We start from the raw sequence: 102,345 nt of genomic DNA, 5'->3' as shown, positions 1-102,345 counted from the left end.
GACCCAAGGGCACATACCTCGGTTGGGGTTCAGTCCCCAGCCCTGGTCGGGTTGTGCAGGAGGCAACAGGGCAATCATTGTGTCTCTCTCGCATCGATGTTTCTCTCTCTCTCTCTCCCTCCTTCCCTCCCTCACACTCCATCTGAAGATAAATGGAAAAATATCCTTAGGTGAGGATTAAAAAAAAAAAAAAAATCCCAGCTCTCCAGCATACGGTCAGCCCCCCAGTGCCTGCCTTACCTTGCAGCCCCTCCGTTCCTGAAGGTGCCGCCCTCCCCATGATTCCCTGCCTTGTTCTTTTGCCCTTTGCTTATAATGCCCTACTTGCCCATTTCACTCAGTCAAAATCATACTCATGTGTCTGTCAAGGCCTCACTCAATGTCACCTCTATCAGGAAGCCTTCCAGACCCCCACAGTCATTCAGCACACGTATAAGGAGCATCCGCCATACGCCAGGCACGATGCTGATGTTGTAAATAAAGACGCACAGGACACAGTCCCTTCAGGGGACCACATGTGTGCTTCTGTAGCCCACACAGTAGGTGTGCCCGCTAGTATTCTGGCAGAATTAAAGCAAAACACAGCTCTCTCCTTCCTAAAAGTCCCCAATTTCCTGTTGCCACACACTGAATCAGTGGCTCAAGGGAGGGTGGAGAAGTGGGTGGTGTGATATTGTGATTTATAATAAGAAATATACATTTGGTCCTCGTCCATGGTTTCTGGCTCACAGCCCCCGCAAACCCTTGGTGTTTCCTGAGCAATAAGAGCAATGGGAGCATCTTTTATTATACGTTTCTTCACCCTTACATCCTGAAATAGCTTCTACGCCGTAAAGGTGAACTGGATGTCTTGTTGTCCCTAACAAGCCCCTTTCAACCACACCAGTTAATGTTGATGTGGTGACGTTTGGAAAGCCCCTAAATCCTTAGGAAGAGGGCAGGTTGCCAGGGGAGCCAATCACAATCAGTGGGTGGGAATTTTCAGTGCCCCCTCCCTACCTCTGGTGATGGGGGAGGGGCTGGAGATTGAGCTCAGCCATCATTGGCCAATGATGTAATGTAATCAATCATGCCTCTGTAATGAAGCCTCCAGAAAACTCCAAAAGGAGGAGGTTCAGAGATCTTCCAGGTTGATGAGCCAGAACCCATCTATGTTCCAGGAGAGTGTGCACCCCAAACTCCCTGGAGACAGAAGCTCCTGTGTTCTGGACCCTTCTGGACCTCACCCTGTGTACCTCTTCATCTGGCTGTTCATTTGTTTCTTTTCTTATTCTTTGTAACAAACCAGTAATCTAGTGTGTTCTATGAGCTACTCTAGCAAATGTATCAAACCCACGGAGGGGTGTTGGGAACCTCTGGTTTCCATACAGTCATTTGGTCAGAAGCCCAGGTAACACCTGGACTTATGATTGGCACCTGAAGTGGGGGGATAGAGTTAAATTTAGGATACCCGAGCCTGTGTCACAGAATTGCTTAATGTGTGGAAATCCCCACTCTTCCCCTTATCTCTCTTTCCCCCAAGCATTTGGTGATCAAAGGTGCCAACAGTATTTAGAGAGTACGGTGTGTACTGTAAATGAAAAAGGGAGAATTTTCTTTTTCAGGTGGGAGGGAAGTGTACATGGGAATGAGCTGGTTCTTCTTTGTAGGATCTGAACCCAGAAACGCTAAAGGGGATCTAGTAACACTCGGATGACCGGGGACTCCGGAAACTTTAGGGCAAATACTCTGCTTCCCTGGGAGGCTGTGAAGCTCACAGAGAAGTCTGAATTTGGCATGACCAATTTGAGAGCGTCTTGAGTAGCGTTCCTCCCAAATTCATGTGCACCTGGAACCTCAGAGTGTAACCTTATTTGGAAGCAGGGACTTTGCAGATGTCGTTAGTTAAGGTCGTTAGTTAAGGATCTCAAGCTGAAATCATCCTGGATTTAGGGTGTGCCCTATACCCAGTGACGGGTGTGCTTATGAAAAGAGGGGAGGACACAGAGCAGCCCCGGGAAGAAGGCCGCGTGAAGTGGAGGTGGAGCCTCGGTTTATGCTTCCACAGCCAAGGAACCAACGACTAGAAACGAGGAGGCAGGAAGGATTCTGCAGCAGAGACCTGGAGGGGAAATGACCCTAGTGACAGCTTGATTTTAGACTTCAAGCTCCCAGAACTGGGAGGGGACACATTTTTGCTGCTTTGAGCCCCAGTCTGAGGTCTGGATTACAGCAGGCCTAGGAATGAATGCGCGGGGAGCAGACGGTGGTGCTGCAGCTGTGGGCCATCTCCTGCTTGCCCCCCCCACCTGCCGATGGGTGGGCCATCTCCTGCTTGCCCCCCCACCCCGCCCCCGCACCTGCCGATGGGTGGGCCATCTCCTGCTTGCCCCACCCCCGCACCTACCGATGGGTGGGCCATCTCCTGCTTGCCCCGCCCCCGCACCTGCCGATGGGTGGGCCATCTCCTGCTTGCCCCACCCCCACACCTGCCGATGGGTGGGCCATCTCCTGCTTGCCCCCCGCCCCCCGCCGATGGGATTCGGGACCTTCACAGGCCGCACGGGAAGCCGACATGCTGCAGGAGCCTCTGACAGGGAGGATTCAGGCATCAGGACAGGAAGGTCATGGGGAAGGCGCGCGACCCAGGGCTTCAGCGCTAGGGGCAAGCACAGCACATAGAACGCTGAGGGGGATCAGCCACAGCGTGGGCGCTGAGGGAGGCCATTAGCATCCAGACGAGACCAGGACACCTCAGTGGAAGCCAGAGGACCGTATGCGGACCACAGGTCCATGCCGGCTGCCACCAGGATACCGGTGTGCCCTGTACTCCACGGCATCTTGAGAAGGCATAGGTGCGGGGCCCAGGCCCCTTCGGAAAGGGGAAGCAGGCCTGATAGGGGGTTTGAACTTGGCAAGTGAGTGAATATTTACCTGAAAGAAATGTTTCTGATTTAGAAGAGCCCCAGTTGTTTTTTATTGGAAAATTGAAGATTTGTGTATGTGTGTTGTCATTGGGGCTTGAGCACAAGATAGGAATAGTTCTAGAAGATATTTTTTATAATGTTTGTATATTTGAGTTTTGGTATAGAAATGTCAACCTCAATTCCACGTCACCCCTAAATAGTTACCATTTCCTGTGTGTGTTTCCTCCACCTAAGGGCAGAGATGGTATCATACATCTTCAAATGTCTGTGTCCCCAAGACCTAACGGGGCAATCATGACACATCGTATGTTCTCGTTAAAGATTTGTTGAGTGAATGAGAAATCCAAATTGTGTAAAAAAAATTTCCTTTAATTTTTCCTCAGTATGTTTCATGTTATTTTCCAGTTTTATTAAGATATAGTTACCTAAACCATTGTATTTGTAGCCCAAGGTGTCCAACAAAATGATTCGATGTATGCATGTTTTGCAGAATGGTTACCGCAATAACATCAGCTACCTCACCTAGTTACAGATGCCTTTTCTTGTGGTGAGAACTGTAGATTTCCTCTCCTAGCAACTTGACGCACTCAGTACAGTGTTGTTGACTCCAGTCACCATGCTGCATGCGGCATCTCCAGAACTTACTTGTCTTCTAACTGGAACTTGTACACCTCCACGCGTTTTTTCTTCTTTCAAGTTTTAAAGACTTCAGACTTGCTTAGGGCCTTTGCCTGGGACCTGCACATCACAGGAGTGTGAGGTCGGGGAGCAGGCACAGGGTCCAGGGGCAGCCAGGACGGTGGCGGCGGCGCTAGTTATGACATCCGAGTGAGAATCCCACTCAGGGCCCCTCCACGCACAGGAATCATGGCTGTGTCAGTGAATAAATCAGAGATGAAGGAGAGGAATTTTCAGGAACAGCATAGTTTCTGGTAGGGTCTTTGCTGCTACTTTAAAAAAAAAAAAAGTGTTTTTTCCCACCGTGTCAATTAATTCCGATGTAAATAACCATTCGGACAGCCAGGAATCTGAGAGCAGAGGTGTCAGCAACCTGTCCCGAGTAGTTAGCTGGATGTTTGCTCCTGCTGCATTTTGCTCAGCACCAGGCAACACGACTTATTTCTCAGCTCGGACTTGATGGTGCTGATTCTAGGAGTTAAAAAAAGATTTCGGATTTTGGTGGCAGGCCTCTCGGGCTATGGAACCTATTGCGAGAGTAACGGCCGGCCCTAGAAACTTCTGTTCTCAATTCTTAGGCTGATTTAGCATTAAGCCTTGGGCCAAGCCACTAGCTTCTCCCTGACCCACTTTTTTGGGAGCCATTAACAGGGGATCAACATTCCAGATCTCTGTGAGAATTGATTCGAAGCCTGAGCTCTGGGGATGAAAGTGGCTAAGTGAGCACAATTATTGCTGCTCAGAGAACCCCAAAATGCACCTGTCGAAACTTCCTTTTCTAAGTTGGACTCTGTTATCGCCTCCTCTTTGCCTGGACGTCAGAGCAAATGCCTGATTCCACGGGGCAGAAGCTCAGTCCTCTCCACAGCCTCTGCCCCAGAAGGCCCTGAATTCCCAGCATCTCTGTGCTCATGTCCCGTTCAAGGGCACCGAGAGGTGTAACATCTTTATTATCATGCTTCTACATTCTGAATCAAGATAATGCTTTAATCTCCTCACATGAGATGGAATATGTGGGGTTCGATGAGATATGAGTTACATGCTTTCCACATGCAGGCAAAAGTGAGTTTGTCCTGGGTGAGCTGCAGGCTGCAGCCTCTTTTTGAAGCTGACTCTTGGAGGGTTTGCTCGGGCTGATTTTGCATGGATTATTTGTTGACATTTGGGCACTTTTATCTCTGATGGATGATCTTCAGGCTAGAGCAATATCTCTGCCCCAGAACTCAAGTTTTGGGGAAGAGTAACGATTTTAAACCCGGAACACACACACAGCTGCCCAGACCCCAGGGAGGGCTGCCTGGAGGCAAGGGCTCTCCCGCTCCTCCCTGTGGGGCTCGCCAGTGAGACCTCACTATTTGCCTAGAGGTTTGAGAATTACCAGTATATCAGAACATTGGCCTTTAAATCCTAATACAATACTTGGCATATGGTAGATCATGAATAAGTGTTTGCTGAATAAATGGATAAACAATTGAAATCCAAATTCCACGATCTGACCTTATAAGAGATTTTTGGATTAGTGGTTCCCTTGGGTTGTTTCCACGTACAACATCCTACCCTCTCGCTGTGACGGCCCGTGTCTTATCCACGAGCAGGGGTGTGCGTGTGCTCCAGAGGCTCCCGTCCGTGCCCTGGGCCCTGGCGGAGCCTGTGACCGCTGGGGCGGGAGCCTGGCAGCGCTGCTGGGCTTGCTCTGTGCAGCTCCTCCCCTAAAGTTCCATGCACAGAATCATGGTGTGGGAGGCAAACTGGAAAAGGTAGACCCTGACTTCTCTTGAACTTCTCTTCAATTTGATCCAGGTTGGCATGCAAAGCTGCAACCTACCTTTTACTGTCATCTCATTCCCGTGTTAACTCATAGCCAAACAGATTTGCCTGGTGATCAATGAAATCACATGCACGTTGGCACGCTGCACCCCTTCACTTCCCTAAATCCTGCCTGCTCTTCCAGGTGTGGGTGGAGGGTCATCTCCTCGGTCAGCTTTCCCCTCCCTCCCGGCCACTGTTCTCTCTGAACTGTGAAGTCCTTTATGACATTAGTCCAAGCCCTTTGTGAAGTGTGGGGGTTGGGAGCCAGTTCTGTGGTGAGATTGTCTGGGCTTGAATCCTGACACTTCCATTTACGAGCTGTGTGTCCTTGGCAAAGTTACCTAACTTCTCTGTACCTCTGGGCCTTACCAATGGTTCATGTGAGGAGCTTAGACTCACTGGGGAGATGGGTTTCTTGGAGGCCCATTTCAAAGGATCAAGAAAGACCACAGACTAACCAGGTTCAACTCTGTTGGCATCCACTCCTTTGCATGCCAGGACATAAAGGTTGGCGTGGTCCCAACTGGAGAGTTTATGTTTTATAGATCCCAGGCACCAGCCTGTAAAACAACCCGCTTTTACTCTCAGAGGCTTAGCCGCCAGGTTTCTTCAGTGTCTGTGCAGGAAGCCAGCATCCCTAGGCCTTCCCCTCTGGGCGTTTAGAGCTCAGACATTAAAGTCAGATAGATCTGGACATGAACCCTGCTATTGACTGTGTGAGCTCAGGGAAATGCGTGACCTCTTTGAGTCTGTTCTCTCAATGATACATGGAAATGATAACACCCACCTCGTGGTGTGAGAATTAAAGGGGTTAGTGCCCAGCAAGTGCTTGCCTGGGATCTGGCACCCAGGAGGCAATCAGCATTGGTTATTCATACCCACTATTTGTAAACTGCTTTCACAGAGCACATGGACATTTGCCGCTGTTGTCTGGTGGGTTTATCTGACATCTGGTGCTCGCTCAGATGAAGCTTCGAGAACTTCTTTTTGTTCAAATGTGAAAGAGCTTCTTTCATTCCAGTGTGTGCGTGCGTACCTGTGTACAGACACTGTGTATATGTGCATGTATGTGTACAGACACTATATGTGTTCATGTGTGTGTACGCTCTGTGCATGTGTACAGACACTGTGCACGTACGTGTACAGACACTGTGTGAGTGTATGTGTATAGACACTGTATGTGTGAGTGTATGTGTACAGACACTCTGTGCACATGTACACATATATGCATACTATGTGTGCATGTATGTGTACAGACTCTGCATGTGTGTGTGTATGTATACAGACACTATGTGCATGTGTGCATGTGTGTGTACAGACACTGTATGTGTGTGTACAGATATTCTGTGTATGTGTGCATGTATGTGTACAGACACTCTGATCTTTATAATGGTTTCAGACATCCTTTAAATGAACTGAGGAAAATGGAATAATTAAGCGATACTGCTTTTAAAAACCAAAATTCTGGTAGGGCACAGAGGGGTAGAAGACAAGGAGAGCAGAACTCAATGAGCAGAGAAGGGACTCTCGGGGCACAGTGGAGTCAGGACCTCGGAGGAAGGGAAATCATGGCAGTAATATTCAGACTCCGTAAAATTAGATCCAACATTAATCTTGTGAGTTACAGACTCATTAGCTGTGGGGCTGAACGTAATAGCCTCAGCTTCCCCCCAGGACACCTAACATTGTTAAGGACGGCACACCCGCTCCGCTCGCGGAAGCCTGGGAAGGTATCTCACCTCTGATGGAGAAGCTCAGGCTCGCAAGCGTCCGTCTGCATTAGCAGGTAGGAAACATCAAGGCATCGCACTTGTCATGTTCACATGCCAGTGCTGTCTGCGGAAGCATCCACTGCCAGACTGAGGAGCTGGGGTGGAGACGGCAGCTGGAAGGCAGTGGGCATGTCAAACCTCCAGCATGTACCACTAAGCACCCCCGTCCCCCGAAAGCTCAGCGTTCCTGAGGAGGACAGTTCCCCCGACAGGACAGCTGCCTCTTAAGCAGTATTGTTAAAGTAGAGGCTCCATCTCTGGGCGGGAAGGAGCCAGGGCTCAGAACTAAACGGGGCGTTTCTAACAAAGGATCCTTGTTTGCAGTCTGTTTACAGTGCCTGCTAACAGTGCTAATAATAGGAAAATCACTTCATTTCCGCAGAAGGCAGCGTTCGTGGGAAGATGACATTAAGACGAGTCAGAACACAAGCAGGAAGCTGCGTCCCATTACTCTGCCTCCCTGACCCAAGGACTCTGAAATGGTTACTTCTGTGGCTAGAGACCCTCCCCTGTGCCCCAGCCGCTCTCCCACTACTTCTTTGATGAGACCCTGGCCCCTGAATTTGCCTCGTCCTGCCTGCACAGGCCAGGTTGGCTTATACCCGGTTTTCATGTCAGAACTGATACACATCTGCAGGAACGGGAGCGATGAAGCTACTTATGTAAAGCCAGCACAGCTTGAAGTGGGAATTTAAGCCCAAAGCTTCCGACTAGCTTGTCATCTGATTCAACTTAGTGAAAAATATGTCTATTGAATATACATGATATCAGGAGCCGTGAGCGCGATGCCTCCACATTTGCACTCCTCTGTTGTTCTTATCATAGCTGGCTCTGTGCAACTCTTACATTTTGAGTTTCTTCCAGGTTGGGCTGTGCCATGCTTATTGTGCCTACAGAGTAGTAAGTGCTTTGGGGTAAATCAGTGAAAGGTAGACATGGTCTTTATCTACACTTGCTTATCACTGGTGGGGCTGACTTGTTTAAGTCAACTGCAGTACCAGTCAGACTGTGACAACTGCATCCATCCATCCATCTGTCCATCCATCCATCCATCTATCCATCTGTCCATCCATCATTTGTCCATCCGTCCATCCATCCGTCCATCCATCCGTCCATCCATCCATCCATCCATCCATCCATCCATCCACTCATCTGTCCATTCGTCCATCTGTCCATTCATCCATCTATTCATTTGTCCGTCCATCCATCCGTCTGTCCATCCATCCATCCATCCATCCATCCATCCATCCATCCATCCATTGAACACTTATTGGGCACCTATTATATGCCAGGCACAGTGAGGAGTAGCTATGATTCAAAGACAAATAAGAATGAGTCTCTAATGTCAAGGACTTCTCAGTTTGTAGAGAGAGAGAGACATGTAAAGAGTTGAGTTATAAGACAGGGTGGTATTCCACTTACGTAAGATATCTTGAGTAGTCACAGTCATAGACAAAGAAAACAGAATGGTGGTTGTTAGGGGCTGGGGAAGGGAGAATGTGGATTTATTGTTCAATAGGTACAGAGTTTCAGTTTAGGAAGATGAAAATTTCTGGAGATAGATAGTGGTGATGGTTGCACAACAATGTGAATGTACTTAATGCCACAGAAATGCCCACTTAAAAATGGTTAAAATGCTAAATTTCATGTCATGTATATTTTACCATAAAAAGAACCCCCAAACAAATAGGGCAGTAAGTACTCTACAGCCCCAGGGCAAGCGGCCCTGGAGCCCAAGCCTGGCCCGGTGGCCTGGATACTGCCACCTGCCCCAAACCCCAGACCTTTGTGCCCCTGCTTGTCTGGAAGAAGTGTTGGGAGGCTGTAGGAATTGGAGCAAATGGAAGTACAGGATCTGGAGGCATATTTAATCTAAGCTATGGGACAGTTTGCTTCATTATACACATCCCCTTTCCGGAAGCCATGAGTCCTGTCCACAGTGGGGACCAAATTAAAAAGGTCACTTGGCGAATAAAACAGTCACAGTTGTCTCTCACTGCATAAGAACCACAAATTCAGTTGCTTAAAACAACCACCACCCTTTATTTGCTCACGACTCAGCTCTGGGCTGGGCTAGCTGGGTGCTGTCTCAGCTCCGCGTGGTGTTGGCTGGACTCCCTATGGGTTTGGGGCTGGAAGAGTCAAGATGGCCTTAATGCATGGCGCCTCAGCCGCTTGATGGGGAGAGCGGGGGCTGGCTGTGCCTCCTTGTCCTCCCGGAACATCATATTTAATGAGTCGGATTGATTTTTATTAAATTTTAATCACCTTCAACCCATGGAGATTTGCAAACATCATTTGGCAAAGTTGCAGCAATTAATAAATAGAAACCACTTAAAAATTCATTATGCTTTTAATTTTCGCCATCAGTCATTTTACATAATTTGCTAGACACTGTAGTAGCTTTCTTAGGATTTATAATTTGTTTTGTTTCAAGTGGCACATCATATGCATTCGCTACTATATCGTTTCTTGTGTTCATCTTTATATGCTTTTTTTTAATCCTCACCTGAAGACATTTTTGCATTTATCTTCAGATATAGCAGGAGGGAGAGAGGGACGAAGAGAGAGAGAGAAACATCGATGTGAGAAAGACACACCGAGTGGTTGCCACCCACACGACCCCACCAGGGCTGGGGACAAACTACAACCGAGGTTCGTGCCCCTAGTGGGAACAGAACCTGGGACTCTTCTGTCCACGGGCCGACGCTTTAACTGCTGAGCCAAACCGGCCAGGGTGATATGCTTAATAACTTTTATTGATTCTTGAATTAAATTGATTTAACAGAAACACTTATTTCTTATAAAGCTATAGAAAGTATAGATATCACTATTAGAATATTGTTTATTAAGGCTAATTTTCTAAATTTTAAAAAATTTATTTTTCTTTATTGATGAGAGAGAGAGAGAGAGAGAGAGAGAGAGAGAGAGAAACATCCATGAGAGAGAACATCGACTGGCCACCTCCTGCATGCCCCCCACTGGGGACCAGGCCCACAACCTGGCATGTGCCCTGACATGGAATCCAGCCGGCAACCTCTTGGTGCAGGGTCGATGCTCAACCACTGAGCCACACCGGCCGGGCTCTAAATTCCTTTTTTTTTATCCTCACCTGAGGACATTTTTCCATTTTTTGTTCAGGTAGAGTGGGAGGGAGGGAGAAGAACAGAGAGAGAGAGAAACATCGATGTGAAAGGGACACATCGAGTGGCTGCCACCTGCACGACCGACCAGGGCCAGGGACAGACTGCAACCGAGGTACGTGCCCTTAGCGGGAACCGAACCCGGGTCTCTCTGGACCGCAGGCCGACACTCTAACCGCTGAGCCAAACCGGCCAGGGCTAAATTCCTTTTTTATTTTCAAATGTTGACTCCTATTTTATACGTTATGTTGAAGTACAAACATCTCTACATTTAAAAGATTTTGTTCTTTCAAATGCATTATTGTGTGAAACTGATGTTTGAATTGTTTTTCTCATTGATAAATACAATTTTTTTATGAAACCATGCACTTTGGCAGAATATGATTGCCATGATGATGGGTATCTGTCTCTGAACAGCGAACTCAGAGCATTGTTTGCACCCCACACGGACATCCTAGCACCACTCATATGTTTTTGTAAATGTAATCAAATTATTTTGTATTGGAGAAATAAAAAGCGTTGTGTGATTTTGTAAGATTTGCACAGTGCAAAAGATGTTCAGGTTATCTGGACTTCACACAGTAACAGAAAGTACTCTAGGTTTCTTTTCATTATTAATATCATTGCTTATTCTCTGCAGACAGAATATTAGGGGTTAGGATATTTACATGGAACATTAATAAGCGTATCCATACTTGGTTACCTCTTTGTTCTGCGAATTTGTTTTTAATATTTTATTTATAAATTCTTCAGTTCATAAATATTGAAACACTACACTTACTACATAAACAAGAATTTCAGAGCACAAATACAATAAAAGTAACAACTATTTAGAATAAGTGGCACCCACATGATTTTAGTATACTGATAAACCAGGATGTCAATGGCATGGCGTGCTTTGTGATAAACGAGCATACGAGGGGCCCATTTATCAATGGTTCTTGTGACAGCCTATGACAGTTAGCCTGAATGAATGAGCTTAATTTAGAGTTTTAATTATTTATTACTTTTATTGTTTGCTACAATAATCATTATACTATTTACCAATCTAAACAAAAATCTTTCAGTGTTATCACAGTCACTGTGCTATACTAGCGAACATTGACTGAAGACATTTCGAGGCGGAGAGTAGATCTGTGAAATCCAAGGTTCTTTCTGGTTTGGGGAGATTCTGGGAGGACAGTGGCTTTGCCAACAGCAAGAGGAAAGCAGGAAGCAATTTCCTGCAGACTGGAAAGAGGCTGAGGTCGGGGCTCTGGGGGGGAGGTGACCAATCACTGCTTGGTGTCAATGACTCGGAGGGGAGGCCAGACCTCAGAGACATGGCTGTGTGGCGCCCAGGGAGGCTGGAACTGGCACTGGGCTCCCGTGCTTCCAGCTAGGAGTGAGCAGGAGGTTGCGGTGAAAGACTAGGACCAGCTGAGACTTCTCAGCAGAAACAAGTGAGACAATGACCAACAGCTGCGGGAGGAGCTGCCCAGTGCTTGGTGCTATGTAAGCCCCCAGAAGCTTTGCCCAACCTCCTGGGGAGCCCCAGTGAAAGCTGATATTGAATTTCCTGCTACCCAAGCAAGAAGCAGGGCAAAGTTCGATTTAATTTATTTATTTTTTAAATGAAGAGTTGGGCCCTGGCCAGTTTTGCTTAGCGGTAGAGTGTCAGCCCGTGGACCAGAGAGTCCCGTGTTTGGTTCCCAATAAGGGCACGTACCTTGGTTTCAGTTTGTCCTTGGCCCTGGTTGGGATCAGGTGGGTGGCAGCCAGTTGATGTGTCTCTCTCACATTGATGTTTTTCTCTCTCTCTTCCTCCCTCTCTCCCTCCCGCTCTATCTGAAGATAAATGCAAAAATAAAAATTGAAGAGGTGGTTTAACCAGTACTCAGGAGTCTGCAATTCATATCTAGTTTCTCCCTCGTGTGAATGTGTGTCAAACAAGTTAAGTAAGCATAGTCCTAACCTAGGCAATGCCAACTTAGATATATAAGGTCAGGCAGAGCAACAAACATTGACTACAATGAATGAAGTCGTTGTGCTCAGTATAGAGTGTCAATGGCACACATCCAACATATATATATATATATATATATATATATATATATATATATATCCTTGAATAAATTATATGCAAGAAAAAGGTTAAAATGTCTTGGGTTGGGGGTGGGGGATGAAGGGAACATCTTTAGATCCTGGTTTGAACAAACCATCGGTAAAAAGCAATTTTGGATACCAGGAAGCATTTATGGCAAAACATTAACAGCTGTTGAATCGGGTGATACATAGATGAATGCTCACTGTGCTCTCTTTTCTACTTCTCTATACCTTAAAAAAACCCTTGCAACTAGGTAGAGGTAGCCCAGTATCAGAATTCTGGCCAATGAGATGTAGGAGATCCCTGGGGAAGTCTTCCTTTTCTCTCCCCAAAAGACATGCCTTCATGAGCTGAAACCTTTGGGCTCTTGTTTTTTTTTTCTTTCTTTCTGCCTGCAACATGGATATGATGCCTGGAGGTGCAGCAACCTTCTTGTGACCAAGGCAACCAAATTCACAAGCTCAGGATAGGACGTCAGGAAGGTAAAAGGAGCTGGGGACAGTAATAGTGTCATGGAGCTGCTGTAACAGCCCTGAACGGATTGTCCTGATTTCCTGTCATATAAGGAAAAGAACCACTCTATCAAACCATGGTGTAGGTTAAGAAATGTGCTCACCTCTAAATAATGGAATTCCTGACTTCTGTGGCTTTAAAAAGTGAGAAGTTTTATTGGCTCTTTCAACAAGTCTGGGAATCAAAATTTCCGGCTGGTAGGGTAGCACTGTTATGTTAAGCACTGCCTTGTGGAGGAGTTATTTATACCTCACCAATGAGATTGGGAACCTTGTGGATCTCTGACAGTTCCCACCACTTATGGTACTAAGTAACATTTGTTGAATTAATACACTGTAACTACCTGGGGTTTTGATTTTCTGAAATTCTACCACTGCAGTGCAAGAGGCAAGGCGTTCTGAGATTCACTCCAAACCATAAGTGGTTGTAGCCTTCCACTCGGATCTGCCAGGCATTTTTCAGGACGTTTCTCCTTGCTTTCTGGATTTGTGACACCTGAAACCCAGTTCTGTCTGGAACGACAGCAACCTGGTTCACTGCCGTATACGAAATCCCTTATCAAGGGAGCACGGTGCATTTCCAAGACGCAGGGCCACTGGGGCAAAGTGTGCCGATAATAATGCCAACTACCATTTATTGAATGTGTACCAAGTACCAGGCTCTGTGCTAGGCCCTTTATGTTCTCATTTAATCCCTTCAAGTGGACTGGTAGTACTCTATCCCCATTTTTTGGATAAAGAAACCAAGGTTGAAAGAAGTTAAGAAACTTGTAGCTACCAAGGGGTCTGCATATTCTTGACAGGTCCGCTGCACCAGCGCAGTGACACAGCCACTGTCGCAGCCTCTGCGGCCTAGAATGGTGCACAGACTCCAGTTTCCCGAGTCCCAAGGTCAGATGGCGGGGAACAGTGGAGGATGCAAGGGAACGACGCTAATGGAGAATTTTGTAGGGGCCGGGAGCTGCACTGCAAAAGAATTCTGGACCACTAATAGCATGCCAGTTTGAGAGAACCCGAGCAATTCTGGGGTCCCAGAGCTTGTCCCTTAGTCCCAAGCAACGCAAGACCAGCACCCTCCGCCTCCACATTCCCCCACTCAGGCGAAACTGCTGGAACGGTGAAGGGCGGTACACACCGTACCCTTCCGCAACCTCCCACCTCCTCCAGACGCACGTGTTTAAAACGTCCCCGAGCCTCCCCACACCACCTCCCCAAAGCGAGGCCTCGCTGCAAGGTTGGCCTCGAGTTTCCTCCGAGAGGCGGGCGCGCACAGCCGCAGCGACGGCGCCCCGGCGCCCAGCGCCGCCGCCGCCCCGCCACCCACCGTCCCCAGCCCCCGCCGCCGCAGTCTCCGCCCGCCGGGGCCGAGGGTGGGGCGCCGAGAGGGGCGGGGGACCCCGGCGAGCAGCCTGTGTGCTGGCAGCGGCAGAGGCGGCGGTAGCAGCAGGTGGAACGAGCCCGCGGCGAGCAGCTCTTGGCCTGAAAAGCCGCCAGGGTAGCCGCTGGGGCGGGAGGAGGCCCGCTGGGCTGGAGCCCGTGCCTCCGGAGTGCCAGCCTAGTTTCGGGGAACTTGGGTGACCGAGGCCGGCGGGCCAGGGCCGCAGCGGAGGTGGGGTGCGCGTAAGGGCGCACAGCAGCCCTGGAAGCCGCGTTAGGAGCTCGGGTCCAGGGGGACTGGGCTCTTCGGATACCTGACGAGCCGCTCTGTCGGGATAGAGCCGCCGCCGGCTCTGGGATTCGGGAGGAGCGCGGAGCGCGCCCGGCATCTCGCTGGACACTGTCCGATTGCGCCTCGGTGGCGCGGGAGGGTCCGGTGCGGCGCGCTGCCTCCCCTCTTCGGCGTGGGAGCGGAAAGCACTGGGCTCTTCTGGGAGTCCGGGGACTGGAGCCCCCGCACCGTCCTCAGCGGGGTCCTCGCACCCCTTGCCGTGCCTGTCCAGGGGGTTCGCTGGTTGGCAGCAATCTGCAGGAGTTCTCGACCGATCTGATTTCTTCAGTTCGGAGACGGTTCCCGCCAACGACGCTCCACGCACCTTTCCGGTCTGTGCGGGCGGGCTGACCCCCCGAGTCGCCGGAGCCCGTGGAATCCTGTTCCTCTTCACTGACCCTTGAGTCTCTCTCCGCGTGGTGTGCCGCCTCCCAGCCACTGGCCTCGAGGGGAGGGTGCCGGCGTGGCTTCTTTCTGTCCCCCTCTGGAGGGAGCGCAGCCCTTGAGGCGGACACTGGCCTTCTCGGGCATCACTGCGTGGCGGGACTGGGGTGCAGGCGGCCCGGCCGCCGGCCATGGCCTTCACTTTCGCCGCTTTCTGCTACATGCTGTCCCTGGTGCTGTGCGCTGCGCTCATCTTCTTCGCCATCTGGCACGTGAGTAACCGGCAGCGGCTTCTAACTATTTCCTTTCGCCTCAAACGCACTCCTGGCCACTTTCTTCCCTAGTTTCTCTAAAATGCCATCTCACTGTCTCTACGTGGCGAGTGTGGGCGGACTGGGAGGCCAGCCATGGCGCATCTGCAGATTAGACCCTCTGTCACGCCCTGTCCCGGGGCGCGAACTGTTCGGGCATCCCGAGCCCAGGGGCGCGGGGCGCGGGGCGCGAGCAGAGATCCGGCCACTGGTGGAGGCCGAGGGACCGCTGGTTCCCGAGCAGGGCACCCTGGAGTGGTGTTGACAACCCTCTTACCCCTCTACATCCCGGGCCCCCTCCTCTCAATCCCCCCGCAATTAGTCAAGTAACTATAACAACTAAACATTTAAAATGTCAGCATCTGTGGTGGGCTGCGTTTAGACATAATTGGAGACAAAGTGGAAAGACGACGGGAGTGCCTTGTAAGAGAAAGTAGAGAGAGGCTGGGCCAGGGAGGGGAGGGACGACCAGGTCGTGGCGTGGCGTTTGACATAGAAGAGTGAGGAGGCGAGGGAGACGGGGGCAGGACAGGGATGAGCGAGGCTTTGGAGGAGAGTCACGCAGACAGAGGCTCAGAAGAGCAGGTGACCTCCTTTGTTCTCCTGAGGCCCGAGACATCCAGCTCCTCGAGACCCCCTGCAGGTGACAGACCATGTGGGCCACCAGCATCTCTAGTGGGCACCAGCTTTCCTACCATCCTTTCAGGGGGCTCCCCCAGGCGAGGGCACTCTAGTGTGTTCCAACCATGAAGGTGCGCTCTGGGAGTGGGAGCCGCCGGCTCTGGAAAGAAGTAGGAAGAGGCAGCGAGCAGCTGGAAGGAGCTCTAGTCCTCTTACCGAGCATTGGGCAAGTCCGCCAGACTCGGGCCTGCCTTCCCCCAGGTGAAGCTCTCTACCCTCGCCCCCAGAGAGTTGGTGGCCGGAATGGCTAAGGTCAAGGGATTTAGAAGGGACACCCACAGTGTATCATCTCCCACCAGTAACAGTCTTGCCCTGCCCAGCAATTCAGGGCACAGGGGAGCTCCTGAGATGAATTCCTTGAGGCACGGTTCTGGGGAGCCTTGGAGAACAGCGTGCTCTCTAAGTGGAGGTTGACGAGGAATGAAGACCAGAAGAAAATTGCAGGCTGGTTGAGATTTGGTGTTTAGTACAAGTGGTTTCTAGAGTGAGTGTTTATCTGAAAATAGAACTAAGCAGCTAGAGCATTTCCTGTTCAAGGAGAAGAGGGAACCCTGGGGAGGAGGAAGGCTTCTGACCATGTCACCTTAGGAAAGAGACTTTCTGGTCACCTTCCACATCTCAAAGGTGAGAAAGTGGACCTGGGCGATCTCCACGCCTCCCCTTATGTCTAAGGTGAAGTTCATGAGCCAGTTGATTTAGGAATCAGGGTGAGAGAGAAGGAGTTCAGACCCGGGAATTCCCGGCGGATCAAAAATCCTTCGAGTGAGAAATAGTGGGATTTTGCACCCTCTCTTCCTCTGCCCTGGAATTCTAGGTCTAATCTACAGTAGAGAATTGAGCCTTGCAGTTGTTGACAGTTGTTAAGGAAAGACAGAACTTCGCCTAATTTAGAATAAAAAGGGGAGCAGAACAGATCACGCCCCAGCAATGCAGCAGAACTTGCTCACCGGTTTTAAAGGAGCCTCTTCAGCTTCTTTGGATTTGGCAAGTTATCTGCATTCTGGGGGGCTAACTACAGTACTCCCCTTTCTCAGAGTAACTTCATTTGCTATTTCTTTATGTGTTTGCCTTGGCCAGAGGGCGGCAGGTAGCGGAGAGCTCCATCAAGCTGTCGGGCACGGAGTTCTCTGAACTAGCCCCTGAAGCAGAGCTGGTAACCAGAAAGAATAATTTCCTCTCCCTCGGGAAGATTATAAATAATTCAAGGGCAGATTGATTAAATGGATGCTGGTGCTACTGGTTGACTAATAGACATTTGAATCAAAACCAGGCATCGTCCCATATTGGCCCCTGTTTTCCGGGTCTCCAACGTTCACCCTTCTGTCCAGGGGTCACTGCATGGTCGGAATCTAAGTCTGGGTCAGGTCCTGATACCCAGTGGAAGTAGCGAGATTCCAGTTTCTAAGAATAAAAATAACTTGTGCTCTTTGAATTCAAATGACAATAACTTCCCAAGTCTCAGCCCCTCTTCCGTTCCGAGTCTTTTCCTTCTCTGTCTCCATATCAAACAGCCTGAAGCCCCACCACATTGATTTGGTTCCTGACTATTGAAAGGGAAAATCTGAGACATTGATTTCAGTGCACAGTGTATGTGTGGGTGTTGATTACATGGTGGAAATTATTTCCATCAAAATTTAGAAGAGTGAGTGCTATATAGACTCAGTGTTTGCATTTTTTCCAGCTTCCTATATTCCGTATATATTTCTTGATCTGATGAGCCATACTGATTGCTTAGCATATATTGATATCCCAAATAAAGAACTGGGCACTTACTATACAGCAATTAAAAGGCCATGTCTAGGCCATGTTGTGTACGATGAAGATGGCGCGTTTTTCTAACTGAACCGCATATTCCTACTTAGAGGTAATAATAGCAGCTACTTTATCGAGTGCCTGCAGTAGCCCAGTTCTAGGTGCTCTAAGAACCTCTCAAATGGACCTCCAGCTATTTACCTTCGCCTTCTCCCCCCTGGGGCTCTGGGAGCAAAGATGGATGTCGCCAGCCACACACACGATGTGTTTTTCAAGTCTTGGTGTTTACTTTGAAAATTTATCTTCATTTGTTTTCGAATGAAAATATTTCAAATTATCAATTAATTTATTTTATATCAGCCACTGTCTTTGAGTACATTTGTCACATTTGGAAGATGTGCACAAAAATGAGTTGTTTGGGTGTGTGTGTGTGTGTGTGTGTGTGGCTTTGCATTCCTTCAGGCACATGGCCTCTGACTGTCCAGACAGCCCTTTAGTCCTTACAGTTGACCTTTTACAAATGAGGAAACCGTGGATCAGAGAGGCTGTGAAATTTGCCCAAGGCTGCACAGCTGGTATGTGTTGGAGCTGGGATTTAAGCTGAGTTTGAGACTCTTATGCTCATGTCCTGTTTCTAACTCTTGTGACTGTCATTGATGGTTTAACTTTGATAACAGTGGGTAATATTTTTACTCAAAGAATACAATCTTTTCTCTGTATAAACAAAATATTTGGAGTTGGAATTTCTGGTTGGAGTTATAACAAGAAGAAGATACTAAAACACACTATATATTCTTTTTTTTTTTAAATATGTTTTTATTGAATTTTTTTTTTTTAGAGAGAGAGGAAGGGAGAGGTAGAAACATTGATGTGAGAAAGAAATATCGATCAGCTGCCTCCTGCACGCCCCCTACTGGGGATTGAACTCACAACCCGGGCATGTGCCCTGACTGGGAATTGAACCAGGATCTCTCAGTCCATGGGACGACACTCAATCCACTGAGCAACACCGGCTGGGCTATATATCCTTTTTAAAAAGAGGAAATTCTATTTCATTTGTTCATAATTACCTTTTCTGCTTATAAAATGATACAGGTTCACTGCTGAAAAATTTAGAAAATACAGGAACATATGATGGAACAAAATCACCACTCACCTTGTCATCCAGAAAAGACTTAGGTGTCTTCGCTTCCAATCATTGTATATGTGTATATTTCTAAAAGTTGCACGTGGATGTTTAGAAAGAGAAAAAAGTGTTGTAACGGGTTTCAGATGTGAAGTGATGTCTATTTCCAGCCAATATAAAATGAACAGTGTTTATCCGAAAGAGCCCTCTCAGCTCCCCCGTGGTGGAGCCTGTTTGCTGATTATTTGTATAAACACAGATGAAACCATCCTTTGAAAAGATCAACGATTCATTACCAGTTGTTTCAGGTTTTTAAGATTTTAAAACTCCCGAGTTATGACAACATACAAATAAAAGAAATTCCCAACAATATCCCTTTGGATTCACAGCAGCCTTTGTTACCAGAGAGTGTTAATGGGTTCCGACTGACGCCAAGAAAAGAAGTACACGTGTACTGAGAGGCAGTTTTGCTGGGCCAGAGGTCTTTGTAGCTGAGCCTTCCAGCCAGTTCCACTGCCACAGATTCAGCCTCTGGAAACCGAGTAAATTGCTCAGTCTCTCAAATTATTCCTCTGGAAACCAAAAATGGGTTTATGTGAAGGTAGAATACCCAGGGGCGACAGTGGCCTTTCTTCCCAAGACCCTCCTTTGGCCATGCCTCACCTCATCTCCCCTTTTTGTCCAGGTCACTTATCCCCTTCCATCCTCCCTTATCCTCTGTCACCCTCCTGCCTTGTTCCCATTGCCTCACAGCTATGGTCCAAGGAAGCTCCATGACACCAGTGACCCTTCCTGATTCACCATCGCTTCTCCGGAGCCCGGGACAGTGCCTGGCACGTAGAAGGGGCTTGGTCAATCCTTGTAGAATCATTTCTGGTTCCCTTCTGGCTTGGCACACTTCTGGGTGGCGTGGTAACTCATTTCTGATTGGTTTCTGCCTACTGCTCAGGGGCGCTCCCTCGGCGGTTTGGGTACATGCCTTTTCTGCTGTACCCTGGCACTCCGGAACGTTGGACACTTCAGCTGTTGTAGAAGCATCTGGCCATTACATGGCAGGGGAGCTGGTCTGCTGCAGAGGCACAGCCCAGGAGCAGTACTGGCTGCATCTGGGGAAAATACCTTCGTCAAGGTGTGACGTTTGTGCCGTCTGGGCCACCGCACCCTGGCTGGTGTTGAGGTGCTGGCTGGTGATTTTCCATAAACTCCCCCTGAAAGAGAAGGCTTACGTCATCATTGTATCCCCCCCCGTCAGGATAAGGGAGAGGTGGGAAGGATGCGGAATTCAGAGATGACCTAAAACAGCCCGGCACCGGCCCCCACGCCAGCTGCTCGGTGAGGTTTCAAGGCCTCGCTGGGGTGGGATGCTGTCGGGGTGCGCTAACACTGGACTTCCACGTTAGGGGTGCCGAACAAACCCTGAGGGCAGTGGAGGCCTGTGCCAGGTCCTTGGAGCGCCCACCTCTACAGCCCTGAAGCCAGGCCCGGGCAGAGTTCCCCGGGATTTCGAGGCCGGATGGCCTCACCTGTGCTGTTTGCAGCCCCTCTGGCTGCTGGCCCGTGGTCTCCTCGCATCCGCAGGGCCGTGCGCTGTGGTCTCTGGACCTGTGTTCTGTGCTCCCCTCCCTCCCAGGAAGCTTCCTCGGACCCCTCCCCCCTTGGAGATGTGCTGCCTGGACAGAGACTCGCCAGCCTGCTTGTCACATCACCTGGCTCCACCGAGGACTTGGCCTCTGGTCATAGTCCCCCCATCGTGCACCACACCTGGGCCCGCCCTTCAGGGGCGAGCCCCGGGCTTTCTCACTCCCACACTCTGCTGCCAGCTCCTGGCCATCATCATACCTGGGACCATGTCCTCTCGACATCTCGTCCTTCGAAGAGCCGATTCCGTGCCTGCCCCGGGTCATCAGACTTCGGCCTCCTCCACCCGCTCTTACCACCCAGCTGCTGTCCCTGTGTCTCCCCGGAATCCACCCATTTCCCATCTGCTTTCCCCCAGTGCCTGAGGGCTGCTGGGCTGACAGGTGGGCCTGGTCTGACCTCAGTGGGCCTCAGCATCGCCTACTGCTCATCAGTGTGAGCCTGCTCAGTGCTGGCAGCTTCTGCATACTGTCCTAGGTCCTTGTCATTTCTCAGAGTCCCCGGAAGTTCCCCAAGACCGGACCATTTCCTCCCAGCAGGTGACTTCCCTCCAGCTCCATGTTCTGCCCCTCCCCAAACTCCTCTGACTTTGTCCCCACGATTTCTCTTCCTTCCCTGAGTCCAAAGGAGCAGAGTCTCTCCTGTTGGGGTCTGCTCCCTCCTTCTGGCAGACGCATGGCTGCCATGGCTCTGAGCGGACAAGCAAGCCCCTCGGCCCCTGGCCTTCCTGATGCCACCCCGCCTCTTCCCCTGCAGCCAGGTTTTGCCTCGCCTCATCCTGCCTCCCATTTCCTCTTAAAAATTTTTTTTTTTCTTTATTGATTTTTAGAGAGAGGAAGGAAGAGGGAGAGAGAGATAGAAACATCGATGAGCGAGAACATGGATTGGCCGCCTCCTGCACGCCCCCCCACTGGGGATCGGGCCCACAACCTGGGCGTGTGCTCTGACCGGGAATCGAACTGGCGACCTCTTGGTGCGTGGGTTGACGCTCAACCACTGAGCTACAACGGCCGGGCCTGTTTTTTTATTTTCATTCGTACATCAAACATCCATAAAAGTACAGAGACCAATAAAGCCTTCTGCAGCCACTACCCAGAATTAGCAAGGTTAGCATTTTGCCACTTCGGCTTTTATCTATTTTTTAAGGCATTCCTTTCCTTGTTGGCCCCTGCCGAGTGCCCCCACCTCTTCTTGGCCCTGCTCTGGCATGGGCACCGGTGAGCTCCCACCGGCCAGTCCGAGTGCCGTTTAGTGCTCACCGTGACCTTGTGGTGCCCTTGGCATGGCTATCCATGTGCCGCCCTCCTGTGGCTCTCTCTGCACGTTGCTTCTGTGTTCCTCGCCCCCCACCTGTGCCCCCTTCACCCGCCCCTCCGTGGGCTCTTCTTCCTCTCCTTTCATTTTCTAAAAAAATTTACCTTTATTGTTGAAAGTGTTACAGATTTCCTCTCCTTTCACTTACCTGCAGGTGGTCTCCCTGCCTCCCACACCTGTTCCCTGACATAGATTGTGTGGGCTGCCCACCCCCCACCCCACAGTCGGTCCCAGGCTGTCGCCACGCCCTCCTTACTCCACTGCTCCAGTGGGTCCAGCACCACCGGCGCCTCCCCACTCCCGCCTGCCCTTGCTCCGACCCTCTCCATGCCCCGTGGCCCGGCCTCGGCTCAGCTCTCAGCTGCCCTCCCTCAGGGCACCCGGCCCTTCCCAACTGGTCTCCGTGGTTACCCCACGGCCCTTCCTCACACCGGGAGGCTTGCTCGTGTTATTCCCACGCTCAGTGCTTTTCCGGCGTCTCTCACCCGCCAAGTTCAGGGCCCGCAGGCCCGGGGCCCAGCTCGCTGTCCAGCCTCCTGTCTGCATTCTGGGTTCCACACGTTCTCGACCCCGTGCAGTCACCGGAACAGGCTGTTCCATCCCCTTGGAATGTCCTTCACCCACCCTGACCAGCTTTTGTCCTCAGCAAAGTCCCACTCTCTGTTGTATCTGAGCCCCGACCCCCATCCCTGGTCTGAGCCCCACTTTGCACTGGTCACATGGCATTGTGTTTGCCCCTCTGCACCGTATGCACCTCGGGGACAGGAGCGCCACCCTCATCGGTAGCCTCTGCCCAGCACAGGGGTGGCACCGTGGTCAGAGCCCAGTGAGTGAAGAACACATCCATTCAGGATCTGGGTAATTCTCTGTAACCAACCCAACCACTCTTGCTTACTGAGTGGTTTCCCAGACTTACCTGGGTACCTCAGGTCACGTGCACATTCCCGGGCTCCACCAGAGGCCCCCGGAGGCCCAGGCACGGTGGAAGGATGAGCTCAGGCCAGAATCACCTGGTCGAGGGGGCCCAGGAGGGCAGAGCAGTCTGGTTGAAGGAGGAGGCCCCACGGGGCTGAGGCTCAGAGAGGAGCTGCCGTCATTGGCATGGCTGCCAGACAGGGGCTTCAGCCCGTGTGTGCCCCAGGGCCGAGGACGACGGCAGGGCTGGCATAGGCTGTGCTGATTTTATGCTTCAAGATAGGGGTCCCATGGTATTATGTGGAACCCATTTTTGATCAGAGGTGACAGTGAAACACACCCGTCTCCCATCTCTCGATGACCAGGTACGGATGGTCCCTGGTGGCTTCAGTATGTCTGATATTCAATTCCAGGCGGTGTGTTTGCCAGTCAGGTGGCTTCTGGGTTGCTTCCTCTTCTAGTCAGTGGGGGGTCCTTAGGAGAAGAGAATGAGCTGTGTCAGGGCAGAGGGTGAAGTCTGTCCTGGTTCAAACACTGAGGTCGTGCACATGAGTCACAAACTCAGCCCTTTGGGGTTGACAGTGGCTGCTTGGGAGCTTCCAGAGTCAGGGCGTCTGCACCTTGACACGGGTGACTCAGACTCTTGTCTTTTTCCCTTTTTCTTCAAAAATCTTTATTATTTTCATTGGGTCCAATGCGTGGGACAGGGATCCAGGGTGGTTAAAGGCTGCCTTGTGGTTTCAGGGAGAGGCTCGGGCGAAAGCCAGACCCCAGGGGAATGCAGAGGGGCCCCTCGAAGGCCTCTGGACGCCGCAGGCTCCTAGGCACCCATTCCAAAGGATGACGAGCCTGTGGAAGAGACACTCCCCCAGCCCAGCCCGGGCGCCGGCAGCCGCGGAGGTGAGTCAGGTGTCGCCCATCATCTTGATGAGTTTCACCTCCTCCTCCAGGAAGTGGTTCTGTAGGAAGCCACAGAGGGAGGGTCTGTGTGGGCAGAACCCAGGGTGTGCAGATCCAAAAGGGCCTGGTTCAGGTTCTTCTCCAAGGCCATGGCGGCTTCCATGGCGTCCTGAGTTTCACCCCACTCATCGTGGGAAGGCTTCAGCACGTCCTGGAAGAGACTTTGGCCACAGCGCTGGTTCTGCATCTTTAAGAGACACTGGGCGCCCTCCAGCTTCTCCTCTTCCAACTCCCAGAAGAAGTGGCCCACGGCCTCCAGGGCCACATCCTCGGGGTGGAAATAGAAGCCCAGGGAGAGGTGGGTGCAGGGGGCCCGCAGATGCAGGGTGACCAGGTGGTTGACGGGGCCTCTACCAGGGTGGAATAATTCTGATGAATTTGGGAGCTCGTGGTTGCTTGGCTGTGAGGAGTTAAGGTCAAAAACCGGTGTTGGCCGGTCTTGAAGGCTGAGGATGGCTGAGGTGGTTCTGAAGGTGGTGACTGAAAAGGAGTCGGAGGGTCCCTGGGTCGTTCCGTCCAGACATGGTGGAAGCCAGAGACAGATCCAGGGACCACCGAGGGCACTGCCGCCTGCATTTCTTTTCATGACACTTGGAATCTAATTAATCCCCATAAAGGTCACTGCAGACTTCAAGTGCACAATTAAATCCTAAAGTCTCTGAACACCAACCCAGAACGCTTGAGGAGGCTGGCAGGTATTTTTAATTTGGCATAGAAAGAGAGGCAAACAAGAGACATCCTTACATATGCTGCAATGAAGCCAAAATATGAAACACCAAAAAAGATATCTAAATCAAGATTAAGCTGATAAGCTGATAAGCTGATAGACTGTAACAGAGCCGCCAACATCTCTGCACAGCATTACAGGCTCGAAAGACTTCAGTGTCTTGCTTGGGACAATCCCTGCTACAGGACGTGGAGATTGAAGACTGAGGGTGGGACCTGCCGCATCTCCCAGGACAGCGATTTTCAACCTTTTTCATTTCATGGCACACATAAACTGTAGACTAAAATTCTGCGGCGCACGAAAAATATGCTTTTTGCTGATCTGATCAAAAAAAGGTATAATTTTGAGTCATTCATACCGGATGGCTATTGTAGTATTGGCTGTTGTCATTTTTGTTTGTTTGTTTTTTTACTTGACTATCTAAGGGACGAGAGATCAGGGCCCCCAACTAAATAGTCAGGTGTTGAACGTTTTAAAGATTCTTGCGGCTCACTGTGGCACACCGGCTGGAAGTCGCTGTCCTAGGATGGTGGCCACATCAGTTTGGCGTTAGGGTAAGGCATGACTGTGTGATATCTACCTGCCTTTGCAGTCAGCCGCTCCCTGTCCCCCATCTCATTGCCCCGCTCCACAGGGAGACAGGTGTATTTATTCTCTTTGCACAGGGAAAGACTTCTACCCTCTTGGATGGAGATTCTCCACATCCTTTCACTGTCTGGCTCAGGTCTCACATCTGCTCCCTCCAGCCCACGACAAACCCCTAACGAAGCCTGTGTGTGTCCTTGCTCCTGTGCACAGGCGACCCTTCCGTGTGTGCACACTGGGCTCTCTGAGGGAGGCAGAAGTGACGGAAGGCAGGGCCCTTACTGTCAGGGTCATGCACCCGCAGAACTTAGGAGGACGCATGAACACGTGTGGAGCACGCGGCCGGTGGCTGTGGCTCTCAGACCGCGGTGACAGGAATGAATGTCACCTTTGCGGCAGTCTCCTTTGGCTCGTGAACCCAGAGCTTTGCAGGTCTCATCCCTTGGAAGCAAAGGGAGCCTGTGGCTTTGGGGACAGTGGTGGCCTGGCGGGGTGGGCCGTATGCTGTGGGTGCTGTGTTTGCCGGGAGACCTCTCGGGCTGAGCCCTGCTCCTCCATCAGCTCAGACGCGACGTGATAGAGGCAACAACAGACAGTGTCTTGGCCCCACGGGTCGGTCTGAGGGTCGGGCACCGTTGTCAGCGGGAATGGCCTCACCCTCCAGGCGCCCCCCACCGCCTCGGGCCTTGGTGCTCCTGTCTGTGACGGGCTCTGAGAACAGCACCTTCCACCACCGCTTCTCTGAGGCCATCGTCCTAAACGGGCCACCCTCTGGCCGCAGGGTTCACGGGGCCCCAGCCACACAGGCCCAGGTGGGCAGTCTGTCGGCCACAGCTTGCTGAGACACGACTTGAGCATACTGAATTGGACCGGGTGTTTCTGTCCAGTCGCCGTCGGTTCATCCCGCTGGGCCGGGGCGAGGCTCAGGCTGCCTGGTCAGCACGCGTCTTCTCCAGCTCTAGCCCGTTGCTGCCTTTACTCACCTGCCCCTGTTTCCCGGCTACCTGAGAGAAAGGGGACCTCCGGGCCCTGCAGCTTCCGCTCGGGGCTGCGTCTGGCTCCTCTCATTTCAATTTTTTTTTTTTTATCCTCACCCGAGGACACTTTTCCATTTTTTGTACAGATAGAGTGGGAAGGAGAGGAAGAGAGAGAGAGAGAGAGAAACATCGATGTGAAAGGAACACATCGAGCGGCTGCCACCCGCACGACCAACCAGGGCCGGGGACAAACTGCAACCGAGGTACGTGCCCTTAGCGGGAACTGAACCCGGGTCTCTCCGGACCGCAGGCCGATGCTCTAACCGCTGAGCCAAACCGGCCAGGGCTCATTTTAATTTTTTTATTTGGTAAAACAGACATCACATAAAATTGACCAAGCTAACCATTTTTAAGTGTACAGTTCAGTGGCTTTAAGTACATTCACATTGTACAACCATCACCACCATCCTCTCCAGAGCCTTCTCCTTATTTCACAGACTTTACATCCATTCGACACTCGCTCCCCATTATCCCCTCCCCCAGCCCCTGGCAACCACAGCTCTACTTTCTGTCTGTGAATGTGACCAGTCCAGACACTTTACGTACATGGAGTCATGCGACATTTGTCCCTTTGGGACTGGCGTATTTACTCAGAATAATATCCTTATATGTCAGAATTTTGTTCCTTTTTCAGATGGAAAAGTATTCCCCTGTATGGACAGAGTGTGGCAAAAGTAGGCTTACAGTGTGAGGACATGAAACAGTGTATTCTTGTGTTGTTATTTATGAACTGCTGTATCACTTTCTATATGAACAACTGCACACCTACTTTTGCCCCTCCCTGCATATTCTACCTTTTGTTTATCCGTTCAGCTGTTCGTCCCACCTTTTTTTTAAATCCTCACCCGAGGACGTTTTTTCTGTTTCTCTTCAGATAGAGTGGGAGAGAGGGAGAGAGAGGGAAAGAGAGGCAAACATCAGCGTGAGAGGAACACATCGACTGGCTGTCTCCTGCACCACCCGACCAGGGTTGGGGTCGAACTGCAACGAGGTACGTGCCCTTGGCTGGAATCGAACCTGAGACTCATTGGTCCGTGGGCCGATGCTCTAACCACTGAGCAAAGCTGGCCAGGGCAGTTGTTCACACCTTTTGAGTGTTACTGTGAATAGTGCTGCTGTGAACACGGGTGTGCAAATATCCCTGATACCCTGTTCTTCGTTCTTTTGTGTGTGTATACCCCAAAGTGGAAATGCGGTTTTAATACGAATATAATTGTGTCTGATTTTTGTGGCTCCTCTGGTTTCACAAGCGTGAACTCGTGGTCCTCAGTCTTCCTGCAGGGGCTTCCTGCCCCTTCTCGGCCCTCTGGGCCCCTGTCGGTTCCTCTCTGCCCTCCTGTAGGGTGGACCCACAGCCCCATCCTGGGTTTACTCGTTTGCTTAAATATCTGATCTGTTCGGCTCCATTTCTCTGGAATCTTCAAGTGCTTTAGGTGAATAAAATAGTGATATGATCTTTCTTCAAGTCTCAGCTTTGGGTCTTAGTTGTCAGAAGTTATAAATGCTCCTGAAACAGATTTTACCCGAAATAACTCTTGGGCTTTTCCAGGGAGACTATCCTATGACCAGACTCATTTCTTCCAAGTGATTGCATCAGGATGAGACAGAGTGTCCGAGATTTTAGGCCTGAGAATGTTCTGGGAGTGTGAGAACAGAGAAAGGCATCTGACATTCGGAACAAAAGAGCCATGCAAAAATAATTTTATTTTTTGTTCATTAAAACCTTATTTGTATTTCTGCTCTCAAATCAAGGGGAGGTCAAATCCCAGCACCTCCTTTGGTGGCGGCCAGGGAGAGGGACCAGGCAGCTTTACCTGGGCCACAGAGGAGCTGTAGCCTCTCAATTTAATTTAAAAAAAAATCCTCACTTGAGGATATATTTTTATTGATTTTAGAGAGAGAGGAAAGGGGAGAGAAAGAGAGAAACATTGATGTGAGAGAGAAACATCTATCGTTGCCTCCCATACATGCCCCAACAGGGGATCCAACTCGTAGCCTGGGTGTGTGCCCCCCGATCGGGAATCCACGAAGCTCCAACTAGCTGAGCCACCTGACCAGGACTCTGGGGTTCGTTTTTGCCCCTAGGCTGTGGACTGCTGGGGTGTGGGAAGGAAGCAGGCTGCCAGCTAGCTGGGGCACAGTTTGGAGAATGACTTTATCTTCTAGTTTCTTTAAGCTGCCTTGAGTCACAAAAATGGTGGAAAAATCAAACCATCTTTGTAAAAATTGTAATCTCGCATACACACACCCAATTACCACCACAACAAAAAAATATTGCATAGCAATGAAAATTTTACACTTTCCCGGCCAGAATTTTGGGATGATGAAATTTGCTTTTATCTGTCCTCCTGGGTTAGGTTGGGAGGTGGGTGGGTGTGGGAGGCAGGGAATGCCTGCATGTCCCTTTGCAGTCAACACGGTTTGGGCTGAAGGCCTTAGAGGGAGCAGTTAGCTACATGCGTTTACCCAACCATTGTTTCTGACCACCCGGAGGCTCGGGGCCGAGCCCCAACCCTGTTTGCACGTTCTGCCCTTGGTCTGCCCTTGAGAGTCACGGATACTGGAAGCTGCCCCTGGTTGGGTCAGTTCCTGCAGCGTGGTGTGCCAGGATGGAGCTCTTTCTTCTGGTCCTTTGCACAAAGCGCAATGCGTGCTCCAGGCACGTTCCAGGGACGACATGCTGACTTCCTTTCTCTGCACCCCTTCCCTCCTAGGGGGAGGAATAACTGGAGGCCAGGCCATTGTGAATTCACACTGTGTCCCCCTCTCTCCACTTCTCAGCTTTTCCATTTAAATTCTTTGAAAGTTTGGGCCGCCCGCTGCACAGAGCTCAGCTCCCCACCCCTGCCCAGCAGGTGCTCTTGCTGGCTGGCTGGTTCAGGAATCTGTGGTTGTTGGGGAGTCCCTGGCCCGAGAAAATCCCAGGCCTTGAGGGGCTTTCTCATTCTCCTGTCTTCTTCCCTTCTTTCTCTCTTGCTTTTGACCTCCTTTTATTCCTCTCCTTCGCATGTACCCTAGCTCTGCCAGGAGGCTGTGCCGTTACCTAGTTGAAGGGCCAAGGGCTGGGGAGTTAGCTGACACCACCTCCCTCCCCCAAGGCCTCGAACGTGGGCTGCGTTTCCAGAGCATCGGTCTTAAGTGTCTCTTCTGCGTCTGTGTTCACATGGTCCATTTCTGCGTGGAATACAGCTCTCCTGTGGGGAGGAATGCAGGGGAGGCCAGCAGAATCTTGGAGATGACTTCCTTTTTTTTTGTCCCTCTCCTTATTGGCAACTGATTCACAAACCCTAAAAAAAGGAGTTGATAACAACATAGCCAGCTAGCTATAGCAGCCCAGATGGTCTTCTATATAATAGAGACATTTGTATCTGAGATAAAAAAAATATTTAAATGTGTTCTATGAACCTTATTGAGAAAAGGAATTAGCAAGTGCTTTCAAGGGGTGTGGGTTTGGAAATGGCCTAATGATTCTAGTTCCCCCGGAGTTCAAAGGAAGAGGGATTGGGCGGTGGAAGGCCCCAAATCAGGGGAATTCGGTGAGGGCAGTGGACTCCGAGGGCACCACACTGCACTGCCCGGAGGCCTGAAATAACCCGCCCTCAGGTGTGTCCCGGGCAGAGGGTCCAGTGTGGATGTGTGTGTGTAGATGGTGCTACCTGTCCATCCAGATGTACTGCCAGCTGGGGGGAGGGGCGGGGGCTGCCTAGCAGCTGGAGGCGGACCGGGGCCAAGGAGAACAAATGCCAACCATTTCTAAATTCTCCACGGAACAGATATACAGATGATCTGGCTTCCCTTCCCCTTCCTTTCTCTGTGTTTATCTGGAATGGTTCAGGCTCAGTGAATCTCACAGGCGTGCCTGAACCCCGTATAGGACTCGCTGTTCCCTTTGACCTCCGTCCTGGGAGGGCCCCTGGGCGGGGCTTGGAACGCCTTATCCAACAGGGGTTGGACTGTGGTGGCAGCAAGCTGACGCTTCCGAGCACGGAGGGGAGGTGACATTAGGAAGGGTCACAGCCACTGAGCTGGAAGCGGGTGGGGAGAGACAGTCTCCCCGAGTGTGTGGGCTCATTATCCGGGGCTGAGAATCGGAACCAGATGCCGCGGGACTACAGCCACTCCATCATTGCTGGACCGTGACTTATCCCGGGGTCATTTTTCTTGGAGGTTCTGAAGAGCGACGAGGGAATTGAGTGGAGGCCAACAAAGCAACAAGAAACAATATGTGCTGACTGGAGAAAACCGACCCGAGGAAAACATGTTCAGTCTTGACATCCTTTGCTCCCATTGGCTGACAGTTTTAGAACCAGCATCATGCCCTAGAAAGGGGCTGGCAGCTAACGGGGCTGCTGCTGAGCGGCGCGGGCCGGCAGGCTGCTCCCTGGACTCAGACAGCCCTGCGGCTCTCCCCAGGCCTTCACTGTGCGCACAACACGGGGGAGCCAAGCAAGTGGGCTGTCAGCTGCTCTCCAGCCCGGATTCTGTGGTTTCGCCTCGGCTTACCACGCCCACTGGTCCTGTCCCCGTTCTTCTGTCGGGGCCTCTCCTTTCCCATGGCCTTCCTGGGCGTTCGCTGCCAGGTGGCAGTGTGAGAGCATACAAGTTAGGGTTCTTGGAAATCAGTTCTGGCCCCCTTAAGAAAGGAGCTTTGGAGAGGGGACAGGTGTGCCCACAGAATAGGACTTGGCGCTACAGAATGCCTGGCATTAGATCACTGCCCCTCTTTCTCTAGTCCCTGAATCACTCCTGAGGATGGAGAGAGTCCTGCAGCTGAGCTTGGGCGGCTGCCCTGCTGGTGGCACCAGGTGGCGAGTCTGCCGGGGATCACCAGGCATCCGTGTGGCCTGCCCAGTGGGAGGACAGGCACCTGGAGTTAGCCTCCCACCTGGACTGCGCTAGAGGGAGAGGCGATTCCGCAGAGGACGCCGCACCAGTGTAGGAAGGTGATGTAGCTGTTGGGCGGCCATAAAAACGACAGATGTTCACTGCCTGGGCTCTTCGGTCTAACCGATACCTCACCTGTGTTCAGGTTCGCTCTGGCCACCACACAGCCTGCGCTGTGTTATCCCGGGTGAGCTGCAGAAAGAGGTCTTATTCATCTTCTTTCTCGGCCTGCCAGGAGCCGCTGTGCCCTGAGCAGGAGGCTGGGCTCACTGGTCTTGTGGCCCACGGCCCCTTGGCCAGGTCTCCATTCCGCCCTCATTAAAACAAGGGGATGTGCTTCCGCGGCACAGGACTTGCCCTCTGAGCCTACAGCTTGGGCAGAGATCACTGGGATGTGGGCTTGGCATGAATTTAGCAAAGCACATGGAGGGAACAGCAGCTGTGTGACTCAAGCGTAAGAAAAATGGTGTCTTGCCAGTATGGTGTCTCCCAGCCTGTTTTGCCCTAAATTCTAGGAGGCATGAATGGTACAGTGAGACCCAGCTCTTCCTTTTTCCTCTATCCCCCAATTGCCTCCTCTTCCTGAGAAATCCCCCCATCGCCCCACATCCAGACTGTGCTGAGCAGATGTGCTGGGTTTCGATCTCCAGATGGGCTCGCTGCACCACGCAGGGGCTCCCTCCCAGGCCCTCTGTATGTACCACGCAGGGGGCTCCCTCCCAGGCTCCCTGTATGTACCACGCAGGGGGCTCCCTCCCAGGCTCCCTGCACCATGCAGGGGGCTCCCTCCCAGGCTCGCTGTATGTACCACGCAGGGGGCTCCCTCCCAGGCTCCCTGCACCACGCAGGGGGCTCCCTCCCAGGCTCGCTGTATGTACCACGCAGGGGGCTCCCTCCCAGGCCCTCTGTATGTACCACGCAGGGGGCTCCCTCCCAGGCTCCCTGCACCACGCAGGGGGCTCCCTCCCAGGCCCTCTGTATGTACCACGCAGGGGGCTCCCTCCCAGGCCCTCTGTATGTACCACGCAGGGGGCTCCCTCCCAGGCTCGCTGTATGTACCACGCAGGAGGCTCCCTCCCAGGCTCCCTGAACCACGCAGGGGGCTCCCTCCCAGGCCCTCTGTATGTACCATGCAGTACGTGCTTCTCCATCCCCACCAGGAGCCTGTCTTAGGATCGGTAGCCGGCAACTTCCGCACTGTACGTAGTAGTTACTGTGCTCCGCACATGGGAGGCCGCCTCAGTGGTCTCCCCGGGGAGGTGATATTATGGCTCAGAGCTACACTGTGTGCTGACACCTCTGTTAAAGTGAGCTCCTCCGCCACTCCAGGGTTGTCACAACAGGGCAAAATAAAGTTTGATGTGGCAGCAGCATCAAAGCCCAGGAGAGAGGACCCCAGGAGCAGCACAGTGTCTTCAGGAAGGCAGTTCCCTCTGAGCCTCGGAAAGCGAGGCAGGTGCTGGGCCTGGGACAGGGACAGGGACAGGGGCAGGGACAGGGACAGGCCCCGACCGTGGAGACAGCGGCACCCAGCAGTGCCACACAAAGAATCCGGCAGCTGGGAGCCACTTCTTAATTTGCCCGCCCTCAGGTTTTCAGACTTTCCTTTCTTAGCTTAAAACACCAAGGGACATTTTTTTTTTTTTTTTTTTTTTATCCTCACCCGAGGACATTTTTCCATTTTTTGTTCAGGTAGAGTGGGAGGGAGAGAGAGGAACAGAGAGAGAGAGAAACATCGATGTGAAAGGAACACATCGAGTGGCTGCCACCCGCACAACCGACCAGGGCCGGGGACAAACTGCAGCCGAGGTACGCGCCCTTAGCGGGAACCGAACCCGGGTCTCTCAGGACCGCAGGCCGACGCTCTAACCGCTGAGCCAAACCGGCCAGGGCCAAGGGACATTTTATTCAAGGGAAAAAAATTGGTGAAACACACCAAAACCCAGTCCAGGAAGGGGTCTGGGGTCCCTCGGCCAGCGTTGTTGGGGAGCGTGGTGTTGCTCTGTACTGGCACCTGGTGCCCTGCGGGCGGCCGACGGTGGGCTGCTCTGGGAAGTGGGCAGAGCGGCCGAGTGGCTGGCGGTTTGCCCATCTGTGCTCTTTGGGTTTGTCTTACATCCACGGAAGGGGAGAGTCATGTGATCACGCAGCCCTAGAATCGGACATCACACCTGGAAATGAGGGTGCTTGAACCTGGAGGCCGAGGCCACAGGGCGTATTTGGGCAGAACCTGGAGCAGATCTTTAGGTTGTGGGTTCTGAAACCAGTGCTCTTCCTCCATCCCGGGGTTTTCCAGTGACCGAGACGAAGAAGAAGAGTGTGGCTGCTTGATCTTTACAGCTGTGCCGGCCAAGGACTCAGGTAGTAAGTCCTCGCCTAGGTCGTCCGCAGGTCCTGTGACTTTAAGGGACCCGATGTGCCAGGAAATCAATTTTCCCACAGGTTCATTGATACAAACGAGAGTGAAGTCCCAGTGGTGTGTCATCAACACTGTAATGAAACCATGTCTTTCGAGGACCCGCTGTGCTTCCTCCACAACTCATAAGTGCCTCGTGTGACGTTTGATTGTTTTCTAGATGGGGCCAAAGAAAACAGAGCTGATTGAACTCAGACAAGAGAGACACACTTCCCCTTCTGCCAGTCCCCACATCCAAGACATGGCATAGTCCTGAGGAAGGTGAGAGTTAGAGGGTTGTTCAACATTTTTCATTTATTTAATTTCTCTCTCTCTGCACGGTGCATCTTCTGCTGGTGAACAAAGGTTTGCATCTGAGCAGCTGGCATGCGTGCACACACACACACACACACACACACACACACACAGTCCCAATTCAGAGCAGAGAGCCAGAATATGTGCTGTTCCTGGGTGCCATCCCCAAACACCCCTGACAAATCAGTCCACCTGTCTATGAGCTGCAGTCCCTTAATCGTCAGACGGGAGGGTCTGTTGTTTCTCCTGCGGTTCTGAATTGGGGGACACCCTGTCTCCTGCGTCAACACAGCTGTCCTGCAGGATGTCCTGGTCGAGCATTTTCGGAGAGATCCTGCTTCGCAACAGCCCTCCCTTGTCTGCAGAAGGTCTTCGCAAACCATCAGGGATGCGCGCCCTTTCTCCTTTGTCTTGGTGTCTATCCTCCGATTCAGTCGAGTCTTTTTCTTTTTTTAATATGTTTTTATTGATTTTTTAGAGAGAGAGGAAGGGAGAAAGAGAGAGAAACATCAATTGGCTGCCTCCTGCACACTCCCTAATGGGGATCCAGCCCGCAACCTGGGCATGTGCCCTGACCGGGAATCTAACTGAGACCTCTTAGTCCGTGGGACGACACTCAGTCCCCTGAACCACACCAGCCGTGCAGACTTAGTACAGTCTTAAAGGATGCAAGGTTATGAGTTGGGTAAAGGCAGGCTTGCCAGCGCATGGCCAGTTGAGGTCTCGTTGCTCACGGAGTGACCTTGTTAATCACCGTCACCCTCTCTGCTGGGCAGAGACAGAGCAGTGAGGTGACCTGCTCTGGGTGGCCCCCTCGGAGGCCCTGCACGCTCCTAGCCTGTAGTGCATCCCTTTGGCCAGCTGGCCCTCCATCTGCACCCCCTCTAGCGCCTCCCCTGGCGCTCCTCGCCAGTGGCACGTGCGACCCTGCTTCGCGGTCAGATTGGCTGGTGGCTTCTATGCTTTTCAACTGGATGCATAAGAAAGAAAAAATATGAAGCAAGTGGCAGTTCTGATTTTCAATGTTTCCAAGATACGAACCCCGCTTTTGTGTGTAACTCAAGTAGTTCCCGCCGGAGCCATAAAGGAAAGAACACGCTCCCGCGGAGAGATGGGAAGAACACTGTGCCGCCGGGTCTGCAGCTCTCCTGGGCTTCAACTCTGCACCCCTGGGCTCCGCCGGGCTGGCATCTGTCCGGTGACGCAGGGACAGGACAGGCCGTGTCTGCAGAGGATGCAGGCCAGGAGTTGAAAGCCAGAGGGAGATTCTCGGGGGGCTCTGGCCCAGCCCCTACCTTCAGGCTGAGTGGGGTCAGGAGGCTCTGCAACCCCGCTCTGGACCCTGCCCACTGGGATGCCGGTCCCGACACTCAGTGGATTCTCTTCTGCCTGTTGTGGACCAGCCTTCCCGCATCACGCCGGGCCTGGCTTTCCGAATCGGGCTCTAGAACGTTCCTCCCGTTTGCCTTTCCTGCTTTACCAGCCTTATTCCTCTGCCTCAGTTTCCTGCTTTGTAACGGGAGGCGAGGCGAGGTCGGGGTTCCCATAGCTGCCTGACCCCTACACGTATTTCTCTGCAGGCGAGGGTGGGGTCCAGGGCCCGAGTGTTCGGAAAGCTCTCGGTGATCGCACATGCGGGCGGCTCCAGGAGAGCCCTTTGGAATTCTGTGCCCTCACGATTCCTTCCAGGGCCCCTCATTGAATAGTTAATCACCGTATCATTCTTTACACCCACTCCGGTCCCCCCGGGGCCCCTCTCGCATGCCATCCTGTCCTTTATCTGCAGTTCTGTTTTCTACCAACGCACATTTCCAGTCTCTTTCCTTCTCCAGGAAGCTCCCCAGGATTTGCTTCTGACTCGCTCAGTTCCCCTTTTTGTTTTTTTTTTGTTCAGATAGAGTGGGAGGGAGAGAGAGGAAGAGAGAGAGAGAGAAACATCGACGTGAAAGGGACACACCGAGTGGCTGCCACCCGCACGACCAACCAGGGCCGGGGACAAACCGCAACCGAGGTACGTGCCCTTAGTGGGAACCGAACCCGGGTCTCTCTGTACCACAGGCCGACGCTCCAACCACTGAGCCAAACCAGCCAGGGCTCGCTCAGTTCCCTTGGACGCAGGGCTTTCCCGGGCTCCGGCGCACATTGTCTCACTGCTTGCCTCAGGAAACATCCTCCTGGTTGTTTGGTCGGTGGATTTTCTTCCCCCGTCCTCCAGCCAGGAGCTCCAGCCCAGCGGACACGCGATCTTTGACCTCGGTCTTCAAGGCGACGTTGGCTGTCCCTGCCTAGCACTCTCCTCGAAGCGGACTTTCAAGTACAAGAGCCCCATTATCGGATGATTCTGTGATTCAGACCGTGACAGGGTCCCCTGGCTTGAGTCGGATCGGGACGGGGCTGAACAGGACCCTTCGTGTCCCTGCGCTCTGTTGTGTGGGAGCACGCTGGACCCCCCCGTGCTGTGACACGGTGTGTGCCTCGCCCGTCACCGGCCCCAGCCCCGCTTGGCCATCGTGTCCCAGCTGCAAGGCCCGGAGATGGGCATGGCGAGGCCGTTCGGCAGGACCCCAAGTCCTGGAGCAGCAGGTGCCCAGAGGCGGTGTGCTGGGTGCTACTTCGAAAAGCCCTTTCTTTGCAAAGGGTGTTGGTGTCCAGTTTGCCAGGGGAAGCCAACGTGACTCAGACTCTCGGAGCATTTTGTTCCTGTGATCGTCTGAATAATTTATTTTCCCTCAGCATCCCCACTGCCTTTCCCATCCATCCTCCGCTCATTAGTGTCTGTGCCCAGAGTGGGAAGAGGCTGGAGCAAGGGACAGGGCCCCACCCCCGGTGCTGTGAGTTAGGGCAGTGGGGGCGGCCCCGAGCCCAGGGACAAGAGGTTTGGGTGACGATGAGGGACCTTGGCCACCATCTGTCAAGATGCCCTCTGTGTGTGTTGTCACCTGGCTGAGCTGTTGTTAAGAGGCAGGGCTGTTGGGGCAGCAGAAAGCCACCGTTGGCTGTTTCCTAAGCAGCGGACCCCGAGGTGAAGGAAGGAGGAGCCCTCGGCTGTGACAGTGTGGAGGTGACTCGCTCCCCGTGAGACAGCTGCCATCGGCAGATCTCCCTGAGTTCCTTCACTCTGCCTGTGTCCTACTTGCCTCCTTGATCAGGCAAGTGCGACCCCCAGGGCCTCTGAGGCTCCTTTGCAGAGTAACTGGGACCCGGAGAGGCTGTGATTAGTCTTCAGGGCATCGCGTAGGGGCAGAGCGGCCGAGGGGAGCAGCAGACGCTGGCGCCACCCACTGCTGCCCTGCACCGGAGCACCTGCTGCGTCACAGGTGGCGTAGGTCCTCCCGTAGGAGGAAGGAGAGAGGGGACCGGAGGGCCCCCCTGAGGGCATGCACCTCCTTGTCCACATGTCCGACTTAGCTGGGAGCCCTCCCCTCCATCCTCGCCCAGCTGGCCTGTCTGGAGTCCCCGCCTTCACCCAGCACCCAGACACGGAGCCCTGGGCGCCCCCAGAGGACTCCCTTGCCCCTCCATCCCCGGTCCCATCAGCAGAGAAGCAGGGCCTGGTCGGTTCCTTCCGGCCTTTGCTTCCCCTTCAGGCACCAGCCTAGGACCCCAATCCCTCAGGCCCCGAAGGAAGCCGGGCTCCCCCAGCCCTGGACTAATCAGTATGGGGGTCTGCGTGGAACCTGAGGCCAAGGGCAGTGCCCACAGGCCCGGCCTCTGCTCAGCGGCTGTAGCTGAGCCCGGGAGTCTCTCCTCGTGACAGCCCACTTGCAGAGACCGGGCCTCTGCCCACACTCGCTTCCTTTTTCCTCTGTCCTGTTCTCTTGGGCATGTTCTAGCATCTCCCCAACAACATGGGGGTATTGGCCTGTCCCCATTTCAGGGCCCCCACACTCCTGTCCCATCTGTAGTCAATGGAGTGTCAATGGGTTGTTAGTGGTGAGACTCATGGTCACACCAAAAGCACCTGAACCTCACCTGGGGTGAAGGACCGTGAGCCGTGCGTCCTGTCTGCTGCCTTCTCCCTCCTCTCTCTCTCCGCTCTGGTGATGGAGACTGATGAGAGGTGGAAAGTTGGGGTGTCTCTGTGAAAGCAGGGAAAGGTTCTGCTCGTCCTGCCTCTGCCGTGGAGGGTCTTCCTTACAGGTGTTTTGTTGGGCCGACAGTTCTCCAACCTCATTGGGCACAGGAATCAACAGGAGATTATCACAACATTCAGATTAATTTCTGCCCCTTATTGCAATTCTGATTTGGGTGGGAGGGCTGGCTGGGCTCAGCGTGGACACAGAGAGCTGTGAAATCTTGACCCTTTGCCTGCATGGCATTGTGTGCCAGGCTGCACCTGGGCAGCACTGCCATGACCGCACCGTTCCCAGGCCCGACTCACGGAGGCCCCAGGGCACCATGATGCAGGCTGTGGTGTGATCTCAACTTCCAGCGAGGCAGTGGAGGCACAGAACAGTTGCCCATGACACGGACAGGAAGTGTGACCTCCGAGCACACCGCTCGCCCCTGAGCCCCCCACTCCCTTGCTGTACCCACTGTCCTGTGCTCTGTAGGCAGATTGGTTTTTAAGAGAATGATTGGCATTTCAGATTTCTTACGGCCCTAGAACTACGCATATATCAGAGTATCTCTGCGGAAAGAAAGTGCAAATGTGGTTAGATCTCCCACCCCGGGATAGAAGGCCTGACCCTGTGATGTGAGCGGCTGGCATTCATTAGGCAGAGCTCTGAGGGATGCTCGGCAATGCAGCTGAACATGAAAGTCAAGGTAGGGGCCTCCTCTGAGGCTCCTGAAGGCCCCCGAGCTCTGCTGTTCCTCCCCCCCGCCCCCACTGTGCTCTGTCGCTCACACATCTGAGGGCCTCTGTCATCTTGGTGGTGACTGTAGGCGTGCGTTCGGAGAGTACGCGCTTTGGTTTTAGCTCTTATATTCCTGTCCTCAGGTGTGTTGACTCATTCCACAATATCCGTGCCTAACAAGGACCCTGGGCCTTGGGGATGGAGGAGGAGACAGCAGTCTGCTAAGGAACACATGTGACACGAGCAATTCCACCCCGGTGTGTGGTTGCTGTGTCCCCAGAGCATGTCATGTGGGCATTGGACATTGTATGTTTTGCACACTGGTTCCAGCCACATCTACGTAGAGGCTCAACTACACGTAAAGAAACTGGAGGACATGCAGCCACACGGGTCCTGCTGTGGCCAATCTGCTTGACCGGAGTGGCCCAGGCAGGACTGTGGAATAAAACCAGGTGAGGCAGGTTTGGGGAGTGAAGGGCAGGCCTGTCTTAATGAGGGCCAGGCAGACACTGGCCTGCGGCCCAGAGGCTCGGGGCACCTAGGGAGAGAGCCAAGACCAGGCAAATGTGGTTAGATCTCCCACCCCGAGTGTCTCCAAGGCTGGGAGGGGCTGTGGTGCAACCCTAGTAAATCTTGGGGGGGTTGTTCGAATTGCAGTAGAGGCTGGGGGACCTTGGGGACCTCTAGACTGACGGCTCCTGAAGGCAGGGCCTGGCTGGTCCTTGTGTTCAGCTACTGCCCCAGCACCTACTGGCTCACGACAGGCACTGAACACGTGCGTGGCGACTGAATGCGTGGAAGAGACTGTAAATGTCCCTATCAGATCTTTTCACGTCCACAGCGGTAGCTATGGAGATGGACGACAGAACAGCAGAGAGAGTGGGGTTGCACTGGGTGACGTCTGACGGACCTCTCAGCCCTAACGTTCTCCGGCATGCGGCATGGCATATTTGTTGAATTGAAGCAAACTCTACAGTTCTAGGGAGGACAAAAAGCACTTTGACTCTTATCCATGTACCTTCGTTATGATCCATCCTTGGTTAAGTTTCTCCTGGCTGCTTGAAGCGATGGCTGACTGTTACTCCCCAGACACCTGCCTGTTCTAAACAGCCTCGCCTTTCACTGGAGACCCAGTGCTCCCTTGCAGGCTGTAATGCTCCCCCACTGCCACTAGAGGGCTAAGGGTTTGCACAACCACCAGGACGCCTCCAGTTCAGAGGTCTGGGAGAGCCGGAGAGGCAAGTCCTGCAAACTTGCCTAAGCAACAGATGCTTCAGCACCTGCACGTCGGAGCTGGGGCACAGGAGAAACGAGACTACTCCTGTCCAATTTGTGCAGGCAGTAGCTGAGGTCTGTGTGGCTAAGGGAGATGGGACCGTGGTAGGGGCTGCCTCACAACCTTGAGCAGTCAGCAGGAGCAACCGTTCTCTTTCCTGCTGGGCTTCTTTTATTTAAAGGAGCAGAAACACGCAGAAGGGCGTGGGGTCTTTACCAAGAAAAAGACCCTTGGGGTTTACTTTCTACATCTCCTCTCCATCCTTTTCCCGGCTCACATCTCTCCCTCTGCCCTGCCTCTCCCTGGCTTCTTTTCTTCCTCCCTCTCCTCCTCTCTGCCGTGTAACTTTCTTGGGTTTTGCCTTGTTTGGTGCATGGTCATTGCTGGGTGCTGCTGTGGGTACTCAGGGCCCCAAAGGCGGCTGACCCAGCTCTAGAAGGGAAGTCCAAAAAGAAGTGGCAAAGAGATGACGAGATTGGTGCGGCCTCACCGCCCTGCCCCTCCGCTCAGCCCTGTGCCGGACTGCGCACCCACAGGGAGTCGCCACGGTGGGTGCAGAGCCGCGGTGTCGCCATGGCCACCTGCCCTGAAGTCAGTGTGTGCAGCTCAGCGTAAGTCGGCGCGTGGCCGGGCCTCTGTCTCCACGGTGTGCGTTCCCGGAGTCTGGAGGGCAGTGAGGGTTAGGCCCTGGTCCAGTCTGCACTGTGGTGCATGGAACAGGCCCAGTCTGGAAGGCTCTGCGGTGGCAGCACGTGGCCTCGTGGCCATGGCGGCCGGTGGATGTTTACATCTGTCGTACCTTAAAAATGTAAAGAAAAGCACATCCAAAATCCAGTGCATTTCTACCATTCCCCACCCCACCCCCAACGGGGAATTTGTAGTGTAGAGTATCCTCTTTTCCTGACCACCTTCCCCTGAGAACTAACGACTGAGCAGGCCACTGGGCAGGAAGCAATGGGGAGATGCAGAAGACAAGCAGGGACCATGTATAAGTCATAAATCAGGTAATATCTTGCCCTTGGCAATGTAAAGGATATTTTTGGCTCTATGTGGGGTAGCCCTTCAGGGAAACCAGTTGTATTTAATTCTGCTCATATTTATTGAGCACCCATTTGTCACTGTGTTTGGACTTATAGGAAACACAAAGAGTAAGGTAAAGGCCCAGTCCTCAAGGATCTTACAAGTCTAAGATAATAGCTCTAATGTAAGACAGCAGAAGTCTAGGATGCAGGTTCAAATCAAGGTCACATCTGACAAGGGCATCACGGAGAGGTGATGTTTTTCTGGGTCTGAGCATTTGACAGATGGAGAGGAGGAGAAAGATGGGAGGATTAGTTCACATGGTCAGGATACATTTGGGAGAACTTTAGATGTCTGGTGTGGCTTGTCCATAGAGTATGATCTTTGATTAGGGAATGAATGACCATCCCCTTGCCTGGGCCTGGGCACCAGTGGTTGGCAGAATTTGGCTAAGTAGTTACTGGCAGCTGCCATCTCTCAGCCTGCCGGGATCGGTGCAACGCAATGAAACTACAAGCACACGCTGCTTGGAGTGAGGGGGAGCTTTGCAAGGGAGCAAATGCTCCAGTTCTCTGGACGCAGTCCCATTGATTTGCAGATTGGTACCCCCAGGTCACAAGTGGATTTAAGTAAATCATTTCTTTGAGATGGCATTACTGCAAACACCCTAGCTTTGTCTCTTGCTTTTTACAGGAAGAGACCTTGAAGCCAAAAGATAACAAACCCTTATTCACATGCAAATGAAGTGCCTAACACACCTGGTCAGGCCAGACTCCCCTCCCTCCCCTGAGGATTCAGAGAATACATTAACACAAGGCTGAAAGTGCGTAACACAAGGTTAAAAAACGTCCATCTTCCAACCCCCAACCCCACAGGCGGGACTTGGTTCTGTGGGGCCAAAGCTACTGCAGGAAGTTCTCGCTCAAAACTGAAAGTTAGGACAAGAACCAAAGCAGTGAGAACCCCTAGGAGAAGGTAAAGTTCAAAAACCTGGCAGAACATCAAAGAAATGAGCCATCGAGCCATGAAAAGACGTGAAGGAACCCTAAATGCACGTTGCTAAGTGGAGGGAGCCAATGGGAAAAGTCTACGTACTGTATGGTTCCAACTGTATGACATCCTGGCAAAGGCAAAACGATGGAGACATAGAAAGGTCCGTGGTTGCCAGGGTTTGGGGGAAGGAGAGATGAGTAGGGAGAACACAGGGTTTTCAGGCAGAGAACTATCCCTGGGACCTGGGACTATGTCCTTACGTAGGAAGAGGGACTTGCAGATGTGATTAAATTAAGGCTATTGGGATGGGGAATTATCTGGGTGGGCCCTTTGGAGAGGAGGCAGGAGGGTCAGAGTCAGAGAAAGAACTGATGTAGAGCAGAGGTCAGCTTGACACACTTTTTATTAGGACTGAAGTGTCCCTGGGCTCAGACCAGCAGGGAGGCTAATTAGATACAAACTTCCAAGAAGTTGCACAAACAAACCAATTTGATTTTAAATAGTCGGAATTAGGCCTCTTTGAGACCAACATGTAAATTTATGTAAAATCATATGCAAATAAGCACCAGAGCCAAGTGGCCTGGCCCTGCTCCCTTACACAAGACAATGAGTGGCCCCTGACCCCACTGCCCTTGTGTTCAGTTCTGTCTTGGCCTCTGGGGCTCTTGTGTTGGCAAAATATGGTCGGGGTGGGCAGCAGAAGGAAGACTGTTCCGGTTTAAACAGCCACGACAACCAGAATTCTTTCAGCAAATCGGCAGGCTGCTCACAGACGTCTTGCTGTTCACATGAGGTTGTAGAGGCTTCATAAAGCCTCTTCTTGGAAAGGACTTCTCAGGACCCAGCTCCTGAGATGATTGAGGAGATGGCACCTTGGCTGTCTGGTGGAGCCCTGCGGATGCTGCCTGAACTCAGGCCAGCTGCCCACCGAGGGTCCTCGGATTCCCACGTGCTTGTTCAGATGGCGCTGGGCTGGAGTGAAAGGGAGGAGCGGGGAGGAGCGGAACACAAAGGCAGAGAGATGGAGACACACGCACACGCACGCACGCACGAAAACGTATAAACGTGAGGCCAGGGCTGTGGGCAGCTGCCTCCATGCTGTGGTTTATTTGGTTGGAAGTAGTGCGTTTGGAGTGACATGCCTCCTTGCTATAGGTTTTTATTTTTGTTTGATAAAGAGGATCGTCTATATGCCGACGATAGAGTTTTTTCTCTTTTCATTTGGTCATGAATGAGGAGTGGCTTCCATAGACACTTATTTTAGCCGTTGTCTGAAACCGAGTTCTGAAGCCAGAATCAACCTATGCCTTGCCAACTTCAATTGGTTGTATTCCAATAACTGTGTACAGCGGGACACTTCCTCTTGTTTCTCAGGGACGTGCTCTGCCAACAGTGCATCCTGGAGGTTTCATTAGAAGCCATACTGTTCACGGCCAGATACTGCACAGCGGCATTCTGAGAGTAAAAAACCAACCAACCAACCAACAAAAAGACCCTTTGCTGAGCAGCTAGAGCAACGACCAACTAGTAGCACCTGCTTCGAAAAATTTCCAGGCCAAAACAATTTCCTTCTCTCCAGTATAGAAAGTTGAGGACTCAATCCACCACCTATTCACATGCCGGGATGTTTCCAGGGTATTTCTTTCTTTAATTTTTCGGGTCGGCAATGTGGCCTAACCTTCAGGTCTCTTTGTGGGCTCCTGTGTCAGTTAGGGCCCCGGTAGAAGACAGATGCACATTCAAAGGGGTGGCTGAGGAGAGCTTCATGAACGGACTACTTACAGAGGAGAGGCAGGAGCGAAAGGGAGGAGCGGAACACAAAGGCAGCGAGACGGAGACACAGCAGGGTACGAGACAGCACAGGGAGCAACAGGGAGACACAGCAGATGAAGAAATCAGCAGGGATGCTGAAGCACCAGGCTCTAGCAGGAGGGGATGCTGTTACCAGCCTAGGTCTGGAGGGAAAAGGGAGGGAGCAGCTCTCAGAGTTTCAGGGGAGCTATAGGTGTGGGGTGTCCCCTGGTGGGAGCTGTAGCCTCCATGGAGGAGCAAAGACACTGATAAGCCACAGTCCAGCAGCAAGGGAATAAGGAACCTACTAGGACCCTGCGGTCTTCTGCTGGTGCCTCCTGTTGGCCTAACAACAGGGGAAGCCAGAGGACAAGGCGACAGTAGGGTGGAGAAGGGTGGAGAGGGATCTGGAGGGGTCGATGGAGACTTTGCAGCACAGCTCACCTGTGGGCAGAAGGAGAGTGGACATCTAGGCACGAGGAGAAGCTTGGTTAGATTCCTCCATTTCCACAAACCATTTTCCATAGCACTGTTGGCACATTGGACCTCCAAGCTGTAGGGAGCCGTTGCTAATGAGCATCGCAGACACCGGCAGTCTAGGTCTTTGCTGAAGAAACTACCTCCACGTTCTTGTTCTCAGTTGTCAGATGCTGCTTGGGAGATGTATGAGCGGAAGATTATTTGAAGCACATTTAAAATCAGAACCATACTGTCTTGTCTCGCCTCCCCCATAAAATGTTTCTACTGGGTCACACTTGTGTGTTGAGTTCTCAGCAATTACTGAGGCCGCTGCCCGACACGGCAGCAGGTGGCTGTCTGCTGGGTTGTTTGTGTTGCTCTCCCGGAGCCAAAGCATGTGCAGTGAGTGCTTTTCAGATGTGCGCCTGGGGGACAGTTTGTATCCCCCGAGGAACCACTATGCTTCTTCTGTACGAACATTCAGAGCTCGCAACTGATTTTTCTTTCCTTTAGCTTCTGGGCACCTTAGAGCCAAAATTTCAAGCCAACTAATTTGGCTCTTTGGGGTTTTCGTGTGTGTGTGTGTGTGTTTTTCCTTTTAATTTTATACATTTTATTTAGGTTTGAATTTTTTCCCCTGAATCTAATTTTTATTCTTAAATATTTTACACTGTTTTATATATTTCTGGTATACCATCTGAAATGTGACAAAAATTTTTTAATTAATTGATTTTTGTTACAGATGTTTCTCCTTTCCTCCCCCCTCCACTGATTCCCCCCTCCCCCTCCCTTCCTCCCTGTCCCCAGCTTTGTTGTCCATGTCCATTGTTCATACATACATGCATATAAGTTCTGTGGTTTATCTCTCCCCCCACTCCCTTTTCAGGGGATTGTCAGTCTGTACCCCACTTCCACATCTCTGGGACTACCCCATTCCTCAGACTGTTATGTTCATTATATTCCACAAATAAGTGAGATCATATGATACTTGTCTTTCTCTGCTTGGCTTGTTTCACTTAGGATAATACTTTCCAGGTCCCTCCATGTTGTCTCAAAGGATAAGAGATCTTTCTTTCTTACAGCTGCATAGTACTCCATTGTGTACATGTACCACAGCTTTTTTATCTACTTGTCTATTGATGGACATTTGGGCTGTTTCCAGATCTTAGCTATTGTAAATAGTGCTGCTATGAACATGGGGGTACATATATTCTTTCTGATTGGTGTTTCAGGCTTTTTAGGGTATATTTCTAGAAGTGGGATCACTGGATCAAATGGAAGTTCAATTTTTAATTTTTTGAGGTAACACCATATTGTTTTCCATAGTGGCTGCACCAGTCTACATTCCCACCAGCAGTGTACTAGAGTCCCCTTTTCTCCACACCCTCGCCAGCACTTGTTGCTTAATGATTTGTTGATGGCAGCCATTCTGACAGGTGTGAGGTGATACCTCATTGTTGTTTTAATTTGCATCTCTCTGATGATTAGTGATGTTGAGCATTTCTTCATATGTCTCTTGGCCATTTGTATGTCCTGTTTGGAGAGGTGTCTATTTAGTTCCTCTGCCCATTTTTTAATTGGGTTCTTTGTCTTCCTTTTGTTGAGTTGTATGAGCACTCTATATATATTGGAAATTAACCCTTTATCTGATATATCATTGACAATTATGCTCTCCCATACAGTGGGTAGCCTTTCCATTTTGATGATTGTATCTTTTTCTATGCAGAAGCTTTTGAGTTTGATGTAGTCCCATGTGTTCATTTTCTCCTTTGTTTCTGTTGCCTTAGGTGATGTTTCTGTTGCCTCAGTGAAAATTCTGCTGCGTATGATGTCTGAAATGAAATGTGACAAATTATATGCACACAAACATACATACATACTTTGTAAAAATACAGCAAAGGAAGATACACATTAAACATATACCAATAATCATTTAGGATGGAGGGAAAGGGCTAATGGGATACAGGGAAATGGATGAAAGAATAAATAAAACAAGAGAGGGCCTTGCTCAGATCGGTGATGTTGTGAACCAAGGAGGAGGGTCAATCCATCCTCTGCCCCTGAGGATCTCCAAACAAACAAAAAGCAACTCACCACCACTAACTTTTAAAATGTAAGTTCTGGCCCAGAGCTGGGGGCCCTGCCTCCCTTTTTACACACCCCGCCTTCGGTGGGACGGAAGAATTCCTGTGCACGTTCAGAACAGTCCATGCCTTGCTTAATAACTCCCAGAGGCTGTTGCCTTTTCAGAGTCAACACGAAAGAGTGATGTCAAAGAAAAAATTATTCCGACACTTGCTAAAGAGATAAGGAAGACTTCGCTCAAGACTTACAGGAGGGGAGGGAGATGGGGCTCCAGTCCGAATACAACAAGACAAATGGGGCTTTATGGCCAAGGAGCAGGGTGAAGGAGTCAGTGGATGGAAAGTTAAGAGGCGCCATTAAGGGCAGGGGGATTCTCCCTAACGTGGCTTGATAGGATTCATGCTGGAGGCGGGCCAGGGTGATCAGGTATCAAGGGTGGGGTTCTCTCTACGCCAGGATTCCTGCTGGAACCCGACTCTGCGAGGGTGGGCAGGAAGCCAAGGCTGAAGCCTGGTTGAGAAGAGGGCTCAGAAGAGCCCCAGTAAAGTTTGGTCAAGGAGAGAGTCTTTGTCATTGGTAAAGGCCGGGGTTGACTGCCAGCTCCCACCACAGGGCCTGGAAAATGAGATGCCCAGTATTTTCAAGAATGAATAATGATGGTTTTTCCTGGAAGATACACAGGGGCGTGGGAGCCTCCCTAATGCACGTCCACACTCTTTCTGGGTGTGGACTCCCCCCAAGTTTGGGCCAGGCTGGCTGAGGAGTGTTGCAGGCCTGGGAGTTGGAGGAGGCACTGACTTATCCAAGGGGACAGAGGATATTGGGACCGGAAGGAGGAGTAATTCCAGGAGTCGGGGAGGCTGAAGGCCAAGACCCCAGAGGATGTCCGGAGGGTTACCAAACCCTGAGCCAGAAATGGCTCCTGAAAGCTCATGTTTGAGAACCCAGGATGCCAGAGCAAACACACGCTTGGCGGAGGAAGGTGGAGTCTAGGGCCGGGAGCAGTTCTGGGAACCGCAGGCCCTGAGCTTCCTGACTTGTCGGCGTGGCAGGCCGTGGTGCTGGGTGGGCTGGCTGAGTTGGGGCTGGTGGAACAGGGGGCTGTGGCCTGCTGGAGTGGGACCAGGAGGCCCCAGAACGCTGCAGGCTGCTGCCTCCCCCTCCCCCTCCCTCACTGCTTGTAGTCCTCAGAGTGGCTGCCCCCTTTCTCCCCTACCCAAGTCAGCAGAGTGAGCTTCTCCTGTCCCCTCCTCTTGGGTTTATCCTGACCAGGATGGCTGCAGTCTGGGATGCTCTCCTGAGTGTCAGCAGGGGCCCGTTGGCTGGGCCTGCTCCGTCTCCTGCTGTCCTGGCTTCTGTCCCAGGAGTGCATGGCTCTGGGGCGTCGTCGTTTTCTGTTAACTAGACGGGGAGCAGGGAAGCGATGTCAGAGCCAGCTGGGTCTGCAGATTCTGGCAGAGACAATGGTACATGAGCCGTGCCCTGTGTCCCCCAATTCATCCTCATCATTCAGGTCTCGGGACTGGTCCAGGGGCCGCTGAGGCCTCCCTCCGCAGCCCACCTGCTGATCGCAGCCTCTTTCCCAGCATCTGTGGCTCCATCTCCCACCTGTGAGAGGGCAGTCGGCTGCTTTCGCAGGGCAGTGCTGTCCTTGGCTCCTCCCTGCATCCTCTCGCCCCGCTCTCCCCCTAAAGTGCCGGGGTGTTCCTGGATTGCGTGCTGCTACGGCTGTGCTGAAGGCCAGGGAGGGAGGAGAGTCGTGAGGCCAGAGCCATGCACTCCTGGGACAGGTGAGGCCCAAACACCTGTGCGGTGCCAATAACTGCAGTAATGACAGTAATAATATTTATTGTGACTTCCATTGCACCCAATGCTTTATTAACATTATCTCATTTAGTCCTCATCGCAAGGATGTGAGAAGCCTTGGTTTAGCTCCTGAAACCAAAGCAATGATCTTGGGCAAGTCATTTAACCACATTGGGCCTCAGTTTCTTCATCTCTAAAGTGGAAGCAGTAGTAGTACCTGCCCCTCGGGGCAGCTGAAGGATTAAACAATAAAAAACATGTGCAGCCTGAAACCCAGTGTCTGACACAGTGAGCATGTGATACATAGTGGCTGTTGTTGCAATCATCTTGACAGTAGCGCTTGTCACATTGTCTCCCCCTGGACCAGGAAGTTGACGAGGGCAGGAGCTATATGTGGTTGATTTGGGTCTGTGCAGGGCCTGGCCCAGAGCCTGTGTGCAAAAGATGCTCATTGAATGGCTGTCGAGTGGTGAGTGGTTGCTGGGGGGGGGGGGGGGATGCCGAAAGCCTGTATCCTCGCTGTACACTTTCCCATCTCCATCATCAGGAAGCACCGTGAAGGGCCTGTGTTCTCATGGACGCCAAGGCATAAGTGACACTGTGGGCCATTCCTTCTTCACCGCTTCCTCCCGGGCAGGACCGAGGGGGCAGTGGTGGCCCGCTCTCCTGTTAGCTCGGTGACTCAGATCCCTGCTTCGGTCCAGACCCACCTCCTAGCACTTACACAGGGACACGGGCACAGGTCAGGACTGGACCTGGGAACTCTACAGCTATGTCTGCTTGACTTTCCTCCATGGGCTCCCATCCTCTTCGTGGAGCTCATCTGCGGCGCGCCCACAGGAAGGGTTCACAGCCCCCCAGAGACTTGCTTCAGTGACTGGATAGAAATAGTGATGTGTCTCTGTAGTCGGATAAATAACAGGCCAAAGGGGTGCAGATGCCAGCCACATGGGAGCTCTGCCCATGGTCCTGCTCACTTGGCATTTATTTTTATTTCTATTAAATTTTTTTTCTTTATTGATTTTAGAGATAGAGGAAGGGAAAGGGAGAGCAAGAAACATCAATGAGAGAGAACATCAATTGGCCACCTCTTGCATGCCCCCCACTGGGGATTGGGCCCACAACCTGGGCATGTGCCCTGACCGGGGATTGAACTGGCGACCTTTAAGTGCATGAATTGATGCTCAACCACTGAGCCACACTGGCCGGCCCTCACTTGGCATTTATATCAGGAGGAATGTGGATAAGGATACTGAGGACGTTATGCTCCTTAGGATTTATGGTTGGGAGATAGATCATATCTCAACAGATTGGACCAGTGGGCCAAACTGAATAGGGAAGAATGAAAGGAATAAAGGTCAGTTTCTGCTCTTAGGCCCCCAAATCTAACATTGCGCATGCAGAATGAGGTGGATTGAGTTTAACTCAAGCACATTAAAAAAGACCTAGGGCTTTTAGGCAATGCAAAGCCAGTACGAAGCCAGGAATGTGATGTGGTCCCAAAAAAGCTAATGCTATCAGGTTGCATTAACAGAGGCATAGGTTACAGAACAGAGGAGGTGACTGGTCCTTTTACTCTGTGTGCCAGCTGACCTCACTTTGAATATGGTGCTTAGTTCTGACAGTTACATTTTGATACAGACATGAACCTGTAATGTCAAAGGGCAGTTAGGATGATGAAGCAAATTAGTGCCAGTTTATATAAATAAAGGTTGGAGAGATTCAGCTTGGAGGAGAAGGATTTGTCGGGATCGTGATGGCTGACGGTCTGTAGAGGGCTTCCGTCTGGAAGAGTGGTTTGACCCACCCTGTGGCCCCTCCAAAGCAGTGCAGTGTGCTAGAGCCCTCCGGGATGATGGATGTTTCATGTCTGTGCCTTTTTTTTTGTTTAATTCTCACCCAAGGACATTTTTTTTTGCATTTATCTTCAGATAGAGCAGGAGGGAAAAAGGGAGGAAGAGAGAGAGAGAAACATGGATGTGAGAGAGACACATCAAGTGTCTGCCACCCACAGGACCCCAGTCGGGGCCGGGGGCAAACTGCAACCGAAGTACGTGCCCTTAGCGGGAACCAAACCCGGGTCTCTCTGGTCCGCGGGCTGATGCTCCAACTGCTGAGCCAGACTGGCCAGGGTGTTTGTGCCGTTTAATAGCTACCAGACGGATGTGGTTTTTGAGCAATTAAAATGTGGGAACCAAATTTTAAATTTAATTTTAACCAATTAAAATTTAAATGTGCGTAGCCAAATGTGACTAACTTATTGGGCAGTGCAGCTCTGGAGGGCAAAAGAATAGACCAGGACTGGCAACTTTTTTTCTATAAAAGGCGGGATAGTAACTGTTTTGGGCTTTGCAAGCTGCGTGATGTCTGTTGCAGCTGCTCACCTGTCCTTTGTCGTGGGCAAGTGTCCAGGAACGGCACAGAAAAGAATGAATGGGTCTGTGTTCCAATAAAGTGTTACGGAAGCAGAAACTTGAATATGATATACTTTTTACGTGTCACAAAATCTTCTTCTTCTTTTGATATTTTTCAATGATTTAAAAAGTGTATGAAAACCATTTTTTAGCTCACAGGTTGTACAAAAATGGGTGGCAGGTTAGGGTTGGCCTGCAGGCTGTGGTTTGCTGCCCCTGGCTTAGACTGTGGGTGGAACCTCGGGGAGTCATGTGTAAATTCAATACAGGAAGACAATGATTAATTAGAGGTAGCCAAGAATGGAACGAGCGTCCGCAGTGAGTGATGAGTTTTCCTGTTACTAAAGGGCTCAGTACAGGCTGGATAATTAACTACCTGGCAAGGGATGATATAGAAATGTGTCTATTGAATACAAGCGATCCTAGAATTTTCTCCTAATTCTGCAGGAGTATTGAAATCAGGATGACATGTGACTGCTTTAAAATTATACCTGCTTTGTAGAGGGAAATAAGTTGTTTTCGCTCGCGTGGTACTTACTCTCAGCCTATGTTTCGGGAACAAGGACACTCAGGGGTGGTGTACTGGCTGCATTGCTTGAGCAATTCTGCCAAAGTGTTCGGGGCCCCCGGGATGTGCAGTCATGGGGGGAGTGTGTGTGCAGTCCACTGGCCAGATACCACCTTGTTCTGTCATTGAGTCACCCTCCCGGGGACAAGGTAGCCAGGGCTGGGGAGTTTCACCTGTAGTTAGTTCTTCCTGTGGGTATGCCACGCCTCATTCTGTAACTGGAAAAGGTCACCTTCACCGTTCTCCCCTCCGGACTAAGGGAAACCACTGCTGTCCGGGGGAAGTCTGAGCCTCTGTCCCGAATGAACTTGACCTAACGGACTGTGTGAATCCGTGACTGTCCAGAGCTGGTGATCCAGCCTGCGGACAGCTGGAGAGGGGGTTATTTCTGTCACTGTTATCTCTGCTTTTCTTGTTTCCTCCTTCCCTTTTTCCTGACTTCTGTCCATTTTACCTCTAATCATCATCTCTGCCAAAATAAACAAAAGGAAGAAATCAACTGCTTCTTCCTAGAACGACAGCAGCTGAAAGTGCATTTTTTTGGTGCCTTTATCCAGTCCCCAACCTGCTCTCACCATCGTCTTTGTAAAACACAGAAAATTTAAACAACTCTATTTGGGGGGTTTAAAAAAGAAATATCTGACATACAATATTGTGTAAGTTTAAGGTGATACATTTTTATTGCAATATGGTTGCCACTGTAGCTTTAGCTAACACCTCCATGCGGTCCCCTAATGATCATTTCTTCTAGCATTGGGAACAATTAAGATCTACTCTCTTAATTGTTATTGTAATATTTTTGTTGTCTAGAATCACTGTTCTGTGATTTGGATTTCCGGGACTTATTTATCTACTAGTTACAAGTATGTACCCTTAAGATCTCTCCCATTTCCTATTTTGGGGATTTTTAAAGTAACACAGAGTGGAAAAGTGCAGTCAACCCAAGCGCCCATCGCCAGCTTCGACAGCGACCAACTTCTGACGGGTCGGCGTCATTGACACCCTCCTCCTGCTTCCTGTGTGACTTTGAAGCAAGTCCCCAGGAAGCTTTTGACATGTTGTATTGACTCACCTTTGCACTAACGTCTCAATTCTGTGTATTTTGTTTCAGATAATTGCCTTTGATGAGTTAAGAACCGATTTTAAGAGCCCCATAGACCAGTGCAACCCTGTTCATGCGGTAAGTAGAGAGTGCTGGTGGCCGGACGGGTGGTGTCACCACGGGCCACCCAGGGCCTGGGAAGGAGGGCGAGGTTTCAATGAGTGGGATGAGTAAAGAACATTCTGGGCCCTGCTTGTGCCTCTGAGTCTGGCTCGAGGCTGCATAGGAGACTTCCTGTTCTCAAGGCCAGCTGAGGTCTTGATTTATCTTGCGAGTCAAGTATGGCAGCCCAGGGCCCAGGTGGGGAAGGGCTGCGATGCTGTGGTGTGGAGCCTCAAGGCCTCCCGTTCGTGTGTTTGGTTACTCACCCCTGAACAAGGAGAGCTCCGGGTTGTCCCATGCTGGGCAGGATGGAGGAGCATCATTAGTGGTCATCCCCATTGTTGTAGGTGGGTTGATGTATGAAAGTCCCCATATCATCGGCCCGGAAGCAGTCATCTGGAGGAGCTCTGTGGGCCTGCGGTTGCCTCCCACTGGGAGGTCTCATGCAGTCTGGCTGTCTGGTCCAGGTTTAGCACGTGAGAGGCTCCTTGCTCCAGCGCGTGCGTCCCCAGGGCCTTACTGCTGCGTCTTGCTCATCGGGCTGTGCGTGCCGCCCCCGCCCTGCAGCAGGTGTAGAAAGACGCGTGAATGCAGGGGAAGTAGGAGGGCGGCACTTGTGTTGAGCGCATGGGTGTTGGCTGTCTGCTCCTCTGGTCACGCCAGCTCATGTCCCAGAGCCAGGGACCGACCATGCGTGTGGACAGAGCCTCTTCCACACCTTCTCTAGACCAGCCCTGCTAGGCTCAAAGGACGCGGCCTGTGTTTAGTTGAAGTTCCTTCCAGGCCCTGGTTTCCTGTGCTAAGGCAAGCTTTTGTTTGAATAGCTCTGTTGATCTTTTCAGTTGGAAGTTGTAGCAAGAACACCAGGAGTTACTAGTGTGATGCCACCTAAACCTGGAAGGCTTATGGCAACATTCTTTAGTGACAGGGACAAAGAGTCTGTTCTTTTTTTTTTTTAATCCTCACCCGAGGATATTTTTCCATTTTTTGTACAGATAGAGTGGGAGGGAGAGAGAGGAAGAGAGAGAGAGTGAGAAACATCGACATGAAGGGACACATCGAGTGGCTGCCACCCGCACGACCAACCAGGGCCGGGGACAAACTGCAACCGAAGTATGTGCCCTTAGCGGGAACCGAACCCGGGTCTCTCCAGACCGCAGGCCGACACTCTAACCGCTGAGCCAAACTGGCCAGGGCCAAAGAGTCTGTTCTTAGCTACAGGCCCCCCTGAAGAAGGACAATGCTCTTAGGTCAAGATTGGAACCCAGCTCTGCCTGTCCCCAGAGCCTGTGTTCTTTTTTTTTTTTTCTTTCGATATTTTGTTCAGATAGAGTGAGTGGGAGAGAGAGAGAGAGAAACATCGACGTGAAAGTGACACATCGAGTGGTTGCCACCCACACGACCCAACCAGGGCTGGGGACAAACTGCAACCAAGGTACGTGCCCTTAGCGGGAACCGAACCCGGGTCTCTCCGGACCGCAGGCCGACGCTCTAATCGCTGAGCCAAACAGGCCAGGGCAGAGCCTGTGTTCTTATCATCTACTCGATGCCGTCTCTTTAAGAGACTTGATTTTATAATACCTGAGGCTTCCTCGCATCATATCTGTTGATTCTCCGAAATAGAGACAAACATTTTCTTCTTCTTTTTTTTAATTCCTCACCTGAGGATATTTTTCTACTTATTTTCAGATAGAGTGGGAGGGAGAGGGAGGGAGGGAGAGAGACAGAGAGAAACATCGATGTGATAGAGCCACACCAACTGGTTGCCTCCCGCACAACGCGACCAGGGCCAGGGACACTGCAACCGAGGTACCTGCCCTTGACCGAATCGAACCCGCGACTCCTTGGTCCGCGGGCCGACACTGCAACCACTGAGCAAACCTGCCAGGTGAGACAAACCTTTTCAAAGTCAAATGTGCAAAGCAGAATTTTGCTGCTTGAATGAATCCCCAAGTTCCACTAAACTCACTATATTTTGCGAAACGTATCATTAAAACCCATTTTGTTTTCATTACCCACCTGTGCTCACTTGGCTCCTCCAGACCCGAAGGGCAGCCCAGGCCTCATTCCTTCCTGGATGTTTCTGTGTCTGGCGCCAGCATTCCGCGTCCGGCTTGTCGGTACCTGGCAGGTGCACGGAGCGGCTCTGGTCTGGGAGGGCGCGTCCACCCTGGATCCCAGGGAAGCCCAGAGCCGCTTCCCTTCCCCGAGCTGTGGGCGGAGACTAGAAACAGCTCGCTGAGGACACCCAGAGCCTTCTCGAATGATCCCAGGGTAACTGCTGGTGAAGAACTCTGTGCGCCGCTCGATTCTGTCTGCACGCCGGGCTGCAGGTGGGGGGTGACACCGCAAGGCACTGTCGTGGCCTGTCTTCCTCTCGCCGTGGCGTTTCTTAGCTCACACAGATCAAAGGGTTGAGGACGAGCCCAAGTCCCACGGAGCTTCGCTGAAAGGTCAGGGCCAGAGCAGAACCTGCACACAGGAGGCACTCAGTCACTGTTGATGAAAGAATGAATGAGTTCTGGCCATTCAGCAAAAGGGTTCGATTCCCGGTCAGGGCGTGTACCTAGGTTTCAAGTTCCATCCCCTGTCGGGGTCATATGGGAGGCAACCAATCAATATTTCTCTCTCCCACTGATGTTCCTCTCTCTCTCTTCCCCCCCTGCCTCCCTCCCCGCCTATCTCTCTCTCTAAAATCAATTAAAAAAAACATATTCTCCAGTGAGTAATAAAAGAAAAATAATGAAGGAATGTTGGAAGGTGAAGCTCTGTAGCATTGAAGCTGGAACTCAATTCCTTACGCCTGTGATTAAAGCTACACTACACTTCTAATTAGTTAATGAACTAATTAAGTAGCCTGGGCTCTGAAGGCCGGACATCTCATGGACAGATTGAAGCCACGGGGGCAAGACTCTTGTCTGAGATTTTAAAACAATCCCTAAATGGAAGGATATTTGATACACTTTCCCAGTTCTTATGATGTGACTCCCTAGCAGGTAGTTAAATGCGCTGGATGCCTTGTTCAACTTGACTTCAAGCCCCTTTGAGCCCCTGCGGTGGCATTTCAGGACCCGTTGGCTTGAAACCTCACTGGCTGGTAACAGCCACAGGAGAACCTGCGTTACAAGCAATTGCCGAACGGAGGGTGTGTTTCTAAATGAACGTGCATGAGGCCCGCTGGGTCTTTGAGCTTAGACCCCCTAAAACTGCAGATGTCATTGACCCTCTGGGTGGGCCCCTCCCGGGAGGTGGGAAGGAGGAGGAATGCTGTTTGACTCCTGGTTTCTCATTTGCCCTTCCCCTTCCTTGTACCCACTGGACATCTGGTGTCACTGGGAAGCGATGAGAGACGTCCTTCAGGGCACCTGGCTTGCTGGAGAAGGAGATGGTGTGTGTCCCGTACCAGCCTGGTTTGCGCCTGGCGTCCCACACCTTTGCCCATTAGCCTCCATTTAGGCAGCCTTGATGCTCGGTTCTGTGTGTATGTTTGCGTGTACACATTGCGTGCACGTGTATGCACATGCATTGAGGACGTGAGCTCTCTTCCTAGCCATGTGGACACTCATCTGTCTTGAGGTGGGCTCTTTCCTCTGGGCCTAAAGGGTGCACAGGAATCACTGCATTCGTGACGCAGCTCGGGAAATAGAAGTGCCCTGGCCACCTGTGCTCTCGAGACCCCGAGGAGTCTCACCGCGTCACAGCTGTGGGCTTGGTAATGAATGAACATGGGAGATGCCACAGCCGTGCTCACAGTGGCTCCAGAAACCAAGTCACTGCCGGACAGGGGAGGCCGCCACCAGCCCGGCACCTGCCCTCGGCCGTGAGCCAGGCCCCGGAGATGAACTGGACATCTTGAAAAGTCTTAGCCCAGGGGCGCTGCTGGTGTCTGATTTAGTGGGGAGAATACTTCCTTTAAATAACTCACTTTAGCCCTGGCCGGTTTGGCTCAGCAGTTGGAGCGTCGGCCTGCGGTCCAGAGAGACCCAGGTTCGGTTCCTGCTAAGGGCACATACCTCGGTTGTGGTTTGTCCCAGGCCCTGGTTGGGTCATGCGGGTGGTGGCCACTCGATGTGTCCCTTTCATGTTGATGTTTCTCTCTCTCTCCCTCCCACTCTATCTGAACAAAAAGTGGAAAAATGTCCTTGGGTGAGGATAAAGAAAAAAAATAACTCACTTTAGAAAAAGAAAGCCAATGTGAAGAGAACTTCCCTTCCTTAGACAGCAGCTGGGGCACGTGTGCTCTTTGATCCCCTCGTGGGAAGTCCTCCTGGGAGGGCGCCCGCAGGCTGCAGGGGTCAGTGACCACGTGGCCCCTGGTCAGCGGTGTGGCCATCTTACAGGTTCGTGGAAGTTGAAGAGACTTTGCCTGTAGAAAAAGTACAGGCACCTCTGCTGGGCCGCGAGGGAAGCTGAGCCACACTGTTTGCTGGTGGAGTTCTGTCGAGAGCAAATGGCTGTAACAGGGGAGACAGAGCAGCCACCGGTGGGGGCGTGCAAGCCATCTGGGGGGGGGCTCGGGGGGCTCTGCCTCCTCTTCGGAGGCTGAACGTGGGGGCTTCTTTCGCTCTAACCTCCCTCTCCTTTCTTTCTTGTGCATCCTGATAGAGGGAGCGGCTGAGGAACATTGAGCGCATCTGTTTCCTCCTGCGAAAGGTCAGTGCGAGAGCCGCGGTCACGCGAGGTCCCACAGTGACGGGCGAGGCTCCGTGCCTGCTCCCGTCCTCCCTCCCAGGCGGCCAGTGACGCGGGGCACGGGGCGGTGGACGCCAGCGATGGGCTCTTCGGAAGCTGCGAGAGACAAGAGGAACTAATTAGAAGGGGTGGCCATCAATCAAAGTGGCAGGATGGCACTGGGTATTTGAAGTGCCCTTTGGCTGGATTCAGCTGCTCTTTATCTTTGCGCAACGGTGGCTGGCACTCAGCTGACGTTGCCTCTCAGCCTTTGTTCCCGCCAGTGCTGGGCGCAGAAACGCCCCCCCCCCCACCCCGACTTAGGGAAGTTTTTTAACTGGATGATGGGTTTCCTTTGAGGTTCCAGCCTGCCACTCCGCTTTGCAGTTTGATTGGCAGCCTCGTTGGGAGTGTCGGAGGGTGGGGTAGGAAGTGTTATTAAAGGGGGAGCCAAGCATTCAGAGAGTTGTTCTGAATGGATGGGCAGAGGGTCACAGCTGCCCTAAACATACCCAGGAAGCACACATGTGCACGCATATTCATGTATGTGGGTGCAGCTCAAGCCTGGTATGTAGCACAACTCTGTGACATGGCTTGGGGACCAGAGAGACCAGTCTGTCACTCTCCGGTCAGGAAAGTGTATGTGTGTGTGTGTGTGTGTGTGTGTGTGTTTGCAGCAAAGTATAGAGAACAGCAACGCCCAGGTAAAGTAAGCAGTGTCTCTAGCCTCGAGCCAAAGGACATCCTTGGCCTCTGACCAGAGCAGGTGGGCCATAGGCCACAGGCCACAGGCCACAGGAACGCTGCCTGTCAACTCACGAGAGGTTTGTGAGCCTTATAGGAGAAAATAGGAGAGAAACCAAATGCCGGGCCAGCACCGATAGAAGGGAAAGAATTTTGCAAGCTTTTGACGTGTTTTCAATATTTCAGTAGTGATATCTTTCACTGGGAGAGAGAACTTCACCAAGAAGTTCATCATTTTTCCAGCGGTTACTTGTCCTTTCATGTTTTCCAGGAAGCTCAGTGTGTTAGAGGGTCACGTCTGTGTATCACAGCGGGTGTGTGTGTGTGTGTGCACGCGCGTGCTCAGGAATGAAAGCACACGGGAATATCCTAGTGATCCGAGGGATAAAGAATGATTAAGAAATCAGATACAGTTGGTATTAGGGTAAGGCACGGATTTGTAAGTCACTTTCTCAGATGATGTCTTGGGCACCAGTAACTCACTCCAGCTGTCACTACATACTCTCCAGTTTGTTCTTTAAGACTCCAAGTGCCTTTCACACTCCAGGTCGCTCTTTTTGCCCCGTGCAGAGTGGACCCTCCCGAATTCTCCGGCAGAGTGTTAATCCGCATCCACCACGTTTGCCTTGCTCATCCTTCTATATGCTTGGCCATCGACTGGCCAGACAGCAGGCAATGGCCTGTGGCTACCTCTGCCAAGGTCTTGCTGTGCACACCCTTGGACCTTTCAAAGTCAAAGCCAAGGGTTTGGAAGTATGCAGGCTGGGCGAGGATTAGCATCATCACGTGCACGTTCCCATGTGGTTTGCGTACGTTTTTATAAACCGGAGACGGAGACACGTTACTGCAGGAAACGATGCTGCGAGCTCCTTGTTGTGTTGTTTGCCTGTTCCTTTCTCCCAGGCTGCTCCTTCCCAGGCTGTGCCTCTGCCGCGTCCGTGCCGTCAAAGCCATGGCTGTCATTATAGTGGGGAATGCTGGGGAGGAAAGTTCAAGGTGGATGAAACGCGAACTTCAAGACTTTGGGTCTTATAACTGTGCCTCCTCACATGTGCTGCAGCCCAAGGGTGTTCTGGCTCCCACGGGGAGCTGCACTGGGGGGTGAGCACCCCTCGGCTATCTTACATCATTTCCTGTGGCGTCTTCACCCTGCCCAGTCCTCCTAGTGGGAGCACATCCATCCGCCCCTTGGCTCTGTTAGTTCGTCACCTGTCTGTTTCTGGGCCCTGGATCCCCCAGGCCGTTTTCACTGATGCGAGCATGGTTTCTCTCTGAATGCAATTTCAAATGGTTGGTGTTTCGGGAGGCCTGGCCACTGAGGTCTTGTTTCTTGGCTTAATTTGGTAGCTCACAGACACATTGGGGGCATGAGGGCCTGTCTCCCGCACGACAGTGGGAGTTCTGGAACGATGACTTTGCTCCGCTCACTGTCACATCTGTGACGCAGGAAGAGCAGTGGTAGCCAATGGTGCTCAAGAGACATTTCCTCAGTACGGGGACCCCCGAAGCTAGCTTCCTGGCCTGTCGACAGTCTGCATCCTCGCTGGGAACACTGGGATAATCCATGACTTCTGCATTTCGTCATTTCAGTCGTGTCCATGACATCGCACGCAACTTGTATATTTTAGCACACTTCCCGCTCACGTGTGGGTGTTTGACAGTCACGCTGAACTGTGTGGTACCCGCTGTGGCCACAGAAGGTCTGTAAGCTCCACTTTCCCTCCCACTCCTTCCCCTGTCTGGCCTCCTCCCCTCTTTGTCGTTGGCATTTTAACCCCGTCAACGTCTTCTCTCTGCCAGTCTGGTTCCTTCCATCCGAAAGGTGGTGCAGGGGGGTGGTGGGTACTAAGGCTTCTGCAGCCGCTGCCCTGATGAGCTGTGCAACCCTCAGTGCGACTCTAAGGGGGGGGGGGCAGTAAGAACAGCCCTGCCCTCAGCGAGTTGGGAGAATTGAATGAGCGAATACATGTGTATCTAGCTCAGAAACACTCAGCATGTATTAGACGTTATTTTTATCATCATCCTGACCCTTATCTGCTGCCTAAAACTCCTTACAACATCCCTGAGCACACACTTGGCGCTGACGCCGGCTGGGGTCACCCTTGGCTGGTGGCTTTCCCCTTAGCAGCCCCTTCCAGTCTCTCAGTAAGTGTCATTTGATGAGCGGAGTCACAAGGCAGGATGGTCCGAGCTTCCCCTCCCTGGCTGTTTCATTCTGCAGGGGCTGCTGAGTTCATAGTCCCAGCTGGAGTGCATGTTGGGGGCGGCGGGAAGGGTTAGCGGGTCTGGTTCGCATCACCACCTTCTGGGACGCGTACCTTGCAGGACGCACTGGAACGCGTCTCCTCAACACCCCTCAACGCGGTGCGTTTCAGCAGCTGGCTGTTGTTAAACCACCTCCTCAGCTTTCTCCGGAGAAAGGAAGGGGTTTGCACAGTGGATCCATTTCCAGCTCTGTAATTACCAGAAAACGTGTTCTGGGGGTAATTGTCTGAACTGCAGGATTCTCGTGTTGACTTGTGCTTATGATTCATTTCTTCACGGCAAAAGCCAGGCTGCTCACGCTGCTGTTCCGGCGAGGAGCGTGTCGTGGGCTCTGTGGGTCTCGGGGAGGGACAGGACCGAGGGCAGGAAGGCATGAAAGCAGAGGCGTCTTGACAGCGGCTTCCGGGCACGGAGAGTGGCCTCGTGGGGGGGAGGCTGTTGCGTCTCCAAGTTCAGGGAGCAGTTAGAGGAGGAACTGAAATGAGCATCGGATTGGAATGAGAATAGATCTAAGAGGCCGTCATCAAATCCTGGGGCTGGTTGTTCTGGGGGCCATGAAATGTTCGCCTCCCTTAGGTCAAGGGAGACACGCTCATGTCCAAGACGGTGTGGAGTTAGACTGAGCCTACCTGGAAAGGGTACCTGGTTGCATGGTTTGGGATGTCCCTGCTGGCGTGACATTTCTGTGATTGTCCGGTTCACCCCAGTTTCCCTAAGACTGTGTCCTGTCTTACAGCAGGTGTGACATTCGTGGGAGTCAGGGGCTCTAGTGGGTGGACCCCTTCCACTCCACGAGGGGAAGGGGGTGAGTGGGTGGGGATTGAGTTCACGGGGGAGATGTGACCCGGCAGGTGGGAGAGGGCAGGTGCTCCAGGTTTAATTAGGGAGAGAACGTGGTGGTGATCAGACCACACGTGTCGTCCTCATGGCCCCCGTGCCCCTTCGCCTCCCGCGCTTATCAGAGCCCCTCCCTGTCTGAGGCAGGGGTCGAGGTCTGAAGTGACACTCAGTGGTGGGAACCCTGAATCCAACACAGAAATTCCATGTCCTGGTTCTGAAAGCAGAGGCTAGAGGAGGTGGGGATGGCCCTTGAGCAATGCACGGATTAGGGGCACTGGCCCTCCACACAGCTGAACATCTGCATATAATTTTGACCCCCCCCAAACTTAAGTTGTTTCTTGGTATCTCAGGGGGATGGGTCCTCTTATAGATACCAAAATCCGCATATGTTTAAGTTCCCTCTATAAAACGGTGTAGGTCGATGCATACCAGTCGGCTCTGTATCCGCAGGCTCCCAACCTCAGATCAAAATACTATAGGTATTTATTGAAAAAAAAACCCCATTTGACCCAGCGATCCGACTTCTAGGAATATATCCTAAGAATCCCCAAACACCAATCTGAAAGAATATACGCACCCCTATGTGCATAGCAGTGTTATTTATAATAGTTAAGATTTGGAAACAGCCCAAGTGCCCATCCGTAGGTGAGTGGATAGAAGAAGCTGTGGAACATTCACACAATGGAATACGATGCAGCTAAAAAATGAAGGCACTCTGACCCTTTGCAATGCATGGAGGGACCTGGAGAGTACTGCGCTAAGCGAAATAAGCCAGTCAGAGAAAGACAAGTACCACATGATCTCACTTATATGTGGGATCTAATGAACAAAATAGGTCCATGGAAGCCAGGAACAGACTGACAGATCTCAGAGGGGAGAGGGGTGGGGGGTGGGGGGAAGGAAGACAGTAACCAAAGAACATATATGCATATATGCATAGCCTATGGTGAAGGTCTGGGTTGAGGGGGACAATGAGGGGAATGGAAGACATCTGTAATACTGTCAATAATTTAAAAAATCTGTGTGTAAGTGGACTTGCACGGGTCAAACCGTGTTGTTCAAGGGACAGCTTGTATTGTTCCCAATTCTTCACCCTCCCCTGTATCCAGGACTGGCCAGAAAATTTGCAAAGCTCAATAAAAAAAGGAAGATTTGAGGCTCCACGTTAAAAAGTTACTAAGAATTTTACGGAGCTGATGGCAGAACATTCATGAAAGGTGGGGTCCTTCTGAGTGTGGTCTGTGTGCAAAGGCACAGGTCACAGGCCCCTGCAGCAGCCCTGCCTGTGTCCGTGCCCTTTGCGTGTGACTGTGCAGTTCCTCTTGCCGGAAGCGGTGTGCATTTGCCTCCCCCTGGTGCTGGCCTCTGCCGCGTGATGGGGCTTGTCTGCTGGAACCCGAGCAGGCTCACGAGTGTGCACGGGGAATTTAGGAGTCGCCGGGTGTTTCTGCACGTCCTCTTGACTGCTGGCATCGTCAAGGCCAACCCACCGGTGCGAGGGCCACGAGAGGCATGGAGTGGAGACCTGAGCCCACCTGTAGCTCAGAGCCAGGCTCCCTAGATCACGTGATCCCCGTCAGCCTTTAGATGCATGAGCGCATCTAAATGATTATTGCTTTAGGGCACTGGATTTTGGAGTGAGTTGTTCTGCAGCATTATCACGGCTAAAGCTAACTGATGCCGTGAACATGTGCCACTTCTATAAAGGGGAAATCTTTTGTAAAAAAGTGATTTTATTCTGGGCCAGAGATTAGCCCTTGGCGGACTCTACAAATTTACAAGTAGACAGTTTCAAACTCTTTCCCAATTTCTTTGACCTAAGAGTAGGCTACTAAACGCATTTATCTACCAGGACCCGGAGAAAGACCCCTGTCTCTTTGGAGCACGATGTTTGTCATGCGAATATTACGACAGTTGGCAGATGGTGAAGATGGTGCCTCGTCTCTAGTTGCTGGAGCTTCTCTGCCACAGGCACGGCCTCGATTTCAGGGTTTGTATCTGCTGATGCAGTTCCTCCTGCCGGGCTCTGGAGGGGCTGGTGTGTTTTAATGGAGAAACCTCATACAGTGGAAAGAGACGCAAACACTCAGAGGGCGCTGTTCGGAATGCCTTAGGGACCAGCCTGGACTCAGAAGTCTTCCAGGTCAGAATCCTGTGTTTCTTGGGGGGTTTCTAAAGCTTTGACAGTGGTCACAGCTGCTTGCATGTCTTGAGTGACTGCCATACACCTTTACAACGATGACCTCTTTCAATCCGCACAACCCCAGGAAGTAGCTCCACTTAGCGGATGAGGAAGTCGAGGCCGAGAGAGGTTAAGCACATGGCTCTGAGTCTGGTATTTCGTCAGTTAATAGAGCTGAGATTTGCAGGCAGGTCTGTCTAACCGGAGTCCAGGTTTTTAATCAACCACGTGCTAGGGGAAATTGTCAGTTCTCTCTGAAACCTGCTCCTTCAGGACCATCGCTGCAGTAATCCTGCTCAGCTGTTTTGAAGGGAAGATCCAAACACCCAGAGCCGCATCAGGCCGCAGGGACCCTATAGTATGCTTGGCCAGTCGTGGTGGGGCCAAATGGATTCCTTTATGGCTCTTTTCGAATTCCATTTAACTTCCTGGTAGGATAGCACACCCCTAGAGGGAACGTTGGAAGAAAAGTAAAAATATCCTGGAACAAAACTTGCAACTAGTTCAGAAACCATGTCTCATGGATAATTTATGTTCAGACACTTTCTTTTTTCTTTTTATTCTTACCCGAGGACATTTTTGCATTTATCTTCAGATAGAGCAGGAAGGAGAGGGGGAGGAAGGGAGAGAGAGAAACATCGGTGTGAGAGAGACACATCGAGTGGTTGCCACCCACACGACCCCAACCAGGGCTGGGGACAAACTGCAACCGAGGTACGTGCCGTTAGCGGGAACCGAACCCGGGACTCTCCGGTCTGCAGGCTGACGCTCTAACCGCTGAGCGAAACCGGCAAGGGCTATGTTCAGACACTTTCTGTGGCAAAGTCCTTGGGAGTCAGAGTGAAGGATGGAGCATTTCAGTCGCTGTTTGGACAGTGGTGCTGTCCTGGGGTTGCCGAACCAGGGGCTGGAGGGGCTGGAACAGGAGGAGCAGAGGCCTTCCCACGGCGCCCTAACACGTGGGGTCTGGGTCGCTGGTGGGCCTCATCCCTGTTAGTTCCCCACTGCCGTGATGACGGAGTATTAAACCAGTCTACAGCAGCCAAGGTTTCTATTTCTCACCAGTCCGTGGGGCATCTGGTTGGTCCCACAGATCTTGGCTGGGCTTGTGGGCCAAGGGGGTGTTCTTCTGGTCATGGCTGGGGCTCATTCATATGTCTGGCTGTCAACAGACCATTAGCTAATCTCTGATGGCTCAGCGGGGAGGGCGGCTCTGTTCCAGCTCGTCCTCCGGGGCTAGCCCAGGCTTGATCTCATGGTGTCACAGAGAAGGAGGAGAAGACGTGGATGTACACAAGCGCGTTCCCAAGCTTTAGTTCCAGCAAATCTACCAGTGACCGAGTCGCAGAAGTGAGGCACGTGGCCAAGCCCAGGGTGGCAGCGGGAGGGACTCCAGGGCTGCAGGGCAAAGGGCGTGGGTACCGGGGGGTCCAGTTGTCTGCATTTTGATGGTGCTGCGTATGTGCTTCTCACGGGTGGCCAGGGGGAGAAACACTCGGGGAAATAGTAGTGACTCGGTGGCTGGTGGGTGTGCTGCTGGCTCCTGAGAGGCTCCCGAAACGGCAGAATTGGCTCCGCTGAGGGAGAGAGGGATCGGACCGCAGAGGCCGGCGGTCAGCAGACGGGTGCAGACAGCTGCCGCCTCCGCTGCAGACCGCCCGGGATGCCCGGGCTCGGAGCCTGCTGGGTCCTGGCTGTGTGCGGAAGGAGCATCTTACCGACCCAAAACAGGACAGAAAACTGGTTCTGGGTTTAAAGTGGGCTGGTACAACCAGCTTCACACATGGAAGAAGTCCAGTAGTCCTCGTGGCAGTGGGGAGGGACCCGGAAACAGTCCTTAGTGACCTTAGGGTGCATCACCGAGAGTGGTCCCCACACTTGGCGGTGCCTCATATTATATCTGGAGACATCATTAAAAACAGATTCCCGAATGCCCGTCCCCTGTAGTGGTTACTTTTTTTTTTTATCCTCCCTCGAGGACATTTTTGCATTTATTATCAGATAGATCAGAAGGGAGAGAGGGAGGAAGAAAGAGAGAGAGAGAGACATCAACATGAGAGAGACACATCGACTGGTTGCCACCTGCACGACTCCAGCTGGGGCTGGGGACAAACTACAGTTCCCTTAGCGGGAACTGAACCAAAGACTCTCTGGTCCGCAGGCCGACGCTCTAACTGCTGAGCCAAACTGGCCAGGGCTGTAGTGTTTACTTTTATGTGTCAACTTGGTTGGGCCATGATGGCTCGGATATGTGGTCAGACATTATTCTAGATGTTGCTGTGAGGGTGTAATTGGTGGACTTTGAATAAAGCAGATTGCCCTCTAGAATGTGGGCGGGCCTCATCTAAACAGTTGAAGGTCCCAATAGAACAAAGACTGATTCCCCACCCCCAACTCCCAAGCAAGAAGGAATTCTGCAGCAGACAGCCTTTGGACTTCAACGACAACACTGGCTCTTCTTGGGTCTCCAGCTTGTTGGCCACTCTGCAGAATGGGACTTACCAAACCACTAACATAGCATGAGTCCATTTCTCAAAATCAATCTCTCTCTCTCCCTATAGATATAGAGAGATAGACATAGGTAGATACAGCTATATCTATATACACACACATCCTGTTGGTTCTTTTCCTCTGGAGAACGCTGACTAACACTCCCCGGCACCCCAGTCCTGGGAAGCTCAGATTTAGTGGGTTTTTGGAGGGGCCCCAGGATGGCTGCGTAACTAAATCTTCACAGCAACCCTGAGAGTTGGGTGAAATGACCCGCCTTCACCTTGCTCAAGGCCACCCCAGCTCATGGGTCTGGTTCCAGAGCCCGACCGTCCCTCTTTGTCCCTTGGTGCTTCCGTAGGAGCCAGCGACTTTCCGTACCTTCCGCGGGGCAAGTCTCTGCAGCCCAGTGACCACGGATGACGATCACTCAGTTCCCCCTGTGGTCTCCGCAGACTGCGGACCGGAGGAATGAGGCCCGTCACCTTCCTGTGCTCGTCAGCCAAGCAGAGTCTCCCAGGCTGACCTGGAAGCAAAAGGGGTTATGGTCTCTAGCGGTTTTGCTGAGAGGTCACCAGATCATTGGTCCTCTGATAGGAGTAATTTGGTTTTCCAAAGTAACTGTCTCTTCTCATTAGTATGGAAGGAAACTCCAGGTGTTGTAGGATGTGTGGGCAGCGGGAGAGTGTATTAGATATGGGTTCTACTGTGAGTAAAAGACATGAGGGAGCCCTGGCTGGGGGGTTCAGTGGTTAGAGCATCAGCCCGTGCACCCAAGGGTTGAGGGTTCAATTCCTGGGCAAGGGAATGTACCTGGGTTGCAGGTTCCATCCCTGACCCAGGTTGGGGTGCATGCGGGAGGCAACCAATCGCTGTGTCTCTCTCACATCAATTTCTCTCCTTCCCTTCTTCCCTCCCTCCCTCTCTCTCTAAAAATCAATGGAAAAAATATCCTCAGGTGAGAATTTACAAAAAATTCTAAAAAATGTAAAAAGACACGAGGGAGCTCATTCTGCTGGGGAGCCTGCCCAGGCCGGGGTGTCGCAGGACTGCCTCCCAGGGTGACTGGGACCCAGGCTCCTCTTGCCTTTGAACCATGACACCCTTCCCAGCAGCCAGGTGGAGGGGGGAGAGGCAGAGGGCTGTTTCCATGAAGGACACGACTTAGGATTTGCACACACCACTTCCACCCATGCATTGGCTGGATCTTAGGCAAATGGCCACTCCTGGTCCTATTTTGGGGGGCTGTATGCTCAGCCAAAAATCAGGGATTTCATTCCGGAGAGCAGGGAGAGTGGACACTGGAAGACAAGCACAGTGCTCAGTCTCAGGGGAGTCAGGCTGCAGGGCAGCCACTGCTGTGCCCCCGAGACTCAGGGCAGTGGGAGCCGGGCGTGGGGTGAGGGAGGAGAGAGGTTCGGCAGCAGAGGTCCAGGTGATGTCTCATGGAACTTGGAGGAGGCTGTGCCACATGGGGGTTGCAGAAGGGCACTAAGGAGTCCTCGGTGTTGGCCTTGGTGGGTTCCAATGAGAACCAGTCTGAATTTATTCATTTATTCTGCTGGAATTCATTCATTTAGCACCTGCTATGTACTTAGTCTTGTATCATGTGCGGAGGAGGAGAAGTGCGTGTGTGTGTGTGTGTGTGTGTGTGTGGTGTGGTATCAGCTGTGAAGATATGCTCAGTCCAGCTAGAAGCAATCTTGTTTTTTTCTCTGAATTCCTGTTCAAGAGTCTCTCAAAGCCCTGATCACATAATCCCCTGTATTATAGTTGCTTGTACACGTATCGTACACATTTGTATTCCCGAAGGCAGGGATCGTATCTGCCTAATTTTGTGTCTGTTGCATTGCCTAGCGTGGTGTCCGATTCATGTTAATTAGCGAAATGGATTAGTGAACATGAGCCCAGCAGCCATATAATGGCTTGGACTATTATTTCCACAACGCGTGAGGCAGAATTCTCAATGCTGAGCCTGGGATTAAGGCAAGTGGAGGAGACCAAAGAAGGGCCAGCAGGAGGCGTGACGTGCTTTGTTTCATCAGCCCCTCCCTCACTGCCCAGTGTGTGAGCTTGGTTGTCGATGTAGTTGGAGCCCCGGTTCTTAACCTTGGCTGCATATAGGAATCACCTGGGAAGCTAAAAACAACAGCAACGAAAGACTGTTCCTGGGTGTCACCCCCAGAGTTTCTGTCTCATTGGTCTGCTTTGCAGCCTGAGCACCCAGGTTTGCAAAGCACCCCCCGGAGAGTCTAGTGTGCAGTGAGGCTGCAAATCACTGAGTGGAGGGTGACTCAGGCTTCAGCAATGCAGGTGGGGAGCCTTCTCCCTTTCTCAGGCCTCCAGGGTATGATTTAGAGAGCCGTGATTTCCTAAATGGTACCAGAGTAAACGCAATAATTTGCTAACGGGTGCCTAAGTGGATCGGAGGGGCGAGTCCCTAACTTCCTACTTCCTCGAGATGGTCAGCCCCGCAGGGTAACTCATTGCTCGGGCTCTGCGGACCATCTGTGTGTTTTCCTTGGCGGGAGCTTTGCTTCCAGAGGCTCCCCTTTCCAAAATGTTAACAAGAAGTAAAAATCCTGTTTTTCAGCCCTTCACGTGCTCACCATTCTTACCCTTTTCCAGCTTGCTGAAGGAGCATGAGACATTTCTGGGTTATGTTTCTAGGCCACAAACCATGTCAATACTACCAAAGCCTAATAGCCTCCTGTTCCCTGGAGCGTGACCCAGTCTGCCCCTCCCTAAAGTTGAAACGGGCACCAGCCCGCAGCAGGCCGACGGGGCTGAGTCTGATGAGCACTGCCCTGGACTCCAGCCTGGTGCTGAATCGACTCTGAGGCTCCAGATGTATCTTCTCCCCAGGGAGCGGCCGTGTTGCTGCGTGATCATGCCGGCTCCATTTGCCACTTCCAGGGGATCTGTTGTTCTTGAAGCCATTTGGGCACGGGGCGTCCTCCAGCAGTGTCTGCACTGGCTCTGTCTCCTCAGCCATCTCCACGGCACAGACAATGACACGACACGGGCGGTTTTGTTTCACTGGGATCAGACCAGGCAGGAGACAAGAAGCACTGAATGCGTTAAATTTGCCATACAAATGCAAAGTGCCGTTCTTACAAAGGGACAGCGAAAGCATATTGTTCCCTTTCTGTGCCTGCCAACCGGGCACAGCCGTGATGCAATTCTGGAGGACAATGATCCCTGATTATAGCACAGGGAGGTGGGTGGCAGACACACAGCAACGGCAGCTCGCTATTGTGGCCTTTTAGTGGTGACATCACCGCTGTTACCACTCAACACATCAGCATGAGGTGGTGCCTGTGCCACTGGTGTCCTGGGGGCAACCAAATAAAGCAGCCACGTACGCAAGCTCCCCTCCTCGGGGATCTAGGTGGTGTCGAGAGGCCATCAGCATGATGTGCTGTTGGAGTGACAGCGTGTCTTCCTCGAGGTTCTGTGTGGTGCTGTCTGCATGAGTGAGATTTCGGTTCCCGCCTCTGGGGTGCTTTAGGTGTTCTCTGATTGTGGCGATGCTGCTGCTACTGGGGACCAAGAGTGGTGGGTATTGGGTTGCTTCAAGTTATCGATCAAGTATTTCAAGCACAACTATTGTGGACTTAATTTTTTATTTTTTTATCCTCATCCGAGGGCATTTTTTGTTCAGACAAAGTGGGAGGGAGAGAGAGAGAGAGAGAGAGAGAGAGAGAGAGACATCAACGTGAAAGGGACACATCGAGTGGCTGCCACCCGCACGACCAACCAAGGCCGGGGACAAACTGCAACCGAGGTACGTGCCCTTAACGGGAACCGAACCCGGGTCTCTCTGGACCACAGGCTGACGCTCTAACCGCTGAGCCAAACCGGCCAGGGCACTACGGTGGACTTTAAAAGGAAGGCAGTGTGGGAGGGGAAAGTCAAGGGTGCTCATTTGTAACATGTTTGTTTTGCTCAGTAGGCTGTAAAGTTGGTGGGGGCAGGGTCTGTGTAAGCCGCTCCCTGCTCAGCACCTTCCCTGGAACTGGGCAGTGTGCCACCTGTTCGTGCAACAGCCCTGTGCAGTGGCGATGGGGAGCTGAGACTCAAGGGCGTGCATCACGTGCCCTGGTCACTCAGGTGCTACGTGCTGGGTCTGGATTCAAATCCACTCTGATTCCCCACCCGCTGCCCTTCCTGGTGGTCCTCACGTTCTCATGCACCAGGAATTAAACACGTGCTTCCCTACATTTCCTGGGACGGCTCCTCACCTCTGGGTCTTTCAGAGTAACTTGGACTCCACCCTCTGACGTCCCCGTGTGTATCCATTCAGTGACCCACTGTCGCCTCCTGCACGCGTGAGCCATGCTGGCCTCTGGTCCCCCCGTATCAGCTGATTCTCATCCTCCCAGTCAAGAACAGGCTAAGAGGTTTTGATCAAAGGCATTTCCTCGGCTTTAAGGGACTGGGGGAGAATGGATGGTTCGGGAGGAAAAGCCTTCAGAAGACGCTGCCCCTCTCATGCAGGTCCGTGTGGGATCAGTCTTCTCGGGCCTCCGTTCTAGACTGGGTGGCTTAGACAGGGACATGTATTCCTTCACACTCCAGTGGCTACAAGACCCACACACAGGTGTCACCAGAGTTGGTCTCTCCTGAGGCCTCTGTCCTTGGCTCGAAGACGGACACCTGCTCGCTGTGTCCTCACGTGGTCATCCCTCTGTGTGTGTCTGTGTCCTGATCTCCTTTTCTTATAAGGACATCAGTGATATTGGGTCAAGGCCCATCCTAATGACCTCGTTTAACCTTAATTACTGCTTTCAAGACCCTGTCTCCAAATACAGTCACATTCTGGGGCCCTGGGTTAGGCCTTCATTATATGAAAAACGGCAGAGGGGACATCTTACCCCCAATGGGATCTGCGCACCAGACGGATTTGTATGGAAGCAGCATCCCCTTGGTCAGGAGAAGTGATTGGCCTTCTCTTGAATTCCACCCCTTGGCAAAGAGCAAAAAGAGGGAATAGTGAGCCCCCGGGTTTAGATTTTACTAGGAGTTTCCCATCATCCACAGGTGTGATCCAGTGAAAGAGAAGGCAAGACTGCACCTCCGTTGGATTTTATTGCATGTTTATCAAATAAAAAGCAAACTTATTCTGGGCAAAGCCCATGGAGAATCACTTATTTACAATAGCCAACATATGGAAACAACCGTAATGTCTATGCAAGGATGAATGGACAAAGAAAATGTGGCGTATATACGCAGTGGAGCATTATTCAGCCATGAAAAGGAACAAGCCCTGGCTGGTTTAACTCAGCAGTTAGAACGTCGGCCCACGGACCCAAGAGTCCCAGGTTTGATTCCAGCCAAGGGCACATGCCTTGGTTTCGGTTCGTCCCTGGCCCCGGTTGGGGTTATGTGGGTGGCAACCAGTCGATGTGTCTCTCTCACACTGATGTTTCTCCCCCAACCCCACTCTGTCTGAAGATAAATGTAAAAATATCCTCGAGTGAGGATTAAAAAAAAAGAAGAAAATCTTACTACAACATAACTGGAACTTGATGGCATTCTGTTAAGTCAGACAAGTCAGACAGAGAAAGACAAATACAATATGCTCTCACTTATGTGTGGAATCTAGAAACAAAACTAAACACCAAGCTTCTAGATACAGAGAACAGAGGCAGGGGACTGGGGGCAAAATGGATGAATGTGGTCAAAAGGTACAAACTCCCAGTTATAAAATAAATAGTCCTGGGAGCACAGCATGTGACTATAGTTAGTAACACTGTAGCGCATATTTGAAAGTTGCTAAGAGAGTAGATCTTAAAAGTTCTCATTACTAGAAAAAAATTTTGTAACTATGTAGGGTGACGAATGTTCACTAGACTTGTGATCATTTTGCAGTATATATAAATATTGAATCATTGTGCTGTATAAGCAAAACCAATGTAATATTGTAGCTCAGTTGTATCTCAAATGAAGAAGAATCAGCCCCATCATTTCCAGGGGAGATGGACCACACGCGGGGAGTCACCCTGCCTCTTTGAACTGCCATGTGGCTGGCCAGGAGCAGTGAACAAAGCCAGTCCGCAAGCTCAGACAGTTAACTCGGCACACGTGGGACAAGGCACGGGCCACTTATCATCCCAATTAGCTGTGGTTCCTGTCTCCCAGCCGACCCAGGGTCAGGACCAGATCCACGGATGCGATGTGAGCTTTTGCAGAAGTGCCCATTGCTGAGATGGGCTGAAGTTATGTCATCGTAACTGTCATTGCTTATAGGATGTCCCTGCCCAGGAGTTGTCACTGGGCAGCAGGACAGCATGAGCCATTCTGGGGCTGGAGGGAGAAGCAGTGGCCACTGCCCATTCGTGGTGTCACGTAGACTGCACACAAAAGGTCCTTGCGCCACAGCTCCGGGAAGGCCAGGCGTCTGTCCCCCTGCAGTGCAGAGAAAAGAGGGACCTGGAGTGCTCTTTCTTCGCTGGAGGAGGGGAGCTCACTGGACTTGGAATATTGGTCCTTAGTGGCTCAGGAAAAGGCTTTTCCTCCCGACAATGTTGAAGTTACCCTGTGCAGCTTGGAATGAGCCCGACGTGGTGCAAAGGGCTTGATGTGATGTGGGCGCCACCGCGGTCCCCTTGCACGGGTGAGGTAACGAGAGCAGAGGGGTTCAGGCGCTGAAGTAGTACGTGCCAAGCCAGGACTTGAACCCAGGCGGTCTTATCCCAGAGCGCGCTTTGGTTTTTCTTGATCGTTTTAATTATGAAGGTAGCATGTCCCCATTTTGACTAGAAAATGATGCTAAGCTGATATAAAGAAAATAGTAACCAGCTCCTCACTCCTCTCTGTTCCTGTCTGACATAACTAATGTTAAAAGCTTGGGTCTAGCCCTGGGTGGTTTGGCTCAGCGGTTAGAGCATTGGCCCGCGGACCAATGAGTCGTGGGTTCGATTCCAGTCAAGGGCATGTACCTCCATTGCGGTTCATTCTCGGCCCTGGTCAGGGCCGTGCAGGAGGCAACCAGTTAATGTGTCTCTTTCACATCAGTGCCCCCCCGCCCACACACACACTCTATCCGAAGATAAATAGAAAAATATCCTCGGGTGAGGATTAAAAAACAAAGCTTGGGTCTGTGTCCTGCTGATATCTCCACGCACATTCAGACAAACACAGGCCCACACTTGTCTCCACACACACTCAGGGGTGGCTTTTTTTTAGTTTGTTTCTTCTTCCCAATGAAACCATTGTTTTCCTATAACTTGATTCTCCCCACATATCATTACATGGACAGCTGCAGCGAACTCTCAAAAATAATTGCACAGCCCTGGCCGGTTTGGCTCAGCAGTTAGAGCATCGGCCTGCGGTCCGGAGAGACCCGGGTTCGGTTCCCGCTAAGGGCATGTACCTCGGTTGCAGTTTGTCCCCGGCCCTGGTTGGTCATGCGGGTGGCAGCCACTCGATGTGTCTCTTTCATGTCGATGTTTCTCTCTCTCTCTCTCTTCCTCTCCCTCCCACTCTATCTGTGCAAAAAATGGAAAAATGTCCTCAGGTGAGGATAAAAAATAATAATAATAATAATTGCACAAACGTTCCTAGTAATCCGTAGCGCACATGATTTATTGGGTCATTTCCATGCTGATGGACGTTTGGCTGTTCTCAGTTTTATTAGGCTCCCACCAGTGACCCTGCAATGAACACCTTTGCGTGTTTGCGTCCCAGGAGTGAGACTGTTGGGTTAAAGAGTATATGAATTTGTACTTTTCTAAAAATTGCTAGATTGCTTTCCCGGAGGGGTTGAAGCAATGTTTATTCCCTAGTGGAGTGAGAGGTGTCTGTGTCCCCACGTGGCTGTCCCCATGGCTGGATGTTGGGGGCCCTGAGGCTGGCCTGCTGGCCTCAGCTCCATCCAGGTGCAGCCCCGGGCGGGGTGGGGTTGAGTGCCCAGGACGTCCGTCTCCTAGACCAGAGTTCCTGGGTCTTGGCAGCACAGCCAGATCTCCTAGGGAGCTTTTGAAACCCAGGTGTGGGGTCCCACCCAGAGTCTCAGTGCATCAAGGGGGCAAGGGCAGAGGCGTTTTCAGAAGCTCCTCAGAGGACTCTAATTGTCTGCCAAGGTGGCGAGTCTCTGAGGGACCCCGCAGACACCAGGGTCCTTGCCTGTCTCTCACCCCCCCTCCCCCCGTCCCTCCTGGGGTCCTCTCCTTGCAGGTCAGTGGAGACTACTGGAGACGGAAGGTTTTTCCTTCAGCCAGCAGCCCCCCACTCACTGTCGTGGTCCTGCAAGAACACACTGGCTGTCAGGGCTGACTTGATGGGATGTCCTAACCTACCTTAACTTTACTGAAATCTACTTCCTTTCAAACACTCATCTCACCAAATATTGAAGCGTGCCTACTGTGTGCCAGGGATGGTGCAAGTCCTGTGCACCAAGAGACAGAAAGCTCTGCTCTGGTATTTCCTTTCTTACAGGTTTTATCACTTGGAACGTTCTTCTCTGTCGGCTGAACTATTATCTCTCAGTTTCAACTCAAATGTTGCCTCTTCCCTGGGCCTTCTCAAACCCACCAAACAAGAATCATCTGTCTTCTGTTTCACTGGATTTTTTTTTTTAATGCTCACTTGATATTTTTCCATTGATTTTTCAGATAGAGTGGGAAGGAGAGGGAGAGAGAGAGAAACATTTATGTAAAAGAGACACATGAATTGGTTGCCTCCTGCATGACCCTGACCAGGGCTGGGGACCAAACCGAGGTACGTGCCTTTGACTGGACTCGAACCTGCGACTCTTTGGTCCTCGGGCCGATGCTCTAACCGCTGAGCCAAACCGGCCAGGGCTTTACTGGATTTTTGTATGATTTTCCTGCATAGTGATGTCTTGTCTGCACGACTGATCCCTCGACCTGGCTGCAGGCTACCCGAAGGCCAAAGCCACATCTTCAGCCTCGCGTTCTCTGTGGCACCTCTGCCATCCTCGCACGCAGGAGGCACTCCGTCGATGACTGTTTCCAAATCACATTTTCGCCAAAGTAGGAAATGGAACAGTCCCAGGGAAAAGTGTTCTAAAACACAAATAAATCAAGCAGGGTCCCAGGTATTACTAAATACAGCTGTCCAGAGACAAACACCTCACGATTAATGAACGACACAGTTGTGAACCACCTACGATCCATGTTTGAATGAAGCAGTATATAAAAGAGTGAAATGATGCTTCATCTCTTCCCTGTCATCCCTCCTGCAGCCAACGTAGGTTTTTATCTGTTCACTCTTAAGAACAGAGGTTTCCGTGTTGGCTTCTCTAAAATCAGATGCCAACTTTGGCCAGTCCATCCGTCACAATTCCGCTCTGCCCACTTATTTTTGCTGACACTGCTGAGCACCTGCTCAGAGGCTTTGATGGCTCTTCACTGCCTGTTGTATCAAGTCTCAACTCCTCTGACCTTCATGACCTTTCCCAGGGCCATTCCTAGGCTGTGGTCCTGCTTGTCTCCCTCTTGAACCCAGGCCAGCCAGGTAACACCCCCTCGGTTCGGGTGCCGTATCTTCCCTGGACTCTAAAGACTTGCCTGAAGCCCACCCATTTCCATGAAATCACTGTCATTTCTTCCTCCGGCCTTTAGCAGCTGTTTCCAAACCTGGCAGCTCGCCAGAGTCAGATGCCCAGCATTTTATTTTATTTTATTTTTTTATCCTCATCCGAGAACACTTTTCCATTTTTTTGTTCAGATAGAGTGGGGGAGGGGGGGAGAGATCAACATGAAAGGGACACATCGAGTGTCTGCCACCCGCACGACCAACCAGGGCCGAGGACAAACTGCAACCAAGGTACATGCCCTTAGCAGGAACCGAACCTGGGTCTCTTTGGACCGCAGGCTGATGCTTTAACTGCTGAGTGAAACCGGTCAGGGCAGACGCCCAGCATTTTAAATGCAGATCCCTGCACCCTACCCTCTGGAGATTCTGAAGTGGAGCTTGGAAATCTGCATCTTTATAGAGCTCTACCAAAGCATTTAGGTGTCCAGCAGTTTGTGACTACACCATCACATGATAGGGTCTCATACTGCCTTGTGTACCCATAATCTCTCCTGGACTCTTCCTGGGGACAAGGCTGTGTTATTAAGTCATCTCGTCTTTGGTCACCTGGCAGGCCGTCTCTCACGGTAACATTTATGACGCTCAACGCGTGTTTGTTGAATGAATGAATGATTGAATGCACGCATGCATGAGGGTCTTCTTCAAAGAGGGAAGACTCGGATGGTAGAAGGAACTTGTAGCCAGGAATTGAGAGCAAATTCAAGTGGTGAAAGCAGAGCTTTTTAAATTTCAATATTTTGTGCAAAAGGCAGGTGATAATCAGAACTCTGGGGAGTCACTTTGAAATCTGTTTTCTTCTAGGGTCAAACTATTTCTCAGAGGTTGAATTATTTCCGGCTTAGAGAACATGCTCATCTTTATAAAAATTTCCAGTGTGTACCTTATTATTTGGTTGTTTCATTTCTGTCTTTCTGATGATCAACTGGGTGGTGTTTTGAAAATAGAACGTTCAGCTCTTCCAGGATCTGGTCCCTGAGGTTGCTCTGGCAACCACCTTGAAAATTCCGAAAGCTTCCTCCTGAGTTTCCAAACTTCTCACATTTCCAGCTGCCACACCGTTTTGTAGCAATGTCCCGACTGAGCCTCTAACATTAAATAATCTTAATTAATTAACGAAATCCCCTACAGTATTTTCAAAGGCCTCCAGCATTCTTAGCGTTACTGCTGTCGCACACGGCTTTCATGACGGTGCTGACACTGAACCCCGGATCTTCAGGGAAATGTTACCCAGGCGTCAAGCACACTGCCCGGGAGCCCACCCTCTGCCGTCCAGCCGTTTGTTTCACAATCGCTGCCCCTGTGACTTTCAGAACGTGTCTCTGTTTTTTTAAAAAAAAATTTCCCCCCAATTACCATTGATGTGTCTCGATTGAAAAGTCAAAAGAAGAAAAAAAACCATATAACTTCTGAGAAATCGGTGTTGATGGTCGTGGCTAAGTCTCTGCACAGCTCCGAGCGGTCTGTGGGCGTCACAGCTCTTGTCTGGCTTTGTCCGTGTGCCTCGCCCACGCGTGCGCGACTTGTGAATGGCCAGGGGTTGCTTCTTGAGCACGCAGGAGTCCTGGCTGAGGCCCTACAGGGCTATATGGCCTCGGGGAGGTTTTTTTGACTTCTCTGAGCTCCACTTTCCTACTCTGTACGGTGATCAGAAAAGCCCTGACTTCAGAGGTTGTTTTAAGGAATAAACGAGACAAGGCAGTAAAGCACTTGACGTAGTGCTTGGGGCTGATAAACATTAGCCATTATTATTATCATCAACCAACACATATGCACACAGCCCTGCTTTATTGGAAGCGAGGAGAAAAGCATGCACTGTTTTCTACCTAGTATGCAATCTGCCTGTTTTAGGACTTTGGCCTGACTGGGTTTTGCTCCTGTTGCGGGGGATTTTTAATTGGTCTGCAACACAGAGCATTACTGCTATGTGTCTTCTCAGCAGCCTCTGCAAGGCCTGGTCTCCCCGAAATTAAAACGGCCTTCGGGAAGCAGGGTGGGAGTCCCAGCCAGCATGGCACCTGTAGCCCCCAGCGTTCCCTGAGCCCTCTGATGATAAGTCTGGCCTGCTTCCTTTGCTCCTGCGAGGGGGTGAACACACACGGTGGGACCTCACTTCGCAAGGAGTGTGGAGAGCTGCTTCGTGCTGCTCCGGGGAGGAGGCCATGTGCTGAGGCCGTGCTTGGGCCTCCCACACCCTCACTGTGCCCGGTGGGGTCGCATAAGTTCTGGCTGGCCCAGCGCTCTGGTCCGAGCGAGGCCGGTGAAGAATGTCTGTGGACTGAGCGGGTGCAGACAACGAGCTGGCCACCAACCGTTCCCGGCCCAGTGATCAGCTGGACTATTTGAGCTGAATGGAGTGGTCGGGATGCTAGTCAAATCCTCTTCTTAGGGATCATAGTTATTTATTGAGTGTTACTATGTGCCAGATGCTACATTAAGCGCTTCACACATACTAACTTGTGTACTACTCATAAAAGTGCTAGAAGTGGATACTGTTATTCTCCCCATCTCACAGCTGAAGAAACAGCCCACTGCAATGAAACAGCTTCCCCACGGGCCTGTAGCTTAATAGGTCTAGAGCCCACATCTCTTCTTCCTTAATCTAATGGTCTTTTCACTAATACTCTTCCCACTCGAGCCCTTACTGGAAGCAAAAGTTACAATATTATCACGACTTTTCTCCCCAGTGTTAATTTGCTAAATCAAACCCTTGGGAAGGCTTGGCACCTTCCCGCCGACTTTGGAGAAATGCCTGCGGATGCTGGTGTGCCCACCGCTGCCTGCGCAGTCCGGGGGCTCTGTTCCTGGGCCTCACCCTGGCACCCAGGGCTCTGGGACGTGGTGTTGAGCAAATGGCCTGCTTCCTGGTACAGGTGCCGTGGGCAGGCGCAGCCGTCACTACCCATGATGGAGCGGTTCTCTCCTTTCCTGGAGGCAATGTTGTTCTCTCACTCGGCACCTCTTGTGCTTGTTAGGAGCAAAATTTCTCCAACCTGCCGAAGGTAATTGGTGATCAACAGCACGTAATAGCTGTTAAGTGGGATAATCATCTTTTTTGCTCTTGAAAGACGCTCTCCTCTGGAAGCTGATGGTGCAGCGCAGGACCCAGCTGCTCCCGGGCACCCTCCATTGAGGAAGCATCTGCGGGGCAGGCACTGAACACACAGCTGGAAACCGCAGGCTCCTGTGCAGAAACCGCGGGCACCAGAGGCCTCGCGTGGAAACGCCGTGAGGAGGGAAGGGGGTCAGGAAGGTGTGGCCTCGGGGCTTCGGAACCCTCTTCTCCCAACAGGAGTCGGGGTTCCTGCCCTTCATGCCAGGGCAGGAGGGCGAAGGTGGGATGTGCCAGAGAGGGCGGGGGGGCTGCAGCTGAGCCGGCTTCCCTGCTGAACTCGATGGAGGTACGTGCAATGTCCACACTAACTGGCACCCACCACGTGCTCAGGCCGGGGTCAGAAATAAAGGCGGAAGGTGACTGGTTTCTGCCCTTGGCCCACTTCCTGTCACGTGGCTTTCCCTGGTCAGGTGAAGTTATCATGACCAGTCCCTAGAGGCCTCTTGGTTTAAGAGGCCGGTGGGAAGGTTTCCGGTCTCGGTGTCATTTCTGGGGAAGATTTGGAAATGATGTCTGTCTGGGACACAACAAAGTGACGGTCTCCAACCCCTCAGTGAAGGAAGATGCTGAGCGCCCTGGGGATGCCCTGGGCCTCTGCCCGCTGTCCTTCCAACTCCCAGCTCGGAGGCCATTCTCCTTCCTCCCTCAGAAGGATCGCTTCTCTCTCCTCCCCTGCGGCCCCCCGTGGCCTGCTCGCTGCCTCTGTTGGCGCTTTGGTTCCTATTTTGTGTGGCCGTGGAATCCACGATGCTCCCACCTTTTCATGGCAGCCTCCCCTGGCTAGACGGCTGCTAACTGCTGCTGTTAAATATCTGGAAGGCTGGCTAAACCCTCACCCCTCTGCCCTTCTCTTTCCAGAACATTCTCTTCTGTCAGTTTTTCCTCTCAAATAATCAGCTTCTGCCTAATCATTGCCCCATAGTCTGAACACGATTCCTACCCCCAGAGCCCTGGCCGAAAAGCAGGAAAAGGAGTGAGCACCTGCTGGTGTCAACTTACGACGTCTCTGGATTGCCAGCAAGTTGTGGGAGAATTTTGTCCCTTCCAAAATATGCCTGATGAGAGAGGGTTTTTCTTCTCACCTCCTCTCTAAGTGCGCTCAGTAGGTAGTTCAGCAATTTAACAAGTGAGTGAGGAAGCCGTTGGAGAGGATTTTGAAATCCAAGTGAGTCTTGAAGATGAATGAAAACCGGTGAAAGACAAGCTGGGAGGTGTGGCCAGGGCGGGGCCAGAACCCAAGGTTTGGTCCCAAAAGGAACCAGTCACTTCCCAGGAAAAGCCATTGAGGCTCAAGGAAGGCCAGAGACAGGTAGAAGGAGCTCGTGAGGGTGAGGTGCGGAGGTGGCCTGCCGAGGCCAGGCAGAAGAGGGTGGGGACTAGGGGCGGTGGCTTCCTGAGACAGAAGGACCTGGAGAGCTGACCTCACCTCAGGACGATGCCATGGCCTCCTCTTCAGGAACAGAGACTGCCGGCCTTGGGGACTCAGGGAGCTTTTGGGGGGGGGGGTTCTTCTACGTGGCCATGGCTGGGAGAGCTGGAGGACGGGACACTGCAGCTCTTACCCGCAGATGCTGCCTGTCCAGACTCGAGTCCGTGAGCAGCCGTCAGTGACAACACATTGTGATCGCAGGACCGTTGCCACCGCAGGGTGAGGACTGGGACCAGCGTCTTCAGAAAGGAAGTGTCTGCCTCGTGTGCTCCTCAAACCTCGCAGCTCAAATGTTTACCAAGACCACCTGGGCTGCCTCTGGACTTTGCTGGTCCACATGGTCCAGCGCAGTGGACTGGGGTGGGACCCAGGAATCTGCATTTTAAACAAAGGCCTGGGGCGATTCTGATGCTGGCGATGCTGGTCCTGGGGCCCCACTCGGAGGAGCCAGGTTCTCAGTGGTTCACCAGGGCACTGGTTACAAAAGCTGACTCCCAGGCTGAACTCAGACCTAGATCTGGAACTCCGGGGGAGGGGCCCAGCCACCTGTGATTTAGCAAAATCCAGGTGATTCAGAAGTTTGAGAACCACTGCTAGGTCATGGAGAAGCTTAAAGAAAGGGGGCAGGCGGGCGGGGAGGGGCAGGGCCCGGGCCAGTGAGCAAACCCATTCTGCCATCTCTTCCCCCCGAAACAAAGCTGCGACCCCTGCAAGTTCCGGTGGAAGGGACCTTCTTCCTCTGGGTGCTCTGCACCCACATTTCCTCCCGGATCAAAGAGGGAGGATTTCCTGGTTGGCCATTGTCCCCGCACATGGCACAGCTGATGCCGAGGGCCTTGGGAAGCGGGAGTGAGACTAGAGGTACCAGAGCCCAGGGGTGTCAATCAGGCTGAGAGCTGGTCCCCAAGGAGCAGTCAGGACAGGAAGGACCAGGCAGCTCCCGGGGCTCTGGGCAGGGAGGGAGGGAGGGAGGGAGGCCGCAGTCCATGGGGCAGGGCGTGTCTGGAGCATGTGACCAGGCAGGGCAATTTCTTGGTAGCCAGGAGCAGTGAGCACTGGGGGTGTGGGCTTGTCCCCCCTTCTCTCCCTGGGCCTTATCCCCTGTCCTGTCCCCGGCAGAGGTAGAGGTGAGTCCACGCGGGTGCCGAGAAAGCAGCAGAGCTTCCCCAGGGCAGACTGAACGTGTCCGGGAGGGTGGCGAAGGGGAGGGTGGGGGAACCAGATGCCCGGGGGGCTGGGAAGTAGGAGGCCTGGAGAGGACGCCCCTAGGAGGCTGGAAACAGCACTCTGGCCCCTGCCCCACCTCTGCGTCCTCAGTGACCTCCGGCCTTCCCGGGCCGGGGAGAAGTCTTCCGCCTTCAGGTCCTGGTCACTGAGGCAGGACTTCCCTCTCTTGCCACCCCTCCAGTTTCCTGTGTTCCTGGCGCACAGGGACAGGCCCGCAGGGAGACTCATCTGTGCCTGGTTTCCTCGCGCCGTCCTCAGGGTCAACCAGGGGTGACCCTGCCCATGACAAGGTCAAAGCAGCTCTTGGCCCAGGCATTTAGGAGAGAGCCCGCGGGGGAGCTGAGGGCCGCCTCCACCGCCCTGATGTCTGTATAACTGGCTTGATCAATGTTACGCCGACTTTTTAATTACATTCTGGACGAGGTGATTCGGTGCAAAGTTGCTTATGTACTAGAGTCATCTGCTCGCCCCTTAAAATATTTGATAAGCTCTGTTAGGAATCCAGGAGGCCAAACGATTTAACATGCCCGCACCATCAGATGGGCAATACTCAAGTGAGCCCATCCCAAGTGCTGGCTGTTGGGGTGTCTGCTGATCCTGCCAGTTGAGGCCGGGTCCCCCTCCGGAGGGTGTCCGAGGCCCTCAGGGAAGCCCGAGAGGCGGCTGCCGTCCCCACCCGGTCTGACTGCTGGGGGGCAGCTGTCTCAAGGAGAGTTTTGCTCAGAGCAATTAAAGAGAGAGTGGCCGCCTTCGGGCAAAGGGATCAGAATGTTTCCTGACGGTGCTCGGGATGCTTTTCTCACAGTCGTCCAGCTTAGCAAAACCCCAGGTTCCCCGGCACGCCGTCCTTTCCCCTCCACCCACGGGACTCAGGCCCAATTGTTCATTTGGGGACAAAGGGAGAAGGGGTCCCCATGCCTGGCATTGATGAGAAAGTCCCTCTGCCCTGCTCATCCTAGACGGCTCCTGTTTCAGGGTCGGGGCAGCATCGTTGGGACTCCAATAAAAGAGACATTATCCTTTTCTTCTTCACGCTCGTTGGCACCTGGGGCCGGATAAACTTCAGGGCAGACACGTGGGAACTGGATTAGTGTTGCTGAAAACAGGCAGAGACTGGGGTTTTATGGTTTGAGAAGCAGACTATTAAACAGTCTGTGGTTTTCCTTCCCACTCGGGGAAGCTGGGAGTTGGGTTTAATCGGGGGTGGGGGGTGGGGAGGTCAGAAGGGACTGGGTGGAGATCAGCCAACTTTTGTTCTGGGCCGTTTGACATCCTTCCAGGGGAAGAGCGACAAGCTACCTACCTGGGAATGGCCGTTAGCTGGCGAGTCCTAATGGTCGCGGTCGTCACAGTTGTGTGCTCGGTGCCTCTTCCCTCCGGGGGTGCCGCCAGTCCTGTCCCTGCAGCAGCAGCCTCGGGGAGGGTGCACTTGTTGGCACCTCCAGATGCGGAGAGCAAGGCCCAGCGTGGTCCGCTGCTTCCTGGGCGTCACACGCTGCACAGTGTAACTGGTGAGACTGTATATGACACTCGGAGGCAGTGGGCTCCTAGTTTTAGCCCAATGTGGTTGCAGCAGACAAGCTTGTCCGAGTCCACAGGGCCCATTCAGAGGTGGGTGGGGACCCTGGGTCTCACACCTGCCGCTCCCTTCGCGCTCCGGTCATCCCTGGGGCCTTCTTCGCGGCTTCTGGGACTTGATTCTGTGTGTTTGGTCCCAGGCGTGTCGTATGAGCCCTCAGAACCTGTTCCTGGCGTGCATGGTGGCGGCCAGGAGCAGGCCTGCAGCCCGACAGGCTCCTGCCATCTCCTCCATTTCTGCCGTCTTCCCCGGCCCCTCCTCTTGGGAATCTCCTTTCTCCCCCAGGAGTGTCATTCCTTCCCCTCAGCTCCAACGTCCCCTCTCTACCCCTTTCCAGGGGGGTGAGAAGAGCTCCCCCTGGCTCTCCAGGCTCCGTCCATGCAGCAGTGAAATGAGGCAGAGATTGGTTCATCAGTGCAGTAGTCTCCATAATATATAAATATAATGTGCAGAATCACCTGTGGGCTACCGCAGTGAATGAATGGATTGGGAAGATGCATAAATAGAAATAACAACATTTGAACAAACATAAAATGCAACGAACATTTAATTAAGTTCCTGGGAAAACAAGGATGTGGTGAAGGCTGAGAGCTGAGCCGGGTGTGGTGCCCACCGGGCAGAGGAGGCGGCTGCTCTCTGGATGGCAGGAGCATGGGCACAGGGACGGAACCTGCTGGAAGGTTCTTGTACCAGCCTTGGGAGGAGGTGCAGGGGCCCAGACCAGTAGGAGGCAGTTGAAATAAAAAGGCAAAACAGCCCTGGCTGGTTTGGCTCAGTAGTTAAAGCATCAGCCCATGGTCCAGGGTTCAATTCCCAACCAAAGGCATGTACCTGGGTTGCAGGTTCAATCCCCGGCCCCTGTTGGGGTCATGCAGGAAGCAACCAATTGATATCTCTTTCCCATCGATGTTTCTCTCCCTCTCCCTCCCTCCCTTCCACTCTATCTAAAAAATCAATGGAAAAGTATCCTCGGGTAAGATTAAGAACTAAATAGACAAATGAGGAAGAACCATTGCAAGTGTCTGTGAAGAGAAATGGCAAGGTTGGAAACGGGTCTGCAAATGGCGAGACCGAGGAGTCGGGGAGTCGGAGAGGGGTGTTGGTAGAGAGACCGGGAATTCGGGCGATGGGGCTGACAGGTGCTGGGAGGAGCCGAGGTGGGGGCGTGTCTGCCTGGAAGTGGAAATTGAGGGCGAGAATCTGAACAGGAGGTCAGGACAGGTGGTCCTCACCCCGGGCCACGTGTACCCTCATCGAAGATGGGAGACGCTGGGCAGTGGAGAAATCTCTGAGATCTTCTGTACCAAGTGCATGAGCTATGCTGGTGTGCTCTGAGAACTTCCCTGGCATCGGAGCTCTGCCATGCGTCAGAGCAGGGGGTAGGAGAGGAGGGAGTGTTGTCATTACTCTCGGGGCAGGTGACACTTCAGCTGATGACGGTGACCCACAGAGGCGCCAGCACCGGTCCTTGCAGGAGGGAGCAAGGTGAACACACCCGATTTGGCTCCTGTCAGCTGTGGTGGTTGTGGCCCTTCCTCACGGCGCTGCGGGGCCCACCCAGGCAGTGGCTGTCATCTGTCTGTTCCTACCCTCTTGGTTTTTCCTCCCCAAACACCGACCTCTGGCTCCCTCGCAGGATCAGGTTTGACTCATCCTTTCAAACTCCCCTCGATTCCGCCTTCATCAGAGAACCTCCCGTGGGCCCTGGTCGGAGAGAGTTGCAGCCTTCTCAGCAACCACAATACCTATACCGAGGCCACTTAATATTTATAACGCTGTAGAGTAGAGTATAATGAGACACGGGCAGTCAGTAGGCTGGCGCTTGGGTGAAATAGTTCGTCTGTCGTGTGAAAGAGAGATTTGCACCATTCAGCAGCTTCTCTTAGCAAAAACCCAGTGTTCTCCAGGGCTGAGGGGTGACTCAGGGCCGGGGTCTGGTCAGTGCTCCAGTCGGCGTTTCTAGTTCGTTTGGTGGATTCTGGGGCGGACTCTATGTAACAGATAAGCTCAGGGTTGGGAGGGGCCATCTAGTCCACCTGTCCCCACAGGTGAATAGGCATTACCCCTGCCTGGTGGTCATCCAGCCCCTGCCAAAGCGTGTCCAGGGCCGTGGAAGGAAGGCGTGGCTGCCGGTGGTCAGGGGAGGTGACGAGATGAACACTGCTGACCTTCTGATACTCACCCTGTGTCACAAGACAGGTTAAACGGGCCACGGGAAGAAATAACTCAAATCTCAGCAGCTTAAAATAACCCAAGCTTCTTGCTCACTCGTGCTCCGTGTCCATCACCGGTCACCCTGGGGCCTCTCTCCTTCACATATGGCTTCAGGATGATGGAGAACCCACCACCCTAAATGCTTTTTGCTCTGTCAGAGGGGAGAGAGGAGAGAGAGACCCCGGAATGCTTAGCATTGGCCTTCTCTGCTCTCAGCCTGCTCCCGCCCTTCAGCCCAGCCGAGGGCGGGGCCTGGAAACGGCCTCCCTGTTCCCAGAGGCACGGGGGTGGCCCTGCCCACCTGAGCCCGGGGCAGATGGCCTGGCTGTTGTCAGTTGGCCCGGAGGAATGGTTGCCCTCCATTCTCCACACCGTCGCAGGCAGGACAGCAAAGCCCTGCTCCCCAAACCCCCCAGAGTCCCCCCCGATGAATTGGAGGGGCCTCTCCCACTTGGAAGGGCCCTGTTCCGCGACAGTGAGAGGCCATCGGGAGAAGCCCCCCAGAGAACAGGATGACTTCTTCAGCTTTTCCCACCCCTCCCCCAGCCGGCCGGGTCTTCCAGGACCCGCTGGCCCCCGTGAAGCGGTTTTCCTCAGCGTGGTGACAGTGACGCATCCGCGGTGCTCCGGAGGTTGCGGCTTCCACTCTCTATCAGCCCCGAAGAGGGAAGAAGCGGTGGTGATTAACAGGGAGACCTGAAATCCAAGCTGTAATCAGTCAGATTTGTCACTGGAGCTGGAGACAGGGACGGTGTCTCACGGATGACTCAGGCCTAGGGCGGCTGTCTCGAACCGTGTTAATTATCTCCGTAAGCGGCTGACAGGGATGGTTCGGAAGGAGGAGGGGTGTGCACAGCACAAGGCATGTCCCCCCCACCACCTCCCCCCCGCCTCCTGGGCTGGCATCTCCAGTTCCGAGATGGGGTTTTCCCTTTGAACCAGAGCAGGCAGGGTGGTGCCTTGGCCGGTGCAGACGGGGTGTCGAGGGTGGCTGCAGTGACCTGAGAGGAGAAGCAGTGGGGACACACCGTCCCCCCCCCCGGTGGCTGGGGCTCAGAGGGGCTGGCTGTGCCCGGTGCGCCCCTGAGGTCATGACACTGGAAGTGTGGCTCTTTCCCATTGATTCCAGGGTCTCTGTCGAGAATTCTAAGACGTGGGTCCATGCAAGTCATTCTTCCCTGGACTTGAGAATAAAGACAATGTCACTGAGTTACAAATGCATTTCTCATATGCATGTTCCTGCACGTATGTAGTGGGTGCCCCCCCCCCCACCCCCGTATTTAGCGTCTGGGGCAGTCTAGCTCATCCGACTGAAACGGGAGATGAATGAGGCCAAAGTCACGTTCCGTACCCAAGTGAAGCGGGTTGAGAGCTGGTTTTTCACCCAGAGGGGCTCGGTTTGTGACCACAGGCTGCATCCCTGAGGTCAGCGGGCCATGCTGCGACATGTGCCATTGGTCAGCTCAAATCATTTCATCGATGTGTTAAGTCTCTACTAAGTGCAAAAAAGCACTTGGCAAATGGAGATGAGAAAAGACCAGAGCTGGGCCAAGACAGCTTCTGGACGAGTGGAGCAGAGCCACGTATGCTAGGAGGTGGGACGAGGTCGCCGGGAGCCCCCGGAGAGTTGGAGAGCACGCTGTGGGGCCGAGTTGCAGGGTGGGGTGCGGTAGGGTGGGCAGAGCTTCCGTTAGAAAGTGGCGTTTGATCCCTGGCTGGTTTGGCTCAGCGGTTAGAGCGTCGGCCTGCGGTCCGGAGAGACCCGGGTTCAGTTCCCGCTAAGGGCATGTACTTCAGTTGCAGTTTGTCCCCGGCCCTGGTTGGTCGTGCGGGTGGCAGCCACTCGATGTGTCCCTTTCACATCGATGTTTCTCTCTCTCTCTCTCTCTCTCCCTCCTGCTCTATCTGAACAAAGAATGAAAAAGTGTCCTCGGGTGAGGATAAAAAAAAAAGAAAGTGGCGTTTGAGATGGGCCTTAAAGGATGGTTACAGAGATTTTGCTAGGAAGGCTAAAGCATTCAAGATGGTCTAAACACTACACAGAGGCTAACACACACACACACACACACTCCTATACCACTGGGAAAGATGATTTGTTGTTGTTGTTTTCTTTATTGCTTTTAGAGAAAGAGGAAGGGAGAGGGAGAGAGATAGAAACATCGATGAGAGAGAACATCAACTGGCCGCCTCCTGCAGGCCCCCCACTGGGGATCGGGCCCACAACCTGGGCACGTGCCCTGACCAGGAATTGAACCGGCGACCTCTTGGTGCGTGGGTTGACACTCAACCCTGAGCCGCCCCGGCAGGGCAGGATGGCACATTTGTGTCCCTGTCTCCAGGCTCCTCACGCTGGCCCAGAGGCCGTCTTTCTCTTCCGCAGTCACTTTGATCTGTGACAACTCTGATGTCTGAATATGGAACACCCTTGGGAGCGCTCACAGTCCTCTGAAGCTCTTTACCTGTTTTCACCTGTGTGGGTGGATTGGGGGTTGAGGAGCTCAGTCTTCTTGCTGGTCACCTTCCACCATGTGACCCTCCTTGGCCTGGACTGTGCCCTTCCTCCAGAGGCGAAACGCTCCCTCTTTTGTCCTCATGACATGTTCCTTCTCTTGGGTTCTTCTTGATCCACCGCCATCGAGCAAAATGCTCTTTCTCAGCCCCCCCCCCCCCCATGTTTGACGTACACGCACGTTCGCTGTAGGTTTGTGAGTTCCTCTAGGAGGGGACACGGGACCGTAAACCAGGAGCAAGGTGCCTGTGGGATCACTACAACCCCTGTCAGTGTTTCTCCTGGGGGTCCTGCCTCAGTCAGACCTCACAGGGCTGGACGGCCTCTTCCAGTCTTCCAGTGGTCCCCCACGGTGACTCCCAGAAACAGTGCCCCGTTCTGGTAAGTAGGGTGCTGAGGCCCTGTGTCCGTGAGGGACTGGGCATGAAGCATGGCTCTGGTACCATGAAGAGGAGAAACAACCAGAATGGGATCACAGTTCTGGGCAGTGACGCCGCTGCTCAGGGAGAGGCTCTGTGTCCCCAGCACGTTGGAGGCGGCGGAGGTGCCTGTTCTCTGTCTAACTCAGCCTGCGTCTGCTCCCTCTCCAGCTGGTGCTGCCCGAGTACTCCATCCACAGCCTCTTCTGCATCATGTTCCTGTGTGCGCAGGAGTGGCTCACCCTGGGCCTGAACGTCCCTCTGCTCTTCTATCACTTCTGGAGGTAGGTCTGCCTGCGACGGCTCTGGCGTTTCCCTCCGCTTCGTGGGCCCCTGCCCAGAGGCGATGTCCCCCCAGTGACCAGCCACGAGAGCCGTCCTCTCCTCTCTTCCCTTGGGAGAGGCTCTCTCCAGCGCCTTCTCCCCAGGCTGTTCTCGGGCAGCACGTCCAGGAAGGGAAGGCCCTTGTATAGGCTCCGCTAAGCACAGCCTCGCCCCACAGGGCAGAGTGAAGAGCGGCTACGGCATAATTCAAAGTAGCCCCAAAGTCGAAACAACCCCGATGTTTGTCAACGGATGAGTGGATAAACAATATGTGGTGTATCCTTACAATGCGTATTATCTGGCAATAGAAAGCAATGGAGTGCTGATACATGCTACAACATGAATGAACCTTGAAAAAAGCATAAGGCAAAGAAGCCAGTCACAAAAGGCCATTTGCATGAGATGTCCAAAATACACCAGTCTATAGGGACAGAAAGTAGATCAGTGGTTGCCTGGGGGGAGGGCGGTGGGGGAGGGCTCATGGGGACAGGTTTTGTTTTTAGGGTGATGAGAATGTTCCGAGATTTGATTCTGGTGGTGGTTGTACAACTTTAATATGCTAAAAACCACAGAATTGTATACTTGAATTATTTTAGTATGTGAATTATATTTTAATTAAAAAACAAATAAACAAATACCTGCCAGATGGGCTGGGTTTTCTGGGACAGTTCTGATTTTAAATATACTATTCTCTGCTGAGACCATGTCTCCGATCATGTGATTTAGACTTTGTGAAAAATACAGTCACCGTGTGGATATAGGAGGCAGGAAGGGGGTGGTTACAAAAGTAGTAAAGAATGCAGTTGTGCAGATAAGTTAACTACCCCTTACCACTCGCTCCCAGAGGTATAGTCCCCCAAACACCTCAGCAGCATCATTTTACCATAAAATATAGTCTGCACTTGGCTCAGCAGTTAGAGCATCAGCCCACAGACCAAAGAGTCACGGGTTCGATTCTGGTCAGGGGCACGTACCTTGGTTGCGATTCGATCCCCAGCCCTGGTTGGGGTCATGAGGTAGACAACCAGTCAGTGTGTCTCTCTCACATCGATGTTTCTCTCTCTCTCTTCCTCCCTCACACTCTATCTGAAAATCAATGGAAAAATACCCTTGAGTGAGGATTAAAATAATAATAATAACTATATATATATATATATATATATATATTCTGCATTTAGTTATGTCCTCAGTATTCACACCTTCATTTAGCAAATAAATAGGGAACACTTGCCACATTTCAGACATTGTGAGGGAGTCCGAGAGGAATGTAAAATGTAATCTCTACCCTAAAGGAACATGCGCCCCAGAGGCAGAGGGAAATCTAACGAGCTATATGAAGAATCCATGCAGCAGCGTAGAGAAGTGAGGGTTTAAGTTAGACTGGAAGAGTGAAGCTGGGAATTCTGGGAAAGCACATTCCAGGTTGAGGGACCAGCATCGGCAAAGGCTCAGAGGTCAGAGAGCATTGGCTGTGTGGGGAGCAGCAGTTGTTCGGTGTGGCTGGGCGGAGGGTCGCTGGAAGGAAGTGAGCAGAGACGAGTTGACAGACAGCCGGGGATCGGCGGGGAGGTCTGAAACGATGTGATGGGCAAGTTGGGGTTGATTGATTCTGCAGGGTTGGACGGCCCTCAGAAGCTCGGGAAGAGGACACAGCATTACCTAATGGGACTTTTAGGGAGGGCACCCTGGCAGCAGTGTGAAGGAGGGTTTAAGGTGACATTTTGAGGACAACTCCAGTTAGGAGGTTATGATGAAATTGCAGGTGAAGACATAATGGAGGCTTGAACCGAGTAGTGGAAGTTGGAATGGAGAGAGGGGAGGATTCATGGAGGTCAAGTGGACAGGCCTTGGCCAGTAACTGGGGGCAGGAAGTGTGGGAGAGGGAACCCCTAAGCTGGGTGCTGGGTGGGTGATGCTGCCCCTGAGCAAGAGCAGGAGAGGAGGACAGGGTTAGGCAGGAAGGAAAATGCTTCAGTCACATAGAAAGTCCTGCTTTAAGTACCGGTGCTCAACTACAATCTGAACGTAGAGAGACGTCAGAGAGTCACTGGGGGTTGAAATGTACTGCATACCCACCCGGGCACTTCCCACGCCTCCCCTCCCCCAGCGTCCACAACAACCAGGTGAGTAGGGCTCCATTTCTGTTTTACACACGGGGACACAGTGATTCACAAAGGTTGTCACTGCCCAGGGTCACTCAGCTAGGACATAGCAGGGCCAGAGGTCAGCCTCTGGATTGTAGTCTGAGTCCTCGTCACCGGGCACACGGCCCCGGAGTGCTGGCTCCTCTCTAACGGGCGTTTGCCCCAGGGTCCCTGGAGCAGGGTGCCGTCAGGCCGGGGTATCAGAGAGGTAGTGAATGTACAACCCTTGGTTTTGTGCCCTGCTCCTCGGGGCTGCTGCCCCTCCAAAGGCGAGCGGGAGAGGCAGCCGGTGCCTGGGACTTGGAATGGTGCCTTGGTGTGAGGGAGAAACACCGCATCTCCTTGCAGGAGCGACCTTGTCTTACTTCTTTTAAATCCCAGACAGGGTCTAGCCTCAGCTGGCAATTCATTCAGCGCTCAGAAAATGAAAGAACAAGGAATGAGGAGGGAGGGGTCCTTTAAAAACGAGGCTCCTTAAACGCCCTCTTTTTGTTCATTTCCGTTCCCCCCACCCCCTCCTCCCAACAGGTCCGGGCTGGTGACGGTTTTCCATGCAGACAAGCCCCTGCTGCGCCAGCTGTTTGCTTAAATAAAAGTAGAACCCTAGAGCTTTTATTCAGCACCCGTCTATGCAGATGATTTTCCTCCGTCACCTCATATGAGTGTCACTTTAGTCCTTTGGGGTGGGCAGTTTCATCCCCAGTTTGCAGATGGGTAAGTTGAGGCTCAGAGAGGGGAATGACTGACCCGAGGAAGGTCAGTCTGGTGACGAGTGAGCAGCAGAACCCTGGCTCTTCCCACAGAGCCACTTGGCACCCTGACGCCCTTGCCTCCACCTAATGAGGTCACCTGGGAACAAGGCCACCGCCAAAGCAAATGGGTTTTGAAATCTGCCTCTGGGAAGGGGAGCGGCGAGTGGCCTGGAGGACTCTGAGCTTGCCGATGTCATTGGATGTGGCTTGTGATTCCCTCTTAGCATAGTGTCGATGACAGGTCACGTCGGTGCCACCCTGGGAAGGGGAAGGAAGAGGGGCCGGGACACCAGCTCTGTGAGTTGCTATGTTCCAGGGATGTTCCTCAAAGCCAGCGTGATTAATCTGGTCGGAGCCCCTCTCCTGGTCCTCGTCACAGTCCAGAAGCACAGCCCATCCCAGAATCTCAGGAAGCACCCTGGCCTCCGGACTCCCTTGACTGGCAGAGAAGCAGCCGCTGAGCGATCTCAGCTTGTTCCCGTGACGGAGGCTGTGGCAGAGGCCCCGGGGGCAGTGTTGAGAGTGGCAATACCCTGGGGCCGGAGGACAGTCCCCCGGGCAGCTCTGGCCCCCGGCCTTTCTACTCCCAAAGGGGCGCCTGGGTGTCACCGGGCCCGAGAGTGTCTCTCCCCGGCGAACAGGGCCGGTTCCCCTTGAGCGAACATGGCATTTCGGAGCCTGCAGACTTTGCTCCTCCTGTCTCCTGTCTTCCACACTCTGTCTTTTTGTCACCCGGTGTCCCTCTGGGACTGCTCTCTCCCATCATGGCCAGCGTTCTTTTCGCTGTTTTGGGTCCTTCTATCGAGAAGAAAAGTACCTGTAAACTGCTCCACTGTAAACCCAGCGCCCTCCCAACCCTGCAGGATTTAAGAGGGTCTGGGTAGAGGGCAGTGTTCAATCCAAAGCAGTTAATGACTCAGGTAGAACGCGGGTACAGAGGCTTCGAGGCAGCTCCCGTCTACCCACTCCTGTACCCACAGACACCGTGGATTCTTGCTGTGGACCCCTGCTCCACACACCCGGAGAAAGGCCCCCTTCCAGGTACCACCAAGTGACATGTTTCCCTCTGTCAGAGCACTTTGTACGGGTGGAGTCAGCAGGAGGCCTGCAGATCTGAGTATCTGGAGAGCTTCTATCCGCGGGAAGACACTGGCTGGGCCCTTGTTAGCAGTTTCTGCTGCGATTGGAGCAGAAGGCAGACAACTGCTTAGCAGAGCTTTCTGGAGGGCAGCCCAGGGTCAGGAGGGCCCGGCCCAGGTGACCTCAGACGTCCCCTCCCAGCCTCGGAGCCAATGACGCGTGTCCTCCTCCCCTGCAGGTACTTCCACTGCCCAGCGGACAGCTCCGAGCTAGCCTACGACCCGCCGGTGGTCATGAACGCGGACACCTTGAGTTACTGTCAGAAGGAGGCCTGGTGTAAGCTGGCCTTCTACCTCCTGTCCTTCTTCTACTACCTGTACTGGTGAGTGTGCACCCCTCCCGCGGGTCTGATTCCCGCACAAGTGGGGGGTTTCAGGCCGCCCTCGCCTGCAGACACCCCCTTCGGGCTCCAGGGCAAACACACCCGACCGACAGCTCTTAGGAGACCCTCGGGAAGTGCAGGCCCGCTCCCTTCCAGGACACAGCCTTGAGCAGCGGTCAGCTCTGCCATGAGGCCACCTGCGGCCCTGGGTGCACAGCCGCATCACCCCTCGCCCCCTGGCCCACGGGTCAGCATCCTCGGGACCGCAGGAGAGACCCCGCGGCAGTCTCGCTTCACAGAGGGCCCCGTGGGTCATTAAATGCTTACACGTACAATTCTCCCGATATTACATAACGCCCTTCTAATTAAGTCAGACACGCTGACTTTGCAATTCTGTTTCGGGCATCTCCCCTCTTCTGATGTCTTGACTCGGAACATCCTAGCTAAGCGGATGGCTATAAACAGACCGTGTTGGGGTTTCATACCTCAGAGAGTGGCTTTGCTGGGAACGTCTCTTCCTTCTTCCTGTCCCCCTTGGGCTCATGTCGGAGGTGCCTCACCTGTCACCTCGCTATCCTGTTGATACCTGGGCGGGACATGCTACCTGCCAAGCCCCCCAGCACTGTCCCCAGAAGGCCTGGCTGGCAGTAGCGGGTGAGGACGCGGAAGGTGGGGTGTGAGACTCAAGGCTACCTCAGGGTAGGTTGGCCTAGAACAGGCTGGGAAAAGGCTGCATGTGTCAGCATTTAAAGATGGGCCAGGCTCGCCCTGGCCGGTTTGCTTCAGTGGTTAGAGCGTCGGCCCACAGACCAAAGGGTTGTGGGTTCGATTCCGGTCAAGGACACGTGCCTTGATTGCAGTTTGGTCCCGGGCCTCGGTAGGGGTCGTGTAGGAGGCAATCAATCGATGTGTCTCTCTCTCATCGATATTTTTCTTTCCATCCCTCCTACTCTATCTGAAGATAAATGGAAAAAAGTTCTTGGGTGAGGATTAAAAAAAAAGATGGGCCCGGCCCTGGTCCAAGAGCTAGCATGTACTGTCCAGGCTCTGAGCTCAGTGCTGTCACGATGAGGAAATGGGACTGGAGGTCATTAGACTGTGTTCCCAGGGACAGCTGATAGGGTCACAGCTGTAAGTCCCTCTCAACTCCGATTCCAAAGACTGAGCTCTTAGCTGCTGCCTGTCTCAGGAAACCTCTAGAAAGGTCTTGACCCCATGTGGTCTTTGGAGTTCCTGCATCACAGTCGGGTGAGGAGGGAATGCGTCTTAAAAATGCAGCTTCCTGGGCTTAGATCGCGGATGCAGAATTTTGCGGCTCAGCAGCTCACCTGAGGGCAGTGCCCGCCACCCTGGGTGCTGCTTGTTTCTGCCTCCTCTCCCCTCCCCATCCCGTGTCCAGAAGACTCAGAGGCCCTGGGTGGCTTTCCCTGGGCAAACTGAGGCTTGGAGGGGATTCAGTGATCCCCCCACATGCTTCCTGGAGCCGGGGCTTGGTACAGCTCAGGGTGACCTCCTCCCCCCTCCTGGGTGATGGGGTGCCCTGGCACATTGCCTGCTTTGACTGGGAAAGAGCCTGAGGGTCTCTGCAGCATGTCTGGAGATTTCCGAGGTGCCAGCAGGTTCCCCCAAGTCCTCTGAATCCCCGTCTGAACTCTGGCCTCTCGAGCTCGCTCGGGCTGGCTCCTGGGTGGGAACCCTGTCGAGGGGAGCCCAAGCCCTCTCGGGGACACGACTTCTGGGCTTACGTGCAGGTTAGGCTTCTGCACTGGGCGTTAGCCTCTGCTGTGGGCCTGCAGACAGTCCCCGCGTCGGTCAGAGACCAGTGGTCTGTCCCCAGAGGCAGCAGACCCTTCCTCAAAGCCAGCCAAACAAGGACTTTCCCTGGCTCCTGTCCCACGAGCCTGGGGTGCACCTTAGTCTGAGGGAGACAAGCCTGTGGGGCTTCCTCACTTCAGTTTTGCTGCAGTAACTGCTGTGCCCCAGGCACTGTGAGGAAGAAGGCGTAGTTCAGACAAAGCACAGGGGCTCCGTCTGCAGGGACCATGGGGCGGGGCCATGGGGCGTGACTGTTCAGTAGCTGATGGTGTTCCTGGCGCTCTGTTTGTCTGTCTGTCCTTTAGTGCAGTTTGGCTCTGCCTCATGTGACATTCGTTAATTACTTTGTTTCCAAAACAAAATTGGAAACAACTGCACCCAGGACCTCGCCGGGACCCTGGGCGGCTGCCAGGGCTCCTTCTCTGTTGAACCTGATCTCGTGGCGGCTCTTCAGGGCTCATCAAAGGCCCTGTTTCTGCTGCTTCAAGAGCTCCCGGCCCCTCAGATCCGGAGCTGGTAGAGAGCACAGACCTGCCCACCCAGGCCACTGCTGAGGGAGGGGAGGGGACCCATGGGCACGGAGAGCTGTGTCTGAGCTGAGCAAATAGGCTCCTGCCACAGCAGCTGGGAATTCTGAACGCGGCTCGAGGTTCCTGAGGGCCTCAGGGAGGTGACAGATGTGTCTAAGGTCCTCGCTGACAGTTAGCTACTTACCTGGTCCCAGAGCGTGGGCTCTTCCCACCGTCCTGCAGTGACCATCTCCGTCCCCGGAGCCCCCCCTCCTCAGGTTGCCCCGTGGACCAGGAGACGTGTGCAGGTTGCACAGGATGGGGACTCATCGTGCTGGTGCTAACACACTCACACTAACACGAACAATAGCTGGTTGGTCCAGCGTGGGCTCTGTCCACCTGCTCAATAGAAAGACCTTTTCAAGTCGAGAGTGTGCAGCGGCTGTTATCTTCCTAAGGAAGCACCGCGCTCCCGCCCAGGGGTATGGTTCCCTGATGGTAGAGACCTCCTCTGCTTCTGTCACCTGTGTCCGCTGTGCCTGGCACATAGGAGGTGCTCACTAAACCCTCGATCGTGCTTAGGGTGGCTGTGGACTCCCCCAAGGCGAGCCCAGGCCGTGCATCCACCACTGTTTCCCAGCCGAGGACGGTGCTGGCTGCAGGAGGCGCTCAATGAACAGGTTCTCAAAACTGGAGCTCCCGCCGCTCAGGAGAGCCTGTTGGGGCTTTGCAGCTGGACAGGGTTAGCAGTAACACGCTTCAGGTTTTTTCCTTTGGTGTTTCTTAGATTATACTTTTTTTCTCTCTACTGTGTGAAAAGGTGCTGTTTTCCTTTCTGCCAAATCAACAAAGAGTGTGTTTTGGTGCAGAATTAGCCGGCACCAACGTGGCACCCAGCAGAAGCCGGGAGCCCTGGGCACGGCCATCCTGTAAGCACTTGGCAGCTGGTGGGATAAAGACTCCAGTGCATGACCCCCACCCCCACGCCCCAGGAGCTGCCTGCCGTGCAGGAAAGAGGACCAGCAGCCCTAATAATCAGCCTGATGAGGATAACATAGGCGCTCAGAGAATCACCTCTTTTATCTAAGAGACACAATATGCTGTTTAACAAATGGGTCAGGAATGTAAAAGCGACAGGGATGACACGGGTCTGGCTTTTGGTGGGTCCTTCTTTGAGGCCAGTCCGAGTCCTCTGTGGGCCCCCACTAATGCCTTCTCTCCCCCTTCCTTTTGCATTCATTCAGCATGATCTACACTTTAGTGAGCTCTTAACTCAAAGACCACGCGCGTCATCAGACTGGATGGGAGTGAGCCCAGGCTGAGAAGTCACTTCTGCGGGCCACTGGAGAAGGGACCAGAGGGATGCGCGAGAAGGAGACCTGCAGACACCGGCTGCACCAGACTGGGACCGGGCGGAAGCCGGGGCCGAATTAACTGCGAACGTGTTCACTGCCCCGTGTACCCCAGGCTGCACGCTCACTGACGGCTGCACTCGGGATGTAGCTCCCTTCTGGGCAGCGGGGCTCAGGGCAGCTCCTGAGCTGGAATTGCTGCTTCCTGAGTCCACTCACCAAACAACTCCCACAGGGTCACTCTGCTTTTCTGGACCGTGGGAGCAGGTGCTGGAAGGCTGGACGGTGCCTGCTAAGGGACAGAATGACCCAGAGTCGAGGCTGAGTGTTTGGGACCCATTGCAGGCCTCAAGGATGTGGGCTGCCCAAGGCCCTCAAGTCTCATCCATGCCATGGTCATGCCCTTCGCCTCACCCAAGGGTCTGGAAGGTGTGCGATCGCCTTCAGCTGTGACCGACCTTGACCTGCGGGGGCGTCTGTGTTCATGGCTTGTTCCATGAGAGCCCAGCTTAGGGACATCTTGAGCTGGGTTTGGGGCAATATGTTAGCAATAAGTTAAGCCCAAAGTCGTGGATGTGGGTGTGGGCCGGGAAGAGGGACTCATAGGGAAAAATGATTTAAAAAAACATTTACTACACATTCAAGGTGTGACCACACAAAGCCATCACGGGGTCATCAACTGCAAATTCACGGGCCAGCACCCATCAAAGCTTTGTTGTTTTCGGAACCCCCAAGTGTTCTAAGACCAGAAAACGCGAGTGGCTGCTCTGAACTGTGGGCATTTGGCAGTTAGGAAATGAGACAACATAATTACAGCTTCATTTTATGACGCTGCGTCGTTCGTACTGTCTAGTTCAACACGAGGATGCTCGCTCATTTAGAATTTTCCATATGACATTCTCTCCTTTTTGAGTAGGAGTTGTGCTGGGAGGTTGTAAATAATGAAAAGGCTGGGACTTTTATGATGTTCAAACTGGGCACAATGATTTCTGACCTTCTTCCCCCAAGTTCCCTTCTTTTCTTCTGTTAAACACACACACAGGCTATTGTCCATGTAGCCAGCTCCCTCCTGAACCCTGGGACTCAGGCTTATGAATGGTGTTTGTGTAACGTGCCGTGTGCTATGTTTAAAGCACAGTGACAACTTGAGTGTCTCGCCTACCTGGCTGTCTCATTTAAACCTCATTACTGGATGGATTTGTCTCCATATGGTTGGTAAACGGGTAGGTAGAAAAAGGCAAAGTTGCAAAAAGGCGTTTTGCTGCTAAAAATTTTGCAGAAAACAAAATACAGACTTTGCTTTTAGGCTGAAGATATAAAACGGGAGAATTAGAGGTGGCATTTCTGGGAGCAGGCTTCCCCTCGGCCAGTCCCCGTGGGCCCGGCTGGTACGTGTGGTTGGCCTTGTGGCCGCTGGTCCTGAGAGGACCGCCACCTTCGTCCTCGACATGAACCCTGTCCAGGCTGCCGACAGCAGATCTGGCCCCTCAGCCATCACAAATACCACTGAGCAGAGCGGGTATATGGCCCAAGTTCACTCTCAGCATGGGGCTATTTTAGTTTTAAACTTTGCCTCCTTCCAGAAAGATTTGAAGTAGCTTATAATAGCAGACACCAGTACACAGGACCATTAAAATGGAAATGGGAACTTATAAAGAAGGAGGACCCAGAGGTACCGACTTCCTGAGATACTCAATTTACATGATTGAGCATTAAATTCGACATTTTTCTTAGCAGTAAGTAATAGCAATTCACATCTACACAGTGCTTACCCTTTTTAAAAAAATCCTCACCTGAGGACGTTTTCCCATTTTTTGTTCAGATAGAGTGGGAGGGAGAGAGAGGAAGAGAGAAACATCAACGTGAAAGGGACACATCGAGTGGCCGCCTCCCGCATGACCCCAACCAGGGCCGGGGACCGATTGCAACTGGGGTATGTGCCCTTGACTGGAATCGAACCCGCGACTCATTGGTCCGCGGGCCGACGCTCTAACCGTTGAGCCAAACCAGCCAGGGCCAGTGCTTAACATTGTACACATTGCTCTCACATCTTCTCATTTGACCCTCCTCATGAATCCTATGAAGTTGATACTAGTCTTTCCCTCTAAGTGAGCCAGCCAAAGCCCAGAGAGGGTAAGTGACTTACCTATGGTCACACAGCAGTCACAAACTTGCCTTTGAAGCCAAGCCGTATGACTTTAAAAACCCCATGTCCTTCTCATCACGCCCGAAAGCCGGTGGAGTAGCTTAAGGCTTGGTTGATAACGTTAACTTCTTGAGAAGAGATTTTAAAAACAGAGCTGTAGCCGAAGGGCCTGCTGGTCTTCCCCCTCGTGCAGCGGCTCAGACTTGCTTTACTGTGGGAGGCTCTTTTCTAAGGTGGTCCTTTGAAGGCTTTTTAAAAAGCTGCAAGTCAGTGCTTATGTTTCTGAAAGAAAAACATCAAATGTTTCCCTCCCACAAGTTGTGCTGGGGAAAAAAACAAAAACCCAAGTAGTTGGTTGGGAGTTTGAGCCAATTTTCAGTTCCTGGGAAGCTCACCGTGATGATAAGAGTAAGAGTAATGGGCCCTGGCCGGTTTGGCTCAGCGGTTAGAGCATCGGCCTGCAGACCAGAGAGACCCGGGTTCGGTTCCTGCTAAGGGCACGTACCTCGGTTGCAGTTTGTCCCCGGCGCCGGTTGGGGTCGTGTGGGTGGCAACCAGTCAGTGTGTCTCTCTTACATCAATGTTTCTCTCTTTCTCTTCCCCCCTCTCTCCCTCCAGCTCTATCTGAAGATAAATGCAAAAATGTCCTCAGATGAGGATAAAAAATAAATAAATAATAAAAATAAAAAGAGTAAGAGTAATGGGTGCAGTTGGCAGAGCCCATGTCGTGTGTTGGACGCTGTGCCGAGTGGGTTATGCCAGGGCACCCCCAGCCTCACAGTGATCCCACCAAGCAGGCTGTTCTCACCCCTACTTTACAGATGAGCAGACCAAGGAGGCTCGGGGCGGGTGCGGTCTCCCTAGGTGACCTAGCCTAGTACGCTCGGTGCTACCAACAGGAGGCCAGTGGTAAAGTAGCTATATACTGAGAGGTCAGGCACTATTCTGTATACCTCATGTGCTTTTGTCCGGTCCTCGTAACAATCCATGAGGCCCATATGGCGTCTGTTCCAGATGAGGAAACGTCTGAACAGAGATCCGCTGCGAGTCGGGGTGAGATTTACACCCAGGACTACTTCCCCCGTGATTTCACCTGCTCGAACAGCTGTATCTCTCACTGTTTGTCGCACGGAAATGACCAAAGGGAGCAGGAGAGCGAGGCAGGAGCAATGGCCCCATGGATGAGTCCCGCAGGGAATGGTACCCTTGGGGGACACTTGCCCCTCCCGAGCATAAGTCTGGGCATCAAGGAGAGGGTTTCTCGGGGCTCAGATGGCACGTGAGGTGGTGGTGGTGGACCTGGTGTCTTCTCCCTGAGGGAGGAGACCTCTAGGCCTGGCACGTTGTGTCCAGGAGCCAGAGCAGGGCCTGGGAGCGTCACTGAAGCTTACCTTTCCCTTGGCTAAGTGACGTGGATGGTGGCACCCACTGCACTGCCTTGATATTTAGAGATGAGTTCATGTTTGCCAAGAGCTTCGAAGAGGGCCCCGCACATGGTGAGTACTCCCTAGCTCTTTGTAGGGGTAAGTTCTCCTCGCCATCTTTCCTGTGCCCTGTGCCCATCCAGGGCAAGGGCCAGCGAAGGGAGGGAAGGTCCTGGACCAGCCGGGCTCCCGATGCCTCGCCCCATCCACGGTATGCTGAGCCACGGTCAGACTAGGACCCGAGACCTCTCAGTGCCATGTTCTCTAGCCAATACGATCACAACTGCGGGGCCAGGCTCTGTGTGAAGCATAGGACACGCGTGTTCTCATTTAATCCCCACAACGTGAGGAAGTAGGAACTATGACTGTCCCCAGTTTACAGCCGAGATCCTAACGGTTACAGATTTGAACGAAGGAGCCAAGGTCACAGTTCCTAGTAAGTCATGGAGCCTGGGCGACAGCCAAAGCCTTTTGTCCTCCCGAGAGGGTGAGACGGTACAGGGGTGTGGGACAGGAGAGAGCAGGGAGGAAAAGCAGCAAGATCTTGGGCAAGCTTCTCAGACCCGCTTCCCCAGCTCTGAAATGGGGGTGACGAGATCTGCCCTTCGTGCGTGGTTGTGATCATTAGAGTAACTCGGCACGGCTGCTCAGCAAATCTCCCCTCCGCCCACCGAGTTAAAGGGGGGTGTGCAGGAGACAGCGGTAAACCACCTCTCATAGTAACACACGCGGGTTCAGTGACTCCCAGCTTCCTTCCTCCCGCCCTCGAGCCTCGGAGCAGACTGTCCCGGACTGAGACACGGGAACAGAGTTCTCCGTCGCTTCCTATTTTTAGGCTTGGTAATTGCACCGACACTGAATAAAGTTGTCACCATTATGACAGTTTTGTTCTCCTGCACAGAGATGAATGCAGCCAGCAAAGTGCTTTGACAACAGTTAATTGCGCTCACGCTGTGTCATCGCACAGATCCGGTTCCGAGCCCTTTCTCCCCTCGGACTCAGGCCGCTCGGCTGCAAAACGTGCTCGGGCAGGTGAAATCCGGGTCTCGGGGCTGCCTCTGCTCCCGAGGCTCAGGCAGAAAGCTGTCGTTACTGTGGGTGTTGGGGGAGGCCCGGACTGTGCCCTGTGCCTGTCTCATCCCAGGCAGAGGGGTGGTTCTTTGGGACACAACCCGGCATTCCTAGGGAGAGATGGGGACGTGTCTCAGCTTCACGCTGGCTAGAACAGGGAGCAGAGTGTCCTGTTGCCAGGGGCTCTGCATTGATGGACGTCTTGCACAGCCGCCTCTGTAGAGGGAAAAGAGCCGAGTACTAACACCTTGGCTGGGAATTCCATTGCTCCCCCTGATCCGGTGACAGAAACGGGATCCACACACCACAACGTAGTATCTTCCAGCCTTTGTCCCAGCCTCTCTATGACCATCTCTGCTCCTGTTGAATCTGCCCAGATAGCTCTAGATGCCCCAAGCGTGTCTTCCTGTTCTGTGAACGTGACCTCAGACACCACGTGACGCCCACATTTCCTTCCTTCCCAGCGAGTGGTACACTAGCTGGCGTCCACAGGCTTGTGAGAGCCAACTGTTAAATTTTTGAGGGATTTCGCTAAACAGTTGTTAAACACAGCCACTATTAAAACTGGTTCTGTAAGCTTACAATTAAATAAATTATATTAAAAGCAAAGGTAATATATAGTCAAAATGTATCACCTCCTAATTATTTTACCATCTTTGACCATCATCTATGTTCTCAAGGTTATGTCTGTTGCGTCTGTGGCGGAAATGCCACACGACAGCACTTGACTGTGTGGCTTTCCCTTCTTTGTGTTCAGTGATGTTCAATTAGTAGCTTGAAACTGGCTACAGCGGGAGTATCTACACCACAGCAATTGGCAAACACGGCGGATTAGTTCCCTCCTTCGCCTTCACCGCCCCCTTCTCTCTCCAGTGCTGCTTGTTAACCATTTACTAGTTCTGACATTTCAGATTTACTAGCACACACTGCCCTAGCTCCGGCACATGGCATGGCCACACTGCAGGACCCAGTGACCAGAGTGGCAGCTGGTGGCCAGTACCTCCGAGGACTGGGCATCAGAACCTAATGTTTAAGACCCTGAAGGTGCTGCTGCCTTCGTGGCAGACCTGCCACAGCCGTGACACCAGTGGTACAGCCGTGACACCACAGCCGTGACACCAGTGGTACAGCCTCTTATGCAGTTGTCCCCTGGAGATGATTCAAAAGTAGCCCTTTAACTGTTCTACACTGCAGGTCACGCAGGCTTGGGCATAGAGCTGATATAAGTGAAAAGTACTCTGCTGAGCATGAACATGCTTTTACGCTTTGACCCTGGCCCCGCTGCCCTTGAATTAACTTGGGAACCACCCTTCTTCCTGTAGGAGGGACCCCTTCCCAGGAGGTTTCCAGGGTCCTCAGGTGGCTGGGTGGATGCGTCTTGTCGGAATGCTGGCGTGAACCCACCTTATAAGGTGGTCTTAGTGATACAAAAGATAATGTCTGTAAAGTGCCTAGTGCCGTGTTTGCCCACAGTATAGGCTCAATACCCACCACTCCGTCCTGCGCTGGCTTTGCATTCACAGTGTGGGTGTCCCCTCCCTGCCAGCCTAAGGCCGCCATCCCTCTGACAGGCTCCTCCCTGGGCCTCCAGGCCCTCAGGGGGAGACACACACCTTTTGGTTTAGAGCCTCAATAGCCCGAGGGGTTGTTTGTGTCCTGGAGCGTGACTACCCTCTAGCCAGCAGAGAGACTCAGTGCCCGAGGCAGGGCTCTGTTCAGATGCCACGCGGGTGGCACCCTGGCCTTTCCAGAAATCGCGGGCCATTGCCAATGCATCACCCTCCTGGGAGGAACACGTCTCTGATATTTCAGAGCTGGGGAGGCAGGGGAAGCGAGAAGCCGGTCAAACACCAGTTCCCCCATTAAGCTGTAATGAAGCACATCATGCCTGGGAAGGTCTGTTTTGATTGTAGCTATGAGAACGGCTGGGCAGCACTAGAGGCTTTGGTGGTATCTTACGGCAGGTCTTGTGATGGTCTTATTTTCCCGTCGCTACATTGAGAGTAAGTTCGACGTCCAGGGAGCTTTGTAGACCAAGGTACAGAGAG

The 102,345-nt window shown here is 52.6% G+C and overlaps 1 protein-coding gene and 1 pseudogene across 1 annotated transcript; one reads left to right on the top strand and one right to left on the bottom strand.

Moving 5' to 3' along the window:
- Positions 1 to 23,475: 23,475 nt before the first annotated feature.
- On the bottom strand, positions 23,476 to 25,758 carry LOC118640757 (annotated as a pseudogene).
- Positions 25,759 to 32,058: 6,300 nt separating this feature from the next.
- CNIH3 (cornichon family AMPA receptor auxiliary protein 3) lies at positions 32,059 to 96,256 on the top strand. The gene is made up of 7 exons (XM_036277767.1): positions 32,059 to 32,127; positions 33,540 to 33,605; positions 51,961 to 52,029; positions 56,659 to 56,706; positions 87,470 to 87,582; positions 91,837 to 91,980; positions 95,549 to 96,256. The coding sequence occupies exons 1-7, from the start codon at positions 32,059 to 32,061 to the stop codon at positions 95,574 to 95,576; spliced, it is 537 nt and encodes a 178-aa protein (XP_036133660.1). The 3' UTR covers positions 95,577 to 96,256.
- The last annotated feature ends 6,089 nt before the right edge of the window (positions 96,257 to 102,345 follow it).

Source organism: Molossus molossus, unplaced genomic scaffold, assembly GCF_014108415.1.
Source record: "Molossus molossus isolate mMolMol1 unplaced genomic scaffold, mMolMol1.p scaffold_m16_p_23, whole genome shotgun sequence".
Classification (NCBI taxonomy): domain Eukaryota; kingdom Metazoa; phylum Chordata; class Mammalia; order Chiroptera; family Molossidae; genus Molossus; species Molossus molossus.
The sequence above is the reverse complement of the archived record's forward strand: the minus strand, read 5'-3'. Positions and strand labels throughout refer to the sequence as shown.

Coding starts and splice junctions, on each gene's coding strand:
- CNIH3 (XM_036277767.1), top strand. CDS start 32,059: ATGCAGTACGTGCTTCTCCATCCCCACCAGGAGCCTGTCTTAGGATCG. Junction 52,030..56,658: donor AGTGCAACCCTGTTCATGCG/GTAAGTAGAGAG, acceptor GCATCCTGATAG/AGGGAGCGGCTGAGGAACAT. Junction 56,707..87,469: donor TCTGTTTCCTCCTGCGAAAG/GTCAGTGCGAGA, acceptor CTCCCTCTCCAG/CTGGTGCTGCCCGAGTACTC.